We start from the raw sequence: 144,179 nt of genomic DNA, 5'->3' as shown, positions 1-144,179 counted from the left end.
GATGGGAGCCTCCTGAGCACACCCGGAACTGCCTGTGAAAAAGAGGCGTGACAGCCTCGAAACGCGTCGGCGAGATCAATAAATCATTACCGGAATGAAATGCTGGCTGCCTTGTAATTTGGTGTCTCCTGTGAGTGCGTCTTCGAAAAGCTTTCGGGCACTTTGTTTTGCAACATGATACACGGCTGTCCCTGCCGTGGAAGACTGCACCATCGAGGATTGGCGAGGCTGTAAGGCAGGAACTGTATCCAGACCATATTTACAGCACAGAAGATGGGCTAAAATGAGTCAGCAATCACACTGGAGGGCCCACTATGGGTAATATAAGGTTTTTAAAAACGGATGTGCAGGAACCTACTACAGGATAAACGATACTCCCAACACTTGGACTACAAGTCCCATCATGCTGGACGAACTGACGTACTATACGTAAACCCATTGTGGATTTTGCATGTATATAAATTAGTGATGGGAGCCTCCTGAGCACACCCGGAACTGCCTGTGAAAAAGAGGCGTGACAGCCTCGAAACGCGTCGGCGAGATCAATAAATCATTACCGGAATGAAATGCTGGCTGCCTTGTAATTTGGTGTCTCCTGTGAGTGCGTCTTCGAAAAGCTTTCGGGCACTTTGTTTTGCAACATGATACACGGCTGTCCCTGCCGTGGAAGACTGCACCATCGAGGATTGGCGAGGCTGTAAGGCAGGAACTGTATCCAGACCATATTTACAGCACAGAAGACGGGCTAAAATGAGTCAGCAATCACACTGGAGGGCCCACTATGGGTAATATAATGTTTTTAAAAACGGATGTGCAGGAACCTACTACAGGATAAACGATACTCCCAACACTTGGACTACAAGTCCCATCATGCTGGACGAACTGACGTACTATACGTAAACCCATTGTGGATTTCGCATGTATATAAATTAGTGATGGGACCCTCCTGAGCACACCCGGAACTGCCTGTGAAAAAGAGGCGTGACAGCCTCGAAACGCGTCGGCGAGATCAATAAATCATTACCGGAATGAAATGCTGGCTGCCTTGTAATTTGGTGTCTCCTGTGAGTGCGTCTTCGAAAAGCTTTCGGGCACTTTGTTTTGCAACATGATACACGGCTGTCCCTGCCGTGGAAGACTGCACCATCGAGGATTGGCGAGGCTGTAAGGCAGGAACTGTATCCAGACCATATTTACAGCACAGAAGACGGGCTAAAATGAGTCAGCAATCACACTGGAGGGCCCTCTATGGGTAATATAATGTTTTTAAAAACGGATGTGCAGGAACCTACTACAGGATAAACGATACTCCCAACACTTGGACTACAAGTCCCATCATGCTGGACGAACTGACGTACTATACGTAAACCCATTGTGGATTTTGCATGTATATAAATTAGTGATGGGAGCCTCCTGAGCACACCCGGAACTGCCTGTGAAAAAGAGGCGTGACAGCCTCGAAACGCATCGGCGAGATCAATAAATCATTACCGGAATGAAATGCTGGCTGCCTTGTAATTTGGTGTCTCCTGTGAGTGCGTCTTCGAAAAGCTTTCGGGCACTTTGTTTTGCAACATGATACACGGCTGTCCCTGCCGTGGAAGACTGCACCATCGAGGATTGGCGAGGCTGTAAGGCAGGAACTGTATCCAGACCATATTTACAGCACAGAAGACGGGCTAAAATGAGTCAGCAATCACACTGGAGGGCCCACTATGGGTAATATAATGTTTTTAAAAACGGATGTGCAGGAACCTACTACAGGATAAACGATACTCCCAACACTTGGACTACAAGTCCCATCATGCTGGACGAACTGACGTACTATACATAAACCCATTGTGGATTTTGCATGTATATAAATTAGTGATGGGACCCTCCTGAGCACACCCGGAACTGCCTGTGAAAAAGAGGCGTGACAGCCTCGAAACGCGTCGGCGAGATCAATAAATCATTACCGGAATGAAATGCTGGCTGCCTTGTAATTTGGTGTCTCCTGTGAGTGCGTCTTCGAAAAGCTTTCGGGCACTTTGTTTTGCAACATGATACACGGCTGTCCCTGCCGTGGAAGACTGCACCATCGAGGATTGGCGAGGCTGTAAGGCAGGAACTGTATCCAGACCATATTTACAGCACAGAAGACGGGCTAAAATGAGTCAGCAATCACACTGGAGGGCCCACTATGGGTAATATAATGTTTTTAAAAACGGATGTGCAGGAACCTACTACAGGATAAACGATACTCCCAACACTTGGACTACAAGTCCCATCATGCTGGACGAACTGACGTACTATACGTAAACCCATTGTGGATTTTGCATGTATATAAATTAGTGATGGGAGCCTCCTGAGCACACCCGGAACTGCCTGTGAAAAAGAGGCGTGACAGCCTCGAAACGCGTCGGCGAGATCAATAAATCATTACCGGAATGAAATGCTGGCTGCCTTGTAATTTGGTGTCTCCTGTGAGTGCGTCTTCGAAAAGCTTTCGGGCACTTTGTTTTGCAACATGATACACGGCTGTCCCTGCCGTAGAAGACTGCACCATCGAGGATTGGCAAGGCTGTAAGGCAGGAACTGTATCCAGACCATATTTACAGCACAGAAGACGGGCTAAAATGAGTCAGCAATCACACTGGAGGGCCCACTATGGGTAATATAATGTTTTTAAAAACGGATGTGCAGGAACCTACTACAGGATAAACGATACTCCCAACACTTGGACTACAAGTCCCATCATGCTGGACGAACTGACGTACTATACATAAACCCATTGTGGATTTTGCATGTATATAAATTAGTGATGGGAGCCTCCTGAGCACACCCGGAACTGCCTGTGAAAAAGAGGCGTGACAGCCTCGAAACGCGTCGGCGAGATCAATAAATCATTACCGGAATGAAATGCTGGCTGCCATGTAATTTGGTGTCTCCTGTGAGTGCGTCTTCGAAAAGCTTTCGGGCACTTTGTTTTGCAACATGATACACGGCTGTCCCTGCCGTGGAAGACTGCACCATCGAGGATTGGCGAGGCTGTAAGGCAGGAACTGTATCCAGACCATATTTACAGCACAGAAGACGGGCTAAAATGAGTCAGCAATCACACTGGAGGGCCCACTATGGGTAATATAATGTTTTTAAAAACGGATGTGCAGGAACCTACTACAGGATAAACGATACTCCCAACACTTGGACTACAAGTCCCATCATGCTGGACGAACTGACGTACTATACGTAAACCCATTGTGGATTTTGCATGTATATAAATTAGTGATGGGAGCCTCCTGAGCACACCCGGAACTGCCTGTGAAAAAGAGGCGTGACAGCCTCGAAACACGTCGGCGAGATCAATAAATCATTACCGGAATGAAATGCTGGCTGCCTTGTAATTTGGTGTCTCCTGTGAGTGCGTCTTCGAAAAGCTTTCGGGCACTTTGTTTTGCAATATATATATATATATATGTATATATATATATGCAAATATGAATCCTGCAATTCGAGCAGATAATATATATATATACACACACATTTATATTCTTAGCACTAGAACAAAACATATCGTCGTTTTCTCAACGCGATTCGATTGCGTATTTTTTTTAGTATTTTCTCCATTCCATTCCTAGGGGCGAGTGTTCGTTTGTGACAAGATATCTGAAATGTAAGCGCACATATTTTATTTGAGTCGTAATCAGGCTTATCGTTGTTGAAATGATTACAATATATATGGTTGCCGCGCGTCTTCAATTATGTTTTTGACATGAATAGTTTAGTTGTGTCGCTTTTTCGATGGCCTGAGTTATGTGCTATGTTTGTTTGAGGAATAAAAGTGCGTTCAATTCATAATTCTTTGATGTTACTTACGTAAGTGTTTAGATAAATATCGAATGTAATATTTTATGAGTATTTATAATATTGTCTGTATTATAAATAATATTGTGTATGTTGAGTGTATATTTATACCTGCACACAACCACAATTATATTATGCGTTCATTTTAATGCACGCACATAACATAGCGCTTTACTACAGTTTGTATATTTTCGTAGCGCCTACAGTTTTATACACTATCATATACTTTGCTACGTTAACTCCAAAGCGTGCAGCCCCCTGACTTTTGGATGAAAAGCAGAGTTTTCCTTTCATCGCTGCTGCGTCTCCTAATCCCGCAATGCATTTAGGAAACCAAATGAAAAGTTTCTTTATTCACTCCGTCCTCGTCCTCAAAAAGGGGGCAGCTAAAATGGGCGCTTTAAAAAATAGAATAAAGGGGGAACAAAGGAGGGAAGCAGGCGGCTGACAATATTTAAATTTAAATGTTTAGCGGGGGCTGAGTGACCCCCACTCCCCTGACCTGTGCAAACATTTGTCTGCCTCGGAAAGGCGGGACACAGACTCTCGGGCCGCAAGAAGCTCTTCTGTGCCAGACTTGGTGATGAACTTTGATACAAAGAGGACAGTTTATGGAGCTTTCAGAAGCGCCGATGTCTGACATGTCGGTTGCCGTGTGCTTAGCCAGTGTGAGTAGAGGGAGGGGGGTGGAGAGAGCAGGGCAGGCCGAGCAACTCCAGAGCCAGTGTGAGGAGAGGGAGGGGGGGTGGAGAGAGCAGGGCAGGCCGAGAAACTCCATTGTCTGCCATGAGCCGGGTGCGTGACCGCGCTAAGGCCACGCTAATTAGAAACATATGGCCACTATAATGATAAGGAATTGCTTCACGACAGCAGTGAAGCAGAGGATCCAGTCCTGATGGGCTGGACGAAAAGGGGAAAGGGCGGCAACCAAAAAGCCTAATTTCCAATGGCAGGCCACCGTTTAGCATAAACGGTGACGCCAGCCAATGAAAAAGAGGGGCGAGGCTTCAAGTCCCCTTCTGAAATCTCCTCTCAATCTCCTCTCTCACTCTAAGTCTCGCCGAGCGAGCAGTGCATGCGCTGCAGCACTAGGCGAGACCTAAAAAGAACACTGAAACCCTCATGCTCTTGAAGTACTGCAACTCACCCTCTACATCCAGGTTCTGCAAGGCTCTAGCCTTGAACCTACAGGTTTTTAATATCTACCAGCTGACTGGCTAGTTTTCCAGCTGCCTTCTCCTGAGTTGTATTTTTATGTTCCTCTCGATATCTTCCTACTTTCCAGAGCATTCTGAGAGTACCATAGGGTGGTAATTAGTGCTTTACAAAAACATCCACTATAGCAAAATAAAAGGTGATCAAACCCGACCACAAAGAAGGAAGGAGAGGGTTGCAGGTTAGAGGTGGGAGTACTGCAGGATTTAGAATAATGAAAATGTCTTGTGAGTAACTGAGGCATTGCCCACTCGCCCCTCTTCATTGTTCACTCATTATACAGTTGGGGCTATGGGTAACAGAAACAGGAGCTTTGACCCCCGGAGAGAACACAATCGTCAGGATTCTTCAAGAGTTGGAACTTTATACAAACTGCAATATCCTGGCACAACCAGCACCCGACTCATAACCAACACTTGATAACGCAAATCCCACTCATAACTAACACTTGGTAGCGTAAATTGACTAGAGAGCAGATTTACAAGAAACTGACGCCTCTGTATAGAGGCGTCAGTTTCCCTGCGCCTGCATGATAATCCCTTGCGCCGCCAGTAGAACTATGGCGGAAGGAATGACAGATGCGTCAGAAATTCTGATGCATCTGTTGGTGGAAAAGTCACATATTGCTGGAGTCGTGTCGTAAGCACGACGTAACTCCAGCAATTCGTGTTATGGCCTAGTCCCAATACACTGCGGTTTTGACGCAGTGGCGTTCTAAAAGTGACGCAGTGCAATCTTATAGATTTCACTGCGTCACTTTTACGAGGCTTTCCTGCGTGGGAACCCCTACCCTGCATCCATTATACCATTAGCACGCAGGGCTTTACAACGTGACACATCTCCTTAGATGTGTCACATTGTAAATTTGCAATTTTTTACGCCGCTGTTGCCTCACAAAAGTGACGCAAAGGCAGCGTGAAAGTGTTGCAAGGGGTTTGTAAATCTGCCCCTAAATTTATGCTGTAGATCGGCAAGAAAACCCACTCTGACATGCTCAACGTATCCTTATAGTTCCCTATGATGGACTGAACCAGGGCACAAGTCCTAAAAAAAGTTGTTGGGGGACTAACCTAGTTATGTTGAAAGCTAAGGTAAGTAAAAAATGCTGTTAAATGTATGTTGTATGCATGCTTGCGAGTGAGAGTGTGTTTGTGTGCGCAGGAGTCTGTGAGTGTGTTAGTATGTGTAAGCATGTGTTTGTGAGTCAAATTAAAGGTCAAATGGTATGCAAGGTGACTTCCGCTATCCCTGGCATTTTGATGAATTGATGTCCATGGTCCTAAGCATCACCTTAATTATACCAATCCTCTTCATGTGGGTGTTTCTAGGTACTGTGTACCCAAACTCCAGACTGGAAAGAATTCAGTAGCCCACCTACTTCTAAGCCTTCCTTGCTGCACTGATATGCCTCCATGTGACCCAGCTGTTTACAGGCTGCCCAGTGCCAAGAGGGTTTTTGTTATTATCATTGGCAATAAGCTGGACCGGTCCTCATTATCTTCAAGCTAAATTTCACCACCAACCAACAAGAACCGTACAGTTTTCTTTTTCCCACCATCTTATTATTCCACTAATTCGTAAACCTAGCTTGGGTATCTATTAGCTTTTTTCTAGCAGCTTAAAATGGGAACGCCCTACCTCTTAACTTATGGCTTCAAGATAACCATTTACTGTTTGACAAGTCTCTACAGACCTGCCTCTTTTTTGCCAGTGTTGAGCTGTGTGCCACTGAACTCAGGTGTTTCAGCGCCAGGACACCCGTAGGGGTATTGTATTGTATCGTAATTGTATGTATATAGCACTTACTACCCCTGACGAGGCGTCAAGGCGCTTTTTTGGCAAGTAGCACGCTACTCCTGAACGCAAAAGCATTAGTGTTTAATTAGTATAGTGAAATATGAAAGTAATTTGAGTGGTGGATATTAGTTATTTGGAATCAGAAGAATAGCGGACAGATAAAAAAGAGGGGGAAAAGGGTTACATTTATTTAGCGCTTGTTGCCCCTGATGAGGTGTTGAAACGCTTTTTTAGCGAGTAGCACGCTGCTCCGGAACCCATAAAGGATTTGTATTGAATTAGTATAGTGAAATATGAAAGTGATTTTAGTAGTGGACATGTTAGTCAGTTATTTTAATTGAGAAGGGTAGCAGAGGGATAGAAGAGGGGAAAAGGTTTGCATTTATATAGCAGTTGTTACCCTGATGGGGTGTTAAAGCACTTTTTTGGCAAGCAGCACGCTCCTCCGGGACCCATAAAGGATTAGTGGTGAATTAGTATAGTGATATATGAAAGTAATTTGAGTGGTGGATATTAGTCAGTTATTTGGATTGAGAAGGATAGCGGAGGGATAGAAGAGGTAAAAAGGTTTGCATTTATATAGCGCTTGTTACCCCTGAAGGGGTGTTGAAGCACCTTTTCCGGCGAGTAGCACGCTACTCCGGAACCCATAAAGGATTAGCGGTGAATTAGTATAGTGAAATATGAAAATAATTTGAGTGGTGGATATTAGTCAGTCAGTCAACACTTTATTTCGCATTTAAAATCATATGCATAAAAAGTACACACACAAAATAACAGACATTTGAATAAATTAACATCAAAGACATAAATTCTTAAAAAACATTTCCATAAAAACCTGTTAGCAGCATAATTCATTTAAATAATTCATTTATGTTATTTCACCATGAGATCTAATTTCCCTGTGTTTGTTATACATGGTTTAAAATGTAATCATATGTTCGGTAAAATGCGGGTTTTTAAGGTTGCACACAAAAATGAGGCAATTGCGACGCATACATACAGTGGGGCAGATTTATAATAACTGGCGCATCCCTGCATATCAGCAGGGATGTGCCAGTTATTGTGCGCCACAGCTCCGCCACCATGGATGCGCCGCATTTACAATGCGGTGCACCATGGGGCAAAATCGGCACAGATGCGTGACGCATCTGTGCCGTAAAAGTGGCGCATTGCTGGAGTTGCATCGCAAGCGCGACGCAGCTCCAGCAATGCTTTGGGGGGACCTATCTTCACAATGCTGCGTCAATCCTTACGCCTGCTTCAAACAGGCGCAGGGTTTTGACGCAGCATGGGCTCAAAAGTGACTGAGTGAAATCTTGTAGATTTCACTCAGCCACTTTTAGGAGGCGTTCCTGCGACGGAACGACCCCCCTGCACAGGTACGCCTACTGCTGGCGCAGGGCTTTACAACGTGACGCATCTCCCAGATGCGTCACGTTGTAAATACCCCGCAGCATGGCGCAAGATTTGCGCCGACGCTGCGTCACAAAAGTGACACAACGGCGGCGTAAATGAGGCGCAAGGGCCTAATAAATCTACCCCAGTGTTTCCAATTCTAACATAACAGTCAATGCAATGGTGTAATTATGCAAGCAAAATTTTTGCAAGTGTGGAATAATACATATTTTTCTCTCTGTTACATAAAAACGACAGAAAAATAATATATGTACAATTCATTGTTTTCAACAAAAATCCCACGGGCAACGTACCAGTTGAGTCAAAGAGAACACATTTGCAGGAAAGCCCAACATAAGTGTTATATAACCTAAGCGAAATCTCATTAGAATATAACTATGGCGGTTATTACCCACAAAGGAAAGATATGACGATGGGCCATACCGCAAAGACGGTCTGTTATTGTACGCAATTACTGTGGCTTTATCTTTATTTTTCAGCCATCTTTCATGTGTGCATTTTCCTAGGAAAAATTTAGGGGCACATCAGCAAGGGCCGGCGATAATTATCGCTCAGCGCTCTTAGCGTGAGGATAATTATCGCCGGCTAGCGTGGATTTTTATCGCTGAGATAGTGTGCTATTAGCAACGCTTATCTCCTCAGCGATAAAAATCCTAGCGCTAACTGCCTAACGTGAGATTATCGCTGGAAACCCAGCGATAATCTCACGAAATGTGGCGTTAGCTTGTTGATAGGGACTCGCAAACTTAGCCATGATATTCACCTTCCATAGGATATCATGTCTAAGTCAGTCCTGAAGCAGGCGTAAGGAAAGTAGCGATAACAGGGGTTATCGCTACTTTTCCTGCCGCTATGCTTCATAGCGTGGGGCTTGATGATTGGAGAAATGTCGCTTAGCGACATTTCTCCTGTCAGGTTAGGAACGCGCACTTTGCATCTCATTAGAGATGCAAAGCTGGGTGTTAAGAATAGGTGTGCTAATTCAAGGTTTCACGCGTTAGCGTGACCTTGCTAATTAGGCGATAAAATTATCGCGGCTTTTCGGACGAAAACGGCCGCAAAAGCGGTGATAATTTTATATCGCCGCCTTGTAAATATACCCCTTAGTTAGCTTCGCCTTTGAGAAGGTTTCACACTGTGCAGGCTCAGTATACAAGACCACTAGCCCCAAGATTCAAGAGTGCTCTTTATGTAGTGTAACCATGAAATTTTAGATCTATGATCCAATTTCATAATGTCATTTAGGATGCATTGATTTGTTTGTACCACCTTCTGTTTCCATACTGACAACCAGAGCAGCAAAGGGGCCAGTTTGATTGTATCTGTGATGTAGGGTAGGCCTAGTTCTTTATGAATGATCGTATTTGTGCAAGCCTTTGGTACCGTCAATAACCTCTTTGCAAACCCATCCTCTATTTTTTGGAGGTTATCGACATTGATTATGCCCCATATTGCCGCCCAGTATGTTGCCAATGAGACAGTTTTTGCCAGATAGATTTTAACGATCTCTGGTATTGGCTTTGCTACCCAAATTTGTCACAAACCTAAAGATTACGGCTATACTTTTGTAGCCCTTGAATTCACCATCATGTTTCAGTTTAAGTTAGAGTCAAAGACAATGACCAAATATGAAAAATTGTCTACAATGTCAACTTTTCTATCTTCAACAGCATAAGTTCCTTTCTTTTTACTTTTCCCAACACACATTATAAAGGACTTCGTTCTGTTGACGTGTAGATCAAGATTTTTCGTAAAGGACACATAACTGATAATACAGTTTTGTAGGGCTAAAGATTTTCTTGTCAAAAGGACCGCATCATCTGCGCAGAGCAGAATGGGTAATGGGGTAGCACTAGCATCCGGAGTGTCTATTACCTTATCTACCACGTGGTCGTTTAATTTATTAGTATACAGTGTAAACAGGAAGGGTGCGAGCACACAGCCCTGTCTTACACCATTTGTAATGTTAAAAGGTCTGGTACACTAACCATGCCTACTATGGCGAACCTTCACAGTAGCACCTGCTTATAACTGTCTAATAAAACAGATTATTGGTGCCTTCACCCCCATTTGCTCCATAATGTGACACAACTTACTATGGTTGACACAATCAAAAGTGGATGAGAGATCCATAAATGCCATTTAAAGGTTCTCGCTTGGCCTGTGTGTATTTTGCTGCTAGAAAGGGCCAAGTTCAGACATTGGTCCACCGTCCCTCTGCCTTTCCTGAACCCATATTGTACATCCGCAAGGATCCCGTTCTCAGCTACCCAGTCTTCCATTCGATTTAGTAATAGACGACCCATTACCTTGGCCGTACTGTTAATAAACGCAATTGGCCGATAATTTGCAGGATCAGTGCAATCTCCTTTTTTATAGATCGGTACAATAATTGACTGTTTCCAGGACAAATGAGGGCCCGTGATGCCAATAGCATTGAACACTGCAGTGAGGAGGGCGACCCAGAAGTCATTGTTATTTAAAAATATGTCAACAGGGACCCCATCTGGGCCTGGTGCCTTTAGGGACGATGCTTGTGCCAATGCAAGTTCTACCTCGTCCATAGTAAAGTCTAAAGGCGGGGTAGCTCTTGGGGAGACCTCTAGTCCGTCACTACAATTTTTATTCTGCCTTTGGAAGATTTTTTGAAAGTGGTTAATCCACGTGTTTTCATCTATAAACACATCTGTGGAAGGGCCACCTTCCTCTTGTAAGAATGGAAGGTTGACGACTTCCCAGAATGCTTTGCAGTCATTATCATTAGCCACTATCCTTATTTTCTCCCAAGCTTCAGATCTCAATTCTTTTTCTCGCTCTGCTATGGATCTTTTATACATTCCTCGCAAACGTTTTATTTGTAGTTTATCCCTTGGTCTTGATTTTAGTGCATTACGAAGATTTACAAAGGCTTTTGAGCAGTTTTAATTAAACCATTGGTTGTGTTGCTGGCTCGCTACGCTACTCGATCGAGTTAGTTGGATCTTAATGCCCTCTAAGATCGTTGTAAATGCTTTAACTACTTGACGTTTGTTTATTAAAAGATTTAGACAGGACAGGATCTTGTTAAGATTCGTCTGGATTACTCGAGTGAAAGGGGGTTTTCGTCGATTTTGCTCCATTTCAGCATGTAGCCATTTCGTCCGGCTAAGGTGGGTTTTGGAGTTATAGTAGTGTTTTTATTTATACAGTGATCTTTCCATGGTTGCATTATGGAGATATTAGCATGGTCACTGTGCTCCGTCATCCTAATATTTATTTCCACTGAGTTATTCTCATGGCTACTGGATGTTAATATGTGATCTATCACCGAAGTAACCTCACCTCTATAAAAAGTCGCGATTATTCGACCATTAATATGGGTCCTCTGTATCCTGCTCTCCAGCTGCCAAACCATTAGTAGGTTATTTAAGGCATTACCGTAAGCGGTATGCACATAGTGATCTTTTGATATCTCATGTTTTAACGTTTGCTGGCATAATCTTTCATCTTCCTTCATACATTTCGATATATTAAAATCACCTGCCCATGTAAAATAAACTGGTTTTGCTTGTGAGAATATTATGTCCTCTTGTGTATCCTTGAGCTCCTTTACAACGTCATACAGGGTTGCAAAGTTGCTGTTGTAAAAGTTTATTATCATCCAATTTAAGCTGTAGTTACTGTCTAACCAAAGAATTTGGAAAAACGGCAATTTATTAATAAAGCATACCACTTTGAATAAAATAGTGTTGGATATACAGGTCAAAAGACACCCTTTTGTGCGCCCTTTAGTAGATGGAAGGATCGGCGTATGAAAACATCGATACACGCTTATAAAAATTGGCTCCACTTTCCATGTCTCTTGAAGGCATAGGATTTGAATGCATGAAACTATATTATTTATACCACTCACTATTATCTTTCTTATTCTTGTAACCAGCTATGTTCCAGGAAAGCAAAGTATGATAGATATTGTTTGTTTAAATATTTTTTGTTATGTCTATACCAGGTGTCAGATCCTGAGAACTACAATACATAGCTACGGTAGAGGGTTGGACACTTACATCCGGCCTTTCCTCGATTGCAAATTAATTTGCTGTTACAGGATTATACAGGGGTACTTCATACTTATTACGATCTTCACCATCATGACCAGTGTGAGATAGAGCAACTGAGGATAGTCAGTCACAGGTATTAAGATCTGTTGATGGTGCATATTTATTGGAAGTGAATATAGTTTGATTCTCCCTGCTTAGTCGGCAATTCCCCCTGTTATACGCATGTAAAGGGTCTCTAAACATGAAGGGTCTTTGTATATTCGATGGCTTATAGAAGAATCCCAATGGAACTGCATAAACCTGTGAACTCCGTGTTCCTGCTGTCGGAAGCTGAGCTAATAATTCACGACAACATATATATTGTCAAAATGCAATACCACACAATATCCCGCTAAACATTTCTCAGAGGTGCCTACCCAGGATATTCCTTGTGCCATAATTAAATGATCATATATTGATGGGGGGAGTCTCGCATTCTTAGTCAACCAATGCCTGGACTTGTCCATCAATTGAATAGTTGTTTCTTGCTGTTCTATTGTAAGTGATGGAACATTAATCAGTACCAGCACGTAGGAACATGCAGCTGGTGGTAAGTTTAACATTTCTTAATTAGTCAGTTATTTGGATTGAGAAGGATAGCGGAGGGATAGAAGAGGTAAAAAGGTTTGCATTTATATAGTTCTTGCTACCCCTGATGAGGTGTTGAAGTGCTTTTTCAGCGAGTAGTACGCTACTCTGTGACCCATAGAGGATTAGTGGTGAATTAGTAAAGTGAAATATGAAATTTGAGAAGTGGACATGTTAGTCTGTTGTTTTGATTGAAAGGATAGTGGAGGGATTGGAGAGTGAAGGATTTCGATTTTGTTTTGGAAGTATTAGCAGTAGGAGAAGGCTTGGGATGTAGAGGATATATTGATAGAGGTATAAGGTGAGAAAGAGGGTAGTGCATTGGAAAGAGTAGTAGAAAGAGGTATGAGATGAGTCAGAGAGTTGAGGTAGAAGATATATCAAGAGAGGTATAGGGTGTAGGGTGAGAATAGGGTAGTGCGTAGGATATGCTGAATTAGAAGAAAGTAATACATATATAGATCCATAATATGGAAAGTATATAGATGCATAAAGGAAGTAAGTATATGTAGATTAAAGATATTGATAGATATTGATAGAGGTATAGGATGAGAAATAGGGTAGTGCATTGGAAAGAGTAGTAGATAGAGGTTTGAGATGAGTGGGATTTACATGCTTTAGAAAACTTCAGTCGAATCAGTACTGATTCGTGAGACACTCAGAGCAACACAAGACCTCCCTCCACTCTCAAGAGGAACCGGGCCACAATACCCTACATTTTGCTTACCTTATCCATCACCATCACCCTCCTCCTCACCTTTAGCTTTAGACCTTCCCCATTTTACGGGCTGAAGGCAAACAGAAAACAGCCCAGGGGAACTTGTTCTTGACATTCACAGATACTGTGCTGTAAAAGTGCCTGCAAAACGGCTTGTTAAAAACACCCTAAGGAACTAAACAAAAACGTGTCATGGGAAAATGCCAGCGAGACAGACTGAGTGAGATTTGTGAAGCATTGAGAACAGTATTAACAAAGATTTCACTGCTTTATCCCCTGTTTTCTCTCTCCTTCCGAACCAAAGTGGAACATACTGCCATACCCTGAGGCGTAGACAGCTTAAGCATAACAGGGAGTTGAGCAAAAAACATGAATAGATTAAGGGACATATTCTCAAGCCCCTATTGCCACCACAACGTCACTTTCAGTGATGTTGTTGTGGCGATAGGGGCTTAGTCCTAATCACAAGACAGCGTTAAGCCACGTTAAGTGGCTTAACACAGCCTTGTGAATAGGTCCCCCTTCACACCGTTTTTAGCGTGATAGGGACATGCAGTGGGTGTTGCGGTGGGTGTTGCACTGCAATACCCATTGAGTTTGACACTACCTCCTATTCACAAGAGCAGCGTAAATAGGAGGTAGTGCCAAACTTAAGACCTGGAAAAATCTGGTCTTAAGGTGGGGAAACGAGGAGAAATGCTTTATTTCTCCTCGTTTTTGGTTTTTCCATGTATGCTGCCTTGTGCAGCACACAGGGAAAAAGCAAAATGAAATGTTTTGTTTATGTACAGGAAGGTGTCCCTTCCTGTACATAAACAAACCTTGTTTTAAAATGCTGTTTGTAACTTACATGTGTGCTGCATGAAGCTGCACACATGTAAGTTACAAATTGGCATTTAAGGTTTGTTTATGTGCAAGAAGGGACACCTTCCTGTACATAAACAAACCTCCCTTCTTGCAGACACCCTTGCACTCTGGTGCAAGGGTGGCTGCATTGGCACTAAGTTGTGAAACTTAGCGCCATCGTGTGGTAGTTTAAATTTTGGGACCGCGTAGGAGGCATGGCCCTACCCTGCCTATTCCGGTATCAGCGAAACGCGAATGGCCAATGCAGTATATACAAGTGTTTTGCATAACGTTTCATCGATAAATTCACTTTGTATACGATATTACACATTGACTTTGTGGGTTCCATTTTGGAGCAGTAGCCATCTTATGGTTGCCCTCACATAGGCTGTGCATTAAGGACATGCACAGGCCTTCAGAACACATGTGCCTTCTATTCACTTCTCTGTGACCTGTGCAATTTGGCTCCACCGCCCCAGGTCAGTCCGGTCTCACGAGCTCCCCGTCCTACGGCCACCTGTGATTAGCATCAGGGTTTGACACACCATAAAGCCTTTTCATCCCACACAAGCCTCCGGCTAATCTCTTTCACATCTGACTCTTCCTGCTTTATGGCTTGTTTTACGAACAGGAGGTGCCCGTGTTTATTGGGGTCTGCTGATATCTGATGAGGGATCTGAGCCTCGCTGGGTAAATAATTGTGGGCTGGCTGAACTGAAATGTGGGATGGTCATCATGACTCTGCCTTTTCGTTTGTAATGAATACATATGAATGACCATATCGTAAAACGAGGAATGTGTGCCTGAAGCATGATATTTTGTATATAAGGAGAAGACTGGTTTTGTAAGGTTGAGCAGTCTCCTGAGAACATACCCGTATGTACTTCTAGGATTGCTGTTACTGGCTGCAGTCAATAATAAAATGATCTTTGACGCCACCGCAAGACTCTGTGTTTCTGTGGTCCAAGACAGGAAGAACTCGAACTCATAGGGTGCTACCCCTGGTACCGCTGGGTTCCTAAATAACCCAGTACTTCAGTTGGCGCCCAACGTGGGGCGATTTCAGTGGTACTGGTCCAAGCCAGAGGTTCGTGAGGAGCTTCGTGTGGAAATTCTGGAGGAAGGCCGCCACTTCATCGACCTCTGCATGTCGACGTGGTCCGAAAGTCTTTGCTGCGAGGTTCCCCGCTTGCTGACGGCTACGAAGGACTGCTGCCCTGACTATCGACCTGTTTTGGACCCTTGATAATTTGGTAGAGCGAAACGATTAACCGAGTCTTCTGGTGACATCATCGATACCTCAGTTAAGTATAAGTGGAGCGTCTCCTAATTCTTAGTTTGGTTCTTAGTTTTGGTATCCCTTCGGGATCGCTTTGATTTGGAGCTTGCAAGCGCCAAAGTCGAAGGACTTGTGTATTCACGAGACTATCGCGTTTTGATAATCCTTTGAAGTTTGAAACTAGACTAGTGAGCAAAGATGCCTGGTTCTAGTATATTTGGTAATTGGTTTTGTTTGGGTTGTAAAAGGGATTCCCAGTTGGAGGATTCGTGTCCGGTTCCTCCAATTGGAACTTCAACTTATGAGCTTTATGTAAAACATGGCGTGGGCCCCATTGCATATAATGAAGTATGGATCCGATACACCAGGAAGGACGGTGTTTTAAAATGGCCCAAAATGGTAGTTTTGACACAGATATCTTAGACAATTTGGAAGTTAAATTATTTAAAAAGAAAGCCCGGCCGGCGATGTTTGATTCTTTCCGCCTATGGCGAAAGGAAGCCAAACAGAAGGAAATCAAGTTAGCGAAGAAAAACAAAAGAGAGAGAGGCATGTCAGTTATGCAAGCAGCTGTACAATTTAAGGATAATGAGGAGGAACAAATGAATGAGCAGTTATATAGACAGCGTAAACTAGGGATCGATAAATGTTACCCAGTTTTACCGCACCTTCAACAGACTGTGTTAAAAAAGAAGGAGAAAGATCCCCTAATGTCACATTTGCTGAGTTCGCCACCTCCGTATGCGCAGAGTGCTACAGCACCTCCACAACCTCTAAATGTACAGCCTCCAGTTAATTTGCCGCAAGCTTTTCCGGAGCCGCCAGCTCCTCCTCAGCTGGCTCCTGTCCCTACAGCGCAGCCCTTTCAAGGGCCGCCATGTTCGCTACCTGTCTCTTCTGCGCTTCCTGCGACTTTGCCTAGTACATCAGCTGCCTCCCTTGGCGCTCTTCCTGATACTGCCCCTGTACCTGTATCTGCACCCGTTTTTCTTCCCTCTGTCTTTTCCCCCGTTCTTGCCTCAACTTCTCCTTCTGCACGACAACGAATAGCTAGTGTAGTCACTAGTTTAATGTCGCCTCTCTTTGGGTCATCTAGTATGACCCCTGGTTCACAACGTAAGCAGTTGCGTAGTCAACTGCCTGATTCTGGAGAGAAAGAGGTATTAGACCATATGGCACGTAGGTGGATTGTTTTTTCTTCACTCTATGATGTGGAGTCAGTTATTAATGTTTTTCACCAATGGGAAGCCCCAAAACAGAGGTATGTATTTGAGAAAATGTGTGAATTCCTCTGTGAGGAATTGGAAGATCATGGTAGAGACCCAAGCTCACAGGAGTTGTGTCGAGTGCGATTTGATTTTGGAAAAGGTACGATTGTGGGTCCCGATGTAGATAAAGCAGTTGCGACTTTACTGTCCTTCAGGAATGATGATTGTCATCAGTCATTGTTAGAACAGGAGTTACCCGTAGGGAAAAAGGTAAAAGCACGACAATACCCCATGAGAGAAGTCCCTCCGGTATGGAAGAAAGCCGTTGCGGCTGACGCCGGTCGCGGCATTGCTGCTGCTCCAGCCCATTTCCAGCGTGTTTGGGTGCATGTCCCTTGGAAACGATCTGAAGTAATAGCGCTTAAACAGACATTGCCTGACCCCCGTAAAAACCCTGCAGGATATTATAAGGAGTTGTCACAGACGGCAGGATCATGTGTCATGAATCTAGCTGACATAGACATGTTGTTTGGAAACGTTGTTCCACCGCCTTTATGGGGATCAATTCGAATGTAGATCACGATGCAGAACTAGGTGACACATGGGCTAATATCATTGCTGCAGACACTAGACAAGTTGGTGGTGCGAAACCTGAGCCCCTAGTAGCAGAACTCCCTGGTAGAATTATCACCTACATGAAAACTTTAATGCCCGCGATGCGTGTGAATTGGGATAAACTATCGGCTTGCAAACAAAAGAAAGATGAAACAGTGTCTGATTTCTTTACAAGGTTTGAAGAAACATTTATTGACCACAGTGGTCAAGATATGAGTACTGAAGGTGGCCAACGGTTATTTGTTGATAAATTTGTGCATAATTTGCTTCCCGAGTTGTGTAAGAAGTTAAAAGATTCAGAGAGTTCTTGGGCTGTTTCCTCATCAGCGCAAATACTGGCTACTGCACAGTATTACGAAAATAGAGATAAGGATGAGAGAGATAAAGCAGACAAGAAAACGAAAGAATTAAAAACGAAGGTTCTGTTACAGCAAGCTTACCCGCCACGTGGTGGCCAGAGTAATTATCAGCAACCGCCACAGTTTCAGAGAAACGTGCAAAGGTATGAGTATTCTCAACCGCGCGTTCCTGTAGGCCCTAATCAATGTTCATATTGCAAGGAAGAGGGTCATTTCAAGTATAGTTGTCCTATTCTGTTACAGCGCGCTAATGGCGCTTTTAGCACCAGAGGTAGAGGTGGTCGACAAGCTCCTAGGGGTAGGGGACGTGGGAGTGGTCCCCAGAACGCGCGTCCTCTTCCATCTCAAAATACGATTAATAGTTTTGATCAGCAAGCAAATGCAACTGGTAGGACAGCTCAGTACTATAACAATGACTATTATACAGAGGATGAAAATGTAGAAAGTAATGATTACTAGGATAGCCGTAGACAAAGAGAGGGAGTTGTTTCAGTGCCAGTGGATCAGAGTGGACCATATGTCAAGGTGACTACAGCGGGTGTGACAGAACCTTTTCTGTTGGATACTGGTGCTGCAAAAAGTTCAATTATGCATTCAAAACTCCCTGGCGCACCTTTGTCTGGCGACACAAATGTTTCAGTAGGTTTTTCTGGCGCCCCGGTTAGGAACCCGATCTCTAGTCCTATGCCCTTTTCTGTTGGACCTTATGAACTGAAAGCACCCCTTATCCTAACGACAGTTTGTGGTGAGAACCTGTTAGGATTAGATTTGTTAAAGAGATTAGATGCGACATTATATTGTTCCCCCTCGGGAGTACAACTTACACTTGGTAGGGAAGTGATTTCTCCAATGTATTTGTCAAGGAATGAACTGCCAGCTGAATTGTCATCTCTTCCAGATGCTCTTTGGGCTTCTGGTCTTAATGATGTGGGCCTTTTGGAAATACCGCCATACGTGGTAACTTTGAAAGCCAATGTTAAATTGCCACGCATTCCCCAGTACAAGATCTCTAATGAGGGCGAAAAAGCGTTGCTAGCGATTATCCATGATCTGATTGAAAAGGATGTAATTGAAGAGACAAGAGGTAACGTTTGCAATAGCCCTGTTTTGCCTGTTTTAAAACATACTGACCCCTCACAGCCACCTGTTTACAGATTTGTGATCGATCTTAGAGAGGTAAATAAGATTGTTGTGCCACAGTTTCCAGTTGTCCCTGATATAACTGCTTTGTTAACTATGATTCCAGCATCCGCTACTTGGTTCTCAGTGATTGATTTAAAGAATGCTTTCTTTAGCATCCCAATTGCAGAGGAAAGCAGGGACATTTTTGGCTTCAGTTTAGGAGGTCGTAGCTTCCGTTTTAAACACGCTCCTCAGGGCTACTGTGAAAGCCCATCAATATACAGCCAAGCTTTAAAAGCACAGCTTGATGCAATTGTTTTACCTAGTGGTGCCACCCTTATCCAGTATGTTGACGATTTACTAATCGCCGCGGATACTGAGGAGATTTGTAAAGAAGCTACGGTGTCCTTGTTGCGTCATTTGTCTGCCTTCCATCACAAAGTGTCCCTCTCAAAACTGCAATATTGTCGACAAGAAGTGACCTACTTAGGTCATCTCTTTTCGAAGGAGGGAAGGTAACTGACCCCAGAAAGAATTCAGGCCATTGCAAAATTGAGCGTGCCAAGAACACAGAGAGAAGTGCGTGCTTTCTTGGGTATTACTTCCTACTGTAGGCAGTGGATCCCGAGTTTTTCTTTGCTGGCAAAACCTTTAATAGCATTGACATGTAAAGATACACCGCATCTCGTCCCATGGTCTGAAGAGTGTCAGAAAAGTTTTTCTGAATTGCGTGAGGCATTATGTTCAGCTCCTGTGTTGGGCACTCCCGACTACAGCAAGCCTTTTACATTGTATGTTCACGAGAAAGAAGGTTGTGCATTGTCAGTGCTGACACAGTCTTTTGGAGACAAACAGCGCCCATGCGCGTATTTTTCATCGACTTTGGATCCGGTAGCCAAAGCATTGCCAAGTTGTTTGAGAGCCACAGCGGCAGCAGCTGTCTCTATTCGACAGTCTGCTGGGTTAGTAATGAATAACACGTTAATTGTGATGGTTCCACACGCAGTGGACACGTTGTTGAACAGGACCAAGACACAGCACTTAACTAGTGCTCGATTGTCAGGTTATGAGTTGACACTATTAGCGAGTCATGTACACATAAAAAGATGCAACACATTGAATCCAGCTACTTTATTGCCGATTGCAGCAGACACAGACGAGATTGAACAGCATGATTGTCTGTTTAGAACAGAAGAGGAAACAAAAGGGAGAGTGGATCTTAAAGATACTGCCTTGACTGAGTGTGATGGTACCTTATGGGTGGATGGTTCATGCTTCAAGCTTCCGAATGGTGATACGACTGCTCCATATGCTGTCACGACTTTGCACACGGTTGTTGAGACTGCGCGTATACCACATAACTCGGCTCAAGCAGCAGAGCTAATTGCACTTACGAGAGCATGTGTGTTGTCGAAAGGTATGAAGGTGAACATATACACCGATAGTCAGTATGCTTTTGGCATGGCCCATAGTTTTGGGCACTTATGGAAAGAACGTGGATTCCTGACTTCGCATGGAACCAAAATTCAGAATGGTCAGTTGGTGAATGATCTCCTTGAGTCACTGGCCTTGCCGCTACAAGTTGCGATTGTAAAATGCAGTGCGCACAAGAGAGTTACCGATGATGTTGGTCGTGGTAATGCATTTGCTGATGCTGGAGCAGAACTGTTGCACATGTCCATCCTGCACTACCCGACCTGAAACAACAGAGAGAAGAACTGCAAGTCCCATGACTATGAGTGGAGTGAGAGACTGAGGAAGTAGACTGAGGTCTGTAGAATGAACTGGATCACAATACAAAGCTAAACGCAAACAGAACTGTTGGGCACATCTAAACCTTGAGGGTGTTTGGGTGAGAGCACCTGTGCCTAATCAGTGCCTTATCCTGAGGTATTTGCCAGGTTTTATAGATGCTGAAGAACTCCTTTAGCAAGGGATGGGGACTGACAGGTAGAGCCCCCAAGGAAGATTGCAAACAGGAATAATACTGTGTGGGTTTTCCCGAAATGAGGAGTGTAATATTAGAATATGCTGTATAACTGAAGTACTGTTAATCCAACTAAAAGATAAGCACTGGGCTGGACAATATGTTATTGTAACTGTTGATTGGATGTTAAGTTCTGAGCTCTTACCCCCTACTACAGAGCTACAGTAGGATGAGCCCCAGTACACTACTGACAACTGACCTCAACCATCAAGTGTTGGGCTCAGTAGCCTCGGTATGTGCTGTGGCCCCCAGAACGGGGACTGATTATCTCGAACAGGAAACCAAAGAAAAGAAACACCCCCAGGCGCCAGGAGAAATCCCTGTGTGTCAGGGACATTTTTTTGTTTTTGTTTTTCAATAACATTTTTGAATAAAAAAATTTGCTGAAGGGGTGCATTAAACATGGTGCCTTCAGCAGAACCAGCGCAATGGCAGCTCTGCTGAACACACAGATAGCTGTGCCAGCCAGAAAGAGATCTCCAAGTAGGGCAGAGGAGTACAGCCCTTCACCGTCCTGGTGGACCATCCGGTCAGCCACCAAGCATGCCACAGAGCCAGCGGAATCCATCCTCACCCAAGACATAGACATGGCATTCATCACTGAGACAAGGCTAAGTGACTGCTCATTTCCACTCATGGATACTCTTGTTCCCCCTGGCTTTGTAATCACCAACAAAGATAGAAAAGATCAAAGAGATGGAGGCATAGCAATCATCCACAAAAACAATATTTCCATGACGGAAATAGACTACTTCAACTACAACACCTTTGAGTGCCTAACCGCCAACATCAACACTAGCAACAACAAAACACTTATCTGCCACCTTATCTACCACCCCCACATGCAACACCACCACATTCACTGAACTCCTGTCCTACTTGATTGCCCACTGCTCTCTCCGAGACATGAACAACCTTATTCTGGGCGACCTCAATCTACACTGGAATGAAGAAAACAACCTGCAAATACAGAACCTGAAGGAGCTGCTTCACAGCAACAACCTTACCCAACACTGCTTAGAGGAAACCCACAACAAAGGAGCAATCCTAGATGCCATCATCGCCCAGCACAACACTGTCATGATAGATCACACCCTGCCCGTGGACTGGTCTGACCACCACTTAATCCTTTTCCACCTCACTCAGCCGATCACACTTAAACCCCCCACCCAAGACCCTCCAAAATGGACTAGAAACTTCACTCAGATTAACATGACTAACCTAGAGGGAAGAGTTAACTCTCTCCTCACTGCCTCCACGGATGATCTATCCACAACAGAACTCACCTCCCACTACAACACAAACATGACATCCATTCTAGATCATGTAGCCCTCTTGAAAATAAAAAAAACCAGGAACATCCCATCCAGATCTTGGTCCAACATGGACATTAACAATGAAAGAAGACAGTTAAGAGCTACAGAAAGACTATGGAGGAGCAACCCCTTCTCAAGCCTACTCGAACAACTCAAAGCAGCCCGAAGGAAATACAAAAAACACATCAGCAGCGAAAAATCCACCTTTTTCTGCGCCGCCCTGGACAACGCTAAAAACAGGCCCAAATAACTGTTCAAAATCATCAGGCAACAAACCTCTAAGCCCCCAGAATCCTCCCTACAAGCCTCCAAGGGCTTGCGTGAAAACTTCGCCAACTTCTTCGAAGAAAAATCACAAAGATTGAGTTCTCACTGGACATCAACGTCAACCCCGTCAGCAAAAGCCTGCCCCAGTGACAGTAGATAGCACGCCCAAGCACCCCAAAAAAACCTGGATGTCCTTCAACCCCATCCCGGAAACTGTGATCCTCAAACTGATCTCCACCTCCAAACCAGCCTCTCAAGTCCTTGACCCGATACCTACCCAGCTGACCAAAAAACTGAAACTCTCCATAGCACCGTTCTGGTGCAAGATCATAAATAGCTCCCTGAGAACCGGCATCATACCTGAATGCCTCAAAGTTGGCCAAGTCACGCCACTACTAAAAAAACAGGCCTTGACTCTAAGGAACTGAATAACTTCAGACCGCCTCCAATCTCCCCCTCCTATCCAAAATCCTTGAAAAATGCGTCCTCCAACAACTGACTCAGCACATGGATAGCATCAACCTTCTTGACCCCCACCAATCGGGTTTCAGAAAAGGCTATAGCACCGAGACCGCGATCCTTAATGTCACAGACGACATCCACAAATCCCTTGATTCCGACCAATGCTGCCTCCTCATTCTCCTAGACCTATCGGCAGCCTTTGACACGGTTGATCACCAACTTCTCATCAAGGCTTTGCAAGAAAGGGTAGGTGCTGATGAGGTGGTCCTACGCTGGTTCTCCTCCTTCTTATACAGCCGCTCACAAAGGATAAAAAAAAAATGTTACCTCCGACTTACACACTGTCAACAGGGGCGTCCTCAAGGTTCAGTGCTCTCACCTCAACTGTTCAACATATACATGGAACCCCTCACCACCCTACTCAAAAATGCTAACATCCCTTTCCATCTCTATGCAGATGGCACCCAGATCTATCTGGAAAACTCCTCCATAGATGACATTCGCAAACTAAATGTCACTCTAAAAGAAATCCAACATTGGCTGTCACTTAACCACCTAAAACTCAACCAAGATAAAACCAAAATCCTCCTCATCTCCAACAAAGAAGAGAACCCTCATATTTTGGAATGGCTAAAAGCTCTAGATGCTCTTAATGGCAATCACACTCTGACCCACTCCGTTAAATCATTAGGAATCACCCTAGACTCAAAACTCGCAATGGCCAAACTCATCAAGAACTCATCAAAGAGTGCCTTCGTCAACCTGAAGCTACTTAACAAAATAAAACCATTCATCCCAACCAACGACCTCAAACAAGCCACCCAATCACTGGTGCTATCCAGACTCGACTATGGGAATGCCACCCTCACTGGTACAACAAAATCTCACCTAGCTCCCCTCAAAACTACTCTCAACGCAGCAGCTAGAATGGTCTCTGGAATCAGGAAATACGACCACATTTCACCAGCACTCAGAGAACTAAAATGGCTCCCAGTGAATTGCGTGCCAGTTTCAGAACTGCCTGCCTCACACACAAAGCCCTACACACAGGAAAACCTGAGTATTTGGCTGCTAAACTCAAGAGGGATGGTCAGACAAGGAACCTCAGGAGCTCCAGTACCCTACTACTCATCCCTATGAAAACACGCAAACAAAAAACTGCCGCAAGGTCCTTCGACGGAAATGCGCCCAAAATCTGAAACGCCATCCCAGTCAGTAACAGGACTATCTCATCCTTTACAAAATTTAAAAAACACCTAAACGTCCTTTTCCTCAACCGCTCCCTCCAGAATGGATAGCCGCCATCTGAACACAAATCCCTGCTCGTCGTCTCTCCCAGACATTGTAGCTCTAAGACTTACCTCCTCCCTGCCATTTGACCCCTAACTGCTCCTGCCCCCCACCTAAGTGGTTCAACCCCAAGACAACTTGCACTCTATGAGCTTATATCAGGACTCATGGACTACCTCAATGCTGCTCAGCACACTTGGACTTCCGAACCTATATGTAAAATACTGCTTTATTGTATCCACCCCAAGACAACGTGCACTCTATGAGGTTATCTCAGGACTCACGTACTACCTCAATGCTGCTCAGCACACGCAGACTTTCCGAACCTATATGTAGAATATTGCTTTATTGTATGAATCTTGCTCAAAAACTGTTGTGAAGCGCTCTGATACCCTTGGGTCTGGCTAGCACTATATAAAACTCCTTACTATAAATAAATAATAAATAAAATCTGACCTGTCAGCATACGTTAAATAAGGCTAAAGTTACCTGCCGGGCACTCCAGCTCTTTTTTCCTGCGGAGTCAGGAGAGGATCATACTCTGATGTTGTCCCGGGAACAGACAACCTGTCACAAGATCCTCCATTGCTTCTTCAATCCCACAGCACCGAAGTTGCATGCTGAGAACGCTGCCATGACCCTGGGCTTCGGGTGCTTCTTGTGGCAATCTGCTTGGTCTGAGCAGAAGAAACTTGTCAGCCCTAGGGTCCATTCTGCATTCCGAGCAGCATGGAATATTAAATCCTTTTTGTGACCATCACACAAACCCTCATTACACTCAAGAGAAAACTCAACTCACTGTGGAAAAAACCTCCTGCAAATAAGTGTACAGGCATTTACAGCGAAGAAGTTATACCTTAAAGCCTACACCATTAAAATGACTATCGTTTCTAAACATCACTTATGATATTACCTTCTCACAATTATCTTGTCCTGCTAACAATAGCAAACAAGCATTTGCAATGCAATAGGTCTTGCATTTACAAGTGTTTGAGCTATTGCCATTGTAAATGACAAAAGCTTAAACTGTCTCAAATGCGAGACTTATTGCTTTGCAAATATTTTTTTTTTTATCAAAGCGCCCCATGCCGCGCTTACACATTAACGGAGGCCACGCCCCTTTCCTTAGACACCGCTAATCTAAAAAAAGGGGCGCGGCCTCCATTAACGTGTAAGTGCGGCATGGGACACTTTGACAAAAAAATATTTGCAAAGCAGTTGTCTACCACTGCTGCGCTATTGACTCCTCAGAGGCTGATGGTGTTAAGTTTTTTTGTTGCCATGTTTATATCTTTAAACTCTCATTGTTTTAGGGAAGATTGAAGTGCCTATCTGTGCACGTGGCATTACAGCCCCATCTCCCGCCAATCACACCTTGGACACCCCTAATAGGAATTAGCAGTCAGGTGACCCTGCCAATAAAAGGAAACGCTTAACAATCCAGTTACCATATGGGCCCCCATTCTGCGTTCACTGTTAAATTCCAATCCCTGTCCAAACACTTGTTTGCACACGGATCGGAATTACGAGTTGTGTGATAATTATCACGCCCTCCCAGCTCTCCCCTGATATATTGTGGCAGGTCAAATTAGGCAAAATGTATTGGGGGGAAAAGTCCAGAAAAAATGCAAAACATGCGGAAGTTGGAGCGTTAATAACAGATTCTGCAAGTTATGCCTTTTTCCCGTTGAAAACCCTGAATGGTAAATACCTCACCCTGTGAAATGGCAGTTACCATGAGTGGGAAATACCCACACCAGGTGTGCAACACCCATTAGGCTAAAAAAGCTTTAATTAACCCCCCCCCCCCCCCCACACACACACACCCCTGTATCCCAGCCTGGGCAGGTACCACTTCCAGGACCAGCACAATTCTTCAACTGAAATGTCCTGGGCTGCGTTGGAGATAGGGCCTCAGTGACAGCCTCGTACAAAGTATTTCCCAGGTCACCCAGGGGAGGAAGTGCATAAAACATGTATGAGAACTGTGATGCTGAGAGTAAAAGAGAACCGGGCGAGAGATGTGGCTAAAAAAAAAGAACTAAATATTGTACAACTATTTTGCTGGCCTTTCTCCTTCATTAAAAAAATATAGTGCACACACCTTAAATTAAAAATAAATGCAAGTTAATTAAATGGTGCGAAAGCATTCTTTTATGTTATGAAAACTCAAGTGACTAATGTGATCACTGCATATGTGTGCGTGTGTGTGTGACTTCTTTTCCTGCTGAGTCCAAAGTGTTAGAAGACTACCTATTCTTGGTTATTACAACAGGTAAGACTTACTTGTATTTATAGCGCTATAAGGTCCCAGCCTGCGACTGACAGCACTTTAAATATGCAAGTCGATATTTTAAAATTGTACTACGCAGTATACTCAGTATAAGATAGGCTTCAGCAAAATGTACACAGAGATTTTGGGCCCAATGTACAAAGCCATTTAGCAGTTCTAAACCCTGTAATTTGCAAAATCACAGGTTTTCTCCCACCAAATAGCTCTTTTTAACGTAGTAAGCCCAGTTTGCCATTGGGTAGGATGATACCAAATTGCAAAATAGGTTTAGAAAGGCATAATGAATTACTATTAGAAAGGGGTGTATTTAGTATGTCCCTTCTAAATAGTGATTTGTTATGGTATGTATCAATGTTTTGCAACTGAAATCCTCTAGTAAAACATTTAAAAGTTAACAATTCCCGAGTTGAGATGGTACATATTAGCAAGTGCGAATATAAAAAACTATGTTTATGGGGAGTAGGCAGTGATCCACAAGACCAGTACCAACCCTCACACAAGCTTAAAAAAAGTTTCTTTTTTTAAAGAAAAACAGGCTGCATGTAAAAAAGTTTACTTTATTTATGGTTTAATTATTTTTATTAAACAATGCAGAAGGCAAGCTTGCATTAAACGGGCTACGCAGAGCCTACCATAGCGATTGATAAGTGCATTGTTAGTACAAAAATCAACAAATAAATGGTACAATCCCTCCCACCACCCCGAAAAAAGAGGAAAAAGAAAAAGGAGGAAAACGTATAGAGAACCACCCCCCACCCTCCCCTGGTCCAGACCTTCTGTGCGACGTCGCACCAAGCGAAGTGTCGTTCATGAGGCTAGGCTAGTCTAAGTGGAGGAGTCTGGTGCAGTCAGGCGCAAGAGGCGTAAGTATCTTGGGCAAGACAGTTCCCGGAATTCCAGTGTAAGCAGAGCAAGGAACGGCTGTCAGAGATCGTTAAAGGAGGAGCCTTTCCCAGCTAAGGAAAGAGAGATTTTTTCCATGCCCAATACGTGCCACAATCGCCGGTGCCACCCATTGTGTGCAGAGATGCGAGGTGTTCTCCAATGAACCAGTACGTTCTGAATGGCCGTGCCCAGTGCTATGGCTAGCCGTTTCCCTCGCCTGGATTTCAAAGGGTAGGTAAGAGGATTAGGAACCGCTAATAGGACATATGCGGGGAATCTAGGAAGTTCGGTGTCAAGGTATTGGTCGACATCGTCCAGTATTTGCCTCCAGTAAGTCCGGAGGTGTTCGCAGTCCCTGAGCAGGCAAACCAGTGTACCCCTCTTCCCGCACCCTCGCCAACAGTCAGGGCTCAGTTTTGCATCAGCTTGGTGTAGTCTCTCAGGGGTGTAGTACTAGTAATAGACAAGCTTAGTGAATGTTTCAGTGAGGACTACATGTGTTGCTGTGTGGAGTGCTCTATAACATGCACCTTCCCATTCCTCAGGACTAAGACTAAGTTCAAGATCCCTCTCCCAACGCGCACGTCCCGCATGATAAGTGTGGGTATATCGGGACAAGAGCATCTTATACAGATCAGAGATCAGCTTCTTGTCCGAAGTCCGTGTAATGAGCAACCGTTCATAGGGTGTGAGAAACCGAGACGCCTGTGTGCGATTGCCAGGGTGCATAGCCCAATGTCGCACTTGTAAGTAGTGCAAGCGTTCGGATTCTGGGAGGCCATAAGCAGCTCTGAGCTGCGAGAAGGGGATAATGTCACCTTTAGTAAATAAAAGGCCTAAGGCTCGGCATCCGGCCTCTCTCCACAGTGAAAAGGACTGTGGACCTATCACGGGGCTAAAATCTGGGTTATGAAACAGTGATGTAAGTGGAGAAGGGAAGGTCGTTAGGTCATGGCGTATGTTGGTACGATCCCAGACTGTGAGGGTTGTGCGTGCCACCTGTGAAGCATATAAGTTGGGAGGATGGTGGGGCTTCGGGAGAAGGGGAATTTTCATGAGGGATGTGCCCGCGACCGCACGGTCTTGAAAGAGCCAGTGCTTCTTGGATTCAGCCCAGCTCCATTCGACCAAGTGTCGAAGCTGTGCAGCGTTATAGTAGAGCGTGAGGTCCGGGACCTCAAGACCTCCTTCGTGGGGAGGGAGAAAGCTGACTAACCTTTTCATTCTCGGTTTGCCAAATAAAGGGAGAGAGTTGCGATTACACCTTGTGTAGCCAACCGGCTGGGGGCGGTAAGGGGAGCGTCTGAAAGAGGTACAAGATTTTGGGGAGATTTGTCATCTTAATAGACGCAAAGCTTCCCAGCCACGAAATCTGATAGTGTTTCCATCTCTGCAACTCGGTGCGTATGTGAGTATGGAGGCAGGAATAGTTAGCCATCTTCAGGCCTGTAGGGTCGGGGCCAAATGGATACCCAAGTAAAGGACTACGTCGTCCAAACATTACAGGGGGTTTCGGGCTTGAAGGTTTACCCGCTCCTGGGGTGATAGAGAAAGGTTCAATGCGGTAGATTTCGTCAAGTTCACCTTAAACCCAGAGGCGTTCGTGAAGGTGTCCAGTTCCTCCAGAAAAGTCCCTAGGGCGATCCCCGGGTTTGCTAAGGTGACTAGTACATCACCCGCATAGAGACTTATAGTGTGGGTGTCCCCTCTGAAGCGGATGCCAGTGATCTGAGGATGGTCCCTAACTCGCTGCGCCATGGGCTCCATGTACATGGCGAAGAGCAAGGGCGACAAGGGGCACACTTGCCTCGTGCCCCTGCTGATGGCAAATGGGGTGGACATGTGCCCATTGATCCGGACGGAGCCTGTGGGAGACCGGTAGCAGTTAAAAATGTGCGTCTGCATCTTCTACCCCAGGCCAACACGAGCCAGTGCCTGTTCGAGATAGGGCCAGTGGACACAATCGAAGGCCTTCTCTGCATCTATGGTGAGGAGCATATAGTCCCCGGGGATGCGGGAGGCCTTCTCTATGAGGTGTGTGACACGTTTGGTGTTGTTGCTCATTTGCCTCTGTGGGATAAATCTAGCCTGATCGTGGTCCACAAGTCCAGGCATATGGGGGCAAGCTGGCCGGCCAGAATTCCAGTATACAGCTTCAGATCGATGTTCAGAAGCAAAATGGGTCAGTATGACCCGCATTCTGTCTGGTCTTTCCCTGGCTTAGGTATAACGGCTATCGCCGCTTCCAACATGGATGAGGGGATCTCCCCGGGAGCTGCAAAGGAGTTGAAGAGCCTGGTGAGCAGGGGAGTAAGCGTTGAGCAGAACTGCTTGTAAAAGGCCGCTGTGTAGCCATCGGGGCCCAGTGATTTGCCCAGCTTCAAGCGAGCAATGGCTGCTATGACTTCCTCTGGTCTGATCTCCCTCTTTATATAGGCTGCCTGTTCTGGCGTCAGGGTGGGAAGCCGAGCCTGTGCTAAGTACGTATCTATATCTGCCCTTTCTAAAGGCTGTTCATCACAGAGTTGGGCATAGAAGTTGAGGAAAACCTCTGCAATAGCCGCGTCGTCTGAGTGGGACAGGCCTGCTTGGTCCCTAATGTCCTGCACCCTTTCGTGTTGTCGCGCCACCCAGAGCCTATTCGCGAGTAGTCGCTCACATTTGTCCCCGCTAGTATAGAAGGAATGCCGCAGGTGCATTGCAGCATATTCCGCCTTGTCACGGTGAAGGGCAGCCAGTTGCGCCTGAGCCGCTGTCAACTGTCTCCATATGCGGGGGGCCCGGTGCGCTGGTGCATCTGCTCTAATTCTCGTACTCGCTGCGTCATTTCCTCCCTCTTCTCTGTGTGTTCCGCATTGTCTGCGGAAGAGATGGCAATGACTTCTCCCGGACTTACTGCTTTAAGGGCCTCCCATCGGGTGGAGTGCGCTGTGTCGGAGCTGTCATTGTGCAATAGATAGTCTTCTAGCGCACGCTGTAACTGGGCAATTGTGTCCGGTTGGTGTAAGAGGGTGTCTCAGAAGCGCCAATGCCTGGTCGGGCGCCGAATCTGAGGAAGAGCCAATGTGACTTCCACTGGGGCGTCATCAGACCAAGCCGCCGCCAATATGTCGGCGGAGAGCATGAGATCCCGGAGAGCCTTCGAACCCAAGAAATAATCTAACCTGGCATATGTTTTGTGTGCGTTAGAGTAGTATGAGAATTCACGTGTTCTAGGGTGATGTTGTCTCCACAAGTCTGTAAGTCCTAAGTCATGTAGTCTGGTGAGTCCCGAGGGTGACAGGGCGCCAACCTGGCTTGTGCGCTGTGCTGATCTATCTAAATCATTGTCGAACACTAAATTGAGGTCTCACCCTATTAATATGTGACGGTCTTGAGTTGCCATGGCTTCAACAAGAGCCTCGTGTAAGAATTGTTCCTGACCCTCATTAGGAGCGTAGATGGACCCCACTGTTAAAGAGAGGCCTCTAATGGTAAATTGGTAGGTGAGAAGTCTGCCTTTTATCTCAACCCCTTTCTGCACCGCCTTCCATTGAAAGGCCCTTGAAACTAAGATAGCTACCCCTGCCGTCTTGGTGGGTTTAGAAGAAAAGAATTGTGTCAGGTAGGCGCGGGACCTTAGTCTGTGACAGTCCTTGGGAAGCAAGTGTGTCTCTTGAAGGAGGCAGATATCCGCCCCGTACTCTCCAGGTAGTAAAGGAGTGCCCTGCATTTGATGGGGTTGTTAAGCCCTCTCACATTGAAAGGGAGAACCTTAACTGAAGATGGTGGCATCAAGTACCTCAAAAGGGGTGTAGCACTGCTCGGTAGCCTCAGAAGAGCAAGAATCTGGGTGAAGCCTATAAGGCCGACCCTCAACACCAGCGCAGGAACATTGAAGCAACGGCACTCCATGGACCAGGGACCCCAAAAGGAAAGAGAACAGAAGAAGGGATTAAGTAAAGAGACGAATGGAACAGAAACCCACAAGAAATAGAACAGAAAGAACAAAGCAAAAGTGAAGACCCCAGGTACGTGAAACAGAAAAAACATGGCAGAACAAGTGTCTAAAGAAGTCCAAAGTTCGGTTGTTAGTCCGTCATCCAGGGATGAACAGAAGAGAGAAATCCGTTGGGCTATCGTTTGGCCTCTATCAGCCCAAACCCCCCTCTCCCCCAACCTCCCAATGCCTTAAAGAAAGGATACGCCATGGTAACCAGACACATTCACATGGCTGACGTCTTGGCCAAGGCTTCTGGCAGGGCCTCCAGGGTGGCCTGCTGCTTCTTCTTGACCACCGTGAGGTCCGGACGATGGATGCAGCGTCGCCGTCGTTGTTGTCTCCACTTCGGTAGATCATCAAGGGCTCCCTGATCGAAACGCTCTCCCTCGTCCGTGTCCTCTGGGATGGGGATTCCCAAATGTTTGCTGGCTTCAGAGAGGGAACGGAGTTGGAACAATTTGCCATCGTGCCGGAATACGAGGCGGAACGGATGCCCCTAGGAGTAAGGGATATTGCGTTGACGGAGGACCTCTGTGATAGGCCGGAAGTTCTTGCGTTTCTGTAGTGTGATAGCAGCAAGGTCCTGATACAGAGTGGGTGTTTGGTTGCAGAAGGAGATCTGTGGGAGCCAGCGGGCTTTGCGTAGTATTTCTTCCTTGGTGTGGAAGTCCTGGACGCAGACCAGAATGTCAGCAGGGGGTGCCATGGCCGCCCTGGGTGGGCCTAATCTGTGCGCACGGTCTAGTTTAAGATCAGTGTCTAGTGGGTTGCGCAGGATATGATTGAAGAGCTCTCGCACGTATTTAAAGATGTCGCCTGCTTCCTCATTGGTGCCCACTCCTCTGATCCTAATGTTATGGCGGCGGGAGCGATTCTCAAGGTCCTCTAGATGAGATTGAACGTCGACCTGTTGTTCATGTATTCGGAATACCTCCTGTTGCATGGTCGTCAGCTCCGTATCTCTGGAATCGCTCCTGTCCTCCAGTGTCGCTACTCTCTCCCCTATATCGTCCATTTCTTTGTGAATGTCCTTGATCTCCGCTGTGAGGTCACGTTTCACGGTCTGCAGATCATCTTGCAGGGCAGCGAACAGGGATTCCAAAAAGGCCCGCGTCACTGGTCCATCTGCTGAGGCCGCCATCTGAGCCGCCGCGCCCGGCCGTCCCGAATCTCCGGACCCTCCTCCCTGTGCTTTGGCGAACAGATCCTTGAGTAAATTTCCCGGGTGGCAGACTTGTCCTTCCTTCCTCTGGTGGATGTGATGCTCGTCGCTCCCCTCCCCACCGGCACCAGCAGCGGCAGATCAGGCTAGGGCGGCAGTCACTACGGCACAGCGTCAACCGGCTCGGCGGTTAACCCCGTTTCTCTAGGCACAGCTCTGCAGGCACCAACAATGAGTGTCGTCTGGGGTGAGGGATTACCGCTGTTAACAATCCGCCATGCGCTATATGGAGTACCTGGCGCTCGCACTGACCCGGCTCAAGGAGGGCGATGTCGCAATGCAGTGGGAGCTAGAATAAGCCAGGGAGGCAAGGGCCGCAGCCCGTCGTCCGTGTGTCACCACTCCCGGTGGGAGGCAGAGCTACGTAGGGGGGAGATCCAGGCTATGGCAATACAAGGCCGCCCGGCCGCCACCTGGTGCAGTGTTCCACTGGCAAGATGAGTCCCGTTCCCACCCCGGGGGACCTCAAAGCGATGCCGTCTGTGTCGGGCTGTCTGCAACACCCCGGGGCCTACCAGCAGGGGGACCAGACCAGCAAGACCCCCCACAGCAATCCCAGCAAAGTCCACTCTTACGGGCCCCGGGAGGGCGCACAACAAGAAGCCCAGCACTTGGATATGTCCACCACACGGCTCCGCGCGATCAGAGTGTCACCAGCAGGTCCCAAACAATCAAAGAAGTGGAGACGGGGGCGGCGGCCGGGCCTACCTGAACAGTAGTGCGCTCGGTAAAGTCGAGGGCTGGGGGGTCCTCCGATGGCCCGAGCAGCTCCCCACCGGTCACAGAGCACATGGGTGAGGTCGCCGTGTGCACCGCAGCTCGCTGAGAAGGCCGCGGTGTGCCCCAAGATGGCGCCCAGTGTTCAACCGCCGGCCGCTACTGGCGCCATTTGCAAGGTGAATGCGGTGGAAAAATGTTCCGGGGGCCAGTCGTTGATGCAGAAGGAGGCCTCCTAGCATAGGCGCGGAGGAAAGTCGGCGGTCTGGGGTCCAAAGTCCAGGTAGGCCTACTACGTGGCACAAGGTGGTCTGAGCGAGTCTTATAGGCCCCGGGGAATCAGGCAGCAGCAGGGCCCGGGGCCGGCAGCATGACCCACCACCGCCGATTCAGGGAACCGTTCATGGGACCGGAGGCCAAAGTGCCTGCCGACGTCAGGGTGCCTATGCCAGGTCGGCGTGTGCTCCGTTTCACTCCGGCGATGCCTCCGGGCTTCCTAAGCTGGCGCCCGGGGTTCCATTGTAGGCCGCTGCCGAATCCACTCACTGATCAGAAGCGGCGGGAAATGCCTCCGAGGGCAGCCAGCATCCCAGGCAGGGCTACGTTACTCCGCCATGTATGTCTCAGGGCCCCAGCCCCCGGTTACTGTTGTGCCATCTGTCGCTGCAAACCGCCGCTCCAGCGCCTGGGTCTAGCTTGGGCCGGAAGCCATGAATGCGGTCTGCAAAATCGGGGAAGTCGCCATCAGAGGGTCCCTGACTGTGCTCAGGTGTTATAGGGCACGATTCAGTCGTTTCCCATGCGATTTAGGGCCAAAGACCGGTGCGATTTGCTGGCGGGCGGAGGAGAGAAGTCCTAGCTCTCCGCCATCTTGGCCATGCCTCAAGTTTACTTTATTTAAATGTGATTATAGACATTGTGATCTGTTGACCACACCAGAGCACCATCCATCCCTGTGATGGCACCCAATCATAGTGAGTCGCCATTTGTGCCCTATCATTTCGAATTTTGTCAACAGACCTATTAGTACATTGATCAATTTGCAAAAATCTTTTATATTCGCAAAAAGTTGGTGCACAATTTGCAACCACTTTTTGACAATGGATATTTGGTACATCAGGGCATTAGGGTGTAACATAAAACGAGTGTGATAAAAATATATTATTTGTAGTAATATGAATTCATCATCATCCCAATTCTTTATTTGTTTTTAGAACCATAAAAGTACATAAGACAAACAGTAAGACAATTCAGAAAAACATGATATAAATACGTTAAAATACTCAGTCACAGTTGGAGAATGAACAATCGTAGGGTTGTGATAATCCATACCATATAAAAACAGTTATAAAAAATCCCATATAAAAACATGTAATTCAATATGTAGACAGTCTATAAAAATCACAATAATTAGAAGATAGCACACTTCTCGATTTCCTCTATGCGAGCTGCTATGCTAAGATTTATGTGGATGCACCTGGGCTCAGGAAAGTCTGTGGGCCAATGGCCATACAGATGCCAATACTAAGAGTGAACATCAGAGAGCAAGCAGCGTGTGATGACATGGGATTATGAGCAGACAAGACAAATGTAGGTGGTGTGCTAAAGGTATAAAAAAGTTGTGTGTAGTTCCACAATGAAGAATATTTTGAGAGGGGTCCCCAAAGTTGCCAGGCACTTTGGTTCTGGTGCTTCAGCTCCACTGGAGAAATTTAGTAAGCGCAAACAACCGGCTCTAGTGCCTGGTGTGCAGGAGCCTAAGAGCTGCCTACAACCAAGCTGTTTGTAGATTGAAATCATCCAGTTTTTCCTTTGGCGTGCGTATCCAGGGCAGAAGAAAATAAAATGTGGCAAGGTTTCTTCTGCCTGTAGGCATGCTGGGCGACAGTGTACGAGTCCCTCCTAGATTTCCATTTTGAGCATAAAGATAAAAGAGGAAGTGAGCCATAGTGAAATTTAAGGTAAAATCGTCTGGCAACTGCTAAAAGGATGTAATCTAGAAAGGGCTCAAACTCAATTTGGGGCTTAAAGTTAAGGAAGGAAGTCACCTTGGTTCACATTCCTTATTTCGCGGTCCCACCTATGCCCCCAAAAGGCTTCCTTGAGTGAGTCCCCAGATAATTGCAATGTACTAGTGTTGTCAGACCAGAATTCTACGAGGCCCAGCTGAGTCAGTGAGTCCTTTATGTGTCCTACCTGCGTGATTCTACAAGATTTTTCCAGCGCCACCATTTTTTTTCTTCTATCAAATCTGTTTTTATTATTTTTAAGAATACACACAGTGATAACAGGCATTGCATACAGAAGTCTGCAAGCATGCATAATTGGTTAATCAGTACCTGGGCATGTGACCACTTTAGTTTAACATGCGTTCAAACTGTGCAGCAAATGACACAGTGAATGCTCACTCAGGAGCTAGCTGTACTACCTTTTGTCAATTCTGGTGCAGTCTCTAAGGGTTAGCAGAAGAAACCGTGTGCCAACCTCTCAGTTACTCATGTGATTTTATGCCGATCATTCAGGTCAAGCAATGAAATAGATGAATTACTTACAAAGCAAATAAACCATAACAATGGCAACGTAAACTATTTGTACATGCTGAACTCCCTCCCCCCCTATCCCTGTCCCCTCCCCTCGCCCCCTGGGGTCACTTGTTTGCTCCTCAGCCATAACCGCCCTAGTGTAGTTGCACTCGTGCCAGTGTTGGGTAGGAGAAAGTAGGGCCATCCTATCCCGTCAGTATAGCAGCCTGTGGCATGCCTCCACCTGCGTGTACCCTGCCAGCTTCCCCTGTATGTCCCATGTGGCCCTCCCCTTCTAGTCGCTGTAACGCAGAGAGCATCTGCTCCCAGCGGGCCGCCATAGGCTCCTTCCACAACCCCAGGGTTTCCTCCCTTCGGATGGCAGTCTCCTCTGCCCTAGCCCATGCCTGAAATGAGGAGCTCCATGCCTGTGTGTGCGGCGGGTCGTGTGCCTTCCACCGCCTCGTAAGGAGGCGCTTTGCTACTACGAAACCCATGTCCAAGAACCGGGACGTTACCTTGTCTTTAGGAGACCTCTTAAAGTGGTGCAAAATGTGTTCAGGCCAGTCAAAGGGTATGGTACGACCCGCACTACCCTGCAGCAACCCACTGATCACGCGCCAGTAGGCACCCAACCCAGGACAGCTCCACAGCATGTGCAAGAACCCCGCCCCCAGCTCATTACACCTAGGGCACAGTGCATCGTTGCGGCGGAAATACCTGTTGATCAACTCTGGAGTGAGGTAAGCCCTGTGGACAATGAGTAACTGGATTTGGCGGAACCGCATGTTCCTGGGGATACGCACTGGACTTTTAAGTATCCTTTCCCACTCCTTATCCATTAGTGGCCGCCCCAGGTCCAGTTCCCATTTGCCTCGAAGCGGGCCCAAGCTGACCGTCGCATGCTCCCTTAGCGATGCAGCGAACCAGGTGCCTGCCTCTCCCCATGACGTGCAGGTATTGCATGGTTAGATGCTGGCTGGGCTCCGTGGTCATGTCCCTCCATTTGGCAGTCAAACTCACCATCAGGGAGTGGTGCGCCAAGAACCCCCCGGGCGGGAGCCCGTCCTCTGCCACTAGGGCCTCGTATGGTATGAGCTCACCATCCCGGTATAGATCTCCTAGCGTACGTCGGCCTCCCACCATTCCACGAGCGCAGGAGCCGCAAGCACCCCTCCACCACTAGGGGAACCCTCCAGAGGTATGGCCGGCGCATATGGAACAACAGCGCGGGTGAGATATAGGGCCCTTCGGTAGCACTTGTATGCCACAGCCAAGAGGAGCGGCCTCGGCCGCGTGACTGTAGCAAGAGGGTGGAAAAATCTGGTTATTCATTCTAGCGAGTAAGGCGCCATTGTTGTGGCTGTATCATCCCTGCCCCTAACCGCCAACCAGCGGGCAACCCATTGCAGTTGCGCGGCCAAATAGTAGTGTTCGAATCAAGGAGCAGCCAGGCCACCCCGATCTGTCAGCAGGAATAATTTCGCAAGCGCCAACCTATGTCTAGCAGTGCCCCAGACAAAGTACCGGAACATCCTATTGAGCATGCTAAAGAAGGGGGCCGGAATAAATAGCGGCAGATTAACGAAGTAGTACAGGAGGCGGGGAAGCCTGACCATTTTGGCGAGCGCCACCCTACCTGTAGTCGTCATTGGAAGTGTACTCCAAAAGCCCACCTGCGATTTAAGCGCCGTGACCGCCCTTCCCAGGTTCCCATCAAATAAATCAGCTGGGCGACTGTAGATTTGTATCCCCAGGTATGGGAAGGTGCCTTCTTTCCACTGGACCTGCGTACGATCAAGGCATATCCCGGGTCCTCGGTCCCTGCGCTAAAAGCATAAAGACAGGATTTACCCGCATTCACACGAAGTCCCGAGATAGTGGCAACGGTCTGCAGCAGCTGGGCCAACCGCTCTGGCATGCGCCCCACATCCTTCACATACACCAACAGGTCGTCAGCATAGAGCGACACCTGATGAACTGTGTCCCCCAGCGGTATACCATCCCCCAGAGTCGTCCGTATAGCCACAGCTAGGGGCTCAATCGCCAGTGCGAACAGCAACGGGGACAGGGGGCACCCCTGCCGAGTGCCCCGACCCACCGGTACCGCTTCCGAGACGTAGGGGCCCAGCCGAACACGGATTGTGGGGTTCTTGTAGAGCAGGTCGAACATCTGGAGGAACCCCCCGTCCAACCCATACCGCAACAGCACCACCGACAGGTAACCCCATTCCAGGCAATCAAACGCCTTCTCCAGCTCTAGGATAAGGCATCCCGCTCTGGGCCACTCATGTACGGCCTCGGCTGCCACACTGAAATACCTCCTACGATTTAACAACGAGACATCGCAGGGACAAACCCGTTCTGGTCTGCATGTACTAAGTGGGGGACCACTGGTGCCAAACGTTCCGCCAGTACTTTTGCGAGGATTTTATAATCCACGTTAAGCATCGCCAGGGGTCTGTATGATCCCAAAGCCATGTGGTCTCTGTCTGGTTTAGGCAGGGAGACCAGGAACGCCTCCAGCATGGAAGGGGGCAGCGATCCTTCCTCTATCGCTTTGTTGTAGAGCGTGTGAAGTAACGGCGCCAGGGACTCGCGATATGCTTTATAGTACTCCGCAGGCAAACCGTCTGGCCCCGGCGTTTTCCCGGATGCCATTGATTGGATCGCCTCCCCAATTTCCTCTAGGGAGAGAGGTTCATTGAGTGCTTCCTTATGCTCCTCTGAGGCTGTGGGCAGTTGGATAGAGGCCAAGAACCCCTCCAGGAGGGGCCGGGGACCAATCCCTTTGGCCTTGTACAATTGCTTATAGTGATCAGTGAAGGCCCGGTGAATTTTGCGCTGCGTATATTCCAGCGTGCTATCCACCCTTCGAATTGCTCCTATCGGGGCACAGCGTTCCTCCTGCCGTATCAACCAAGCCAGTAGGTGGCCCGCTCCATCCGCCCGAGTGTGCGTTCTGGCCGTGTGCGCAGCATAGTTGTGACATCCGAGCCGCTCCAGAAGCTCTGCGTGTTTGGCGCGGAGATCCTCCAACCTGTGCGAATGTCTACCCCCTCCTTCTCCCTCCCTCTCGTACTGTAAGAGCTCATCCTCTAAGCGCGCCAGGGAATCTGAAAGCGTCCTACGTATGTTCCACGTGGCCCCCAAGTAGTGCCCCCGGACGGCCACTTTGTGAGCGTCCCACTCCACTAATGCGCTGCTCGCCGTCCCTTCATTCATGTCAAAATATGCTAAGATAGCCGTACCGAGGAAAGAGCGAAACTCCGAGTCCTCCAGCGCACTTGGTTGAAGTCGCCAAGTGGGCACCGGCGAGCGGTCCACCTCCCAGCTGATCCGAAACCACAGGGGGTTATGATCAGAGTGCGTCCGCCCCAGGTATTCTGACTGCGCAATAAGCGGGAGCAGTGATTGGGAACCCACTATCCTGTCCAACCGGACATGTAAATCATGTACTGCTGAGTAGTAAGAGTAGATCCTATCCGTCGGGTGGATTATGCGCCACAGGTCCTGCAGCGCCCAGTGCGCGAGCCAGTCCTTAAGCGCCCTCTGCTTTGGACTCCGCCACTGTGGCACAGAGGGGGGGGAAAAGATCTGTCTAACTGGACATCCAGCACCATATTGAAGTCTCCTCCTAGCAACCAGGGGAGCCCAGCATATGGGTGCAGGAGCTGTGTCAGCCGCACTATAAAGGACGACTGATCCACATTAGGTGCATATAATGATCCCAGCAACATCTCTTGACCATTCAGTTTCCCCCGCACTAGCGTGTACCTGCCCTCCCGATCCACCACCACCTCCTCACAATTGAAGGGGACGCCCGCCCGCACCCAGATCAATGTACCCCGCGCGTGCGCTGAATAGGTGGTGCCGTATATTTGCCCTCTCCAACGCCTGCAAAGCCTATCAAGCTCCGTCCGTGTCATGTGCGTTTCCTGTTGGAGGGCAATCCCCACAGAGTACCGCTGTAGGTAGGAAAAGATGGAGTAACGCTTCGACGGCGTGTGCATGCCATATATATTCCAGGTCACGATATTAGTGTGTGTCATCATAAATCTGGGTAGTCAGGCGTGGCTTGGGGCGAAGTGGCCGCACCGGGGGGGGGGGGGTTTGGGCTATGGTCCAAGGGGAGCATGTTGAAGCGCTGCCATGTGAACAATATAACAACTGCAAACAGTGTAACAAATAGGGCGTATCCCCAAAGGGGCATCCGTCCAAACCTCAGAAACTCCAATCAGTGGTGAGCCATTCCAGTGTAGTGCCTGGTGGGGTTTGTGCGATAACAGCGACTTGTTTGTACTATTCCCCCTCCCATATCTCCCCTGAGTACAGGAGGTGCAGTAGCGTGTCGTGAATTAAACTAACGTACAGGTCCGGTGCGAGTCGCGGCGGCAGGGGCCTACGAGTGTAGACGAGAGTGGCATCTAACGCTGTGTGCGTCCCGCCCCCGCGCAGCAGGCCGTCCCCTGGTGTTACACATGCGCCCGCTAGGCTCTGAGGGCCCCCTAGTACACAGTGCAGTTCAATGACATGTGTGCAGACATATAAAAGGGGGAAACAACAAGTTTCAACTAGCGTGTGAAAACCCTGTCCGAACTTAGCACACTGACATAATATCACACAATCTGGTCAGCAGTCTGTGGGGTCACCACTGGCAAATTCAAGTCTTCCGAGATCACGGTGGATGGAGACGACGCACTACTGGTTCCCGGAGCGCTGTACGTGCGGGCCTCCATGCGATCACTGCTATGCGGTGTCCCAAGGGTCGCCATCGCCTCAAGTACCTCCTGTCATTCCATTCTGATTCTCTCCGGGCTAGGTGCTACTGGGCCCGGTCGTGCGGATTGGTGCACCCTCTGGTGCCTACGCCCTCTGGACCTTCTCTCTGGGCGGCTGCCGGCATCTGAACCCGAAGGCCTCGTTCCTGTCCACTGTCCCGACTCTTCCAGCCAGTCCCACACGTCCGTCGGGGAGTCGAAGAAGCGAGTCCCCTCCTTTGCGACCACTTTTAGCTGGGTCGGGAAAGGCAGGGAGTAAGGCAGCGCCAGCGCCCGAAGTTGAGGCTTCACCGCCATGTAGTTGCTTCGGCGATGCTGCACAGCTGCGGTATAGTCCGGGAAAAACATAACTCGACTGCTGCCCACGGTCAGGTCGCCCGATTTCCAAGTTTCACTCAGGACCACGTCCCTGTCCTGATAATTGAGGAGTTTAAAGAGGAACGGGTGGGGCCTGGCCCCCAGCCTGGGCTTCTGTGCCGGCACTCTGTGCGCTCTTTCCACAACAAATTGTTGGGATAACACCCCCTTGGGCAGGAGATCACACAACCAGCGCTCCACATATTGGTCCGGGTTTCTTCCCTCCTCTCCCTCTGGAGGCCCACCACGCGGATATTGTTGCGTCGGGAGCGCCCTTCCGCATCATCTATCCGGTCTTCGAGCGCATGGACCCGGTCCAGCACATCTTGTAGTGCTGTGCTGTGGCTCTGGGTAACGGGCTGAAGCTCTTGAAGCGTTTGACTGTGTGCCGCAACCCTCTCGGCTAGCTTACGGTGATCAGCGTTGAGGAGGGTGAAATCCGACGTGACCTTGTCAATCCGCGTTTCTAGGGACTCCTTGGTCTGCTCCAGGGTAGTGCCAATCCTCTCCACCGCCGCAAGCACAGAGTCCATTTTGGCCGAGAGGGCCGCCGCTTTCAGCTCCATGTCTCCATTCGGGCGCCCTTGTGGGCGGTCCAGGCTCCCCGTGCGCGTCTGTCCTTGCTGCGACTTGTCCCGCAGCCGGCCCATCGCGAGTTGCTGAGCAGTTGGCATCCACAAGCTGTCCACAGGTTATGAGGGCACAACCAGTTGCAGGTCCCCCGAGTCAGGGTCCCCTCGTGCTGTCTAGGTGAACAAGTTTTCCCCCTCGCCACTCAGCTAACAGAGCATCCCGCTGGCTCCCCCCTTTGAGCGGCGTCCAGAGTTCCGCCCGATCCTCAGGGACCCGATGTCCGGTCTCAAGCGTGGGGGGGAAAATAAACCATCCAGCTTGTGCCAGCAACAGGCTCCAGGGGGGTGCTCAATTAACCAGCAATTTCCCCTAATCAGCAGGGGGGTTCTCTTGTTATACCGTGCTTTTTTCTGGGGCAACGCACCACTATCCTTGCGTCTCCGGTGCACTTCCCGGCAGGGCCTCCTGTGTCCCTCACTGATGGTGCTCGGTGGGACCAGTGCAGGCACGCCTCGACCCCACCAGGTACACCCGATAGGTGCCCGCCGGCGGACCACTGAGTCCCTGGGCGCGCCCACTCTATGGCACCCCAACTGCGTGCAGTGCCACCACTTCAAAGCTGCACCTATTAAAGCGCTGGTTGGTCCATCCGTGGCAGTGCGACTAGTCAGTGTCCCAGCAGGGGCCGCGTTCTCCTGGCCGCTCCGCCCAGGTCCCCGACTCTCAGTCTCACTAAGGGACCACTAGCTCCTCACTCCCTGTCACTGGGCGCGCCCTCCGCTTTCAGGCTCACCGCTCGCGTCAAGTGCTGTAGTCTCACTCAAAATGGCGCCTCCTTTAAAATGGCGCCCGCTCCCTTCTTCATCAGACTGCAAGCTAGCAGTATCTCCAGGCCTGGCAACAAACAGCCCCCCCAGCCCCTCCACGGCCTCCTATTCCTCTGGACACTCCAGGTGCACCGTCTCCCAGCTCCTGTGCACTAGGTGGCTGCTCCCGGGGTGTATCGCCAGTCACTGCTTGTCGCCCAGCGGGGGCGCAACCACCCATTCTGTCCTGTGCCCTGCGCGCAATGTGCGCTAGCCCCTAGGGTACACTGCAATCCCCTCAGGGGCACAGGTCCAACCTCCGCCGCCCGCACCTCACCGTGGATGGGGCCCCGCAACACTCCCAGGCTTCAGCTCTCTCCACGATGCCAGCATATACAGTCTCCCAGGCACCGCAGTCACCAGCAGCCCAGCCCCCACACAGTCACTCCAGGACTCGCGCTCCTCACAGGGCCTGTATGGGGCCGGGACCCCAGCTCACCTCCCGCTGCTCCACGCCACAGCTCAGACGGCGGTGGCAGCCACCACCACTCGGGGCAGTAAGCGCGTTGTCCCTCCTGGGCCACACTGTTCTCTCAGGCCTCAGCTCCTCTTCGCTACCCAGACGCCAGCCGATCTCCAAGCCGCAGCGAGCCCTCGGGGCGCAGACCAGGCTCCTCCATTCGCGTCGCACCACCTTTGTGGGTCCGCAACTCGCCCAGGCCTCACTCAACACCTCGGAACCCAGCAGCAGCGCCAGCTGGTCAGCGCCTCCAGTCCTCGGTAGTCTGCAGCACCCAGGATGCCTCGCCCACCGGGGCAGGACCGGCCACACATACAGCGCACCACAAGCTGACTCACAGTGCGGCCTCAGGCTCCAGCGGCGGCCGTTGCCGCACGGGACACTTTGCGTGCCCTCTCCTCCCGGGCCGCGCTTCTCTCCCAGACCGCAGCGCCCCACCCGGCGCTCCGCCAGGCTATACAGGCTTCCCGCTGCTTCCCCGCAGCAGTCCCGCATCAGATGGGCTCAAACTGCACCCCCACAGGAGAAATCCCAGGATAAACCGGGGGTAGCGGTCGGAGCTTCAGCTACTCGCGTCCGCCATGTTAGCTGGCTGGCCACGCCCCCCCTCCAGCGTCATCATTTCTTTAAAGGCATTGTAATAATCTTCTAGGGCTGGGCTGGACTTCAGCCTATGCTAATAGGGTAGTGTTGGGCCTTGTGCGCTATTGGCGTAATGCCCAAGTCCCAGTGTAGTGGTACTAGAGGTGTACTTTTAGGGAGACTGACTAAGGATCTTAGAAAAGCATTTTCGGCTACACCAAGTTGTGTTAAGATTGAGGAGCCTCACAATTCTGCCCAGTGCAACGCACTACCCTCTGCCTTGGCCAAATAGGCTTTCAAAGCAGGGGCGATGCGCCTTAAATGAGAGGACTTACAGAGTCTTATGATAGCTGAGGCTTGATGGGTTAGGCTCAGACTGCTTTTTTTGACCTAGGGAGACCATGCCTTAGTCCTAGTCAACTTAATACCCAGGTAATCAAACTTGGTAACCTTTTTAAGAGGCTTGCCTTCAAGCATTATCATACCTCTGAATGATCTGTGGACCCTAATAGGCATGAATTTAGTTTTTGAGCAGTTGATCACTAGCCCTCAGTCATCACAGAATGCCACAAACCTGTCCACCATTGATTGCAAGCCACTTGAGGTTTTGGACACAAAGAAGGGGTCAACTGCGAAAAGGAGCAATGAGATCTTTCGGCAGGCCACCTTATGGGCATCGCATTCACCAGCCTCCAGGTAGGTAACATCATTGAGATAGAGGGAAAATAGGGCTGGGGCGAGCATGCACCCCTGGGGTACGCCTTTGTATACTCCTATTCTCTATGTTAGATCGCCCCTGGCACCCCACCGGACTTGGACATATGTGTCATGGTGGAGTCAGACAAGAATGTCTAGAAAGTCACCAGGTAAAAGGCAGACTTTAAGTGCACAAACACTAAGGGCAGGAGGGACTTTGGGAGGATGACCGCCTTCCAGTAGATAGTCAGGAACCTGGAGACCTGATTAATAGTGATTATCTGGCTGCTGAACCCTGCTTGTAGGTGTGACATATTCATTCAAACAATATGTAATGCCAAACTCTATAATAAGTTTTTATTAGAAGGACACACTTCAGAACGCAGCTGATACCATTCTTACATTACCTCTCAAACAGAATAAACCTTTGTCACCATAAAAGTACCTATGACTCAATCAATTAAATATATACTGGCTCCAATGCAGCCTTTAGATTTGCTGATTAACCAATTGCACACGTTTACATTTATTTCAGGTAGCAATCCTCCTGGTTAGAACGCTTGCTTCTTTTTTTACTCTCTGCCTCTACCTTGGATTTACTGAACAGGAGAACACTTTCCTTCTCTTTCAGCCAGAGGTCCCTGAAGGTCAGCATTATCCATTCTGGAACCGTTTTTTTAAGTATGCCAATTGTTTTGCAAAAATTGAAAAAGATTGGGAATGTCGTTCCTATTAGATCCCACCCACTTCAACCAAGGAGGCCATCTAAAGGCCATTTAAAGGTAGAGGGGTCTTTGTTTGTTTTTTAATTGCATCTTGAGCCCGAATGAGTTGATCTCTATGTCTAAAAAGCCTACTTGCATGGTGCCCAAGGGACTGATTGGGAACTGTGCACAGGAGAATTCTGTAGCAAACAATTATGAGAGGTAATGTGTTCCTGATTTGCAAGTTACTGGCTGCACAAACAAGTAACCAGATTTTACCAGTCAGGAAACCCAGCTAGTAAAATCACTGCAACCTATCTCTCACTCATTTTCTCTTTCAAGTCATGCAGAGGCATAGCATCAAAATGTAATAAAAGAGCATAACTCTGGTCCTGATGCAAAACATCACAAAATTCCTAAAAGAGGCCATACCACAAACATGCACTGCTCCATCTATGGCACCCCATAGAGTACAGAGTAACATGCTACCCATCCACAAAAGCACTTTGGTACCTAGTTAGTAGTATGAAGTACTGTATAAATACAATACAATACAACATGCTTGGACCCTACAGCACTGCAAGTTTCTAAGAAAGGCAATACAGAGCTAGGCAAATTACTATTGACATAACCTTTCCCCGCTTTTTATAAACATACACTTTTTACATAGACCTTGTTTCAAAATTGTGTATTAAGTTCTGATCCAGGCACAGATTAATGTTTGCACAAAAATTGGATCTGAGTTGTTCATCATTTGTCGCATTCCGTAATTTTCTCCTGACAGATTTCCCCAGAAAAAGGCTGAAGAAATCTCAGCCTATCAGGATAAAATGCCAAGACATAAATCCAGAACATGAAGAAATGGTGTGGTAAACACTGATTCCACTTGTTAGGCTTCATTATGAGGGGGGGACTCAGGAGAAGTTAATTGTGTTACCCATTAAATGCCCCACACTAGGCTAGGGGTAAATAACATCTGCTTAAATTATAGCCCAAATACTACATGACTTGAAATCCTTGCCTTAAACCTCCACAGATGTCTGTGTCCTTCTGTCATTATGACATTAATACAGCATATAGTATCTATTATAAGGCACTCTGCTTTGCCCATAGAACCTATTATGAAACACTTCCCATGCTGCTTATGTATTTGTCTTCAAGCCTAAACAATATCTTCATTTCCTTCTGCTATTCGTCCTTCCATTTAGAAAGGCTCAGTGTCGGGTGGAGGTGGATACTCCACTTTTGTTTGGGTGGAAATGTACTCGAGCTTGGCTGTGCACAATAAAGGACCATTTTATGTCGAGGACTCTTAAAATTAATCTGTCTTCATATCTTTTTTGATGTTAGTCATTTCAGTGCTGAGATGCCTTAAGGCATCTGTAGCGTCTGCAGGTTTTCGAAATATTTAATGGATGCCGTTAGGCCCTGAACATTTGGCCCAATGCAACTTAAGAAGAAATTTGGCAGAAACAATGGGTTGTGATTCTTGTCCTCTGGTGCTGAAGCATTGACACCTGAGGGATAGGAAAGGCGTCTTCTGCCCGGCCTGTGGATAGACTGAGAGATAACACAAATATGTGAATCCTGAACATATGATTTATGTCCAACTAGAGGTATTTCTTTCCACCTAAAGCAAACGCCTCTGTGATCTGTTTTTCAGAGCGCATTGTACGATATATATAGAATTTGCTTCAATGTATGCATTGTGTGTTTTTCAACTAGAATTGGGTTTATGCAGGTGCAGTACATCCGCACTCCCCTTGGGTAGGCGTTGCGTCACTGTATCCTGCCTCTTCAAACTAGTGTTCATTAGCAGCAAAATGCGTGTAAGGCCTTATTATGCAGACAAACTTAGCCTGGGTCTGTCACAAGCAGCATAATTCTGATATAGTGTATAATAGGCTCCAATGCTAAAGTCTTGCACAATGGAAATCCTACTTTATTAACTACTTGCTACAGTTTTACAGTGACAAACTGGTAACCATGTTGTCTGTCTGATGTCTCTCCTGTGCCCAATTCACGATTGACCCTTTGACTACCCAGGTCCTGTTAATTGCTATAATTTGTTTAAATGTTTATGAGCAACTATTCTAGAGACTACGGTCCTTCTTCTCAAAGGAACTTTGGAGACATTTATAACAAATAACATTTGAAGTACAGTGGTGCACCCAAAGAAAAAGTCTATTCTTAACGTCTGAAGTTCTTGTGTCTTCTTTATTTCAGTTCCAAATAGTAAATCACTTTTATTTTCCATCTGTTTTCATTAATAATAATACAGCCGCAACCAACGCATTTTGTTTTATTTTATGCCTGTCTGCTATGCAGAGGTATCAGTGAGCGTCAGATATTACTTAGGGAGTTATAATTCGGAAAGGTTTGAGAGGTGCAAGGTAGTTTACCTAGCCGCTGTTTGTAGTTATTTAAAAATTTGTAACAAATATTGCATTTTATAATGCAGATTGTGCCTACAAGATTTAAAAAAACATTTATAATTTAGTGGATTTCACACTTTGTGCTGGGGGCCACAGAACAGAATTCAATGCATAATTCTTGTTATTATGACATATGCTATCAAGAGGCACCGTTTCTTTGCAGAATATTGCCTATTAACTACACATTCCATGTGTTCTGCAGCTTGAAGGAACATGTGTGTCTGTTGCATGCTAGAGCATCATTTGCTGCAAAGGTATTTCAAAGCAATACTTTTTTGCCAGTTCTTTAGGCCTGGTGGATTTCTCCATGGGTGTAGCTCAGTCATCTCATATGAGAACTGCTCATTGTGGAGTGCTAGCAACAACAATTTTAATTTGAGTGAGAATAGCGCCAAGTCCTGCCAGAGTAATTAACAAGTAGTAATATTACCAACTGATTGGCAGTAACTTATTTAATCTCAAGAGGAATGAAGGATGCATTAGGAATCAAATCTGAGACTTGCTAGTTACACGTCCCAAAATTAGGTGTGTTAACCCATTAAGCTCAATATTATGAGACCTGTTCATGTGATTGTGTGTGGCCTCAAACATGCATATGTTGCAATATGCTGATGAGCTGACTGAAAATGCACCTTTGGTCAATAGTCAGGCAGCAGCGTCTTTCTGAAGATGGAATAAAAAAACAAATACATGACGGGTCGCCCTGTTGAAATCACTGTGCAAAAATTAGTTCTAAAGTGCTTTATATAGAAAAAATTAATAGACTGCTTGCTGGTTGTCAAATCAGCCATTCCCCTTTTTAGCCCCTTAGCTGCTGGGCCTTCCCCCTCCCGAGCGCTAAGCCCTTTTTTTGCTATTTGGGGTAGTTTGGGCTTAGGACTCCATAACCTTTTTCCACATTAGGTATCCATACCAAAATATTTTTCACAGCATCCTGGGGATTCTAAAGGTATCCAGGGTCTGTAGATTCTCTGGGAGGGGACTGAGAAATTAGCCAAAATATGGGGGGTGGGGTGGATGAAGGGAAAAAAGTGCTGCAAAATAAAGCGTCTGATTTTTTTCCTGCAAATGACATCAACTAAAGGTTTTGGGTGCTATAATTACCATCTTACCAACTTTCTGGAATACACAGACTTGATTCAGAAAAACACATTGATTGACACAGTTTGGGCATTTTACTGGAAGATAGCCCATTTTTACTAATTTATGTCCTTTCAACATTCTTCCAGTTTGCGGTAGAAAAGGGTATGAAAACCACAGTGGATCTAGTAAAGCTATATATTTCTGAAAACTAAACAAAATTCTGAATTCAGCAAGCATTTATTTGTGTAGATCCTTTAAGGTTTTTACCTGTTTTTTATTCCCAGAATCCTGTGCAAAATTTTGCCTAAAACAACACATTTTCATTGCATTTCTGTGAGGAAAAGTCCTGCAATCTGCAGGCAGCCACACATTTCCTACCAACCAGCTTTCCCTCAAGTCTCCAGAGAAAAGCAGGACCTCACTTGTGTGGGTAGACTAAGAGCCTGCAACACAAAGCGGCACCAAATGCAATGAAGACACAACACATTTTTCCACTGAAAACCAATGTGTTTTCTGCAATGTGAGTAGCTGTGGATTTTGGGCCCCAGCTCAGCAGGCACCTTGGGAAACCTACCAAACCACCACGTTTTTTAAAACCAGAAACCCGGGAGAGTACAGGGTGATGTGACTTGCGTGGCTCTCACCAGGTCTGTTTTACCCAGAATCCCATGCAAAGCTCAAACTTTGACTTAAAAAATACATTTTCCTAGCATTTCTGAGAGCAAAAGTCCTGGGATCCGCAGGCAGCACATATATCCTACCACCCAGCATTCCCACAAGTCAACCAAGAAAAATGGGGCCTCACTTGTGTGGGTAGGTCAAGTGGCTGTGACATGAAAGGGTGCCAAAAACAAAGTAGACACATCACATTTTTCTACTGAAAGACGATGTGATTTTTGGCAGTGTGGGTAACTGTTGATTTTTGGTCCCAGCTCAGCAGGCACTTAGGGAAACATATCAAATCAGCATTTTTTAAAAAAACTAAACACCGTGGGAGTCCAGGGTGGCGTGACTTGCATGACTCGCAACAGGTTTTTGTTACCAGAATCCCATGCAAAGATCAAACTTTGCCTAAAAAAACACCTTTTCCTTGCATTTCTGTGAGGAAAAGTCCTGGAATCTGCAGTCAGGCACACATTTCCTACCACCCAGTATTTCCCAAGTCTCCCGAGAAAAACAGGACCTCCCTTGTGTGGGTGTGCCAAGTGGCTGCAACAAGAAAGGGCGCCAAATGCAACGTAGACACATCACATTTTTCCACTGAAAAACAATGTGTTTTTTGCGATGTGGGTAGCTGTGGAGTTTGGGCCCCAGCTTAGGGAAACCTAGAAAACCAGGACATTTTTGACAACTAGACACCCAGGAAAGTCTAGGGAGGTGTGTCTTGTGTGGATCCCCAAACTTTTTCTTACAAGAGAATCCCCTGCAAACTTCCAATTTAGCGACAAAAAAGTCACATTTACCTCACATTTCTGTGTGGGAAAGTTGTGGAATCACCAGGCCGGCACAAATTTCCTACCAGCCGGCATTTCCCCAGGTCTCCGGATAAAAATGCTACCTAGATCGCAGAAGTAATTCTTCGTCTCCCCCTTCCTTTAGGGGGAAAAAATAAAAAAAAATATATATATATCGCTGCGACCTCGCAATCCAAACGCCTACACAAACAAAGGCGAAACACAAAGAGGCGTGAACGAAGGAAATGCCTCAGGAACAAAACCAAGGCGGCAACAGAATCGCTATTGGAGAAAGAACAAGCAATAGATGACAACACTATCATTAACCTTACTAACATTGACTTAGATCAAGTGGAAAAACAACTTTTATCACTAGGTTTGTCTTTCTGTCCTGAAAGCAACTTTGGATACTGCAACACGCGTGTTGATGTCTATAAATTCATTAGGAAGATCAAACTCAGAAAATATTTTACAATAAAAAACAACTTGGAACAGGCCCCTAAAGGCAGACATGAGTTCAAGACTAACATCATCACTCAAGGATTACAAGTTAAAGATATGCCTTTCGTTCGGACCCTACATGAACTGAAGAGTGAAGACATCCAGGCATGCAGCACACAGGAAATAGTCGAGGCAGAAGGAATTGACATCAGCAAATCGAACATGAGTCTCTTCAAGCCATTTTCTTCATTTGTCCCTAATATGCCACGAGACGCCATTGATATTTATCAAGATCGGGTCACTGAGGAGTTGAAAAAGCTACACCACAGAAGCAAAACACATCAAACACCACCTAATGTTCATACTAAACAATATGCAATATTGATTGACAAACTTAAGAAGAACAACACTGTCGTTGTTAATAAATCGTACAAAGGTGGGCCTGTGGGACAAGAATGATTATATCAAAGAGGCATATCGCCACCTCAATGACAGTACATGCTATAAGAAAATAAATATGGCACTAGTGAGAAACATACAAAAAAACTATAAGGATGAATTAAATGAAGGGAAAAAAGAAGGGCTCATCTCACGTGATGAATTTAAGTTTCTCAACAAACAATTTCCTGTATTGCCGAACATTTATTTCACACCGAAGGTACACAAAAATTAATCACCCATTCCTGGAAGACCAATTGTTTCATCTATCAATAGTACCTTCGAAAACACGTCTAAATATGTGGATTTTTACCTCCAAGATTTTGTCACGAGTTTACCAGCATACATTAAAGACACAACTGACGTTTTATTTCAGTTGAATAACTGTGAGTGGTCGGAGGAATACCTGTTACTCACCATGGATATTTCTGCTTTGTATACTAGCATTGCCCATTCAGACGGATTGAGAGTTGTGAAACATTTTTTGGGGAAATTACCCATTGAATTATACCGCCATAATGAGATGTTGATTAAAATGATCCATTGGTGCCTTCACAACAATGTGTTGCTATGGGGGCATGCTTTTCCCCCAGCTATGCTGGGCTCCATGTGGGCTGGTGGGAGGAGCATGTCCTCAGGTCACGTCATGCCTCAATATGGTCTGAGAATGTAATTAAGTATTGGCGTTATATTGATGATGTTTTCATCATATGGCTAGGGACGAAAGATCAAGCCAGTCATTTTGTCAATACCATCAATGACAATGATTTAAATCTGAAATTCACTGCCAATATTGATTCCAACTTTGCAAATTTTTTGGACATTAGAGTGGAAGCAATCAATGGTAGAGTAGAAACTTGTCTGTATAGGAAGCCAACTTCTGGCAACACAGTTTTACATGCAAAAAGTTTTCATCCGCAGCACACCATAGCCAGCATTCCATATGGCGAATTCATTCGCATACACAGAGCTTGTAGTACACCTGAAGCCCGTATGTACCATCAAATGGAGATTAAAAAGAGATTGGAGGCCAGGCGATACCAGTCCAGCAGATTAAATGTGCCATGAGAACGGTCAATACCCTAGATCGCACAGCTCTACTTGAGCCAAACAGACATGAGAAATCCAACGTTATTGTCCTTAATGATACCCAAAACAGTGAACATGTAGATATATAAGATTGGTTATAGGCTACAGTAGACAAGCTAAAAACATTAAGCAAATTGTCAAAAAGGAATGGCCTATAGTCTTAACTGATCAAATTTTAAAGGAGGTTCTTCCAACCACTCCCACAGTGACTTTTAGAAGGGCTCACTCCATGCGCAACGACTTGGTGAAGAATAGTCCAGAAACCACTGAAACTGTTAATTGGTTGTCTCCCCGAATAGGCTTTTTCAGATGTAGCTCCTGCAGAGCTTGTAAGTTTGGTGTCAATACAGTTTCATATTCTACACCCTTTTTGAATATGTCTATCGCACTGAAATCTCACTATACCTGTAGAACAGATCATGCCGTGTACATACTTAAATGTAGCTGCAATTTGTGCTACTAAACTACAGGTATATGTGGGCATTTTACAACATCTTTGTGCGATAGTAAATTTTGACCCAACTTACCCGGTGGCCAGGCATTTCAAGGCAATACATAGCAACAATTTGAACTGTTTGCAATTTTTTGTTATAGATGCAGTGGCACAAAACAAGAAGGGAGGCAACAGGGAAAAACTGTTGCGACAGCTGGAATCACGTTATATAGTAGAGCTGGACACCAAGTCCCCCAAAGGTTTGAACAACGGGGAAGACCTTCACAATTTTCTATAAGGATGCTCACATATATAGCCCCTACTCAGATAGTTTTTTCCATTCAACTGTCTTATCTCATTTTAACTTGGATATTTTAGGTTTTTACCGACTTCTATCAGCTTCCATTTATATGCATTGTGTAATTTGACTTTCATTTTTTGGCTCTGTGTATGGCTATATTTAATCTTTAGCCGCATACATTTGTGACTATTCACATTTTCGGGGTAGTAAGTATTCCATCCTGGTAATCATCTTCCTGCGATCTTGCCTTTCTGTGACTTACATGATTCTCCAATGTGGCTTTTTAGTTGAGATATTTATATATTTTACATGTATTTTTCTCAAAAGGGATGTTTTTTCCTATTGTTTTAGGATTGTCTCTAATTTAACTTAAGTCGCATTGTGGGCCATGATATCACCTGGGATAATAAGTATTTCCGCCAGTTTGTTTCCCCAGTTTTTATCAATAATTGAGTATTTTTTCACTTTTTTGCACTTTTTGCACAATTTTTGCACTACTGAACACTCGAGGCGCATGAAGAATTTAGTTATGGCACAGATATTCATAAGTATAGAACGTCTTAGTGGTATTTGTACCGAGATTCAAAGGTGAAAATAACAATTATATTTGCACATAGGAGGCGTTGAAAGCTTGCACAAAATTCAGTATTTGCACTAAGTATATTATATTTCCTGCCCTACGAATGTATTTGCACATATATCATGCTTTGTTTGCACATGACTAGAGTTTACATATTCATGCGTATTTTGCACAATTGTGTCCTTTGCACATATTTATTAGTATTTAATACGATATTCTGTATATTAACGTGGTTTTTATAGATCACCTATTTAGGGGATTGTTTTTAATTGCTGAAATATAATATGCCATGTGCATTTTTCATTAATATAACCATGATATATATATGATTATTTGCAAAATATTGGTTTTAAGGTATGCAATCTGTATTGAATATGTGAGATATAGGGACCAACTATACGGGCGAAACTACAATTTTGTTTATGTTTTTCTAATACATTGTACTTTTGTGCAGTAGAGCTGATGTGCATTTGTAGTTCTAACTTTGAACATTTATTTGAATTATCTTAATTGCTTACATGACAATGTTTTCATATATAGTATTTTTTCTATGTAAGTCATGACGTCATTCTGCTGAGCGCCATAACTCTGTGCCTTTAAATATTTGTGTCTTTTTTCCGTTTGTCATGTGACCAAGAACACCGTTCTGTGTCCGAAACGCGTCTGAGACAGCACCGTATGAATTAAACTGCATTAAATAAATTCAACCTGGCATCAGCTATATCGGGAGTCTGTGTTCCTGCTTTGTGCCCAATAGCACTTGGGAGCTTTCCGTGTGGATATATATATATATATATATATATATATATATATATATATATATATATATATATATATATATATATATATATATATATATATATATATATATATATATATATATATATATATATATATAATTTTTTTTTGTTTTTATACCAAATGCCCTGAAGCTTTCACAGAACGCACTCAGCAGCAGGCCCACCTTCCGGTTATTTATTGGCAACTCTCCTTTGCATCCAAGTCCATTAATTAGCTTTAGCCTGACGCGTTTCAAGACTCTTCGTCCCTTCTTCATAGGCAGCTTGCAAGTGAGTACAAATTGCTTTCCTTTTATTTAAATGTCTCTTAATTAGTTTATCCGCCCTCAGTGGGCTGTACTCCATTCCTGGCATTCTGGAACACGTAGTTCAGAGAAGCAGCATTGTATTCCCCACAGTGGATTCGTACTCACTTGTTAAATAAAAGCACATTTTTTTCTCTATAGTAGAAGGTTGAATGTGCAGGAAAGTTCGTTATGCCTGGCTTGCTGCGCTGTATTGGTTGAAAGCAGTTTACACCACAGCCTCTTACTTTTTCAAAAGATGGTGCAGTCCTGTCACGGCGGGGGCCGCCGTGTGAATTAATTTTATACCAAATGCCCTGAAGCTTTCACAGAACGCACTCGGCAGCAGGCCCACCTTCCGGTTATTTATTGGCAACTCTCCTTTGCATCCAAGTCCACAAAAAAATTCCCGCCGTGACAAGTTATTCCAAATAGAATGTTGCGGATTTCCTATGGAAACACGGTCCTAACTATAACAGTAGATAATATATATATATATATATATATATATATATATATATATATAGAGAGAAAAAACACGTTTTATTTTCCCTGACCTACCAATGTTTCGGCCCTGCCAAGTACCACACAGCAGGCGTTATACTAACGCATTTCAGTGTGGTGGTCCGCATCACCGCACTGAAATGCATTGTCACGCATTATAGTGCCTCTCAGCTGTCAAGTCGAGTGTCTATAATGCAGAAATACTGAAATCTGCAGTGGTACTGCTAGCTGCTTCGGCAGACTTGAGGTCTGGTTCACCTGCTCACTAGCTACTGTGCTGCAATATAACACCACCCGACACCACGCAGCCGGCATAACTCTGACGTCAGGAGAGCAGTCATTGTCAGTTCCCAATGGCTATGGTCACACAGTGTGTGAGTCTTTCAATGAGTTGTGAGACTCAATTTAGTTGGGGGCGGCTCTAGCTGGCGGTATTTCAAATTTATCAAATAGCTAGGCTGCTCCGCTGCAGTATGAGTGGAACTGGCAGTGCAGCTGAGCACGCCGCTTGCAGCACAGTCATGACGGCGCCATGGTATTATTGATCCCACGGGCAGGCTAAATCCTCTGAGGCTCACCCGAACCCCCCTCGGCGAGTGACTCACTTGCTGTTGAGACCCTGGTGCCCCACTGTGAGAACTGTAATGCTGAATGAGTGAACTAAGTAAAAGTCTTTTACTGTTCAAAGAACAACCCGTGCAAGTGAACTGTCTTGCAGTAGTAGTGAGTGGCACGCAGACCTCGGGGCTGCTCACTTAATTATTTTTATACTGATGTGACATTTTGAAACAATACAGCCTGCCTGGCAGTGACCGCTATATGTGTCTCACAGCCTCCCCTGAGGTTTTCCCAATCATGCTGTCACGTGCTAACTGCGGCGACCGGAGTCCACGAGTCAGTTGACTCTAAAGTTAATTTATAGTATAGGCCTGAGGCAGCTAAGAGCCGTGTTGGGGCCTCTCACATACTGTTACAATCTGGGCGGGGGTCCCACATGGTGTGGTGTTGGCCGTCGGGGTGTACGGCCACGTGGGGAGCAGGCCCTGAGCTAGCGGACACAGACACACGAGGCACACGCTTAGTTCTGGTGGTGGTCAAGGACTAACCACGCTCGACTCCCGGGCTCTTTATTAGTTTCCTTTATGCTGGCTGGCGTACGTCAGTTCAGCCTCTTATGCATATGCACAGGGGGGGACAAAACCAAGGGGACACATTATCGATCATCCCTGTCGGGCAGGTGACATGGCCTCGCCCTGTCATGTACGACATTACATTCCTCTTATACCAGGTAATAACAATTGCAACAGCCGGGCGTTTACAGTCACTACAATAGAGTCATGGTCAAGACAGTACATATGGAACATTCTTACTTGGTTGCCGGAGACAGGAGCTCTTCGTCAGCCATGTCAGGTTACTCGGGCACAAAGTCTCTGTACCTCTGTGATGGCTTGGGGCGAGGTCTCAGTTCATAGAGGGTCTGGTTGCTTCGCAGCGACGGTGTTGGAGACAGCATCGGCGGACTGCTGCTTGTGCTGGACTCGGCGTTCTCCTGTCTGACCGCTGGACCTTTGGGACCCGGACTCGAGTTGACGGCAGCAGAAGGCTGGATTCTTCAGCTGTGGCACTCGGCTGTTCCTCGTTTGCAGCAGGAAAGGGCACCATGGGGTGGTCTCCCAGCGGTATCCTCTCTGGGAAGTCTTCCATGCAATCAGTGGGAACTTTCTTGAACTGCGACACTTTGCGTGTTACAACCTCCTGGCCCTACTGAGCTGTCACCTGGGTGTCTCTGACATTCACTACCACCCATGGCTCCAACTCAAACGGTAGCCGGAACTTCCCTCCAGGATGGCGATCCTGTACCAGTACTCGGTCTCCTACTTGGAGCGAGGGTGCTCGAGTGCGTCGGCGCTGGGAAGCTTTGTCGTTGGTGTGTATTTTCCTTGAGTCTGACAGGTTTGGTGGGTTTGGAGCATCTTCCCACGTCGGGTGATGTGGGATATCATCTGCCACGGTTTGACCTAGGCACAATTTGCTGGGAGCTATGCCGGTGGTGCAGTGTGGGGTGAGGCGATACTCCCGGAGGAATTGGTAGATGGCCTGTTCCAGGTTGCGGCCTTCGGCAAGGGCGATCTGTGGAGGGTGAGCTGACGATCCTTGAAAAAGCGGGATCAGGGGCTTATGATCGGTGATGACCGTGAAAGGACAGCCGTACAAGTAGATATGGAAATGTCGGCAGCCCCACAAGATGGTGATTGCTTCCTTTTCGATTTGTGAGTAACGCTGTTCTGTGGGCGTAAGTGTGCGGCTCGCATACACCACCGGGGCCCATTCATCACACTCTTGGCGCTGGACTAGCACTGCGCTGAGGCCTGTGGGGCTGGTGTCCACAACGAGCTCTGAGTCACGCTTGGGGTCAAAGTATACCAGGGTTGCTGTCTCGGATGGGGACGCTTTTGTCCGCTGGAACGCTTCTTCTTGCTCTGACTCCCACGCCCACGGGGTGGAGGTTTTCGTCAGGTCTTGAAGCGGGCCGTGAGGTCAGCTAAGTTTTTGATAAAACGGCCGCAGTAGGTCACCATACCCAGAAAACTGCGGACCCCGGAGACAGAGGTTGGAGCTGGTGCACCTTGAATGTCCTTCACTTTTTCGGGGTCTGGGCCGATGCCTTTGACAGAGAACTGGTATCCGAAGAAGCTGATGTCCCGCCGCAGGAAGTCACATTTTTCGAGGTGCAGCGTAAGTCCATGGTCTTGGAGGCGGGAGAAGACAGCTTGGAGGCGAATGAGGTGTTCTTCCAGTGTGGGGGCGTGCACTAAGATGTAATCGCTCATGTTGAGCACCCCTTCCAGGCCGTGGAGGACTGTCCTGATGATGTTCTGGAACACCGCCGGAGTGCTGGAGATGCCGAAGTTGAGTCTGGTGTATCTCCAGAGGCAAGCATGGGTCGAGAATGTGGTGATGGGGCGGAAGTCCATGTGCAGCGGTATCTGGTGGTAGCCAGAGCGAAGGTCCATCTTTGAGAACCACTTTGACCTTGCTAGCTCGCCAATGATGTCGTCCACCGTCGGTGTGAGGTGGCGTTCCCGGTTGATGGCCAGGTTGGGAATCCTCATGTCCATGCAGATGTGCACAGCATCAGTTTCCTTTGGCTTTTTGGCGACGACAGTGGGTGACACCCATGGCGTTGGACAGCTCACTCGTTCAATGATGCCTGCTTTCTCCAGCAGTCGAAGTTCAGCCTCCACTCTTGGCTGTAGATGAAATGCTACTCTTCTATGCCTGAGAGCGATTGGGGTCACCGATTTGTTGATATGCAACTTGACGGCAGGTCCTTTTAAGCACCCAATTCCATCGAACAGTGTTGAGAAGTCCTGGCGAAGATGACTGAGTCGTTGGGTATGCACATTGAATGCAAAATGGATTAACTTGAGGTTTTGAGCCGTTCGGCAGCTTAGGAGGAACCCGGACCCTTCTCGTGACACATAGATTTTCTCGTGCTGGCTGGTACCTTCATGAGAGAGTGCTGCCTGAAAAACGCTGCACAGCTTGAGTGGGGAGCGGTTGCCAAAAGCGTACACTTGAATGCTGGTGTCGCGTAGCTTCGGGGGATTTGGCAGACCAAGGTAGACGGGTTCAGCCATGAGGTTGATGGTGGCTCCAGTGTCTCTGATGGTGCAGAAGGGTGCGGACTGACGGGCGGCAGCGAGCGTATTCAGCATGTATACCACGTGAATTATGGCAGTGTTGTCTTCATCCATGTCGCTGTCGTCGGCGCCACCCGGGTGCTGTTCCATCGCACGCACCTGCTTCTGAGGGCCTCTGGGCCGGCGCCTTTGGGATGAGCGGCAGACGGCGGAGAAATGGTTCAGTTTCCTGCATGCGCTGCAGGTCTTGCCAGTGGCGGGGCAGACTCCCGAGTGCGGTTATGGGCCGCCGCACCATCCACATGGACGACTTTGCGGGCGGTGTTTGGCTGGAGAGGGCGCAGACTTGGGGGGCTTCAGTCGGGTGCCACCTGCTCTTCCTTGACCACCGTGGTAGACGAAGTGGGGTCCATGTGGGCAGCACACCCCTGCTACAGTTCTTTGGAACACCCCAGGGTCAGGATGTCTTTCATGGGCATGTTGTACTCCTGCAGGATGCGCTTGCGAAGCTTGGAGGAGGCGCACCCCTGGATTAACTGTGCCCGGACCTATTCGTCCTTGTCGGGGAGGGTACATGTGCTTGCCAGTTCTTTGAGGCACCCATAGAAGACGTCTACTGATTCGTCAGGCTGCTGGCGGGTTTGGCGGAGGAGGAATCTCTCATAGTCGGGGTTAGCATATGGTTCAAAGTGCGCCGTGATGGCGTCACGCATGGAGGCGTAGTTCCTGGGGGGCCCTGCTTCATGGAAATTTTGTGTATGTCCGCTCCCCCTAGGTGAAGGAGCATGGAGCGCCTCTGCGGTGCCGGGATGTCAGCAGCGTCGAAGTAGGTTTCCAGGCGCTCTACCCATGCTTTCCAGTGCGCCGCCTGGGACGGGGGGGCCCGTGACGGTGGAGGAATCTAGCGACGGCACTGAGGTCATGTTGCCATGCGTGGGAAGTGGCTGGTGGGTGACGAAGCGCAGGAGGCAGGGCGTTGATGCCTCTCTCGGGGTGCAGGCTGGAGTCCTGTGTCTTCACTGTTGACAGGATGGCCGGCAGGTGGGCCTGCAGGGTTGGCAGGGCGCAGGCAGAAGTGTGGAGCAGCGTGGTGACTGAGCCCGTAGGGGGGCAAAAAGAGTCCTTGATGGGCCCAGGAGGCGTCGGAGAGCGCTGCTGGGGATTCGGCTGAGGTGCGGCTGACAACCTGAGGCCCGGTAGGCAGCAGAGGGCCTTGGCTGTGTGGTGGAGGTTGCAAGGGCCCCTCGCGCATGGTCCTGTTAGAAATGGGGATCTCTAGTTGGCAGCGGCTTGCGCCGAGGTCCAAATAGGGATCCTTCTTCCTAAGTCAGAGTAAGGGGGCTACACCCTTTGACAACCCCTGCTCAACCATGTGGTAACGTAGCAGGAGCAGACAGGCCTATCTCAGAGGCAGTGTGTGAAGCATTTATGACCATACACAATAACGCAGGAAGGACGCTACAAACGGACACCACAAGTAGTTTTAGAAAAATAGTTATCCTCATATAGACTGAACACGAGGCTTAAAAGCACTCAAGAAACCACAATGCACATAATTACAGATTTCCTTCGAAAGCAATCAAGGCACTCAAAAATCGTGTGGAACAAACTTAGTTCGAGGTTGGGGTCCACGCGACCCGGTGATGCACAATGTACCTGAGATTTAAAGGGAGCACGGCACGTAGCCTCACAAGGAAGCCGCGGTGATGACAGGCGGAATCGCAGCGGCCACAGCTCCCGGCTGTAGCGGTCCGCAGCGTGCACTCACGATAATCCTGGGGCAGGGGTTAAGGCGGGCACCCAGCGGCACACGCAGGTGATAACAAGATCCTCGAATTGGTGACTAGTGCGGGCACTCAGCGGCACAGCTCCTCAGCTGCAGCAGCCCACAATAGCGATTGCGATGATTCTCGTAGGATGGCAAAAGTCGGGCACTCAGCGGCACAGCTCCTCAGCTGCAGCGGCCCACAATAGCGAATGCGATGATTCTCGTAGGACGGCAAATGTGGGCACTCAGCGGCACAGCTCCTCAGCTGCAGCGACCCACAATAGCGATAGCGATGATTTTGGTAACACAGGCAAATGCGTGCTCTCAGCGGCACCAGCTCCTCGGCTGCGGCGGCCCACAATGGCGATAGCGATGACTTGGGTAACACAAGCAAATGCGGGCTCTCAGCGGCAACAGCTCCTCAGCTGCTGCGGCCCACAATAGCGATAACGATGATTTTCGTAGTACAGCAAATGCGGGCACTCAGCGGCACAGCTCCTCAGCTGCAGCGGCCCACACTAGCAATACGATGACTTTCACCCTGCGTTCCCCGCAGTAGAACCAGAACCTCTGGAATTCTCAACTGAGGCCTCACCTGCGAGTAGAATTCCCCTCAAATAGGAATCCGAGCGGGTGAAGTCTAATGTCCCTGAGACTTCAGCAGGAGGCAAGCTCAAATCAGGGCCTTGGGTAGTTGCTTTAGCAAGATGGATGAAAGTTTCAAAGTCCTTTCCCTCTAGTTACACAGACAGAGGTTCGTCTTGATATTCAGAAGTAACACACCTTGTAGGGGTTTTAGCACAGATCTTTATACTCCAAAAGTCTTTGTTCTCAAAAAGTCACAAATCACTGAACCCAGCCAGAACCAGTTTGGTGTCGTCCTGGAGCACTTTGTTTACAAGGCTGCATCCTGCCTTTCAGGAAGAGGGGGTCTGCTATCAGAGGCACAGTGGGAGGTGGAGCCATCATTCACCTTACCAGGCAAAGCCCTGCTCAGATCAAAGGGTCACCCCTCCCCATACTCCAACTGCAGATCTCTCTATTCAATCGGGTCGGGCTCAGCCTGCCCTGTCCCTCCAAACCAGACAGCCAATACACATAAAAGCAGAGCACACTGGAAGGTTTAGGCAAGAAAATACCCAGTTTCTAAAAGTGGTATTTTCAACCACAGAATATGGAAAGAATCTTCACTATCAGATGCACTTTAATATTCTGAGCTCAGGCATAATAAATTCGGCTTTCCTATCAGGTTCTTTGAGTCAATTAGGATTATAGAAGGTAATGCAGTTAATTTACAATAGGGAGCATTCGTGCTGTTGCACTGAATAGCAGTGGCACAGCGCCCAGAGCATCTAACACCAGCAAACACAGAGGAGACAAAAGCGAAAAATGGAAGGGAGACCCACGCCAATGGTGCCAGGTCTAACACGCGTCCCCTCCAGCTGAAATGTGGGGAGAACTACCCACCCACTTGGGAGTTCTCATCACTAAGGCGGAAACATCTGGACAGACCATCAGCATTGGCGTGTTCTGTACCAGGGTGGTGTTCCACCGTAAAGTCCATATCCTGTAGGGAAATGGACCACCTCAACAACTTTTGATTCTCTCCCCTCAACTGCATCAACCATCTGAGGGGCCTGTGGTCTGTCCGAATCCGGAAGTGAGTCCCAAACAGGTATGGTCTCAGCTTCTTCAGTGCCCAGACCACAGCAAATGCCTCACGTTCAACTGCACTCCACCTCTGTTCCCGTGGAAGTAGCCTCCTACTAATGAAGGCTACAGGCTGGTCTAGGCTCTCCTCATTGATCTGTGACAGAACGGCCCCCACACTATGCTCGGAAGCGTCTGTCTGGACAACAAATTCTTTTGAAAAGTTGGGCGCCTGAAGTACAGGTGCTGTGCACATGGCAGTCTTCAGGGCATCAAACGCTTTCTGACAGGTGTCAGTCCAGTTCACAGTCTTTGGCTGCTTCTTAGAAGTCAGCTCAGTCAAGGGTGCAACAATGTTGCCATACCCCTTGACAAGCCTCCTGTTAACCTGTGAGTCCTAAAAAGGCTCTCACCTGTGTCTGGGTCTTTGGGGGCACCCAAGCCAGGATGATTTTAATCTTGGGCTGTAGGGGTGCCAACTGGCCGCTCCCCACCTGGTGTCCCAAGAACACCACAGAACCGTGCCCAATCTGGCACTTGCTTGCCTTGATTGTGAGGCCTGCCTTTCGCAGTGCCATCAACACTTCCCAGAGGTGGCGCATGTGGTCCTCCCATGAGGAACTAAACACTGCAATGACATCCAGGTAGGCGGCACGGAAATCTTCCAGCCCAACCAACACCCTGTTGACCAACCTCTGAAAGGTGGCAGGGGCATTCTTCATCCCAAAGGGCATCATCCGGAATGGGTAGTGCCCATCTGGGGTGAAGAATGCTGACCTCTCCTTTGGCCCATCAGTCAAGGCAATCTGCCAATACCCAGACGTCAAATCAAACGTGCTGAGGTACCGGGCAGCCCCTAGCCGATCTATGAGCAATCAGCTCTGGCGATGGGGTGCGCGTCAGTCTTCGTGACTGAATTGAGACCTCGGTAGTCCACACAGAACCGAAGTTCTGGGGTGGCACCAGGCACGGCAGCTTTTGGTACCAGGACCACGGGCTGGACCAAGGGCTGCTAGAGGACTCAATCACCCCTAAAGCAAACATTTTGGAGACCTCCTCCTTAATGCATACCCAGACCCGGTCAGTCACTCGGTAAGCCTTGTGCTTAACAGGAGGACTGTCCCCAGTGTCTACATCATGGACGCACCAATCAGTGACACTAGGCATCAGGGAGAACAGACCACTGAATTGCCCCAACAGTTGGTGACAATCGCTCTGCTGCTCAGGGGTCAGTGTGGTGGAGAGGACTACACCTTCCACTGACCCATCTTGTTCCTCTGCACACCGGAGGTCAGGAAAAGGCTCACTCTCCTCTTCCATTCCAGCATCTGTGGCCAGAAGCATGCCCACTTCAGACCTCTCAAAGTGTGGTTTCAGGCGGTTAACATGCAGGACCCGCAAGGGGTTCCTGGGAGACCGCAAGTCCACCATGTAGGAAACAGGACTCTTGCGCTCCACCACCTCAAAGGGGCCGGTCCACTTATACTGGAGCGCACAGCGCTCTACTGGGGACATGACCCAAACCTTTTGACCAGGCTGAAACTCAATCAGAGTGGCATTCTGATCGTGCCAGCGTTTCATCTCTTCCAGGCTGGCTTCCAGATTTGCCCCAGCAAGTTTTCTGAAACGCTGAGTCTGGTTTCTGAAGGCCAGCATGTAACTAAACACATCCTGGAGAGGTTTCCTGGGAGATTGCTGCCAGCCTTCCTTGACCAGACTCAGAGGTACTCATACCGGGTGACCATAGAGCAGTTCAAAGGGACTGAACCCTAAGGACTTCTGTGGTACCTCACGGTAAGCAAATAGCAGGCATGGCAAGAGGACGTCCCAATTACGCCTCATGGGCTCCCTAGGCCCATAATCATACCCTTAAGGGTCTGGTTGAATCTCTCAACCAGTCCATTACCTTGGGGGTGGTAAGGAGTCGTAAACTTGTAGGTTACCCCACACTCCTCCCACAGGGACTTCATATATTTGGAAATGAAGTTAGTATCCCTATCAGACACCACCTCTCAAGGGAACCCCACACGGGAGAAAATCCCCATCAGTGCACGTCCCACCACGGGGCCGTCACCGTCCTGAGTGGGATGGCTTCAGGGTACCGGGTAGCGTGGTCCACCAAGACCAGGATGAACCTGTTGCCCATGGCTGTCTTGGGGTCCAGAGGCCCCACGATGTCAATGCCCACTCGCTCGAATGGGGTACTGACAACTGGGAAGGGCTGGAGTCGGGCCTTGATCTTCCCCCCACTCTTCTCACTTGCCTGGCAAGTTTCACATGTCTTGCAGTGAGCGTCTGAGCTCCTGCGCATCTGGGGCCAATGAAAGTGGGATTCTAGCCTTTCAAAGGTCTTGGTCTGCCCCAGATGTCTGGCCAATGGCCCATCATGAGCCAACCCCAGTAGGAAGGCTCTGAAGTGCTGGGGTACCAGTAGCATACGGGCTGACCCAGGCTCAGCAACCTTAGGTTCGCTGTAAAGGAGGTCATTCTCCCAATAGATCAGATGTGACCCTGACTGATCACCTACTTCCTGGGCTGCCGGCTGTCGCTGCAACCCCTTAAGAGAAGGGCACGTTCTCTGCTGTTCACAAAATTCCTCCCTGGTGAGCCCTCCTTCCTGCTGTCAATGGGTCAGCAAAGGCAGGTCCCCCAGCTCAGCCACTTGTTCCCCTGTAGGCTCAAGGGCATCTCCCTCAAGGTCTGCTCCCTCCTGGACCGTGGGAACCATGGGGGCCGGTTTCCCGCGCGCCTTACCCCTTCTCTCTAAGGCAGGGGCCTGGGCCATACTTTCAGGCTTCAGGTCCTTCTGAACATCCTTTCTGGCTGCCATGGACAAAGTGGTCACGCACGCCCACTTAGGCAGATCCAACATTTCCAAGTGAGATTTCCTCTCCACCATAGCCCACGGGGAGTTCTCTAAATCGTTGCCCAACAGACGTGTGCACTGCGTCGGGTTGCTTTGGCTTTTTGGCGACGACAATGGGTGACACCCATGGCGTTGGACAGCTCACTCGTTCAATGATGCCTGCTTTCTCCAGCAGCCGAAGTACAACCTCCACTCTCGGCAGTAGATGAAATGCTACTCTTCTGTGCCTGAGAGCGATTGGGGCCACCGATTTGTTGATATGCAACTTGACGGCAGGTCCTTTTAAACACCCAATTCCATCGAACAGTGTTGAGAAATCCTTGAGCAGATGACTGAGTCCTTGGGTATGCACATTGAATGCAAAATGGATTAACTTGAGGTCTTGAGCCATTCGGCAGCTGAGGAGGAACTCGGACCCTTCTCGTGACACATAGATCTTCTCGGGCTGGCTGGTACCTTCATGAGAGAGTGCTGCCTGAAAAACGCTGCACAGCTTGAGTGGGGAGCGCTTGCCAAAAGCGTACACTTGAATGCTGGTGTCGCGTAGCTTCGGGGGATTTGGCAGACCAAGGTAGACGGGTTCAGCCATGAGGTTGATGGTGGCTCCAGTGTCGATGAGTGCAGCTACGGCGTGGTCTTGCACTCTGATGGTGTAGAAGGGTGCGGACTGACGGGCGATAGCGAGCGTATTCAGCATGTGTACCACGTGAATTATGGCAGTGTCGTCTTCATCCATGTCACTGTCGTCAGCGTCACCCGGGTGCTGTTCCACCGCACGCACCTGCTTCTGAGGGCTTCTGGGCCGGCGCCTTTGTGATGAGCGGCAGATGGGGGAGAAATGGTTCAGTTTCCCGCATGCGGTGCAGGTCTTGCCAGTGGCGGGGCAGACTCTCAAGTGCGGGTATGGGCCGCCGCACCATCCACATGGGCGACTTTGCGGGCGGTGTTTGGCTGGAGAGGGCTCCGACTTGGGGGGCTTCAGTCGGGTGCCACCCGCGTCCGTGCGTAGAGCATTAACCGGCTCTTCCTTGACTGTCGTGGTAGACGAAGTGGGGTCCATGTGGGCAGCACGCCCCTTCGACAGTTCTTTGGAGCACCCCAGGGTCAGGATGTCCTTCATGGGCATGTTGTACTCCTGCAGGATGCGCTCGCGAAGCTTGGAGGAGGCGCACCCCTGGATGAACTGTGCCCGGACCTCGTCGTCCTTGTCGGGGAGGGTACATGTGCTTGCCAGTTCTTTGAGGCACCCATAGAAGACGTCTACTGATTCGTCAGGCTGCTGGCGGGTTTGGCCGAAGAGGAATCTCCTATAGTCGGGGTTAGCATATGGTGCAAAGTGCGCCATGATGGCGTCACGCATGGAGGCGTAGTTCCTGGGGGGGCCCTGCTTCATGCACTCTTTTGGAAATTTTGTGTATGTCCGCTCCCCCTAGGTTTAGGAGCATGGGGCGCCTCTGCGGTGCCGGGATGTCAGCAGCGTCGAAGTAAGTTTCCAGGCGCTCTACCCACACTTTCCAGTCTGCCGCCTGGGACGGGGGGGGCCTGTGACGGTGAAGGATTCTAGCTGCGGCATTGAGGTCATGTCGCCAGGCGTGGGAAGTGGCTGGTGGGTGACGAAGCGCAGGAGGCAGGGCGTTGATGCTTCTCTCGGGGTGCAGGCTGGAGGCCTGTGTCTTCACTGTTGACAGGATGGCCGGCAGGTGGGCCTGCAGGGTTGGCAGGGCGCAGGCAGAAGTGTGGAGCAGCGCGGTGACTGAGCCCGTAGGGGGGCAAAAAGAGTCCTTGATGGGCTCAGGAGGCGGCGGAGAGCGTTGCTGTGGCTTCAGCTGAGGTGCGGCTGGTAACGTCGGGCCCGGTAGGCAGCAGAGGGCCTTGGCCGTGTAGTGGAGGTTGCAAGGGCCCTGCGTGCATGGGGCCTGTTAAAAATGAGGATCTCTAATTGGCAGCGGCTGGCGCCGAGGTCCAAATAGGGATCCTTCTTCCTAAGTCAGAGTAAGGGGGCTACACCCTTTGGCAACCCCTGCTCAACTCTGTGGTAACGTAGCACGAGCAGACAGGCCTATCTCAGATGCAGTGTGTGAAGCATTTATGACCATACACAATAACACAGGAAGGATGCTACAAACAGACACCACAAGTAGTTAGAGAAAAATAGTTATCTTTATATATACTGAACACTAGGCTTAAAAGCACTCAAGAAACCACAATGCACATAATTGCAGATTCCCTTCAAAAGCAATCAAGCCACTCAAAAAGCGGGTGGAACGAACTTAGTTTGAGGCTGGGGTCCACGCGAGCCAGTTATGCACAATGTACCTGAGATTTAAAGGGGGAACGGCACGCAGCATCACAGGGAAGCCGCGGTGATGACAGGCGGACTCGCAGCGGCCACAGCTCCCGGCTGTAGCAGTCCGCAGCGTGCACTCACGATAATCCTGGGGCGGGGCTTAAGGCGGGCACCCAGCGGCACACTCAGGAGATAACAAGATCCTCCAAGTGGTGACTAGTGCGGGCACTCAGCGGCACAGCTCCTCAGCTGCGGCGGCCCACAATGGCGATAGTGGTGACTTGGGTAACACAGGCAAATGCGAGCTCTCAGCGGCAACAGCTTCCTTAGCTGCGGCGGCCCACAATGGCGATAGCGATGACTTGAGTAACACAGGCAAATGCGGGCTCTCAGCGGCAACAGCTCCCCAGCTGCGGGGGCCCACAATAGCGATAACGTTGATTTTCGAAGTACGGCAAATGCGGGCACTCAGCGGCACAGCTCCTCAGCTGCAGCGGCCCACACTAGCGATACAATGACTTTCAGCCTGCGTTCCTCGCAGTAGAACCAGAGGCTCTGGAATTCTCAACAGAGGCCTCACCTGCGAGTAGAATTCCCCTCAAATAGGAATCGGGGCGGCTGATGGGTGAAGTCTAATGTCCCTGAGACTTCAGCAGGAGGCAAGCTCAAATCAGGCCCTTGGGTAGTTGCTTCAGCAAGATGGATGAAAGTTTCAAAGTCCTTTCCCTCTAGTTACACGGACAGAGGTTCGTCTTGACATCCAGAAGTAACACACCGTGTAGGGGTTTTAGTACAGTTCTTTATACCTCAAAAGTCTTTGTTCTCAAAAAGTCACAAATCACTGAACCCAGTCAGAACCAGTTTGGTTTCGTCCTGGAGCACTTTGTTAACAAGGCTGCATCCTGCCTTTCAGGAAGAGGGGGTCTGCTATCAGACGCACAGTGGGAGGTGGAGCCATCATTCTCCTTGCCAGGCACTGCCTTGCTCAGATCAAAGGGTCACCCCTCCCCATACTCCAACTGCAGATCTCTCTATTCAATCCAGGTCGGGCTCAACCTGCCCTGTCACTCCAAAACTAGACAGCCAATACACATAACAGTAGAGCACACTGGAAGGTTTAGGCAAGAAAATACCCATTTTCTAAAAGTGGTATTTTCAACCACAGAATATGGAAAGAATCTTCACTGCCAGATGCACTTTAATATTCTGAACTCAGGCATACTAAATTCGGCTTTCCTATCAGGTTCCTTGGGTTAATTAGGATTATAGAAGGTAATGCAGTTAATTTACATTAGGGAGCATTCGTGCTGTGGCACTGAATGGTAGTGGCACAGCGCCCAGAGCATCTAACACCAGCAAACATAGAGGAGACAAAAGCGAAAAATGGAAGGGAGACCCACGCCAATGGTGCCTCGTCTAACACGCGTCCCCTCCAGCTGAAATGTGGGGAGAACTACTCATCCACTTGGAAGTTCTCATCACTAAGGCGGAAACATCTGGACAGACCATCAGCATTGGCGTGTTCTGTACCAGGGCGGTGTTCCACTGTAAAGTCCATACCCTGTAGGGAAATGGACCACCTCAACAACTTTGGATTCTCTCCCCTCATCTGCATCAACCATCTGAGGGGCCTGTGGTCTGTCTGAACCCAGAAGTGAGTCCCAAACAGGTATGGTCTCAGCTTCTTCACTGCCCAGACCACAGCAACTTCCTCACGCTCACCTGCACTCAACCTCTGTTCCCGTGGAAGTAACCTCCTACTAATGAAGTCTACAGGCTGGTCTAGGCTCTCCTCATTGATCTATGACAGAACAGCCCCCACACCAGCTCGGAAGTGTCTGTCTGGACAACAAATTCTTTTGAAAAGTTGGGCGCCTGAAGTACAAGTGCTGTGCACATGGCAGTCTTCAGGGCGTCAAAAGCTTTCTGACAGGTGTCAGTCCAGTTCACAATCTTTCACAATCTTTGGCTGCTTCTTAGACGTCAGCTCAGTCAAGGGTGCAACAATGTTGCCATACCCCTTGACAAACCTCCTGTAATAACCCGTGAGACCTAAAAGGCTCTCACCTGTGTCTGGGTCTTTGGGGGCTCCAAAGCCAGGATGGTTTCAATCTTGGGCTGTAGGGGCGCCAACTGGCCGCTCCCCACCTGCTGTCCCAAGAACACCACAGAACCCTGCCCAATCTGGCACTTGCTTGCCTTGATTGTGAGGCCTGCCTTTCACAGTGCCATCAACACTTCCCAGAGGAGGCGCAGGTGGTCCTCCCATGAGGAACTAAACACTGCAATGTCATCCAGGTAGGCGGCACTGAAATCTTCCAGCCCAACCAACACCCTGTTGACCAACCTCTGAAAGGTGGCAGGGGCATTCTTCATCCCAAAGGGCATCACCCAGAACTGGTAGTGCCCCTCTGGGGTGGAGAATGCTGACCTCTCCTTTGCCACATCAGCGAAGGCGATCTGCCAATACCCGGACGTCAAAACAAACGTGCTGAGGTACCGGGCAGCCCCTAGCCGATCTATGAGCTCATCAGCTCTGGCGATGGGGTGTGCGTCAGTCTTCGTGACTGAATTGAGACCTCGGAAGTCCACGCAGAACCGAAGTTCTGGGGTGGCACCAGGCACGGCAGCTTTTGGTACCAGGACCACGGGGCTGGACCAAGGGTTGCTAGAGGACTCAATCACCCCTAAAGCAAACATTTTGGAGACCTCCTCCTTAATGCATACCCTGACCCGGTCAGTCACTCGGTAAGCCTTGTGCTTAACAGGAGGACTGTCCCCAGTGTCTACGTCAAGGACGCACCAATCAGTGACACTAGGCACCAGGGAGACCAGACCACTGAATTGCCCCAACAGTTGGTGACAATCGCTCTGCTGCTCAGGGGTCAGTGTGGTGGAGAGGACCACACCCTCCACTGACCCATCTTGTTACTCTGCACACAGGAGGTCAGGAAAAGGCTCATTCTCCTCTTCTATTCCAGCATCTGTGGCCAGAAGCATCCCCACTTCAGAGCTCTCAAAGTGGGGCATCAGGCGGTTAACATGCAGGACCCGCAAGGGGTTCCTGGGAGACCGCAAGTCCACCATGTAGGTACCAGGACTCTTGCGCTCCACCACCTCAAAGGGGCCGGTCCACTTATCCTGGAGCGCAAAGGGCTCTACTGGGGCCATGACCCAAACCTTTTGACCAGGCTAAAACTCAATCAGGTTGGCATTCTGATCGTGCCAGCGTTTCATCTCTTCCTTGCAGGCTTCCAGATTTGCCTCAGCAAGTTTTCTGAAACGCCGAGTCTGGTTCCTGAAGGTCAGCATGTAACTAAACACATCCTGGGGAGACTGCTCCCAGCCTTCCTTGACCAGACTCAGAGGTCCTCTTACCGGGTGACCATAGAGCAGTTCAAAGGGACTGAACCCTAAGAACTTCTGTGGCACCTCACGGTAAGCAAATAGCAGGCATGGCAAGAGGACGTCCCAATTACGCCTCATGGGCTCTCTAGGCCCATAATCATGCCCTTAAGGGTCCGGTTGAATCTCTCAACCAGTCCATTACCTTGGGGGTGGTAAGGAGTCGTAAACTTGTAGATTACCCCACACTCCTCCCACAGGGACTTCATATATTTGGAAATGAAGTTAGTATCCCTATCAGACACCACCTCTCTGGGGAACCCCACATGGGAGAAAATCCCAATCAGTGCACGTCCCACCACGGGGGCTGACACCGTCCTGAGTGGGATGGCTTCAGGGTACAGGGTAGCATGGTCCACCAAGACCAGGATGAACCTGTTGCCCATGGCTGTCTTGGGGTCCAGAGGCCCCACGATGTCAATGCCCACTCGCTCAAATGGGGTACTGACAACTGGGAAGGGCTGGAGTGGGGCCTTGATCTTCCCCCCACTCTTCCCACTTGCCTGGCAAGTTTCACATGTCTTGCAGTGAGCGTCTGAGCTCCTGCGCATCTGGGGCCAATGAAAGTGGGTGACCAGCCTTTCGAAGGTCTTGGTCTGCCCCAGATGTCCGGCCAATGGCACATCATGAGCCAACCCCAGTAGGAAGGCTCTGAAGTGCTGGGGTACCACCAGCACACAGGCTGACCCAGGCTCAGCAACTTTAGGCTCACTGTAAAGGAGGTCATTCTCCCAATAGATCAGATGTGACCCTGACTGATAACCTGCTGCCTGGGCTGCCGCCTGTCGCGGCAGCCCCTCAAGAGAAGGGCAAGTTCTTTGCTGTTCACAAAATTCCTCCCTGGTGGGCCCTCCTTCCTGCTGCCAATGGGTCAGCTCAGGCAGGTCCCCCAGTTCGGCCGCTTGTTCCCCTGTAGGCTCCATGGCATCCCCCTCAAGGTCTGCTCCCTCCTGGACTGTGGGAACCATGGGGGCCGGTTTCCCGCGCCCCCTATCCCTTCTCTCTAAGGCAGGGACCTGGGCCATACTTTCAGGCTTCAGGTCCTTCTGAACATCCTTACATCCTTACTGGCTGCCATGGACCGAGTGTCGCGCACGCCCACTTAGGCAGACCCAACATTTCCAAGTGAGATTTCCTCTCCACCATAGCCCACGGGGAGTTCTCTAAATCATTGCCCAACAGACAGTCTACCGGCATGGCTGCCTCACAGCTACTTGAAGAATTCCTGAGACCCCCCTCCACTCAAAGGGAACTTCAGCCACCTCACACTGGCTCTCAGAGTTGTCTGCTGACACTACTGGGCAGAATGCATGGGGGACAACCTGCTCTTTGGACACCAACCAGGAGCTGACAGCAGTCACACTAGCTCCTGTGTCCCTCAAAGCATCCACCCTATGGCCATTGATGGTCACCCACTGCCTGTACTTCCTAGTGTTATCAGGTAGCGTGTGGTTAGGGACCTTCTCAAGGTCTCCTAGCGAGACAAGGGTCAATTCTACGGGATCCCACCCACCTTGGGCACCCATCTCCACCCCTCCCCGGGCTACACTAGCAATCTGGCGGGGGCGCATGGTGTGGTGCATTGGAGTCGCTCTGGGCACACTGGGGATCGTAATACCGGTGGCCCACTTGACCACACTTAAAACAAGTAAGGGGCTCCCTCTAAACAGGCCTAACTGTCGGGGGCACTGGCGTCTTCTCAGGGGGAGGCTGGGACACCACTCCTTGGTTCCCTTGGGAATTACTTTGGGACCCTCTCTGGAACTCCCTCGGTTTACCCCTGTCCCCCCCACTTCTCTGTTAGGGACCCTGCCCACCTTTGGCGAAGTCTCCCACAGGACCCTTGCGAACCCGTGTGCTCACCCAGCAGTCCGCCTCCTCAGCAAGCTTCCTAGGGTTAGTTAGCTTGCTATCAATAACGTGCTGGCGTAGCTCTGGAAAACACTTACTAGATAAATGCTCCCATGCAAACAAATCATACAATTGCTCAAAAAATTCCACTTTGCTACCCTTTACCTAGCAATCCATTGCTCTGCAAAAAAAGACACATAGTCAACCCAAGTGGTACCCTCTAATTTCTTACAGGTTCTAAATCTCTGCCTGTACATTTCTGGGGTCAAACCATATCACGTCATCAAGGCCTCTTTCATATGGGCATACACCATCCTGCTCTCGTCAGGCAGATCCAACAGGGTATCCCTCCCATCACTCACAAAGTGTCCCCACAACCCCGCTCCCCAATCCTTCTCAGGGACCCGGTGGGACACCATGGCTATCTCATATGCAGCAAACCATTGCCCAATATTCTCACTCTTATGGAAATCCTTGATGACATTCTTGGGTATGTAAACTCTACTCTCGGTAGGTACTAAAGGTATGCTGCCACCAGAGGGGGAGATCTCTAAACTCTTAGCCTTGATCTCCAACTCCCTCAATACTCTCTGATGCTCAGGTTTCATTTTCTCAAGTTCAAATGCCAACCTGTTGTTCTCAATATACAATTTCTTACTCTCTAGGTCCTTCTGACCTTCTAACTTGGCCATCTCCAAACTATGCCTCCTATCTCTCACCCTGTTCTCCATCTCTTCTGGAGACAGACCCTTTGAGGACACACTAGTACCTGGATTGGAAAGTGTTTTACCTCCCAATTAAATCCACTTTGTCATCCTGCTGCCCTCCAGCATTTTCTCCCTCATCCCTAGCGGACTCTCTCACTTCTAACCAGGCCTTAAGAGGCCTCCTCCTTCCTAGAGAGACCTGCAACAGGGACTGTGAATCGCTTGCAAAAAGACTTTAGCTGTTTGGCAGTGTGGGTTTCTAACCTATCTTCCTCAGAGATGAGATCCTCCGAAGCATTGGACGTTGGCCTACCTATTGTAGACATAACTAGCAATTACAATCAACAATAGAACAAAATCAAACCGTATGTGGTTGCGCCGAGGCCTACACTCACTAGTAGCATACACTAGTTATTGTATGTGGATCACAAATGCAAGTCCTGATCCTCACCGCTGACCACCAATGTTAGAAATGGGGATCTCTAGTTGGCAGCGGGTGGCGGCGAGGTCCAAATAGGGATCCTTCTTCCTAAGTCAAAGTAAGGGGGCTACACCCTTTGGCAACCCCTGCTCAACCCTGTGGTAACGTAGCACGAGCAGACAGGCCTATCTCAGATGCAGTGTGTGAAGCATTTATGACCATACACAATAACGCAGGAAGGACGCTACAAACGGACACCACAAGTAGTTATAGAAAAATAGTTATCTTTATATAGACTGAACACGAGGCTTAAAAGCACTCAAGAAACCACAATGCACATAATTGCAGATTCCCTTCAAAAGCAATCAAGCCACTCAAAAAGCGGGTGGAACGAACTTAGTTTGAGGCTGGGGTCCACGTGACCCGGTTATGCACAATGTACCTGAGGTTTAAAGGGGGAACGGCACGCAGCATCACAGGGAAGCCGCGGTGATGACAGGCGGACTCGTAGCGGCCACAGCTCCTGGCTGTAGCGGTCCGCAGCGTGCACTCACGATAATCCTGGGGCCGGGCTTAAGGCGGGCACCCAGCGGCACACGCAGGTGATAACAAGATCCTCGAAGTGGTGACTAGTGCGGGCACTCAGCGGCACAGCTCCTCAGCTGCAGCAACCCACACTAGCGATGGCGATGATTCTCGTAGGACGGCAAATGCGGGCACTCAGCGGCACAGCTCCTCAGCTGCAGCGGCCCACAATAGTGATTGCGATGATTCTCATAGGACGGCAAATGCGGGCACTCAGCGGCACAGCTCCTCAGCGGCCCACAATAGCAATAGCAATGATTTTGGTAACACAGGCAAATGCGGGCTCTCAGCGGCAACAGCTCCTCAGCTGCGGCGGCCCACAACAGCGATAACGATGACTTTGGTAACACAGGCAAATGCGGGCTCTCAGCGGCACCAGCTTCTCAGCTGCGGCGGCCCACAATAGCGATAGCGATGACTTGGGTAACACAGGCAAATGCGGGCTCTCAGCGGCAACAGCTCCTCAGCTGCGGCGGCCCACAACAGCGATAACGATGACTTTGGTAACACAGGCAAATGCGGGCTCTCAGCGGCACCAGCTCCTCAGCTGCGGCGGCCCACAATGGCAATAGCGATGACTTGGATGACACAGGCAAATGCGGGCTCTCAGCGGCAACAGCTCCTCAGCTGCGGCGGCCCACAATGGCGATAGCGATGACTTGGGTAACACAGGCAAATGCGGGCTCTCAGCGGCAGCAGCTCCTCAGCTGCGGCGACCCACAATGGCGATAGCGATCACTTGGGTAACACAGGCAAATGCGGGCTCTCAGTGGCACAGCTCCTGAGCTGCGGCGGCCCACAATAGCGATAACAATGATTTTCGTAGTACGTCAAAGGCGGGCACTCAGCGGCACAGCTCCTCAGCTGCAGCGGCCCACACTAGCAATACGATGACTTTCACCCTGCGTTCCCCGCAGTAGAACCAGAACCTCTGGAATTCTCAACAGAGGCCTCACCTGCGAGTAGAATTCCCCTCAAATAGGAATCCGGGCGGCTGATGGGTGAAGTCTAAAGTCCCTTAGACTTCAGCAGGAGGCAAGCTCAAATCAGGCCCTTGGGTAGTTGCTTCAGCAAGATGGATGAAAGTTTAAAAGTCCTTTCCCTCTAGTTACACAGACAGAGGTTTGTCTTGACATCCAGAAGTAACACACCGTGTAGGGGTTTTAGCACAGATCTTTATACCCCAAAAGTCTTTGTTCTCAAAGAGTCACAAATCACTGAACCCAGCCAGAACCAGTTTGGTGTCGTCCTGAACCACTTTGTTTACAAGGCTGCATCCTGCCTTTCAGGAAGAGGGGGTCTGCTATCAGATGCACAGTGCGAGGTGGAGTCATCATTCACCTTGCCAGGCACAGCCCTGCTCAGATCAAAGGGTCATCCCTCCCCATACTCCAACTGCAGATCCCTCTATTCAATCCAGGTCGGGCTCAGCCTGCCCTGTCCCTCCAAAACCAGACAGCCAATACACATAACAGCAGAGCACACTGGAAGGTTTAGGCAAGAAAATACCCACTTTCTAAAAGTGGTATTTTCAACCACAGAATATGGAAAGAATCTTCACTACCAGATGCACTTTTAATATTCTGAGCTCAGGCATACTAAATTCGGCTTTCCTATCAGGTTCCTTGGGTCAATTAGGATTATAGAAGGTAATGCAGTTAATTTACAATAGGGAGCATTTGCGCTGTGGCACTGAATGGCAGTGGCACAGCGCCCAGAGCATCTAACACCACCAAACACAGAGGAGACAAAAGCGAAAAATGGAAGGGAGACCCACACCAATGGTGCCAGGTCTAACAGGGCCTCAGGAGGGAAGCGTTGATCGCGGCTTGCGATGCAGGTTCAGCCCGGCAGGGGGCGTAGTGGCGGGAAGCCAGCGGCGTGTGGGGCCGAGGACAGGCCGCGCTGGCAGCAGGAGTGGCTCTCACCGGGTGTGGGCCGAGGGCAGGCTGCGCTGGCAGCAAGATCGGCACTCACAGCGTCTTGCGTTGTTGCAGCGTATTAGCGAGGCAGCGGGCGGCAGCCGAGCGGGATGATGCGGCTTGCGCCCGGCCTAGCCGCAGAGGTGAGATGCCGGCCGCGGTGATCGTGGCAGCTAGTGGCAGCGATGCAGGTGAGGCAGCGATACAGTTAAGAGGTGTGCAGAGGCAGGCGTAGGCTGCAGCCATCTCGTCGCCAGTGTGGTGTTGGCCATCGGGGTGTCCGGCCACGTGGGGAGCAGGCCCTGGGCTGGCGGACACAGACACACGAGGCACACGCTTAGTTCTGGTGGTGGTCAAGTTCTCAAAAAAGCAGTGGACAAAACTAATCTTAAAGATCGCAGTGAGTTACTTAGATCTCAGCCCACGAGCAGCCAAAACAGACAAGTATTCGTCTCTAAATATTCTATCACGTCCCCTGCAATAAGTAAAATCATCAAAAAGAGGTGGGAGATACTACAACAAGAACCAGACTTCAATGGTTTATTCCAACAGCAACCCTTGTTCGCATACAAGCGGAGTAGAAATATCAAAGAACTGTTGAAACAACCAGCAGCAACAGCTATTACACCATTCTCAGGGATGCAGAAATGCTACAATTGCGTGAACTGCAATAATGTTATGCAAGGTAACATCATCAACCACCCACACACTGGGAAATCCATTAAACTCAAATACAGTGGAGACTGTAATAGCTTGAATGTTATTTACACCATTAAGTGTCCATGCGGATTGCTATATGTGGGCAAAACATCGCGCAAAACCAAAATCCGCATATCAGAACACAAAAGTACAATTCGCACAAAGAACCAAAAATCACATTTAGTACTACATTGGATGGAACATCAACATACCATAGCACAACTAAAATTTTCAATTCTTGAAATGGTACCTTTTAACACTCACTCAGACACAGCCAAACTACTGGCCCAAAGAGAGGTATGGTGGGTTACATTTTTAAATACACTGGTACCAGCAGGATTGAACGATAAATTGGAACTTGTGTGCTTTTTGTAACCAGTATAGATCATGGGAATTGTATTCTCAACGAATGTGTATAGATTGTAAGTACTGTCCTCACGTTCTCTTGGTTTTGGGATCTATTTTTATCTTATTATTTTACTACTAGTTGAGCAACACCTTATCCTCTAGTCACTTCGTTTTTTATATTTTTTTACATTTTGCACATTTTATTTTTTAATTTTCATTCTCACCAATTTTTGGCAAGGCATTATCACATCATTTCACATATAGTACGCCATTTTGGATTGGGCATACTATTCTTTTAGCAACCACAGCACCAGTCTTCTGGTCATATTTGTGTAGAAGCATGTCTACACTTTTTTTTGCTTCTTAGGGTCAATTAGTGTTCATTTATATCACATTACAGGATACGGAGTTATATCGGCTTGGCCAGTACAAAGGAACACAGTTCTGCTATCACGAGGCTTTGAGCGCCATCACAGCTTGGGTTGAGTTAATTACAACCTCATAGTTACCGATTAAGCCGCAACATCTACAGCTGAACACACTTCATGTTCCGTGAACCTTCCTACAGGTTCACGGCAGTTTTAACGCGCCATTTTTAGATGGACTCAACTTTTATCAGGCTAACAGGGATCTCAGTCCTTCTTCTATTTCAGCGGCTCGCGCATGCCTCGCACATCCGTCTATAACAGTCCGGAAGTGTTTGAATACAAGATGGGCGAGCGCGTTTCCACACGGAGCTCGTCTTCACATTTCAGAGCTTTGAAGAGTTTCGAAGGGCTACGCGAGGTAGGCACATTTATACCACAGCCAGCGGTAACTCAGCGTGTTGCTAGATAGGTTTGGGGCTTTATGTGGGGGGAGCAGGCATCTTGAGTTATTCCTTTTTTTGTCTACAGGTTGTTTTCACGCGATCTAAGGAAGGCTTGTTTTTTCGTGACTCCCATTCTAATACCGAGTTGTCCTTGGCACACTCTGAGGTAAATATGGTGATTTCTTTCGACATGACAGTGTAATTAAACGCTATTGTACCGTGATATAGCGATTTCATCATATTACATTGCCATTTTTTGTACATAGGCTATTGCAAAGATCTGAAGCAGACCCCGGCACTGCTACGCATTTTTTCTCCCTTTGACTGCATTGGGAGAAGCTTGAGACCATTTATCTTGAAATGCTAAACTCGACAGTTTTCACGTAAGGGTTCCTTTATATGCATTTTTTATTGGGCTTCAGGTGGTCCTCATCGTTTCACTGGATCAAAACCATTAACAGTGGCGTGTAGTGGTTAATTTTTGGAATCTATTCTGTTTTTTCACATCTGGCTTCTTAAACCAACACACCCACGCACAGGTTTATTTCTCTACTTTAACCTCACTTTCGGTGCATGTGTAGGACAAGTACAGGCACGATCAGACCTCTCTGGAAAGTTAGACGATGTTATCAAAAAAAATTTTTTTAATAGAAAAGAAATTCAGGCAGACATTTGTTTATTCTATTACATGTTGCAAAATGTATTCAATTTTTTCTTTTATACACAGGCCCCTGAAGAAGGGATTGCTGTAAATCCCGAAATGCATTGGGCTATCTTCAACATCTACTGTCATGCTGCATAACATTTTGGAATTTTGCATCTGCATTGTTCAATGTGTATTTACAAGGAATTCATAATTATTGCTCATTTATAATGTTTATTCATTACATCATTGACGTTAATATTTTGTTTACTTTGTGGGTTTGGAGGCTCATGAATTAAATGAGTTGAATACCAGCACAACAATTGTTTACATCATGGTTTACTTAATTCATTAGCAACAAGCATAGGTTCAGTGGAGTACATACAGAGGTACTTTTAGCAGTGCAATCGGTACACAGTTGCTTCGGCACCTGTTATTTTCAGGTGGTCAAGGACTAACCACGCCCGGGCTCCCGGGCTCTTTTTTAGTTTCCTTTACGGTGGCTGGCGTACGCCAGTTCAGCCTATTATGCGAACGCACGGGGGGACAAAACCAAGGGGACACATTATCGATCACCCCTGTCGGGTCAGGTGACATGGCCTCGCCCTGTCATGTACCACATTACACATGGGACAGAGAGAGCAGCTAGGATTTCAGTGATGCTCTTTATTGATTGGCAGGGAGGAGCTGGGGCCCCAATGAGTCGGTGTACTCGGCTGGTTAAAGCTGTCAGGATTGTTTTTCTGCAGGCCCGCCCGGTAACAGGTGAGGTGTCCCATGTTCAATTTCCTTGTGCCCCAGCTCGAATCCCCCGGAACTGCTGCTGCCACTTGGCAACACTAGAGCTCTGCTCAACTGTGTCTGACTTCATGTGCTCTGTGTCCCGGGGACAGAACCAGCTGAGCAGTAGGTAAGTTATTATCTTTAAAACCCAGGCCAGGCTGCATGCTTCTGCCAAACACCCGCCACGCAGTGCCACCAGTTCACTAAGAGCTCCTCTCACCAGCGTGAGTCGTGTCTGTCACTCGACTACGTTTTCATTTAACTGCACGTGTCTGCACATAGCTGCCAAGGTTTCAGATTGCTATGTGTGACATTTTCAGTATTTCATTGTAATTATGAGTCAGCCGCTGCCAGCGTTTGCAACAGTTTCGAGATCTTCTTAGAGTTCTCATTGCTTGAATTTTTGCTCACAAGAAAATGTCACTCATAGTCGTTGAAATGTCACTCATTACACTGAAATTAGGAAAATGTCACACAATAATCTGAATCCCTGGCAGCACAATTAGCACTCTTTGTATTAGCTCAAATGATAGCTCAGCCCCATTTCTTAAAGTTTTAAGGCTCCGCCTCAATTGGCTGACCTATCAGCCCCATCCCCGTAGCTAGGGAGTACCACTCCTCCCCACCCTATTACGAAAATCTTGTATTGAGGGCCTTAGGTGTCTGGGTCTTTCTTCTGTGCAGGAGGGCCTCAGCAAAAAAACGTAAATCTGCGGCGGAAAAGCAGCTTCTAGTTCACAAGTCTGATTGAAAACAGGAAGCTGACGTGGTTTCGTTAAGCAGCAAGGAAGATGTCCTGAGTGCGCATGTGCTACATTAATGCGGAATTGTTTACAGCACAAAGCTTTGCCTACAACTGCTTGTTGGGAGCAGTTCATCGTCCCTACGCTAGGTGGTGGCAATTCCGCGTTTTGTGACTGGGAAAAAGCTGGATGTAGGAATACGTAAACACGTGCGTCTGTGATACATAGAATTACATATTGAACTCGCACATATTGCGTACATACAACTCACTAGCAATGCCAGGGTCCTGGGCCAGTGGCCCTGGATATTGCTTCCTACTTGGAGCCTGTGCGTTTTAAGTGGTTTTAAGTGCTGCTGGCAGGACGTGGACTCGAAGTTTTCGGTACGTGAGTTTGTCACCGCGTTTATTTTCCGAGGCGGGGTGAGTGGCAGACTTTGGCTCTCACTTCCAACGCGGCCTCTGGTTGGACTTTATGAAAATGCAGCGGGTTGTCAGGGCGACAGCATGCTCCCAGGCTGGATGGAAATGGTGATGTAATCCGCGGGGGACCCATATCTGAGCACAAGGCGCGCATAGCAATAGTAACAGCTAGGCACGGCGCGGAAGGACAGTGAGCAGGTTTCCAGTGGCGCCTGCAGCGGCACCACAGTCTAGCCCTGCTCCATCCTCTGTAGTGCTGCACGGGGACTCGCACGATGCCCTTCCCACCTGCAACGAACACTGCCGTCTACTTTAGAACTCTCTGTCCCACTGCTCCTACTACTGTTCCAGGTGCACGCGCACCTCATTCCTGCCACGCAGCCACCTTTGCGGTTTCAGCCTCTCTTTCAGTGCACCTCACTGCACGGCTCGTACTATACAGTACTGGGAAGTACACGCATCTCTGCAGGTGCACGCCAATGTTGACCTGCAACTCTCCCCGATATTCCAGAACTGGGGGACACACGAAGCTCTGCTAAAGCACCAGGCACTGTTGGCCTAAAGCAATCTTGATAGTTCCATAAAGCTGGTATGTACACATAGGCCAGGAAATGCACTTCAGTCCTGTGTGTCACCTCTCCTTCCATAGCCACTGCTTTATCAACACTAGGACAAAAACACTGGCCTCCCAAAGCGCCCACTCTGATGCAGTACCCCTGCTATTCTAGTGCTAACAGTGCTTTAAATGGGCAGGTACGGAGTACCCGCACTTTTTTATTTGGAGAGGGAGAGTACCAGCACTTCTCAAGAGAAATGCAATGCTTTTAATTGGACAGTACCAGCACTTCTCAGAAACAAGCAGATACTCTGGTACAGAGTACCTACACTTCAATTTTTCCATTTTAAGCACTAGACCCACATATATCTCTTCAAAATGCTCCAGATTGTAACATGAAGTAGCCCTGCTATTACTGAACGGGAACCCATAAACATCCCGAGCACTGCCCCCCAGGCATAACCCTCAGTAGCCCCTGCTACTCTGCAACAGAGCCCCAAAGGTATCGCTGCTAACAGGTCTAATTCTTGGCATGCGTAACCATACAGCCAGTGGTCAAAGTGGGGGAAAAAAGTAGGGAAACTGTGGACGGAGAATCAGAGGGCAGGAAGAACCTGAGGATGGGATCAGTAGATGGAGTCAGAGGTGTGGCCAGAATTCGCAAAACATTACAATTTTTAGTATTTGTTTGGCATTTTGCTGACCAGTTACAGCTTATTATGTTATTTAATTCAACCAATGGATACTCATGATTATATAAAGGTTAAATATGAGGTATTGACATTAAAATATATTCAAAAGTGGGATATGTTTCCAATCACAGAATGCCCCAAATACTCTGGAAAATTAGAAGCGTAAGCCATTTGACTCCGAGCCATGGATTTTCTGTCATCAGCACTTCTCCTCCCTTTTCCCACAAGAGCAGTTTAAACATGAATGCCAAAATATCGTAGTTTGCAAATGTTTTCTATATAATTATGGCTCTAACATATTTGCCACATAATACAACATCTGCTGCATAATCTGACAATTTTTACTAGTAGCACAAATGGATCAAAAATTACTAAAAAATGTGACTTGTGTTGCTGCGAAGTGGACGGCCCTGTGCAAAGGTTGACTGATCACCTTTCTCACTGCTGCATTTGTATGTTACACTGGTACTAATAAGGCAAAATCTTTCCAGAGACTGTTAGCATGTGTAAAAATGTCAAAATAATAAAGTATCAGAAAATATACCTCATTATCCTGCAGCCTTTTTTTTGCTGCATTATTTAGTCAACACTGCAGCATCATTATGTCCTCCTTTGCTGCATTATTCCAGGTGCCCAAAGCAGAATGCACATGTTAAAAGTGCTTGTGCATGAGGCAGAGAGACTGTGAAGTTTGCAAACTTAGTTTGGTGTGCGTGCAAATCCTGCATTGCGATCCCTGGTGATTTGCAGCTACTACTGCTGAAACAAGGCCAATGGAGGTACCAATGAGTGAGGCGGACTGGTCTCAAGGGTAGGGCCGGCTTTAGAGCTGGTGGCTCCCCTGTGCAACAATGTTTGTTGGTGCCCCCCCAATGACCACCTCCGCCACAAATTCCCTCACTAGCATCCCTTAACAGTGCCCCTCAAGTCTCCATAACCACACTCTCTCTCAGCATATGATCTGCCCCATGGCCACTTCCTACTGCATAGGGCACTTACCATGAGCATGCAAAAACATTGGGGGACCGGAACTGTAGTGCCAAGGGCGCTGGATGGGTACAGATATGTTTCCACGTCAATGGGGAGGATATCCAGCAACAAATGGAGCGATTGTGAGCACAGTGGGAAGAGGACTTGGGAATCCGGCTTCCAGAAGAGGCCTGGGAGGGTATAGTTGAGGGAACGCTTAAGGCAACCAGGAACGCAAGATGTAAATTAATCAACTACTATGTCCTTCAAAGGGCCTATCTCACGCCGGCTCGTATCAGGAAACATTTCCAGGTAGAGGAGGCGGCGTATCCTAGATGTGGGTTTAGGGAGGCACACATTCTGCACAAGTTTTGGGACTGCCCGACACTGACCCCATTCTGGGATGAGGTCCTCCATGTATTAGGGATGGTAGTAGACAAGGAAACCCCACGCACCCTGTGGCACTGCATCCTGGGGTAGTTCCCACACACAGCCAAGACAAACAAACATTGGCATAGCCAATAGGTCTCGCCTTTGGGACCTTATAAGTGTTTACCCATGCAACAGTTGATGCAGTTGCACTAAGGATATTGTGTTGCATAACTAAATACTTATAAGGTCCCAAAGGTGAGACCTATTGGCTATGCCAATGCTTGTGAAACTTGTTAACACTTTCTGGGCATTGGTTGCATTATGTTAGTACCAATTAAACACCCAAACACAGCAATATGTCTTATTGTAGTAATGCATGGTAATAAAATGCAGATAGTTTCCCTGGTCTATGAGCGAGTGGCAGATTCAGCCGCTCATACTTGGGCTTTGAATGTAGTTGTAATCCTGATTCAGTCATGGGGAAAAATGGGGCTTCAAGTATCAGAAATCGAAGAAAATCCTGAACAGGATGAGAACGAAAGAACTTGTAAATCTCAAGTGCTCCGAGGCTAGTGCAGACTTTGCCACAGAATCCTGACCGATAGCGTACCTTCCCAGATGGTGTGACATTGGCTACAAACTGCATTTCTGCCTTTTCTTTTGTAGTTTTATGTAGCTCGAACTCGACCCAAAAGCATTGGAGCGCTTTACGTGAACACCAGCTATATCATACAAGGATACATCCATGTTTTTTTACACCGCGAGAATAAATTATTTGCCCATTATCACAGAATGTTAAGCCGGCGCCAAGATTCGAACATGATGATTCACCAGTTCCAAAATCGGCACGCTTAGAAATGGACTCAACATCAGGACTGATCCAAATATAAACCTGTATGAGTCGACTGCCTGTGCTAGGGGCGAGTTTGCAGTTCAGCGCTACAAAAGTCTGTTCACTCACACATTCGACACTCAACATATGGCTAGGGTGGAGGTCCAGCTGGAGATACGGCTGAAAGAAATCGTCTACATCGAGACTGCAGCGATGACACGTGACTCTCTTACAGAGGGGAGGAGCTATGCTTGCATCAGACCTGTTACCTGGGTCGCCTGAGCAGTGGGCGTAGGTACAGAGTTGAATATGTAAAACAAGCAATGGCTGCGCGGCCGTGAAAGTGACACGGCCGCGCGGCCTCAAAAGTGAAAGTAATGCCCAGCGATGCGGAGGACGAGATAAGAAAGACAGATGGCTGGCAGATGGCGGCTACGCGCGTGCACGTGTGCGTGCACTCGAGCTTTAGGCGAGGAAAAGCTTGTGGGTAGCCATTGTAAAACCCCCTTGCTAAAAGTCGAGCTGCAAGCAGCGCATGCGCTGCTCTAGGCTCGACCTAAAAACGACCGCAAAATTTCTGGACCTAGCCCTAGTACTAGCCAAACGGGAGATCACCAGGAACTGGAAATCAGCAAGGGGACCGAGAGTAGGGGCATGGAGACGCGAGCTAGAAAAATGGGCAAGGGCGGAAGGAAGATTATTAAGGGCAGAGGCGGAGAGAGGCATAGGCATCATTGACAGAGCCAGAGCATGGGGACAGTTAATAGATGACCTGACGGCACCTGAGCAAGAGCAGGAACAACCAACACTGGACGGCACCCCTCAGCGAAACTAAGAGGCAGATGAGGCACAGGGCAGCTAGAGAGGAAACAGGGCCCCGTTGGGAATATCCCTTTTTCCCCCCCACATCAGGCAAACAGCAGGTGGAACACATGCTCAATAGATCCTACTTCAGGGAGGTACCAGTCGCCAATCGTCATCAGAGGAAAGAGAGAAACTAGCGGACACAACTCAAGAGAGTGGGAGGGAGGAGGGAGGGAATGGGGCACCAGCTGGGGAGTTTGAATTTAATGCACCAGCAATACACTGAGAAAACTGTAAGCAATGCTTGGAGTATGTAAAGTGTTGATATACTAAATGCCAATAAAATCTGGTTAAAAAAAAACACTCTCTTAGATGCCTTTACTTTGATTTACAGTGTAGGGTGTCAGAGCACTTTACATCACACACGATACGCAGAAACAATCAATTATAATTAACAAGGTGTAAGAGTCACATGACAACCATACTAGTACGCAGTATAGTTTAATAGTGAATGATCTGGAGAAACGCAAACTCAGAATTTAAAACATAATACCATGGTTGGGGGTTCTCTTTAATAATCAGAATTGATTTCTATCCAAATGAACACTTTTTGCAACATTAAGATAATCAAAGACTGAGGGGAAAACATAATTCTCTAATTTATACCTTGAAGTCTGCATGTAGCTCTCAGATGACAGTCAATAGCTCACTGTTCTATGTTAGGATGTAAACTTATAAACTGCAAGTAACAAAAGGATCTCTCTGACAAAAGCAGTAACCTACTGACCCATTTACATTATGTGCACTTTGTGATCTGCATGGTATATGATCTTTGCAGCAGGCACATTAACCCTCTGCGCTACCTTTCTATGAGTCAAAACTTCCATTAGACAACACTCTGATCTCTCTCTAGGAAGAACATTAATCACTGGAGTTATCATGACATTTTTATTGTTGCTGACACCCCCACCCAAAGTCAGCACTCGGTATGGTCACGCAGGTCGCACCGCCCTAGAGCCGGCCCTCCTTGTGGGGCCTTCTAAGGTCTAGCATGGGAATGTGCTACCTCAGGAGAGTGGTCTGGAGGACTGGTCATGAAGACTGAACCTGGATCCTCAGTTCCAAATTCGGCAGCTCTGACCATAGTGCCACATCCTCTCCCCGACTGAACACCATACTGCCCCACTGAGAGAAAATCGCACTGCCTTCAACTACAACCCAATTGTGCCCAGCTAAAAACACCTGGATGAGACTCAATTCAAATTACGCACTAGACAACAGCAATATGCTGCCTAAAAATAAAAGTTAGAAAGTGACAACATCCTGGAATAAGCAAACACTCATAGGGAATGCAAGATTAGGTAATGCATGTGAAATGTAAGCAGGAACAACATGGTTACCTTAACGCTTATACACTCACTATTCAGAAACCAGTGAGTGATTTTCCCTGAAAAGTTAAGGACATACCTTCAGGGCCCAGAAGGACTCATTTCAATGTCCATTGATTACATCCTTACAAAACGTAAGTTTTGTGGTTTAAATGACCACATCCGTGAACACAGAGCTGCAGTACACATTTTGTTTTCCAATCCACCCATCAATCAGGCATTGCAGTACCTTCAGGATTGGTGCACTTTCCCACCCAGGGAAAACAATGCTGTTCAAAGAAAGATGAAAAAACAAAAGTAGCGCTTCATTGGCAAACTCTGTAAAGTGACACTGATGTGTTTGGGTGTGAATAAAATCAGTCTGGCCACTTTGCGACCACTCTGTGTTGCTTTATTTAGTTATTTATTTAATTTCATATTTTGAACCTTTTATTCCAGAGGCTGCACTTTGGAATACAAACGTGTAAAAAAAAAAAAAAACATTTCCAGAAAAACTGGTTTTCTTTTTTGGATTCATTTCACAGGAACGAAAGAACAGAGGGTGAGAACTGTTTCTTAAAGGCACAGTGGCAGCGCCGAAGTGGACACTGTCCTTGCCTTCTCTGGGCAAGAAGGAAAGAGAGTACTTTTCCTTCTCTGTCCACCCGCCTGTCCACAAACATCCTGGAACGCCGAGCCTCATCTATAGGCCTTGGCTATTTCTGCCATCCTGGAACACATGTTTAAAATAAAAAAGTAGGGGAACAGAATCTATTGAATCGAAGAAGTAGGGGCACACGTTGCCCTGCCAATCCCGCCCACTTTGACCACTGCATACAGCTGCAGATCTGGCCCCACATACAGCATTCCCAGTGTCCTAATCATAAGCTAAAATGCTCCTGCTTGTTCAGGGCTGCGCCTGCTCCGCAAACAATGATTTGCCAATGCATCTCAATCCTGAAGATTAACAGTACTGAGTCAGGTACACAGCTGTGCCAGTACACCCCAACCCTGACATACAGTTAGGGCACAAGTCGGGGGTACATGCAGGTACAGAGCGCCCACCCACTCTTTTCACATGGGGGACGCTGTCCCCCCTGCCAAGAAGTTGGGCCCCACAGAAATATGCTGAACTTGTCACGGTGTAATTTTCAGACACCGGGACACGTTCAGCAGCGCCTGCATGTTGTCTACTTTCCATTTCCAGGAGTAATGTGCAGGCAGCAAGGGAGCTTTTTTTCACCTCCAGCTGGGCTGAAGTTAAGGGGCCATCAGGCCTCCTTTTGTTTGAATATCTGGACTGTAGGCGGCCTGGAACTTCACACTTACATGTAAATGCCACAGAGGGGAAACAAAGGCACACAGCTTGTTATCTCTTCTGTGAGACCGGCCTCGTGGCGTGGGCCCTCCCGACCAGCAAGTTACCCTGCAACCACGCCGAACCTCGTTGATACAGCCTTCCGGCTCCCGTGGGCCAACATCCCGAGGGCCGACCAGATCCCCAACACGCATGCCCGGCCGAGGGAGAGCGAAACCCCCCCCAAACTAGACCGAGAGGCGCCGATCCTGTCACACCTCTGGTCTCTCCCCCGAGGGAGGTTTCGATCGACCACCAGGCTCCCGGGGAGCAGGCGCCTCGCCCGCTGGGTGTCTGGAGTCCCTCCCGGACCCACCTGAACAGATCAAAGGGCCGAGCGACAGGAAACCCCGACACACCGCCCCCCAGGCACCAGACCCCTCTCCGCGAGGACCCCGGACTTCAAAGAGGAGGGGGAGTATAACAAGGGGTGCTGAAGGGACGAGAGCAGAGAAGACCTGGACTGACGAGAGCCTGCTGACCTGGTCACGGCTCGATCGCTCCCCGAACCGAAGAACGCTACCCGAACCCTGAACCATCTGAGCCCTGCTGACGCTGTCGCGGCTCCCCGAACTCTGAACCATCTGAGCCCTGCTGACGCTGTCACGGCTCCCCGAACTCTGAACCATCTGAGCCCTGCTGATGCTGTCGCGGCTCCCCGAACTCTGAACCATCTGAGCCCTGCTGACGCTGTCGCGGCTCCCCGAACTCTGAACCATCTGAGCCCTGCTGACGCTGTCGCGGCTCCCCGAACTCTGAACCATCTGACCCCTGCTGACGCTGTCGTGGCTCCCCGAACTACGAACCTCCGGTGCCTGCTGAGTGACTCGCGGCCCGCTCCTCCAAGAGAAACGGCAGAGATTGCCGAGAGAAGCAACATCCCCTCAGCTCAAGGATTGAGAGCTGTGCGCCGGATACCTCGCAGAGACACTGATTCAAAGACTGTCCCGCTACCCCTTTTCCCTCATCACGAGATCGCTGCCGCTTGTGGCATCAATTCTGCACCTGCCTTCCGGATCATAAAGATCCCTGACAACTACCGATAAAAGTCTATTGTCTTACAACGAATTACTGTGTGGTGTCCCTCTATCCGAAGAGAGAGTAAGCGCGGCGTGTGCGATCCTAGGTTCGAGACCCTTCCAGGAAGGGCCTCTCCGCTCTTGCTCGGCATAACTCTGGGAAAGGTGGGCCTCCGCGTGGTCAGGAACGCATCCTAAGTCTCCCTGCGGAACGCCTTCCAACATTTGGTGGCAGGCTACGGGATCCGAGCCAACACCTAGAGATCGTGCAGTAGACGAATTACGCACTACCAAGAAGAAATGGAAGGAGAAACTTCCCTAGGTGCTGCAGGCACCAACCCGAGCACGACATTCCAAAAGGACCTGTTAGAATCTTATACGCACCGAGAACTGAAACAATTTTGCAAAGACCTTGGAATCGCTACCACCGGACTAAGCACTAAAGAGGACTTCCAGGGGGCATTAAAAACCTGGGTCGAGGCGGGAACTCCCCGGACACAAACAGAAGGAGAGCCTCCCAACGAACCACGAAGCCCCCCGGGGAGGAACGACGCCCCCGAGGGGGGCCTATCCCCAGAGGAACTAGCGGACCGAGAAAGAGGTCGCAACCACGAACTAGAACTAGCAAAATTAAAAATCGAAGGAGAGCTAAAACTGGCGGAAAAAAAGCTGGCGGTGGAACAGTTACGCCTACAAGGAGAACTCGAGGAAAAGAAACGACAAAGAGAACACTAAGAAAGAAAACTCCAACTGGAGCACGAACGTAGCCTGAAAGAGATTGAGCTCAAAGCGAAGAATGCGGAGGCCAGACCCTCGGAAACCCAACCCCTCTCCTCCACCGTGGAACCAAAGGTCCACATCCCCAAAGACGTGGTGAAAGAATACTATAAGAACGACGACATCCAGCAATGGTTCAAAGCCTACGAAGTCGCCATGACCTCCCACCGAGTCCCGCATAAAGACTGGGGGGCTGGGCTGTGGGGCCGGTTCCTGAGCGAGGGGAGAGATACCCTGCTGGACCTGCCCTCCACGGTGATGAACTCCTACAGTCACATGAAAGAGGCCCTAGTAGCCAGATATGGGCTCACCCCTGAAATGTACCGGCAACGGTTTAGAGACTGCAAGAAGATACCCGGTACCACCTGGGTGGAGTACGTGAACATTTAGAGCCGGGCCTTGGACGGGTGGATCAAGGGCAGCAAGGTCTCCACCTTTGAGGAGCTGTTCGACCTAATCGCATGGGAACACTTGTCCGCTAATTGCTTTGTAGAGCTGCGCCAGCACCTCCTGGACAGCAAACTCACAGACCCTCGGAAACTGGCTATCGAGGCTGACCGGTGGGTAAACACCCGGGCCTCCCGGGGCCCCGTGGGAGACTACAGTCGCTACAGTCAGGGACCCCCCTGCCAGAGGGGCGGAGGGAATCAAGGCCGGCCAAGGGAACTCCCGGGGGGATCCCCGCTCAGCCCCCCCAGAGGAAAACCTCCGCCCTTTCCAGCTCCACCTCTGGCCAGCACCGGGCCACCGGGGAGGCCGGGGCCCCGAGTGAGGATCACCTGTTTCCGCTGCCAACAGACCGGACACTATGCCAGCGACCCTCAATGTCCCATGTACCAGCGAACCGCCACAACAACCCCGCCGGCTCGACAAATGGCCTCTGTAGCCCTGGGGGAAGAGATGGAAGACTCCGAAGAATGGGAACCAGCCGCCATGGCCTTGGTCTCCCTAGGGGACCGGGAGATGGTCCCCGGAACGTCCCTGCCCGCCAACACGAAGAAGTACCGACAGCAGGTAATGGTCAACGGTCACCGCGTCGAGGGCCTCTGGGACACGGGGGCGAGTGTCACGGCGGTTCATTGTCACCTGGTCTCCGAAGATCAGATCCTACCCGGCGCCTTTTGTCCCGTCATATCGTCAGACAATTCCGAGAGCCTCTGCCGGATGGCCCTAGTCCCCTTCGAATGGGGGGGAGTCACCGGCAAGTTAAAGGTGGGGGTCCGAACCTACCAGCCCGTGGACTGCCTCCTGGGCAACGACCTTGAGAACTCCCCGTGGGGACAAGTGGAACGATGAGCCCATCTCGAGATGATGGGCCTACCCGAATGGGTATGCGCCACCACGCGCTCAATGACTCTCAGAGTGCCTTCCTCCGAGGGGGGAGAAGCCATGCCGCTAAGCACCGCCACCATCCTCGAGGTCCAGAATACGCCACCAGGGGCCAACGACCCCCTTCTGGACGAAACGACCGCTCCCGACGAAGGGTCCGTGCCTTCCGACCCCGAATCCCTGACCGAACTCGGGGACCTGCCAGAACTGGCCCTGTGGCACTGCGAAGGAGGCCCCTCCCGTGAAGAATTCTGCCAAGAACAATCCACCTGCCCGTCCCTCATTGGACCCCGACAACAGGCCGAGGCCCAAGCAGCAGGCGACCGGACCGGCACCCACTGGGTATACTGGGAAAACGGCCTCCTGTACAGCGAACAGAAGTCGGCCGAGTTGGGATCGGCCCGAGTACTAGTGGTACCCCTGCGCTTCCGAAGTCTCCTCCTGGGCCTGGCCCATGATGTACCCCTGGCCGGACACTTAGGCCAAGATAAGACCTACCAACGACTCGTCACTCACTTCTATTTGCCCAAGATGCGAGCAAATGTGGAGGCCCACTGCAAGTCCTGCCCCACGTGCCAGGCCAGCGGAAAGAGTGGGGGCAAGCGCAAGGCTCCGCTACAACCCTTCCCAGTCATCAGTACCCCTTTTGAGCGGGTAGGAATCGACATCGTGGGACCACTGGACCCCAAGACCGCCCAGGGCCACCGGTTCATCCTCGTCCTGGTGGATCATGCCACCCGTTACCCCGAAGCCATCCCTCTCCGCACCGTGACGGCCCCCGTGGTAGGCCGGGCCTTGATGGGGATCTTCTCCCGCGTGGGGTTCCCCCGCGAAGTCGTGAGTGACCGGGGTACGAACTTTATCTCCCGATATATGAGGTCCCTCTGGCAGCAGTGCGGAGTATCGTACAAGTTCACCACCCCGTACCACCCCCAAGGAAACGGCCTAGTCGAGCGCTTTAACAAAACACTGAAAGGAATGATCATGGGCCTCGAGGAACCCCTACGCCGGAGGTGGGACGTCCTCCTCCCATGCCTCCTGTTCGCCTACCGGGAGGTTCCACAAAAATCCCTGGGGTTCAGCCCATTCGAACTACTATATGGACACCCCGTCCGGGGACCCCTGAGCCTGGTCAAGGAGGGTTGGGAAACGACTCCCCGGGGGACCCCTCCGGATGTATTCTGATACATCCTGGCGCTCCGCAACCAGACCCGGAAATTCCGAGAACTCGCAGAGGCGAACCTCGAAGCTAGCCAGGAAGAGATGAAGCGCTGGTATGACCAGAATGCTATGCTGGTCGAGTTTCAGCCAGGCCAACAAGTCTGGGTCATGGCCCCGGTGAAACCCTGCGCCCTCCAAGATAAATGGACTGGACCCTTCAAGGTGGTCGAGCAGAAGAGCCAAGTCACCTATCTCGTCGATGTGCAGTCCCCGCGGAACCCCCTCCGGGTTCTCCACGTGAACCGCCTCAAACCCCACTTTGTACGGACAGAATTGAGTTTGCTCCTGGCCACCGACGATGGGGCCGAAGAAGACACCGGGCCCCTTCCAGACCCCCTGGGGGCGAAAGAGACCGATGGTTCCGTGGAGGGGGTGAGACTATCAACCACCCTCACAGCCCAACAGTCCGACGACTGCCGCCAGCTACTAAGGCAGTTCGCGGACCTCTTCTCCCTAACCCCTGGGGTCACCAACTGGTGTGTCCACGACGTGAACACCGGCAACAGCCCGCCAGTGAGACACCGGGCCTATCGGGTCCCTGATCGGGTTCGAACCTGCATCCAGACCGAGGTGGCGAAGATGCTGGACCTCGGGGTGATTGAACCCTCCGACAGCCCCTGGGCCAGCCCGGTAGTCCTGGTTCCGAAAGCGGCTACCCCGGGTGTCGCCCCCGAGCTGAGGTTTTGCGTGGACTACCGAGGGCTCAATGCGGTCACCCGAGCGGACGCTCACCATATCCCCCGTGCTGACGAGCTCATTGACCGCCTCGGGGCCGCTCGCTACCTCAGCACCTTCGACCTGACTAGTGGATACTGGCAGATTGCCCTCACCGAGGGAGCCAAGGAGCGCTCCGCCTTCTCCACCCCGGATGGGCACTACCGCTTTAGGGTGATGCCGTTTGGAATGAAGAATGCCCCGGCCACCTTCCAGCGGCTGGTGAACAGGGTCCTGTCCGGGCTAGAGGGGTTCAGCGCAGCATACCTCGACGATATAGCGGTATTCAGCTCCCAATGGACCGAGCACCTCCAGCACCTCCGACAAGTCCTGCTGGCTCTGCGCCAGGCCGGCCTCACCATCAAAGCCAGCAAATGTCAAATTGGGCACGGCTCCGTAACCTATCTGGGGCACCAGGTGGGAAGTGGCCAGGTCGCCCCCCTCCAACCAAAGATCGACGCCATCTTGTCCTGGGAACCCCCCACGACCCAAATGGAAGTCCGGGCCTTCCTGGGCCTCACCGGTTACTACCGGAGGTTTATTAAGAACTATGGCAGCATCGCAGGCCCCCTCACAGAACTAACCTCCAAAAAACACCCCAAGAAAGTACACTGGACTCCCTCCTGCCAGAAGGTGTTCGACACCCTAAAGGCCGCCATGTGCGCGGCGCCGGTGCTCAAAGCACCCGACTACGCCCAGGAGTTTGTGGTCCAGACGGACGCCTCGGAACACGGCATCGGGGCAGTCCTCTCCCAGTTCGACGACAAGGGCATAGATCGGCCCATAGCCTTCATCAGCCGAAGGTTGCTGCCCCGAGAACAGCGGTGGAGCACCATTGAGAGAGAGACCTTCGCAGTAGTCTGGGCCCTCAAAAAGCTACGGCCCTACCTGTTCGGAACACACTTCCGAGTACAAACGGATCACCGACCCTTGCGGTGGTTGATGCAGATGCGAGGGGAAAACCCCAAGTTGCTACGCTGGTCCATCTCCCTCCAGGGGATGGATTTCACGGTGGAACATCGCCCCGGGATGGACCACGCCAACGCGGACGGCCTGTCCCGATTCTTCCGCTTCAGCGAGGAGAACCCCCAAGTGGATGGGTAGTTCTCCCCGCCTTTCAGCTGGGGGGGGCACGTGTGAGACCGGCCTCATGGCGTGGGCCCTCCCGACCAGCAAGTTACCCTGCAACCACGCCGAACCTCGTTGATACAGCCTTCCGGCTCCCGCGGGCCAACATCCCGAGGGCCGACCAGATCCCCAACACGCATGCCCGGCCGAGGGAGAGCGAAACCCCCCCCCAAACCAGACCGAGAGGCGCCGATCCTGTCACACCTCTGGTCTCTCCCCCGAGGGAGGTTTCGATCGACCACCAGGCTCCCGGGGAGCAGGAGCCTCGCCCGCTGGGTGTCTGGAGTCCCTCCCGGACCCACCTGAACAGATCAAAGGGCCGAGCGACAGGAAACCCCGACACACCGCCCCCCAGGCACCCATCCACTTGGGAGTTCTCCTCGCTGAAGCGGAAGAATCGGGACAGGCCGTCCGCGTTGGCGTGGTCAGTCCCGGGGCGATGTTCCACAGTGAAATCCATCCCCTGGAGAGAGATGGACCAGCGTAGCAGCTTGGGGTTTTCCCCTCGCATCTGCATTAACCACCGCAGGGGTCGATGATCTGTTTGTACTCGGAAGTGTGTTCCGAACAGGTAGGGCCGTAGCTTTTTGAGGGCCCAGACTACTGCGAACGTCTCTCGTTCAATTGTGCTCCACCGCTGTTCCCGAGGCAGTAACCTTCAGCTGATGAAGGCTATGGGCTGATCTATGCCTTTGTCGTCGTACTGTGAGAGGACTGCCCCGATGCCGTGTTCCGAGGCGTCCGTCTGGACCACAAACTCCTGGGCGTAGTCGGGTGCTTTGAGCACTGGAGCCGCGCACATTGCGGCCTTTAGGGTGTCGAACGCCTTCTGGCAGGAGGGAGTCCAGTGTATTTTCTTGGGGTGTTTTTTGGAGGTTAGTTCTGTGAGAGGGCCTGCGATGCTGCCATAGTTTTTAATAAACCTTCGGTAGTAGCCGGTGAGGCCCAGGAAGACTCGGACTTCCGTTTGGGTTGCAGGGGGTTCCCAGGACAAGATGGCGTCGATCTTCGGCTGGAGGGGGGCGACCTGCCCACTCCCCACCTGGTGCCCCAGATAGGTTACGGAGCCGTGCCCAATTTGACATTTGCTAGCTTTGACGGTGAGGCCGGCTCGGCGCAGAGCCAGCAGGACTTGACGGAGGTGCTGGAGGTGCTCGGTCCATTGGGAGCTGAAGACCGCTATGTCGTCGAGGTATGCTGCGCTGAACCTCTCTAGTCCGGACAGGACCCTGTTCACCAGCCGCTGGAAGGTGGCCGGGGCATTTTTCATTCCGAACGACATCACCCTAAAGCGGTAGTGCCCATCTGGGGTGGAGAAGGCGGAGCGCTCCTTGGCTCCCTCGGTGAGGGCAATCTGCCAGTACCCACTGGTCAGGTCGAAGGTGCTGAGGTAGCGGGCGGCCCCAAGGCGGTCAATGAGTTCGTCGGCACGGGGGATAGGGTGAGCGTCTGCTCGGGTGACCGCATTGAGGCCTCGGTAGTGCACGCAAAACCTCAGCTCGGGGGCAACACCCGGGGTATTCGCTTTCGGAATCAGGACTACTGGGCTGGCCCAGGGGCTGTCGGAGGGTTCAATCACCCCGAGGTCTAACATCTTTGCCACCTCGGTCTGGATGCAGGTCCGGACCCGATCAGGGACCCGGTAGGCCCGATGTCTCACTGGCGGGCTGTCTCCGGTGTCCACGTCGTGGACACACCAGCTGGTGACCCCGGGGGTCAGGGAGAAGAGATCCGCGAACTGCCTTAGTAGCTGGCGGCAGTCGTCGGTCTGTTGGGCTGTGAGGGCGGTCGACAGTCTCACTCCCTCCACGGATCCATCGGTTTCCTTCGCCCCCAGGGGGTCTGGAAGGGGCTCGGTGTCTTCTTCGGCCCCATCGTCGGTGGCCAGGAGTAGACTTAATTCGGTCCGTACAAAGTGGGGCTTGAGGCGGTTCACGTGGAGAACCCGGAGGGGGTTCCGCGGGGACTGCACATCGATGAGATATGTGACTTGGCTCTTCCGCTCGACCACCTTGAAGGGCCCAGTCCATTTATCTTGGAGAGCGCAGGGTCTCACCGGGGCCATGACCCAGACTTGTTGGCCCGGCTGAAACTCGACCAGCGTAGCATTCTGGTCATACCAGCGCTTCATTTCTTCTTGACTGGCCTCGAGGTTTGCTTCTGCGAGTTCCCTGAATTTTCGGGTCTGGTTGCGGAGCGCCAAGATGTATCGGAACACGTCCGGAGGGGTCCCCCGGGGGGTTGTTTCCCACCCCTCCTTGACCAGGCTCAGGGGTCCTCGGACGGGGTGTCCATATAATAGTTCGAATGGGCTGAATCCCAGGGATTTTTGTGGAACCTCCCGGTAGGCGAACAGGAGACATGGGAGGAGGACGTCCCACCTCCGGCGTAGGGGTTCCTCGAGGCCCATGATCATTCCTTTCAGCGTTTTGTTAAAGCGCTCGACTAGTCCGTTTCCTTGGGGGTGGTACGGGGTGGTGAATTTGTACGATACTCCGCACTGCTGCCAGAGGGATTTCATATAACGGGAGATAAAGTTCGTACCCCGGTCACTCACGACTTCGCGGGGGAACCCCATGCGGGAGAAGATCCCCATCAAGGCCCGGCCCACCACGGGGGCCGTCACGGTGCGGAGAGGGACGGCCTCGGGGTAATGGGTGGCATGATCCACTAGGACGAGGATGAACCGGTGGCCCTGGGCGGTCTTGGGGTCCAGCGGTCCCACAATGTCGATTCCTACCCGCTCAAAAGGGGTACTGACGACGGGGAAGGGCTGTAGCGGAGCCTTGCGCTTGCCCCCACTCTTTCCGCTGGCCTGGCACGTGGGGCAGGACTTGCAGTGGGCCTCCACATTTGCTCGCATCTTGGGCCAATAGAAGTGGGTGACGAGCCGTTGATAGGTCTTATCTTGGCCTAAGTGTCCGGCCAGGGGTACATCATGGGCCAGGCCCAGGAGGAGACTTCGGAAGCGTAGGGGTACCACTAGTACCCGGGCCGATCCCAACTCGGCCGACTTCTGTTCGCTGTACAGGAGGCCGTCCTCCCAGTATACCCAGTGGGTGCCAGTCTGGTCGCCTGCTGCTTGGGCCTCGGCCTGTTGTCGGGGTCCGATGAGGGACGGGCAGGTGGATTGTTCTTGGCAGAATTCTTCACGGGAGGGGCCCCCTTCGCAGGGCCACTTGGCCAGTTCTGGCAGGTCCTCGAGGTGGGTCAGGGTTTCGGGGTCGGAAGGCACTGACCCTTCGTCGGGAGCGGTCGGCTCGTCCAGAAGGGGGTCGTTGGCCTCTGGTGGTGTATTCTGGATCTCAGGGGTGGTGGTGGTGTCTAGCGGCATGGGCTCTTCCCCCTCGGAGGGAGGCGCCCGGAGAGTCATTGAGCGCATGGTGGCGCATACCCACTCGGGGAGGCCCATCATCTCGAGGTGGGCTCTTCGTTCCACTTGTCCCCACGGGGAGTTCTCAAGGTCGTTGCCCAGGAGGCAGTCCACGGGCTGGGCGGTTCGGACCGCCACCTTTAACTTGCCGGTGACTCCCCCCCATTCGAAGGGGACCAGGGCCATCCGACAGAGGCTCTCGGAATTGTCTGAGGAGATGACGGGGCAAAAGGCGCCAGGCAGGATCTGATCCTCGGAGATCAGGTGACAATGAACCGCCGTGACACTCACCCCCGTGTCCCGGAGGCCCTCGATGCGGTGACCGTTGACCGTCACCCGCTGTCGGTACTTCTTCATGTTGGCGGGCAGGGACGTTCCGGGGACCATCTCTCGATCCCCTAGGGAGACCAAGGCCATGGCGGCTGGTTCCCATTCTTCGGAGTCTTCTATCTCTTCCCCCAGGGCTACGGAGGCCATCTGTCGAGTCGGCGGGGTTGTTGTGGTGGACCGCTGGTACAGGGGACACTGGGGGTCGCTGGCATAGTGTCCGGTCTGTTGGCAGCGGAAGCAGGTGATCCTCACTCGGGCCCCGGCCTCCCTGGTGGCCCGGTGCTGGCCGGAGGGGGAGCTGGAAAGGGCGGAGATTGTCCTCTGGGAGGGCTGAGCGGGGATCCCCCCGGAAGCTCCCTTTGCCGGCCTTGATTCCCTCCGCCCCTCTGGCGGGGGGTACCTGACTGTGGCGACCGTAGTCCCCCACGGGGCCCCGGGGGGCCCGGGTGTTCACCCATCGGTCAGCCTCGACGGCCAGTTTTCGAGGGTCTGTGAGTTTGCTGTCCAGGAGGTGCTGGCGCAGCTCTACGAAGCAATTCGCGGACAAGTGTTCCCATGCAATTAGGTCGAACAGCTCCTCGAAGGTGGAGACCTTGCTGCCTTTGATCCATCCGTCCAAGGCCCGGCTGTAGAAGTTCACGTACTCCACCCAGGTGGTACCGGGTATCTTTTTGCAGTCTCTAAACCGTTGCCGGTACATTTCAGGGGTGAGGCCATATCTGGCTACTAGAGCCTCTTTCATGTGACTGTAGGAGTTCATCACGGTGGAGGGCAGGTCCAGCAGGGTATCTCTCCCCTCGCTCAGGAACCGGCCCCACAGCCCGGCCCCCCAGTCCTTCTGCGGGACTCGGTGGGAGGTCATGGCGACTTCGTAGGCCTTGAACCATTGCTGAACATCGTCGTTCTTATAGTATTCTTTCACCACATCCTTGGGGATGTGGACCTTTGGTTCCACGGTGGAGGAGATGGGTTGGGTTTCCGAGGGTCGGGCCTCCGCCTTCTTAGCCTTGAGCTCGATTTTTTTAGGCTACGTTCGTGCTCTAGTTGGAGTTTTTTCTCGTCGTGTTCTCTCTGTCGTTTCTTTTCCTCTAGTTCTCCTTGTAGGCGTAACTGTTCAACCGCCAGTTTTTTCTCAGCCAGCTTTAGCTCTCCTTCGATTTTTAATTTTGCTAGTTCTAGTTCGTGGTTGCGATCTCTTTCTCGTTCCGCTAGTTCCTCTGGGGATAGGCCCCTCTCGGGGCGCCGTTCCTCCCCGGGTTGCTTCGTGGTTCGTTGGGAGGTTCTCCTTCTGTTTGTGTCCGGGGAGTTTCTGCCTCGATCCAGGTTTTTCATGCCCCCTGGAAGTCCTCTTTCGTGCTTAGTCCGGTGGTAGCGATTCCGAAGTCTTTGCAAAATTGTTTCAGTTCTCGGTGTGTATACGATTCTAACTGGTCTTTTTGGAATGCCGTGCTCGGGTTGGTGCCTGCGGCACCTAGGGAAGTTTCTCCTTCCATTCTTCTTGGTAGTGCATACGTCGTCTACTGCACGATCTCTAGGTGTTGGCTCGGATCCCGTCGCCTGCCACCAAATGTTAGAAGGCGTTCCCCGGGGAGGCTGCGGAATGTGTTCCTGACCACCCTGAGGCCCACCTTTCCCAGAGTTAGGCCGAGCAAGAGCAGGGAGGCCCTTCCTGGAAGGGTCTCGCACCTAGGATCGCACACGCTACGCTTCTCTCTTCTTCGGATAGAAGGACACCACACAGTAAATCGTTGTAAGATAATAAGCTTTTATCGGTGGTTATCAGGGATCTTTATGATCCGGCAGGCAGGTGCAGAATTAATGCCACAAGTGGCAGCGATCTTATGATGGAGGGAAAAAGGGGTAGCGGGACAGTCTTTCAATCAGTGTCTCTGCGAGGTATCCGGCGCCCAGCTCTCAATCCTCGAGCTGAGGGGATGTTGCTTCTCTCGGCGATCTCTGCCGATTCTCTTGGAGGAGCGGGCCGCGAGTCACTCAGCAGGCACCGGAGGGTCTTAGTTCAGGGAGCCGCGACGGCGTCAGCAGGGCTCAGATGGTTCAGAGTTCGGGGAGCCGCGACAGCGTCAGCAGGGCTCAGATGGTTCAGAGTTCGGGGAGCCGCGACAGCGTCAGCAGGGCTCAGATGGTTCAGAGTTCGGGGAGCCGCGACAGCGTCAGCAGGGCTCAGATGGTTCGGAGTTCGGGGAGCCGCGACAGCGTCAGCAGGGCTCAGATGGTTCAGAGTTCGGGGAGCGTTCTTCTGTTCGGGGGGTGATCGAGCCGCGACCAAGTCCGCAGGCTCTCGTCAGTCCAGGTCTTCTCTGCCTCTCGTCCCCTCCGCACCCCTTGTTATACTCCCCCTCCTCTTTGAAGTCCGGAGTCCTCGCGGAGAGGGGTCTGGTGCCTGGGGGGCGGTGTGTCGGAGTTTCCTGTCGCTCGGCCCCTTGATCTGTTCAGGTGTGTCCGGGAGGGACTCCAGACGCCCAGCAGGAGAGGCGCCCGCTCACCGGGGGCCTGGTGGTCGATCGAAACCTCCCTCGGGGAAGAGACCAGAGGTGTGACAGGGTCGGCGCCTCTCGGTCTGGTTTGGGGGGGGGATGTTTCGTTCTCCCTCGGCCGGGCATGCGTGTTGGGGATCTGGTCGGCCCTCGGGATATTGGTCCACGGAAGCCGGGAGGCCGTGCCCACGAGGTTCGGCGTGGTTGTAGTGTAACTTGCTGGTCGGGAGGGCCCACGCCACGAGGCCGGTCTCACAGCTAATGAATCCCTTTTGGTCTAGATGAACCAAAGAGCTCATTACCAGATTCAACCTCCCTGCTAAAATTTGTGCAAAGATTTTATAGTTACAATTCAGCAGGGGGATAGGTCGATATGACTCACAGTTCTTTGGGTTTTTATTTCGTTTAAGAATCAAAGAAACTGCAGCCTCATCCCATGAATTGGGGATTGGGTTATTTTCAGAAAAAATATAATCAAACAGAGTCACAAGAACCGGGGCAATCTCGTCAGGCAATGCAACATAAAGTTCATTAGGGACAGAGTCCGTTCCCACAGCCCTGCCCTTTTTAAACATTTTAACACATTCTTCAATACTACTAAATCTACGTTTCAACTCAATAAACTAGTTTGACTTTCTATTAGGCGAAGGTGCGGTATAACCTCAATATAGTTCTTAATTTGCAGTTCTGAAACCACTAGATTTTCTGTATACAGATCCTGAAAAAACACCTCAAATGCCTCTTCTATTTTCAAATTATCTGAGGAGATCTCCCCAAACAGAGATTATGACTTGGAACACAACAGTAAGCTCAGTCATAACAAAACAGCAAATCCGCAAACTCTTGGAATAGCCTTGCATTATGCATTTTGGGCCGCTCTAATTTAATTAAGATTTCATATTATAGTGCAGGGGCCCCCATCTGGAACTCCCCAGGAACGCCAGTCTGCTTAAAAGACTCCCTATCCACTGTACTACAGGAGGAAGGTATTATGAGTTGGGGTCAACTGCTTCATGGGAATAAACTCCATTTGTGGGATGTGCTGTACAATCTTAAAAACCAAAGACTTGCAAGATTCAAGTTTTATCAATTATCTAGCTGGGCCTCATATTTGGATTAAGAAGACGGAGATAGTGTAGAATATGAACTCTCTCTTCGTGGCCGTCTATTTCAACAAAAGGAGGTCTCCAAATGGTATTGGCTTTTAATTAAGAATGAACCCCCTTCAACACCTAAGGAGGAGTCCTGGGTAGGAGACCTGCCATCGAGCAACGTAACACACCTATGGCAAGTATCAATGCACACCCTTTGGAATGTGGTCAAAGCTGCCTATCTCAAGAGGAACCATTTGTTCACACTACACAGGGCTTACTGGTCGCCAAAGAAACTGGCCAAACTGGGAGGTGCCCATCGAAAGGTTTGTCCGAAATGAGAGTCTGATGATGCGGACGATCGGCATATGTTTTGGCAGTGTCCTTCTATCCAGGGCTTCTGGCATGACATAGGTAAGACTGTCTCAGAGGTTCTGGGGTGATACATCAAGGTAAGCTTAAATCTGGTTATATTTGGGGTCCTACAAGAGGAGGGTATAAGTTTTGATTTGTCTAATTCACAGGTCTCTTTATTTTTTTTGTTGGTTCTTATAGCTAGGCTGGAAATTTGCCTAAAATGGATTTTACCACAATCACCAGTAATATTAGATTGGGTGGCCTCGGTGAGGCGTATTCCTAATTTAGATAAGGCAACTCCATCAAAGAAAATATACAAAATATGGAGGAATTGGGTAGACTGGGAGAACAAGGTCTGATAAAATGTGTTTTGTTGTTTGCTCTGGTACACATTAAAGTCCAATGATTATTAAATAAGTGAGAGTGGAGGTGGTGTTTCTATCTCGTAGAGGTGAAAGGGTTTCACTCGCTACTTGTATCACTAATCCTTACTAGAATCTTGGCAACTGGTTTCGTTGCATCCCCAGGGCCCAGCGACTTGAAAGTATCAACAAACTTGTATAGGGACTCCTAAATAAACCTTGGTTTGCCTAAAGATTGCTCACTTATTTAGGTTAAATGAGGACAAAAAAAAAGATGAGTTGCATGAGACAGTGAGGTTTACGAGGTGTAGGAGTCACATGTCCTTCATACCTCACTGTGGTCTTTTAGAAGGTTTACAATTTATGAACTGTAGGTAACATAAGGATCTCTGTGTTAAAAGAAATAACCAACTTAACTATCTACATATAAAATAAAAATCTGTCATTTGTGTGCTAGATGATGTGCTTTTTCAGGAGACACATTTACCTTCTCTACTACTTTGAATAAAATATGGGACTTTACAAAACACAGATCTCTCCAGCAAGTGCATTAATCACCAGAGTTATCTCATCACAATTGCTATTCACTGAGATTTACTGGACACCTTCACAGCAGATGCCTTAACCGAATCAAATATTTTGAAAATGTAGACTTTGCAACAAATTAAGCATAACAGATCTACTTAAATGCTTCTCCTTGTTGCCAAATTCTTTGTGGTAAGGTTTTTAAAAAAAATGTATTAGTTGAGGCCCAGATTTTGCGTTGGGGTTGCGCCACCTTTTTGGCACGACCTCAACGGAAAATCTTATTTGTTAAATCTCATAATGCGCTTAGATGTGCTCATGATATACCTGATAAACACACGTATGAGGTCTTAATATCTGACGTCCCTTCCTATGATGTCATGTGCAATGTCACACGTCGTGACAACATGTGCTGTGATGACACGCTTCATGATTTCACTTGCATACTGCCTAACCTGGTTAGTCCCCCACTTCTTTTTTTTAGGACTTGTGCCCTGCATAAAGTTCCCCCTGCTGTTCAGAAGTTGCTATCCATCCATAAACAACTAGTTACTCAGTCTTCGGCCTATGAAAACACCTCACTAATGCTGAGGTACCTCTCATTTCACTGCTGACCTTTTATACATGGCCCCGCAAGTGCACCTCAGTTTCAAACACGATCAACTCCCCTACATCAGTAGTGAGCCCCAAAAAGTGCTAATTAATAGCACACCTCCGACCCGCATGCCCAGCTGCTTGGCACACAAAGTCCTCCAGTGCTGAAAACGGTGCCAGTGCCAACTTGTTGGTTTACTGCTCCAGCCCAAAGGCGGTTATATTTCCCGTTACTTCCAAAGTGCGCCATCCTCCCCTGAACCCCCACATCCGGTGCCCACCCCGAGCTCAACATTTACCCGGAGCCGCAAACGGGTCTTTTGAAAGCGAGCAGTTATGAGTGCCAAACCCAGGGCTGCTAGAGCTTAAACTTGAACCGAGGGACGTGCCGGGCACAATGTGCCTCTGTGCGCCTTTTCTTAATGTCGAGGAAGTCCTTTTTATTGAGCCAGCAAGGTTTCTTATTGGCGCTGAGCAGGAAATATGTTGTGGGCCAGGCACTGTCGACCTGATACCTGCCTGCCTGAGGGCCCTGTGGGGGCAGGGGCTTTATGGGCAGCTGAATAGTTTACTTTGAATACGTGTCTACTGTGGTTGGCGAGGTGCTGAAAAACTAAGTTGATTGGACTTCAGGAGCAAGGAGCTTGGAAATTCAGAGTGAAGTCTATCAAAAATACAAAGTCAGCAGTTGCCCATAGCCCCTTCCAGAGTGGCCGCCATGGTCGCATTGGCACTAAAAGTAGTCCGGGCAATGGCACCAAAATAAACAAGCATTTGCAATGCAATAGGTCTCGCATTTACGAGAGTATTGGCACTGTAAAATGACAATGCCTTTTATTTATGTGTTGTTTTTAAAACAGATAAATAAAAGGCATTGTCATTTACAATGTCAAGAGTTAAACTCTTGCAAATGCAAGACCTATTGCACTGCAAATGTGTTCGGCTCCCGTGCTATAACATGCTATAACATTTTTTTTTTAAAAGCGTTGGCGGAGAGCATGTCCTGTCTGCAACAGCAGTCAGGAGAAATCTATTTGAGAAAATAGTGCTCGGAGGCTGCATTTAAAGACTACCGAGTAACAACACACGTAACAGGGGGTGTTGGCATGGGAGGTTACAAAATTAGACTAAGGTGGGACTACTAAGCCTATTTACCAATAAACAGCCAGAGTTTACAGTGAACAATCACACAAGCCAATGAAAAATATGGGCAGAGAGTGGGCCGAGCTTCACGGCCCTACCTGAATACAGGATGCCTCTCATAGCAGCGCATGCGCTGCCCAGACTCGACCTGAAAACTAGACACCTCCACAGAGAGACCAGTGCCTGCATATGCAGCCTGACATCTACATGAGCAGTTTGACAGCTGCGTTTCCTTCTGAAATATCACATAGGGTGCCTCACAACTGCATCATGCATCAGAGACCTGCAAGTGCAGCCGGACACCAGCAAAGACAGCTGTACCTGCGGCCCGATTTCTGCACAAGCACCCAGACAGGTGCAAGTCCTTCTGAACAACAACAAGTTTTGCCATACATCTGCATTTACTGCCAAACACCTATGTATGCAAATACAGCTCTGCAGCTGCACAGACAGCTAGCTGTACCTACACATGCAGCACAAATCCCTGCATGTCCAGCACGACAACTCCGTGTGCTATAGAATAACTGCATGTGGTGCCATGCAAATGCATATATTGCAGAACATCTGCTTGTGTGGTCAGACTCCTGACCAGACAGCTCACACCTGCATGTGCAGTGCAAGCTCTGAATGTACAGCCTGACAGCAGCATGCCCTTCTGGACATGTGTTGCTGGACAACTACATCTGTTGCCAAATGCCCACACACGCAAACAGCATGAAAACTACACTGGCACTTGTATATGTATATGCAGAACACACCCCTGCATGTGCCGCCTGACAACTACATGTGCTGTTGTATGACGGGATACGATACCATGAAAGTGCATGTCCTGCTTGACACCTGTGTAGCCAGACACCTGCCGCCCAGCACCTGCAGGTACACACATACACCTCCATTTACAGCCCGACACTGGAACAATCTGCCTCCATCTTTAACAGCAGCCCTATATCTGCAAGTACAGCCCTATTATTGTATGCGTAGTCTGTCACCTGTTGCGTACAGTACCCAAAACCTAAGTGCTATCATATACCTGCATGTGCGGAGTGTAGCCTGACACTGTACTTACAGCTTCACACCTTAACACAAGCTAGAAAGCCTATACAGCAAACCACTTCCACATATCATAACCTACATGTGGCTAGCATTTAACACAGATTAAGCATAATTCTACATGGCATAACATTTTGGAAATGCTGGCCTCAGGAGCAAGAAACCAGATTCTCACGAGGAAACAAACATAGTATGAGGTGTTGCTTATGGCAGGTGACGTGTAAAACAAAACACACGCAAAATAGCTACTTGCATGCATAGAAAGATTAGTTGTAAATGAAATACGGTGCACCAAAAAACACAGAAACCCCATATGGGAAAAAGCAAGTAGACCGGACTTTGCCCGCATCGAAATCAGCTGGCTTGTGAACAGTCTCACCACATAGGAACTCACAAGGCAAACAGCAGAAGTGTGTTCATGCAAGGAATCCATAGAATGACGACGTGACAACACAGCTACTTTCTAATAAAGAGATCAAATGATCTTTATTGACCTTTGTAATACTAGATTTGATGATCGTTTTATAGCATGAACTTGACCCGAATCGAGCATCAGAGCGCTTTACATAGCACCAATTACGTTACATGAGGACACACATTCATTTTTGTTAGGCATGGGGAGATTAAGTGATTTGCCCAGAATCACAGTATGCTTGGTGTCGTTATCGAGACTCGAACCCAGACCCCCAAGTCCGAGGTCGAGCGCCTTAGCCGTTAGGCCAACTCCTCCCCCCATGAAGATGATGAATTCTATTTTCGAATAGGGGCATCCTGCAGTTCAAAATAAATGGAGTGCTCCAGAATGTTACACACTTCTTGCGTAACAAAAGCCCTGCATATTTTATTAACAAGACGTGTACCAATTGGGTGGTGCTCTTGGCATTTAACACACAGTAAAGATTGCAGTGACGACACAGTGGGTAATATGCTTTTAATCTTTATAGCATGCACTCAATAAAGCTAGCTGCACTTTTTATCACACATTCATATATACACAAGATAAAGGATCTACAGGAATGATGCACCAATTGTTGGGATGGTGTGAAGCAATCACACTATGAGTAGCCTCAGGAAGGCACTCCTGCCATGACTTTACCTCGCTCTTGATGGGCTGCGGCCTCTGGCCTAGTTTCACCACCAGGAAGAGTAGCAGGGAGATCATGCAGCCGATGCCACAGATGCCAGGGTATTTGAGGTCCTTGACGGACATGGTGGTGCCAGGGATCCTGCTGAGGAAACCCAGCCCTGGCAGTGTGCCAGCCGTCAACGAAGGTTCTGGAATCTGCCCAGGCATCATATCATGAGTCCAGGTCTACGACTCTAGAAAGCACAGGAAACAAGCCAACACGGACACGAACAGAGGGGAGTGAGTGAGTTCAAGGGCAAGTCAGCACAGACAACCAACTGAGGGCGAGTTTGGAAGCTTTTTACAAACAAGCATTGGCCGCGCACGGGGCCACGAGACGCGATATGTGGTGGGGGAGGGGGAGAAGCGAGAGTTGTGTGCGCGCGCGGCCAATGTTACGAAAGTCATCGCGATCACGATCGCTGTGAAAGCGAAAGTGATCGCAATGATGCGCTAATGGCGTTCCTGAGCGCTGCTGGCTGGCCTAGCACAAGGCGGCAGCGCGCGTGCATGCTCACGTGCACACAAGCGCTAGGCCAGCCAGCAGCACTTAAAAAAGCCACATACAAAATGTCTCTCCGAGCCAGCGCATGCGCTGGGCTCAGCGAGACCTAAAAAGGCCCATATTTGAAGTTACGCCCTTTTGTGAAACAGTGCTCTTAAATATACTTTACCTCTCTTTCAACCTCATTTCTCTCTTTAGTCTTTACCTCACCTCTTTATCTATCTCTCTCCCTCCCCCTCTCTATGACTCACCTCTCTCCACTTTTCAAACACCAATCTCTCTGTCCCACAGCTCTTCATCACATCACATCACTCTTACTCATATCTCTAACTCAGATCGCACTGTCTCATCTCTTTTTTAGCCCACCCTGCTGTCTCTGTATCTCACTACCTAATCTTTCAATAAAACTCCCCATCCATTTGTTATCTTATCTCACGTCTTCACCGCTCATCTCTTTCTACCTCTGTCCCCTCCCTTTACCTCACATCTCTCACTAGGTTACTTGTTTCTTGGAATCTTTGACCTCTCCAATGTTTATTCAACAGGATTTTACATTTTGTACATGGTAAGATGTTATTTTATCTTTTTATGTGCTTGTCTCATCAGAATATTGTAATTTTGGTGTTTTTATATTGTGATGATTTCAAAACAATTATTGAACAATTATCTTTTTTTTTCTAGCTCTATCACTTTTTTCTGTCAAAAAATCTACCTGCTCTCTTCCTTGTATCTCTCTTTGTACCTCATTTTCTTTTTAAACTCACACTTTCCAGCTTACTTTTCTCTCTTTATGCATATCTCCACCTCACCTCTGTCTCTAATTCAACTCTCTCTCTACCTTACCCTCTTTACTTCTTCATTAACCTCACTTCTCTTTATCTACTTCACCTCTGCCTCTGTACGTTACCTCTTTTCTCTCTACAACCCATATCTTTCTACCCTTTACCTCTCCCCCGCACCTTTCTCTCTGATTCATGACTCTCTTTACTGTTCTCTTCTGTTTATCACTTCTCATTTTGCCCTTCTGTCGATGTCATCACATACTCCATACTCTACCTTATATCATTATATTTATTTATTTATAAAGTTTTATATAGCGCAAACATGATCCCGAAGGATTTCAGAGCGCTTTACAATTGGAGGAAAAGTAAAATGCAGTACCAGTATCAAATAAGAATACCAAACAGATCAGTTACATACAAAAGGAGGTCAACAGAGAATAAGACAGAACTGGTGCATATCGAACTAGGAAGGGAGCCGATGAAAAGTTTAAGCAGAATAGTGCCTACGCCGACCTTGGAGGTGTAAGTCCAATCCCTTCGAGCCGAGGAGCCAAACCCATTTAAGGTAAGAACTTGTTCATAAGGAATCTTTTAGCTTCCAATTTGAAGGCAACCGCGGAGGAGATTCTGCGAACTTCCGGTGGGAGAGAGTTCCAGATCTTTGGAGTAGAGCCTGAGAAAGCTGGTGTGAGAAGTTGGCCTGATATATGATGTCACTAATTCTAGTGTACACCTTGTATCAGTCCAAACAACCCTTATCGTGATTGGTTGTAAAGTCAACCTTATAGACCAGCTATCCTAGTGGTAGCATGGACAAGAGCAGTCTTAGGCTAAACTCTGTATGGCATGTGAAGCCAGCTGTTATACCATATGTAATCCCTTGAATACCAAATGAAAGGACACCACAACAGATATATATAAAAATATAATGTATTTATTCTAGTCAAACCCTCAGCACTCTTTATGAGATTCGAGGTAAGTACAATGCAGTCTTATTTAAGCATACATTAAGTCACACAGGTAAGTAATACAGTTAGGCCCTAGGGGCCACGCAAACCATATACTAAGTAAGTGGTATAAGAACCACTGTCACGAACACAGGATAGGCCTAGGCCTAGGGAATCGCTGGGGCTACACTATACTACCAAAGGTTAGGAAGTGGGAGGACCACGGGATTCAGGTGCAGAGTGGAAACACTCACGCGTAATGCGTAAAAGTCGATAGAAATAGTAGTTATTAGAAATTAACAGTTTTAGGACACTTCTGGAATAGCTAGGAGTTCGAGACTTGGAAACTAGACCCTAGGATAGTCAATACCCTTGTGAGCACCGGAGTACTCAAGTTACCTAGCCCACGGGCTGCGGGTGCATAGGTGTGAACTTGCGTCGGGTTTCGTCGTTGACTCCTATGGGTGCCTGAAGGAAAGTTGCTGACAGGCAGTCAGTGAAGAGTGTCCGGTGGATCCCAAGGATGGAATCAAGAAGGAAGGATACCTGCAAGCAGAAGGGACAGAGTCTAGGTCACCAGCCAGGAGTCGGGAAGGAACCAGGCGATGTCGTGCAGATGCAGGTGAAGAGGTGAAGCTTGTCGCAGCAGCCACGGATACCAGGAGATGTCGAGGACAACCAGGACCATGAGGCGAGATGTCCCACGAAGGCTCTTGATGTCGGCGGCGTCGATGTCGAGTTAGGACCCAACAAGCCTTGGCAAGCGGAACCCACGCAGAATGGAGGACTTGCTTCTGGTGCAGACCAGGAAGGTCTGGGGTGCTTCTCTTTCACAGAGGAGCGGGTGCCAGTCTGGAGGAGCCGGACCAGCAAGATGAAATCAAAGGTTCGTCGTCGCGGAGGTCACTAGCCAACGGGCCAGCAACCGGACAACACGTCGAACAACTCAGGTGCAGAAGGGCCCCACGCAGAACACGTGAAGTGTGGGGAGCTGATCTTCTTTGCAGATGGTGCTCGGGATGGGGGCTTCTCAATTCCCCAAGCACAGCCTCGAGGAAGCCTCAGAAGTCGCGCAAGTCAGTTACTAGCCACTTTTACCCAAGTCGCCGGTCCCACGTCCCTCGTCGCCTCCACGGGTCTCAGCTTTGCTGTAGATGTGGATCTGGTTCAGAGGTGTCTGGAAGTCTCTGTGCTGGTCAGTCTCTGCAGTCGTCCCTCGTAGGATCAGTCGCAAAGCAAGCAGCGGTCGCTGGATGGTGCCTGGTTGCCCAGGGTGGTCACTCATTGGCCACAAGGGAGATTCTTCAGTCTTCTCCCTGAGGTCGAATGTCGAAGGTCCAGATTTTCTGTTCAAGTTGCAGATTCAGGATAATCTAATTTAGCAGGGCTCAGCTACCTGTTGATATACTGGGCTAGTGGGCTGGGCTACCTGCAAGGTCCCTCCTATGGGTGGGACCAGGAAGGGGAGTGGTTACACCCCCTTTCCTTTGTCCAGTTTCGCGCCAGAACTGGGGCTGGAGTGCCCCAGCGCCGGTTTGAACTGGACTATGCATGGGACACCTTGTGTGCCCCAGGCATGTCTCATTCCTTTCAGCCCTCCCTGCCCCAATACACTAAAGTCTGTCTGGGGAGGTGCTAGCACCTCCCCAAGCAGGAAACCTATTGTCCAGGCCTCCCTGGCTGGGAGGGCTCCCAGCTGCAGGAGGTCAGACTCGTGTCTGTGGCTGCAGCATCCATTTTGTGATGCTGAGGCTTTGGTCAGAGTTAAACAGCAAAGTAGGATTTTAACATGTCTCTCCCTCTAGAAGGGGGGAATAATATCCTCATCACCAGAAATGGTATGGGGGTATTATTCCAAAGTGTTAGACACCTTACACGACATGTTTTGATAAAGCCAAACCATAGTTACCATAACCGTTTAAGATTATAAGGTACTTTAAGAGTATATGGTAGGCTATATCATAGAACAGCTATAAGGACATGGTTCCGAAAGCTGCAGACAGGCTCAGCTCATGCTAGAGCACCATCTCACATGTTACCAAGCACTCTGCCTCCAGGATTGTTAAGGCCTGCCATAGGAGTGGTTCACAGGTACACATGTGTCTATTTTAAGGGTAGATATAGGTATACTATATCTAAGCAAGGGGTGATTACACGACCTTGCCCCAGCTGAGTGATCAGCCAGTTGTGTCTGATTGGAAGGCCAGGCCAGGGGTGGCATAATACATGCTGCAGCCCCTGGGAGGCCTAGGGTACACCTATGCCCTGGGTACCTAGGGTACACTGTACAGGGTCCAATAAGGTGATCCTTACCAATTGGGTATGTACCTAGGGTACATGGAGTCCATTTTAAAGAGAGAGCAGACAGCCTGAGACCCTGAATGGCAGGATCTCAGGCCAACTAAGTCGAAAAACCAGCTAGACACTAGGCAAAAAGTTGGGGGTAACCATAGTCAGATATCCACCTTCCTACACAACCCCCCCCCCCCCCCCAAACGAAAGGAGATAAGGCTGTCCTTGACCAGGTAAGCCTATATTGCCTAAGTGGCCATATAAGGAAGAACCAGCACTGGCATGGTGACCCCCTGTCTCATGGTCCACTAAGCAATCCCTCATCCTAAAGGTATCATAGGGTCTCCACCATAGGGAATCTCTACCTTTGGTGTGTCTTTGCAAAGTAAAAGGCTGGTGTTGAGATGGAGTACTGAAGTGAGTGTCCTCAAAGTGAGGCCTCAGCTTCCTCCAATCATCCTCCACCATGGATGCTTTTCTTTCTTTAACTGAGTTGCACTGTGCTCTCAGGGTCAGCCTTTGGCTACCTAAAGCTGGAGGCTGGGTCCCTTTGGTGGGCTTACTAGAGGGACAGGTCAGGTTTGGGGCCCTAAGGTCCCATGTTTGCCTGTGCCTAACAGAATCCCTCTGGGGGAGGTCCCTAACTACCTGTAAAGGAGATCCCTCAGGAATGTTTTTAACCATCACCTGGCTAGGGCTACTAGCCAGGCAATCCTCATTCTTTTGATGGGGGGGTTCTTGTGGACAGGGGCCCTCTTGGGGTCCACTGGCCGCCCTGACCTTTGCAGCTCTGGGCTGACTGAGGCAGGGTAGAGAGAGGCAGGCTACCTGCACCAGACTGGGTCCCACCTTGGAAGGGTCCACTGACATCAGAGGCTCTGCCAGGCCAGGCCTGGCTACCTCTGGGGCAGTTCCTTCACAAGGGGTGAGGTCAGATCCCTGAGGAGGCTGACCTTTTCCTAATGTCTGGGGAGAGGGAGACTTTTCTTCCTCCCCACTACTGTCTGTTTGTGTGGAGTGATCCATAGTTTCAGGCTTCACTACACCTATGTCAGTCTGAGTATGGGCTGAGACCATTACAGCCTTGCCAACCTTTCCAGGGAGGCACTCAGTTTGGGTTTGAGCTGTGGCTGTCACAGCTCTGCCAATCTCTACAGGGAAGTCTGTCTTTGTCTGGGCTGTGGCTACCACTGCCCTTCCAACCTTTTCAGGGAGGAAATCTACTTGGGCAGGGGCTGTGGCTGGCACAACCCCACTACCCTTTTGTGAAAGGCCTACCATTTTAGAATGGGTGTCTTGTTCAACTCCAGCCCAAGCTGAGAGTTCCAAGTCATTCCCCAGTAAGCAGTCTACAGGCAAGGTTGGAGACACTGCCACCCTCTTAGGGCCAGTGACACCTCCCCAGCTGAGACATACCTCTGCCATGGGATGACTGTTCTGTTTGCTATCAATGTTAGTTACTTGGTATGAGAAACCAGGCAAAAGCTGCTCAGAGGGAACTAGTCTGTGAGTCACCATAGTGATGCTAGCTCCAGTGTCTCTGTAGGCCTCAGCTTTTCTACCATTGATGTAGGGTTCCTGTCTGTACCTACCCAAAGTGTTGGGACAGGCAGTGAAGTTGGCAAACCCCATGCCACCATCACAGACAAGAGTAGCTGCCGCAGGGGACTTGGCTAAGCCAGGGTCCACCTGTGTTCCCCAAGAAAACCCAACCAAATTTTTGGGGGCACTCCCACCACCTGGGGGATTACTGCTGACAGTAATAGGTGGTGTTACAGGAGTAATTGGAGGAACAGTTTTGTTTTTAGCCTTTGGGCAACTGCTGTCAGTTTTCCAATGCCCAGGAACTTTACATTCATGGCAGTAAGGCTTTTTAACTGTGGTAGAAGAGGGAGCTTGGGACCCACCAACCTGTGTGGAGTTTTGGGGCCCTGAGGAAATTTCTCTTTTGTTTTATCCCCACCCTTCTCTTGAGGCTTGGTGGTATCTTTCTTTTGGTCACCACCCTGATTTGTAGGCCTAATCCTGGTCCTGACCCATTTATCTGCCCTCTTTCCCAATTCTTGGGGAGAGGTCAAATCTGAGTCTACCAGGTGTTGATGGAGAAGCTGGTTTGACAATTATTAAGGATCTGCTCCCTCATAATCAAGTTGTACACTCCTGTATAGTCCTGCACCTTGCTGCCAGTTAACCAACCTTCGAAAGCCTTAGTGGCACAATCCACAAAATCAGACCAGTCCTGTGTCTGTGTCTTCTGGGTGTCTCTGAACAACAACCTATATTGCTCAGTGGTGAAGCCAAACTCATCTATCAGAGCACTCTTCAGGACTTTGTAATTGTCAGCATCCTCATCACTAACTGTGAGGAGCTTGTCTCTACCTTTGTCAGAAAAGGAGAGCCACAAGATAGCTGCCCACTGACTCTGGGGTACCTGCTGTACTTTGCAGGCCCTCTCCAAAGCAGTCATCCACTTGTGGATGTCATCCCCATTCTGATATGGGGGGACTATCTTGCTTAGGGTTCTATGGTCATAAGACCTATCCCTATCTTTAGGAATGTTGCTGCCACCAGCGGGTCCTAGCCCACTTAACTTTTGCTCTCTGGCCAGAGCAAGTCTCTCTTTGGCAAGGGCAAGTTCTTCCCTTTCAATCCTCAGATTGACTTCCCTCATTCTGGCCTGATGCTCTTTTCTCTGTGGAGAAGTCATTCCCCTGTGAGAAGAGGCATTGGAGCTATTAGAAACATGGGAGTGGATAGATTCCCTTGAAGGGGATCTTCCTCTCCTGCTTCTCTGGTTAAGTCCACTTGAGGGTCTGAATGGGGGGACCCCAGTCAGACTCCCATGTAGGCTTATGTTAGCCTGGCTAAGTCTCCCAACTTGAACCTGGCTGTCTACCTCATCTTCTGAAGTCCCATCTGACTCATCTGTAGTGGGTAGACCCTCACCTGTACCTAGGGTACTAACCTGGGAGGCCCTCTGAGCATCATACTCCTCTAGGATCTCCACTAGTTTAATGAGGGTAGGGTTTGAACCCTGTTGTAACTTTCTGGAGGTACACAATTGTCTCATCTCCTGAAAAGTTAGGGTATCATATCTAGAGGGGATCTTTCTAGGACCTACCCCTCCTGAGAGAGAATCAACTTGATCTCCTCTCAGAGACATGATCTAGTGAGGGTGTGGTGTGTGCACCTACCTACACTAGTTGTATCTACTAAACCTCTCTAGTAGTTGTAGTCAGGGTGTGCTAGGCCCTTCAACCTACAACAACTAAGTCCAGTAGGACTTAAGAATTTATAATCTATGTTATATGTACCTAACAATATCTATGTGATCTTTCAATTTAGTATCTCAAGATTACAATGGTATTAACAACAGCAAGCTCAGATCCCAACCGCTGCTCACCAATGTGAGAAGTTGGCCTGATATATGATGTCACTAATTCTAGTGTACACCTTGTATCAGTCCAAACAACCCTCATGGTGATTGGTTGTAAAGTCAACCTTATCGACCAGCTATCCTAGTGGTAGCATGGACAAGAGCAGTCTTAGGCTAAACTCTGTATGGCATGTGAAGCCAGCTGTTATACCATATGTAATCCATTGAATACCAAATGAAAGGACACCACAACAGATATATATAAAAATAGAATGTATTTATTCTAGTCAAACCCTCAGCACTCTTTATGAGATTCGAGGTAAGTACAACGCAGTCTTATTTAAGCATACATTAAGTCACACAGGTAAGTAATACAGTTAGGCTCTAGGGGCCACGCAAACCATATACTAAGTAAGTGGTATAAGAACCACTGTCACGAACACAGGATAGGCCTAGGCCTAGGGAATCGCTGGGGCTACACTAAACTACCAAAGGTTAGGAAGTGGGAGGCCCACGGGATTCAGGTGCAGAGTGGAAACACTCACGCGTAATGCGTAAAAGTCGATAGAAATAGTAGTTATTAGAAATTAACAGTTTTAGGACACTTCTGGAATAGATAGGAGTTCGAGACTTGGAAACTAGACCCTAGGATAGTCAATACCCTTGTGAGCACCGGAGTACTCAAGTTACCTAGCCCACGGGCTGCGGGTGCATAGGTGTGAACGTGCGTCGGGTTTCGTCGTTGACTCCTATGGATGCCTGAAGGAAAGTTTCTGACAGGCAGTCAGTGAAGAGTGTCCGGTGGATCCCAAGGATGGAATCAAGAAGGAAGGATACCTGCAAGCAGAAGGAACAGAGTCTGGGTCACTAGCCAGTGACCACGTGGAACCAGGAAGGAACCAGGCGATGTCGTGCAGATGCAGGTGAAGAGGTGAAGCTTGTCGCAGCAGCCACTGGTACTAGGAGACGTCGAGGACGACCAGGACCAAGAGGCGAGCTGTCTCACGAAGGCTCTTGCTGTCGGCGGCGTCGATGTCGAGTTAGGACCCAACAAGCCTTGGCAAGCGGAACCCACGCAGAATGGAGGACTTGCTTCTGGTGCAGACCAGGAAGGTCTGGGGTGCTTCTCTTTCACAGAGGAGCGGGTGCCAGTCTGGAGGAGCCGGACCAGCAAGATGAAATCAAAGGTTCGTCGTCGCAGAGGTCACTAGCCAACGGGCCAGCAACCGGACAACACGTCGAGCAACTCAGGTGCAGAAGGGCCCCACGCAGAACACGTGAAGTGTGGGGAGCTGATCTTCTTTGCAGATGGTGCTCGGGATGGGGGCTTCTCAATTCCCCAAGCACAGCCTCGAGGAAGCCTCAGAAGTCGCGCTAGTCAGTTACTAGTCTTTTTTCCCAAGTCGCCGGTCCCACGTCCCTCGTCGCCTCCACGGGTCTCAGCTTTGCTGTAGATGTAGATCTGGTTCAGAGGTGTCTGGAAGTCTCGGCGCTGATCAGTCTCTGCAGTCGTCCCTCGTAGGATCAGTCGCAAAGCAAGCAGCGGTCGCTGGTTGGTGCCTGGTTGCCCAGGGTGGTCACTCATTGGCCACAAGGGAGATTCTTCAGTCTTCTTCCTGAGGTCGAATGTCGAAGGTCCAGATTTTCTGTTCAAGTTGCAGATTCAGGATAATCTAATTTAGCAGGGCTCAGCTACCTGTTGATATACTGGGCTAGTGGGCTGGGCTACCTGCAAGGTCCCTCCTATGGGTGGGACCAGGAAGGGGAGTGGTTACACCCCCTTTCCTTTGTCCAGTTTCGCGCCAGAGCTGGGGCTGGAGTGCCCCAGCGCCGGTTTGAACTGGACTATGCATGGGACACCTTGTGTGCCCCAGGCCTGTCTCATTCCTTTCAGCCCTCCCTGCCCCAAAACAGTAAAGTCTGTCTGGGGAGGTGCTAGCACCTCCCCAAGCAGGAAACCTATTGTCCAGGCCTCCCTGGCTGGGAGGGCTCCCAGCTGCAGGAGGTCAGACTCGTGTCTGTGGCAGCAGCATCCATTTTGTGATGCTGAGGCTTTGGTCAGAGTTAAACAGCAAAGTAGGATTTTAACATGTCTCTCCCTCTAGAAGGGGGGAATAATATCCTCATCACCAGAAATGGTATGGGGGTATTATTCCAAAGTGTTAAACACCTTACACGACATGTTTTGATAAAGCCAAACCATAGTTACCATAACCGTTTAAGATTATAAGGTACTTTAAGAGTATATGGTAGGCTATATCATAGAACAGCTATAAGGACATGGTTCCGAAAGCTGCAGACAGGCTCAGCTCATGCTAGAGCACCATCTCACATGTTACCAAGCACTCTGCCTCCAGGATTGTTAAGGCCTGCCATAGGAGTGGCTCGCAGGTACACATGTGTCTATTTTAAGGGTAGATATAGGTATACTATATCTAAGCAAGGGGTGATTACACGACCTTGCCCCAGCTGAGTGATCAGCCAGTTGTGTCTGATTGGAAGGCCAGGCCAGGGGTGGCATAATACATGCTGCAGCCCCTGGGAGGCCTAGGGTACACCTATGCCCTGGGTACCTAGGGTACACTGTACAGGGTCCAATAAGGTGATCCTTACCAATTGGGTATGTACCTAGGGTACATGGAGTCCATTTTAAAGAGAGAGCAGACAGCCTGAGACCCTGAATGGCAGGATCTCAGGCCAACTAAGTCGAAAAACCAGCTAGACACTAGGCAAAAAGTTGGGGATAACCATAAACAGATATCCACCTTCCTACAGCTGGGTGACACGTTCTCTTTTTGCAAAAGATCTGTGGTTTCAGGAGGAAAGAGTTAGCACTTCTAGATAGTCTGCCACCTCCGTATAGTTCTAGCTTTTGCGCTAGATAACTGGCGGTTCTGAAATGGAGGGCTTTGTGAGACAGGCAGGCAATCTTTAGCTGTATTCTTGATTCGTAAGTCAACCAATTAAGGAATTTAAGGACTGGAGATATGTGCGTGATTTGTATCACTACTGTTCCTCTCTTCCCATTTACCTCTACTCCCCACTCACAATACTCTGTATAAATCACCTCTCTACCTTACCTCCTTACCGTTCTCTGGACCTTAACCTTCTCCCTGTATTTTCTTTTCACTATCCATTACTCTCTGTACCTCATACTAAAACTTTACCTATCTCGCTACCCCTTTTTCTCTACTTACCTCTGCCTCATTATACCTCTCTGTGTCTTTTCTATGACTATCTCACCTTCCTCTTTACTGTATATAGCTCCTTATGCCACATATCTTTCTTACTTCAGCTCCATCTTTGCCACCCTTCTCCACATGCTTCACCTTCCTCAGTATGGCATGCTCACTCACCATCTCATTTCTCTTTCTCAGCAAATCCATGGTCCAAGCTGGAATGGCATGGCAAGCAAAAAAACAATGGGTTTAACCTAGATCTGTGACTGGGGGTGAATGTTTAATTTGTATAGCATTCCTTCCATCATCTGTTCTTTTTCCATTTGTTGCCTTAAGTGGGAAGGGTATGCCAGACGTAGGCCCCATGCTTGCTATGCCACTGGAATCAAAGCTAACCTAGCTGATGAGGGGGTGATACTCCGAAACCGGTCCCAGGATGCTTGTCTCAGGTCCAGGGATGATCTGGCTTGGCAGTTCAGGCTGGACTGTTCCCATGGGGAGCAGGGTCAATACTGATTTGCATATGACTGGGTCCAAACTGGATTAGCATTGTGAGACAAAAGAATTATGGATTTAACCAAGATCTGTGACTGGGGGTGACTGTTTGATTTGTTCAGCATTCCGTCCATCACCTATTCTTTTTGTACTTGTCACCCTAAGTGGGAAGGAAATGTCCAGACGTGGGTCCCATGCTAGCTATGCCACTGGAATCAAAGCTAGCCTGGCTGGTGAGGTGTGATACCCCAAAACCGGTCCCAGGATGCTTGTTCTGGTCCGAGGAAGACCTGGCTTGGCAGTTCGGGCTGGACTGTTCCCATGGGGAGCAGGGTCAAGACTGATTTACATATGGCTGGGTCCAAACTGGAATGGCATGGGGGCATTAGAAATAGAAAGTGTGGGGTAACAATTATGGACTGGCCAATGGAAAATGGAGAGATGTACTGTAGGAAGGTGGATATCTGACTATGGTTACCCCCAACTTTTTGCCTAGTGTCTAGCTGGTTTTTCGACTTAGTTGGCCTGAGATCCTGCCATTCAGGGTCTCAGGCTGTCTGCTCTCTCTTTAAAATGGACTCCATATACCCTAGGTACATTCCCAATTGGTAAGGATCACCTTATTGGACCCTGTACAGTGTACCCTAGGTACCCAGGGCATAGGTGTACCCTAGGCCTCCCAGGGGCTGCAGCATGTATTATGCCACCCCTGGTCTGGCCTTCCAATCAGACACAACTGGCTGATCACTCAGCTGGGGCAAGGTCGTGTAATCACCCCTTGCTTAGATATAGTATGCCTATATCTACCCTTATATATAGACACATGTGTACCTATCAGTCACTCCTATGGCAGGCCTTAACAATCCTGGAGGCAGAGTGCTTGGTAACATGTGAGATGGTGCTCTAGCATGAGCTGAGCCTGTCTGCAGCTTTCGGAATCATGTCCTTATAGCTGTTCTATGATATAGCCTACCATATACTCTTAAAGTGCCTTATAATCTTAAACGGTTATGGTAACTATGGTTTGGCTTTATCAAAACATGTCGTGTAAGGTGTCTAACACTTTGGAATAATACCCCCATACCATTTCTGGTGATGAGGATATTATCCCTCCCTTCTAGAGGGAGAGACATGTTAAAATCCTACTTTGCTGTTTAACTCTAACCAAAGCCTCAGCATCACAAAATGGATGCTGCTGCCACAGACACAAGTCTGACCTCCTGCTGCTGGGAGTGATCCCAGCCAGGGAGGCCTGGACAATAGGTTTCCTGCTTGGAGAGGTGCTAGCACCTCCCCAGACAGCCTTTAGTGTATTGGGGCAGGGTGGGCTGAAAGGAATGAGACATGCCTGGGGCACACAAGGTGTTCCTTGCATAGTCCAGTTCAAACCGGCGCTGGGGCACTCCAGCCCCAGCTCTGGCGCGAAACTGGACAAAGGGAAGTGGGTGTAACCACCCCCTCCCAGGTCCCACCCATAAGGCGTGACCTAGCAGGTATCCCAGCCCCCCAGATTAGTATAAGAGTGGGAGTTGGGCCTCAAGAGATTAGATTATCCTGAACCTGCAAACTTGAACAGAAACTCTGGACCTTCGACATTCGACGAAAGAAGAAGACTGAAGAATCTCCCTTGTAGCCAAGGAGTGGCTACCCTGTGCAAACAGGCACCATCAAGAGACTACCCTTTGCTTTGCCCACGTTCTACGAGGAACCGACTGCAGAGCCCGACCAGAGCCTTGACTTCCAGACTTCCCCGACCCTGATCCACATCCACAGCAAAGCTGAGATCCGTGGAGGCGACGTGCGACGTGGGACCGGCTACCTGGGAAAAGTGGCTAGTAACTTAAAGCGCAGCTTCTGAGGCACCCTCGAAGTTGTGCACCGGGGATTGAGAAGCCCCAACCCCAAGCACCATCTGCACCGAAGATCAGCCCCCCACACTCCACGAGTCCTGCGTGGGGCCCTTCTGCATTTTCCTGCTTGCCGCGTCTGTCCGGTTGCTTGCCCGCTGGCTAGTGGCCTTTGTGACGACGCACCCTGAAATCTTCTGTGCTGGTTTGGCTCCTCCAGACTGGCTCCCACTTCTCTGCAAAGAAGAAGCACCCCAGACCTTCCTGGTCTGCACCAGAAGCAAGTCCTCCGTTCTTCGTGGGTTCCGCTTGCCAAGGCTTGGTGAGTCCTAGTCCAACTTCGACGCCGCCGACAGCAAGAGCCTTCGTGGGACAGCTCGCCTCCTGGTCCTGGTCGTCCTCGACGCTTCCTGGTCCTCCTGGCTGCAGCGACAAGCTTCACCTTCACCTGCAATCTTCACGACATCGCCTGGTTCCTTCCTGGTTCCACGTGGTCACTGGCTAGTGACCTTGACTCTGTCCCTTCTGCTTGCAGGTCTCCTCTCTTCTTGATCCCAGCCTTGGGATCCACCGGACACTCTTCACTGACTGCCTGTCAGCATCTTTCTTCAGGCATCCATAGGAGTCGACGACGAAAACCGACGCATCTTCACCCCTATGCACCCGCAGCCTGTGGGCTAGGTAACTTGGGTACTCCGGTGCTCATCAGGATAGTGACTATCCTAGTGTCTAGTTTTCCAGTCTCAACTTCCTAGCTACTCCGGAAGTGTCCTAAATCTACCGTTTTCTAAACTGTACTATTGCTATTGACTTTTACGCATTACGCGTGAGTGTTTCCACTCTGCACACGAATCCCGTGGGCCTCCCACTTCCTAACTAACGCTAGTGTAGTGTAGCCCCAGCGATTCCCTAGGCCTAGGCCTATTCTATTTCCGTGACAGTGGTCCTTATACCACTTACTTAGTATATGGTTTGCGTGGCCCCTAGGGCCTAACTGTATTACTTACCTGTGTGACTTAATGTATGCTTAAATAAGACTGTGTTGTACTTACCTCTAATCTCATAAAGAGTGCTGAGGGTTTGACTAGAATAAATACACTTTATTTTATATATATATCTGTTGTGGTGTCCTTTCATTTGGTATTCAAGGGATTATATATGGTATCACAGCTGGCTTCACATGCCATTCAGAGTTTAGCCTAAGACTGCTCTTGTCCATGCTACCACTAGGATAGCTGGTCTATAAGGTTGACTTTACAACCAATCACCATAAGGGTATTTGGACTGATATAAGGTGTACACTAGAACTAGTGACATCATACATCAGGCCAACTTCTCACATTGGTGAGCAGCGGTTGGGATCTGAGCTTGCTGTTGTAATACCATTGTAATCTTGAGATACTAAATTGAAAGATCACACAGATATTGTCTAGGTACATATAACATAGATTATAATACTTAAGTCCTACTGGACTTAGTGGTTGTAGGTTGAAGGGAGTAACACACCCTGACTACAACTACTAGAGAGGTTTAGTAGATACAACTAGTGTAGGTAGGTGCACACACCACACCCTCACTAGAATCATGTCCCTGAATGGAGATCACACTGATGCTCCCTCAGGAGAGGAGAATCCTAGACAGGTTCCCTCTAGATATGATGCATTCACTTTCCAGGAGATGAGACAACTGTGTACCTCCAGGAGATTAAAACAGGGTTCCAACCCTACCCTTAGACAGCTAGTGGAGCTTCTGGAGGCCTATGATGCTGAAAGAGCTGCCAAGTATGGTGCCATAGCTGTAGATAAGGGTCTACCCACCACAGAGGAGTCAGATGGGACTTCAGATGAAGAGGTAGACAGCCAGGGCCAAGTAGGAAGACTTAGCCAGGCTAACCTAAGCTTACATGGGAGTTTGCATGGGGTCCCCCCATACAGACCCCCAAGTGGGCTTAACCAGAGAAGCAGGAGGGACAGATCCCCTTCAAGGGAATCCATCCACTCCCATGTCTCTAGCATCTCTAGTGCTTCCTCTCACAGGGGATTGACTTCCCCTGAGAGAAAGGAGCATGAAGCCAGAATGAGGGAAGCTAATCTGAGGATTCAGAGGGAAGAACTTGCCCTTGCCAAGGAGAAGCTTGCTCTGGCTAGAGAGCAAAAATTGTGTGGGTCAGAACCCACTGGTGGCAGCAACATTCCTAGAGATAGGGATAGGTCTTATGACCATAGAAACCTAAGCAAGATAGTCCCCCCATATCAGAATGGGGATGACATCCACAAGTGGATGACTGCTTTGGAGAGGGCCTGCAAAGTACAGCAGGTACCCCAGAGTCAGTGGGCAGCTATCTTGTGGCTCTCCTTTTCTGACAAAGGTAGAGACAAGCTCCTCACAGTCAGTGATGAGGATGCTAACAATTACAAAGTCCTGAAGAGTGCTCTGATAGATGGGTTTGGCTTAACCACTGAGCAATATAGGTTGTTGTTCAGAGACACCCAGAAGACACAGACACAGGACTGGTCTGATTTTGTGGATTGTGCCTGTGAGAAGTTGGCCTGGTATATGATGCTCACTAGTTAAAGTGATCACCTTGTACCATGCCAAGCAACCCTTATGGTGTGGTTGTAAGTCAACCTTTTCGGACTAGCTGCCCTAGTGGTAGCGTAGGCTAAGCAGTCTTTGAGGCTAAACTCGTGAAGCGTGTTAAGCCAGCTGTTTTACCAAATGCAACCCCCTTTTATACCAATGAAAGGACACCACACAGATATATATTCAAAATATATATGTATTTATTTATCAAAGTTACCCCTAGTCTCTTTATGAGCACAGGAGCACAAATCGTCAAACAAGATTATCACAGAATACACAGAAGTTGCACTTTATATGGGTAGGCCCTGGTGGCCACTCAAACCATATACTAAAATAGTGGTATAAGTACCACGAACAGAAAAGGGAAAAGGCCTAAGGCCTCTAGAATCGCTGGGCCTACAAGGAGCTAACGTCAGTTAGTGACCAGGAGGTCCACGGGTGGCGTGTGCAGAGCAAATAGTCACACGCGTGCTCCCATAGGTTTCAATGGGTGCGTAAAAAGTACAAAGTTACTGCAAAAGGAATCTTCCGGATGACCTAGGAACTTAAGATTTGGAACACAGGCACTAGAGATGTATTACTACACTTGGGCACAGGTGTGCCAGCTTTACCTCACCCACAGGAAGCGGGTGCATAGGCCTCGAAGTGCGTCGGGTTGCTTCTATCTGTTCCGTGGAGCTTGAAGACAAAGATGCTGCAGGCGGTCGGTCCGGGAGAGATGCAGTGGATCCAAGAGTGGATCGGAGATGTTGAAGACCTGTAAGCAGAGGGGACAGTGTTCACAGTCACTAGCCAGTGACCAGCGTGGCACCAGGTGGGTACCAGGCGATGTCGGGTGCAAACAGGTGATGAGGGGTAGCTTGTCTCCGCAGCCACGTGGTCCCTGAAGGTCGACGACGTCCAGGAGTCGGCTCACGAGCTGTCCCACGCAGGCTCTCGCTGTCGGCGGTGTCGGCGACTTGATCGAAGCAAACAAGCCTTGGCAAAAGCAATTGCAGGAGGATTCGGAAATCAGCTGTTGGTTCTGACCAGCAAGGTCAGAGGGATTGCTCCTTTGGAGGGGAGCAAGGGCCAGACTGGAGCAACCAGACCAGCGGTGTTTGTCGTAGATTTCGTCGCCAAGATGGCCACTAGCCAGCGGGCCAGCAACCGGTTAGGCGCGTCGAGTGGCAAAATGCAGAAGGGCCCCACGCAGATCGTGGAGATGCTGGAGGGCTCACCTTTGGTGCAGATGCTGCTCGAGGGTTGGGCTTCTCAGGACCCAAAGCACAACTTGGAGGGAGCCTCGGTTGTTGCACTGGTCAGCTTGTCGTAGTCGTTCCAAGATGGCTGGCTCCACGTGTCTCGGTGCCTCCACGGGTCTCCTCTTTTCAGGGACTGTGGATCAGGCGGTGAGAGGTCTGGAGGTCCAGGTCTTGTCAGTCTCTGGGCTCGGGCTCCGGCGGGAGGCGGCGGCAAAGCAGACGGTGATTCGCTGGATGGTGCTTGCGTTAGCAAGGTGGTCACTCCCTGACCACAGGGGAGATTTTCTTCAGTCTTCTGTGCAGCAGAATGTCGAAGTTCCCGTCTTCTTCTTAGTTTCAAGTTGATTCCAGGATGTCTGAAGTCTTAGGACACAGCTCCTACCTTTATTCGGATTCTAGGGGCCGGACTACCTGCTAGGTCCCTCCCTATGGGTGGGACCAGGAAGGGGGGTGGTTACACCCCCAATCCTTTGTCCAGCTCGCCCCAGGCCCGGGACTGGTGTGCCCCAGGACCGGTTTGAACTGGCATATGCACCGAGGCTCCTTGTGAGCCACAGGCATGTCTGGTTTCTTTCAAGCCCTACCTGACCAATACACAAAATCCTGTCTGGGGTGGTGCACGCACCTCCCCTGGCAGGAAACCCTTTGTCCACACCTCCCAAGCTGGAAGGACTCCCAGCAGCAGGAGGGCAGACTTGTGTCTGTGGTGGCAGCATCCATTTTGTGGAGCTGAGGCTATGTCTGATTTTACCCGGGTTTCAGGTACTGTACATGTCGTGTCCCTCTAGAAGGGTGGAATGCTAACCCCGTCGCCAGAATTGGCGAGGGGTTAGTATTCCAATTCGTATGACACCTTACTCGACATGTTTTGATAAAGCCAAACCAAAGATAGCATTTAACCGCGAGGTTCATAATGCACTTAAGAGTATATGGTATGACGATATCTGGAAACAGTAGAAGGAAGTTGTTCCGACCACTGCAGACAGGCTCAGCTCATGCCAGAGCACCATCTCACATGGAACCAAGCACTCTGCCTTCAGGATTGTTAAGGCCTGCCATAGGAGTGACTTATAGGTTACCAGGTGTCCCATTTAAGTTTAGGTATAGGTATACTACACCTAAGTAAGAGGTGATTACACCAACTTACCCCAGCTGAGTGATCAGCCAGTTGTGTGAGATTGTTAGGCCAAGCCTGGGGTGGCATAATACATGCTTCAGCCCCTGGCAGGCCTTGGATACACCAATGCCCTGGGTACCTAGTGTACACTGGTACAGGGGCTGACAGGGTGATCCAACCAATTGGGTATGTACCTAGGGTACATGGAGTCCATTTTACAGAGAGAGCAGATAGCCTGAGAGCCTGAATGGCAGGATCTCAGGCCAACTAAGTCGAAAAACCAGCTAGACACTAGGCAAAAATTTGGGGGTAACCATAGTCAGATATCCACCTTCCTACACAACCCCCCCCCAAACGAAGGGAGATAAGGCTGACCTTGACCAGGTAAGCCTATATTGCCCAAGTGGCCATATAAGGAGGAACCAGCACTGGCATGGTTACCCCCTGTCTCATGGTCCACTAAGCAATCCCTCACCCTAAGGGTATCAGAGGGTCTCCACCATAGGGAATCTCTACCTGTGGTGTGTCTTGGCAAAGTAAAAGGCTGGTGTTGAGATGGAGTACTGAAGTGAGTGTCCTCAAAGTGAGGCCTCAGCTTCCTCCAATCATCCTCCACCATGGATGCCTTTCTTCCTTTAACTGAGTTGCACTGTGCTCTCAGGGTCAGCCTCTGGCTACCTAAAGCTGGAGGCTGGGTCCCTTTTGTGGGCTTACTGGAGGGACAGGTCAGGTTTGGGGCCCTAAGGTCCCATGTTTGCCTGTGCCCAACAGAATCCCCCTGGGGGAGGTCCCTAACTACCTGTAAAGGAGATCCCTCAGGAATGTTTTTACCCATCACCTGACTAGGGCTACTAGCCAGGCAATCCTCATTCTTTTGATGGGGGGGTTCTTGTGGACAGGGGCCCTCTGGGGGTCCACTGGCCTCCCTGACCTCTGCAGCCCTGGGCTGACTGAGGCAGGGTAGAGAGAGGCAGGCTACCTGCACCAGACTGGATCCCACCTTGGAAGGGGCCACTGACATCAGAGGCTCTGCCAGGCCAGGCCTGGCTACCTCTGGGGCAGTTCCTTCACAAGGGGTGAGGTCAGATCCCTGAGGAGGCTGACCTTTTCCTAATGTCTGGGGAGAGGGAGACTTTTCTTCCTCCCCACTACTCTCAGTTTGTGTGGAGTGATCCATTGTTTCAGGCTTCACTACACCTATGTCAGTCTGAGTATAGGCTGAGACCATTACAGCCTTGCCAACCTTTTCAGGGGGGCACTCAGTTTGTGTTTGAGCTGTGACTGTCACAGCTCTGCCAGTCCCTACAGGGAAGTCTGTCTGTGCCTGGGCTGTGGCTACCACTGCCCTTCCAACCTTTTCAGGGAGGAAATCTATTTGGACAGGGGTTGTGAATGGCACAACCCCCCTACCCTTTTGTGAAAGGCCTACCATTTTAAAATGGGTGTCTTGTTCAACTCCAGCCCAAGCTGAGAGTTCTAAGTCATTCCCCAGTAAGCAGTCTACAGGCAAGGTTGGGGACACTGCTACCCTTTTAGGGCCAGTGACCCCTCCCCAGCTGAGACATACCTCTGCCATGGGATGACTGTTCTGTTTGCCATCAATGTTAGTCACCTGGTAGGAGAAACCAGGCAAAAGCTGCTCAGAGGGAACTAGCCAATGGGCCACCATTGTGATGCTAGCTCCAGTGTCTCTGTAGGCCTCAGCTTTTGTACCATTGATGTAGGGCTCCTGTCTGTACCTACCCAAAGTGTTGGGACAGGCAGTGAAGTTGGCAAACCCCATGCCACCATCACAGACAAGAGTATCTGCTGCAGGGGAATTGGCTAAGCCAGGGTCCCCCTGTGTTCCCCAAGTAAACCCACCCAGATTTCTGGGGGCACTCCCACCACCTGGGGGATTACTGCTGACAGTAATAGGTGGTGTGACAGGAGTAATTGGAGGAACAGTTTTGTTTTTAGCCCTTGGGCAACCGCTGTCAGTTTTCCAATGCCCAGGAGTTTTACACTCATGGCAGTAGGGCTTTTTGGCTGTGGTAGAGGAGGGAGCTTGGGACCCACCACCCTGTGTGGAGTTTTGGGGCCCTGAGGAAGGTTTCTCTTTTTCTTTATCCCCACCCTTCTCTTGAGGCTTGGTGGTATCTTTCTTTTGGTCACCACCCTGGTTTTTAGGCCTGATCCTGGTCCTGACCCATTTATCTGCCCTCTTTCCCAATTCTTGGGGAGAGGTCAAATCTGAGTCTACCAGGTGTTGATGGAGAAGCTGGTTTTGACAATTACTTAAAATCTGCTCTCTCATCATCAAATTGTACAATCCTGTATAATCAGACACCTTACTTCCCAGCAACCAACCCTCCAAAGCCTTAGTGGCACATTCCACATATTCAGACCAGTCCTGAGTCTGTGTCTTCTGGGTGTCTCTGAACATTAACCTGTACTGTTCAGTGGTTAAGCCTAACCCATCAACTAGGACACTCTTCAGGACTCTGTAATTTCTGACATCCTCTTCTCTAACAGTGAGGAGTCTATCTCTGCCTCTCCCCTCAAAGGAGAGCCATAAGATTGCTGCCCACTGGTCTTCAGGAACCTGCTGCACTTTGCAGGCTCTCTCAAGAGCAGTCATCCATTTGTGGATGTCATCCCCACTTTTGTAGGGGGGCACAATCTTGGACAGGTTCCTATTGTCAAAGACCCTATCTTTGTCCCTAGGGACATTGCTGCCACCAGTGGGTATAGACCCACTCTCTCTATGCTGCCTAGCCTTGCTCAGTTTTTCTTCCATCAGGGCTACTTCTAGCTCCTGCTTCCTGATCCTCAGCTGGGCTTCCTGCATTCTGGCCTCATGTTCCCTCCTCTGAGGGGTGGTCAGTCTCCTTCTGGAGTGACCTTGAGAGCCTCTAGAGCCATGGGAAGCATTGGAGTCACCTGAGCGATTCCTTTGCCTTCCAAGCCCTGTGTTAAGTCCACTGGGGAGATCCAATGGGGTGAACCCACTGTCAGTCCCCAATAGCCTTAGTTTAGCTGGGCCAAGTATAACACTTGGCACTGGGCTAGTTCTCCCTTCATCCCCACTCACATCTGTATCCCCATCACTTTCTTCCTCTGTGGTAGGCATCCCATCTAAGGGGTGACTATTGGGAAGGGGTACTTCAGTGGCATCTTCAGAAGGGGGGCCTCCTGTTCCTGTCCCTAAGGGGGCTAACTGGGAAGCTTTCTTGAGTGCTCTCTGATTCTCATCATTCTGTAAGAGCTCTCTGAGCTCAGCAGAGTTTGGGTTCTTGGGCTGTTTAAGGCCTCTAAGAGTTGCCAAATGCCTGAGCTCATTCTGATTAAGGGTAGCAAAGCTGGTTGGTGCCCTCTGGGGGTCACTCTCGACAGAGATGGGTACAGTGGACCCCTCTGCCCCGGCCATTGCTCTTAAGTGTGGGTGGATGTGTTGCAATCTACCTACACTTGGGTTTACCTACTAAACCTATCTAGTAGTTGTAGTCAGGGTGTGCTACTCCCTTTGCTCTACAACAACTAAGTTCAGTAGAACTTAAGTATATCTAATCTTGTTTTATATGTACCTACAGGTACCTATGTGATCTTTCAATTGGTAACCAAGAGATTACAATGGTAAAACACAGCAAGCTCAAATCCAACCGCTGCTCACCAATGTGAGAAGTTGGCCTGGTATATGATGCTCACTAGTTAAAGTGATCACCTTGTACCATGCCAAGCAACCCTTATGGTGTGGTTGTAAGTCAACCTTTTCGGACTAGCTGCCCTAGTGGTAGCGTAGGCTAAGCAGTCTTTGAGGCTAAACTCGTGAAGCGTGTTAAGCCAGCTGTTTTACCAAATGCAACCCCCTTTTATACCAATGAAAGGACACCACACAGATATATATTCAAAATATATATGTATTTATTTATCAAAGTTACCCCTAGTCTCTTTATGAGCACAGGAGCACAAATCGTCAAACAAGATTATCACAGAATACACAGAAGTTGCACTTTATATGGGTAGGCCCTGGTGGCCACTCAAACCATATACTAAAATAGTGGTATAAGTACCACGAACAGAAAAGGGAAAAGGCCTAAGGCCTCTAGAATCGCTGGGCCTACAAGGAGCTAACGTCAGTTAGTGACCAGGAGGTCCACGGGTGGCGTGTGCAGAGCAAATAGTCACACGCGTGCTCCCATAGGTTTCAATGGGTGCGTAAAAAGTACAAAGTTACTGCAAAAGGAATCTTCCGGATGACCTAGGAACTTAAGATTTGGAACACAGGCACTAGAGATGTATTACTACACTTGGGCACAGGTGTGCCAGCTTTACCTCACCCACAGGAAGCGGGTGCATAGGCCTCGAAGTGCGTCGGGTTGCTTCTATCTGTTCCGTGGAGCTTGAAGACAAAGATGCTGCAGGCGGTCGGTCCGGGAGAGATGCAGTGGATCCAAGAGTGGATCGGAGATGTTGAAGACCTGTAAGCAGAGGGGACAGTGTTCACAGTCACTAGCCAGTGACCAGCGTGGCACCAGGTGGGTACCAGGCGATGTCGGGTGCAAACAGGTGATGAGGGGTAGCTTGTCTCCGCAGCCACGTGGTCCCTGAAGGTCGACGACGTCCAGGAGTCGGCTCACGAGCTGTCCCACGCAGGCTCTCGCTGTCGGCGGTGTCGGCGACTTGATCGAAGCAAACAAGCCTTGGCAAAAGCAATTGCAGGAGGATTCGGAAATCAGCTGTTGGTTCTGACCAGCAAGGTCAGAGGGATTGCTCCTTTGGAGGGGAGCAAGGGCCAGACTGGAGCAACCAGACCAGCGGTGTTTGTCGTAGATTTCGTCGCCAAGATGGCCACTAGCCAGCGGGCCAGCAACCGGTTAGGCGCGTCGAGTGGCAAAATGCAGAAGGGCCCCACGCAGATCGTGGAGATGCTGGAGGGCTCACCTTTGGTGCAGATGCTGCTCGAGGGTTGGGCTTCTCAGGACCCAAAGCACAACTTGGAGGGAGCCTCGGTTGTTGCACTGGTCAGCTTGTCGTAGTCGTTCCAAGATGGCTGGCTCCACGTGTCTCGGTGCCTCCACGGGTCTCCTCTTTTCAGGGACTGTGGATCAGGCGGTGAGAGGTCTGGAGGTCCAGGTCTTGTCAGTCTCTGGGCTCGGGCTCCGGCGGGAGGCGGCGGCAAAGCAGACGGTGATTCGCTGGATGGTGCTTGCGTTAGCAAGGTGGTCACTCCCTGACCACAGGGGAGATTTTCTTCAGTCTTCTGTGCAGCAGAATGTCGAAGTTCCCGTCTTCTTCTTAGTTTCAAGTTGATTCCAGGATGTCTGAAGTCTTAGGACACAGCTCCTACCTTTATTCGGATTCTAGGGGCCGGACTACCTGCTAGGTCCCTCCCTATGGGTGGGACCAGGAAGGGGGGTGGTTACACCCCCAATCCTTTGTCCAGCTCGCCCCAGGCCCGGGACTGGTGTGCCCCAGGACCGGTTTGAACTGGCATATGCACCGAGGCTCCTTGTGAGCCACAGGCATGTCTGGTTTCTTTCAAGCCCTACCTGACCAATACACAAAATCCTGTCTGGGGTGGTGCACGCACCTCCCCTGGCAGGAAACCCTTTGTCCACACCTCCCAAGCTGGAAGGACTCCCAGCAGCAGGAGGGCAGACTTGTGTCTGTGGTGGCAGCATCCATTTTGTGGAGCTGAGGCTATGTCTGATTTTACCCGGGTTTCAGGTACTGTACATGTCGTGTCCCTCTAGAAGGGTGGAATGCTAACCCCGTCGCCAGAATTGGCGAGGGGTTAGTATTCCAATTCGTATGACACCTTACTCGACATGTTTTGATAAAGCCAAACCAAAGATAGCATTTAACCGCGAGGTTCATAATGCACTTAAGAGTATATGGTATGACGATATCTGGAAACAGTAGAAGGAAGTTGTTCCGACCACTGCAGACAGGCTCAGCTCATGCCAGAGCACCATCTCACATGGAACCAAGCACTCTGCCTTCAGGATTGTTAAGGCCTGCCATAGGAGTGACTTATAGGTTACCAGGTGTCCCATTTAAGTTTAGGTATAGGTATACTACACCTAAGTAAGAGGTGATTACACCAACTTACCCCAGCTGAGTGATCAGCCAGTTGTGTGAGATTGTTAGGCCAAGCCTGGGGTGGCATAATACATGCTTCAGCCCCTGGCAGGCCTTGGATACACCAATGCCCTGGGTACCTAGTGTACACTGGTACAGGGGCTGACAGGGTGATCCAACCAATTGGGTATGTACCTAGGGTACATGGAGTCCATTTTACAGAGAGAGCAGATAGCCTGAGAGCCTGAATGGCAGGATCTCAGGCCAACTAAGTCGAAAAACCAGCTAGACACTAGGCAAAAATTTGGGGGTAACCATAGTCAGATATCCACCTTCCTACAGTGCCACTAAGGCTTTGGAAGGTTGGTTAACTGGCAGCAAGGTGCAGGACTATACAGGATTGTACAACTTGATTATGAGGGAGCAGATCCTTAGTAATTGTCAGAACCAGCTTCTCCATCAACACCTGGTAGACTCAGATTTGACCTCTCCCCAAGAATTGGGAAAGAGGGCAGATAAATGGGTCAGGACCAGGATTAGGCCTAAAAATCAGGGTGGTGACCAAAAGAAAGATACCACCAAGACTCAAGAGAAGGGTGGGGATAAAGCAAAAGAGAAATCTTCCTCAGGGCCCCAAAACTCCACACAGGGTGGTGGGTCCCAAGCTCCCTCCTCTACCACAGTTAAAAAGCCTTACTGCCATGAGTGTAAAACTCCTGGGCATTGGAAAACTGACAGCAGTTGCCCAAGGGCTAAAAACAAAACTGTTCCTCCAACTACTCCTGTCACACCACCTATTACTGTCAGCAGTAATCCCCCAGGTGGTGGGAGTGCCCCCAAAAATTTGGTTGGGTTTTCTTGGGGAACACAGGGGGATCCTGGCTTAGCCAATTCCCCTACAGCAGCTACTCTTGTCTGTGATGGTGGCAGGGGGTTTGCCAACTTCACTGCCTGTCCCAACACTTTGGGTAGGTACAGACAGGAGCCCTACATCAATGGTAGAAAAGCTGAGGCCTACAGAGACACTGGAGCTAGCATCACTATGGTGGCCCATAGGCTAGTTCCCTCTGAGCAGCTTTTGCCTGGTTTCTCATACCAGGTAACTAACATTGATGGCAAACAGAACAGTCATCCCATGGCAGAGGTATGTCTCAGCTGGGGAGGGGTCACTGGCCCTAAAAGGGTGGCAGTGTCTCCAACCTTGCCTGTGGACTGCTTACTGGGGAATGACTTGGAACTCTCAGCTTGGGCTGGAGTTGAACAAGACACCCATTCTAAAATGGTAGGCCTTTCAAAAAAGGGTAGTGGGGTTGTGCCAGCCACAACCCCTGTCCAAGTAGATTTCCTCCCTGAAAAGGTTGGAAGGGCAGTGGTAGCCACAGCCCAGGCAAAGACAGACTTCCCTGTAGAGATTGGCAGAGCTGTGACAGTCACAGCTCAAACCCAAACTGAGTGCCTCCCTGAAAAGGTTGGCAAGGCTGTAATGGTCTCAGCACATACTCAGACTGACATAGGTGTAGCGAAGCCTGAAACTATGGATCACTCCACACAAACAGAGAGTAGTGGGGAGGAAGAAAAGTCTCCCTCTCCCCAGACATTAGGAAAAGGTCAGCCTCCTCAGGGATCTGACCTCACCCCTTGTGAAGGAACTGCCCCAGAGGTATCCAGGCCTGGCCTGGCAGAGCCTCTGATGTCAGTGGCCCCTTCCAAGGTGGGACCCAGTCTGGTGCAGGTAGCCTGCCTCTCTCTACCCTGCCTCAGTCAGCCCAGGGCTGCAGAGGTCAGGGAGGCCAGTGGACCCCAAGAGGGCCCCTGTCCACAAGAACCCCCCCATCAAAAGAATGAGGATTGCCTGGCTAGTAGCCCTAGCCAGGTGATGGGTAAAAACATTCCTGAGGGATCCCTTTTACAGGTAGTTAGGGACCTCCCCCAGAGGGATTCTGTTGGGCACAGGCAAACCTGGGACCTTAGGGCCCCAAACCTGACCTGTCCCTCCAGTAAGCCCACAAAAGGGACCCAGCCTCCAGCTTTCGGTATCCAGAGGCTGACCCTGAGAGCACAGTGCAACTCAGTGAAAGAAAGAAAGGCATCCATGGTGGAGGATGATTGGAGGAAGCTGAGGCCTCACTTTGAGGACACTCACTTCAGTACTCCATCTCAACACCAGCCTTTTACTTTGCAAAGACACACCAAAGGTAGTGATTCCCTATGGTGGAGACCCTATGATACCTTTAGGGTAAGGGATTGCTTAGTGGACCATGAGACAGGGGGTAACCATGCCAGTGCTGGTTCTTCCTTATATGGCCACTTAGGCAATAGAGGCTTACCTTGTCAAGGCCAGCCTTATCTCCTTTCGTTTGGGGGGGGGGGGGGTTGTGTAGGAAGGTGGATATCTGACTATGGTTACCCCCAACTTTTTGCCTAGTGTCTAGCTGGTTTTTCGACTTAGTTGGCCTGAGATCCTGCCATTCAGGGTCTCAGGCTGTCTGCTCTCTCTTTAAAATGGACTCCATGTACCCTAGGTACATTCCCAATTGGTAAGGATCACCTTATTGGACCCTGTACAGTGTACCCTAGGTACCCAGGGCATAGGTGTACCCTAGGCCTCCCAGGGGCTGCAGCATGTATTATGCCACCCCTGGTCTGGCCTTCCAATCAGACACAACTGGCTGATCACTCAGCTGGGGCAAGGTCGTGTAATCACCCCTTGCTTAGATATAGTATGCCTATATCTACCCTTATATATAGACACATGTGTACCTATCAGTCACTCCTATGGCAGGCCTTAACAATCCTGGAGGCAGAGTGCTTGGTAACATGTGAGATGGTGCTCTAGCATGAGCTGAGCCTGTCTGCAGCTTTCGGAATCATGTCCTTATAGCTGTTCTATGATATAGCCTACCATATACTCTTAAAGTGCCTTATAATCTTAAACGGTTATGGTAACTATGGTTTGGCTTTATCAAAACATGTCGTGTAAGGTGTCTAACACTTTGTAATAATACCCCCATACCATTTCTGGTGATGAGGATATTATCCCTCCCTTCTAGAGGGAGAGACATGTTAAAATCCTACTTTGCTGTTTAACTCTAACCAAAGCCTCAGCATCACAAAATGGATGCTGCTGCCACAGACACAAGTCTGACCTCCTGCTGCTGGGAGTGATCCCAGCCAGGGAGGCCTGGACAATAGGTTTCCTGCTTGGGGAGGTGCTAGCACCTCCCCAGACAGCCTTTAGTGTATTGGGGCAGGGTGGGCTGAAAGGAATGAGACATGCCTGGGGCATACAAGGTGTTCCTTGCATAGTCCAGTTCAAACCGGCGCTGGGGCACTCCAGCCCCAGCTCTGGCGCGAAACTGGACAAAGGGAAGTGGGTGTAACCACCCCCTCCCAGGTCCCACCCATAAGGCGTGACCTAGCAGGTATCCCAGCCCCCCAGATTAGTATGAGAGTGGGAGTTGGGCCTCAAGAGATTAGATTATCCTGAACCTGCAAACTTGAACAGAAACTCTGGACCTTCGACATTCGACGAAAGAAGAAGACTGAAGAATCTCCCTTGTAGCCAAGGAGTGGCTACCCTGTGCAAACAGGCACCATCAAGAGACTACCCTTTGCTTTGCCCACGTTCTACGAGGAACCGACTGCAGAGCCCGACCAGAGCCTTGACTTCCAGACTTCTCCGACCCTGATCCACATCCACAGCAAAGCTGAGATCCGTGGAGGCGACGAGCGACGTGGGACCGGCTACCTGGGAAAAGTGGCTAGTAACTTAAAGCGCAGCTTCTGAGGCACCCTCGAAGTTGTGCACCGGGGATTGAGAAGCCCCAACCCCAAGCACCATCTGCACCGAAGATCAGCCCCCCACACTCCACGAGTCCTGCGTGGGGCCCTTCTGCATTTTCCTGCTTGCCGCATCTGTCCGGTTGCTTGCCCGCTGGCTAGTGGCCTTTGTGACGACGCACCCTGAAATCTTCTGCACTGGTTTGGCTCCTCCAGACTGGCTCCCGCTTCTCTGCAAAGAAGAAGCACCCCAGACCTTCCTGGTCTGCACCAGAAGCAAGTCCTCCGTTCTTTGTGGGTTCCGCTTGCCAAGGCTTGGTGAGTCCTAGTCCAACTTCGACGCCGCCGACAGCAAGAGCCTTCGTGGGACAGCTCGCCTCCTGGTCCTGGTCGTCCTCGACGCTTCCTGGTCCTCCTGGCTGCAGCGACAAGCTTCACCTTCACCTGCAATCTTCACGACATCGCCTGGTTCCTTCCTGGTTCCACGTGGTCACTGGCTAGTGACCTTGACTCTGTCCCTTCTGCTTGCAGGTCTCCTCTCTTCTTGATCCCAGCCTTGGGATCCACCGGACACTCTTCACTGACTGCCTGTCAGCATCTTTCTTCAGGCATCCATAGGAGTCGACGACGAAAACCGACGCATCTTCACCCCTATGCACCCGCAGCCTGTGGGCTAGGTAACTTGGGTACTCCGGTGCTCATCAGGATAGTGACTATCCTAGTGTCTAGTTTTCCAGTCTCAACTTCCTAGCTACTCCGGAAGTGTCCTAAATCTACCGTTTTCTAAACTGTACTATTGCTAGTGACTTTTACGCATTACGCGTGAGTGTTTCCACTCTGCACACGAATCCCGTGGGCCTCCCACTTCCTAACTAACGCTAGTGTAGTGTAGCCCCAGCGATTCCCTAGGCCTAGGCCTATTCTATTTCCGTGACAGTGGTCCTTATACCACTTACTTAGTATATGGTTTGCGTGGCCCCTAGGGCCTAACTGTATTACTTACCTGTGTGACTTAATGTATGCTTAAATAAGACTGTGTTGTACTTACCTCTAATCTCATAAAGAGTGCTGAGGGTTTGACTAGAATAAATACACTTTATTTTATATATATATCTGTTGTGGCGTCCTTTCATTTGGTATTCAAGGGATTATATATGGTATCACAGCTGGCTTCACATGCCATTCAGAGTTTAGCCTAAGACTGCTCTTGTCCATGCTACCACTAGGATAGCTGGTCTATAAGGTTGACTTTACAACCAATCACCATAAGGGTATTTGGACTGATATAAGGTGTACACTAGAACTAGTGACATCATACATCAGGCCAACTTCTCACATGTACCACCTGCACACAGCCTCTGAAATGATGATAGCTTGGCAGGTGAATGGCTGCCCCAGCCCTACCGGCCTGTTAGGGATGCTTTCTGTTTACAGTGATAAAACAGGGTGGTACGCTTGCATGAATCCTGCAGCAGGCTCTCTGTATCAATATGTAAACTGTGTCCTTAAACACAACTGTAGATTTGCAGGAGATGGTGACAGCAAATCCTTCACAGTCAAAGCAAAATACGTAAAAAAAAATCACTTACTTCTGGTCCAGGGAGGACCTGGTTTGGCAGCTCAGGCTGGATTGTTCCCATGGTGAGCAGGGACAAGAGTAAGTTGCACATGGCTGGGTCCAAACTGGAATGGCATGGCGAGCAAAAAAACAATAGAATTAACCCAGAATGGTGACTGGGGGTTGAATATTTGATTTGTACAGCATTCTGTCAATCATCTGTTCTTTTTACTTTTAGAAAGTTAGCATTTTCTTGTTCTAACCATTTGGTACCTGCAGCCTGTCCCTGAGTGTTAGACCCGGCCTTGTGGCATGGCCATCCCTGACCCCTAGCCACATCCCCTGACCCATACACCTCATTCAGTCCCTCAGTACACGGCCTAGCCGGTCCTGCCCGCCAGGACCCACACACACCCGACCCGGACTTCCCTGTCCGTGCCCTCCATCTTCCCAGCACCACAGGGCCCGCGTGCCCACTTCATGCACCTACGATGGCCGCCCGGCCCCAGCACCACCCAGGCCTAGAGGCGCCGCCCCGGCTGGGGAACATCGCGCTCCCATAGAGTGAGAGAGGGAGGAGCAGTTTCCATCGCACCTCTGGCCTCCCCTCGGGAGATGGGTTTCGATCGGCCCTCCGGCCTCCCTGAGGGCTGGCTCCACGCCTGCTGGGTGTCTGGGACTCCTCCCGACCCGGCCCTGAAAGGATCAAAGGATAACATGGCAGGAAACTCCAACGAGCGGCCCCCAGGCGCTAAGACCCCTGCCTACACGGACCCCGGACATCAAAGAGGGGTTGACCTATAACAAGGGGTGCTCTGGGACTAACAGGCAGATTCGACTCTGGAACGACGAGAGCCCTGCTGACGTGGTCGCGGCTCCCTTGCAACCTTGGAACACCTGAGCCCTGCTGAGTGACTCGCGGCTCCCCTGAAGATCGTAAGACCTCCAAACATGTGCTTGAGCCCTGCTGAGTGACTCGTGGCTCCCCTGAAGATCGTAAGACCTCCGAACTGGTGCTTGAGCCCTGCTGAGTGACTCGCGGCTCCCCTGAAGATCGTAAGACCTCCGAACTCGTGCTGAGCCCTGCTGAGTGACTCGCGGCTCCTCTGAAGATCGTAAGACCTCCGAACTTGTGCTTGAGCCCTGCTGAGTGACTCGCGGCTCCGAACGACTCCCTTGGTCCGGCTGGACCGCAGCGTATCCCCCCGGCTCGAGGATTGTGAGCTGTGCGTTGGGTACTCCCCTGCATTTGATCCGGATCCACAAAGACTGTCCCGCTACCCCCTTTTCCCTACCGAGACTCTTTGAGCCCGTGCTCTATTTGTACATATCCATCTTGGTGATCATAAAGATCCGACGTAGCTGAGTAGATAAAGGATCTGTTCCCAAGAACCTACTGTGTGGTGTCTCTTTGTCGTGTTGTGCCGTGTGTACGATCCTAGATACGAGACTCTTCCTCTGAGGAGTCTCCCGCCAGTGCCCGGCTACATTACCCCGAGGGTAGGTCTCAGGGTGGTCAGGTGACCTCCCTGTCTCTCCTGGGATCGCCTTCTAACATTGGTGACAAGCGACGGGATTCGGGCCCATCATCTAGAGATCGTACCGTAAGCGGCTGACGCACTACCGGCAAAGACGGCAGAAGAAAACGCCATGAGTCTCACGGAAACCAACGAGAGTGCTGTGTTCCGGGCGGAACAACTGGAAGAGTACACGCACAAAGAACTGAAGCAATTCTGCAAAGAACTAAAAATCGCTACCACTGGTCTCAACACCAAAGAAGATATGCAGAAGGCACTGAAAGCTTGGGTGGAATCCGGAGCCACCCGCCCAGAAGGAGCGGTGGAGCTCCACGACGAAGCTGGACTCTCCCCAAGAGAAAGCATCAGCAACCAGGTACGAAGCTTCGTGCCAGACGGGGGTCTATCCCCGGAAGAACTCGCAGACAGAGAGAGAAGTCGTAATCACGAACTCGAACTGGCCAAACTGAAAATTGAGGGCGAGTTGAAATTAGCTGAGAAGAAGCTAGCAGTGGAACAGATGCGAGTACAAGGCGAACTGGAAGAGAAGAAACTCCAACGAGAACACGAAGGACGAAGACTTCAACTGGAGCATGAACGCAGCTTGAAAGAAATCGAGCTCAAGGCAAGGAGCGAAGAAGCTCGACCCTCGGAGAACCGGGGGGCGCCACCACCGGCGGAACAGAAGGTCCACATCCCCAAAGATGTGGTCAAGGAATACTACAAAAATGATGACATCCAACAATGGTTCAAGGCCTACGAGGTCGCCATGACCTCCCAACGAGTCCCGCAGAAAGATTGGGGGGCCGGGTTGTGGGGCCGATTTTTGAGCGAGGGGAGAGACACCCTGCTCGACCTACCATCCTCCATGCAGACCTCCTACAGCCACATGAAGGAGGCCCTCCTCACAAGGTACGGTCTCACCCCGGAGATGTACCGCCAGCGGTTCCGGGACTGCAAGAAGATCCCCGGCACCACGTGGGTGGAGTATGTGAACTTTTTCAGCCGTGCAATCGACGGGTGGATTAAGGGCAGCAAAGTAACCACCCTGGACGAACTAACCGACCTTATGTTATGGGAACACCTGGCGGCGAACTGCTTTGTGGAGCTACGCCAGCATCTGCTCAACAGCAAGCTCACGGATCCGAGGAAGCTGGCTGTCGAGGCGGATCGCTGGACCAACACCCGGGTCTCCCGGGGCCCTGTAGGAGAATACCCCAGAGCCAGTCAGGGACCACCCTGCCAGAGAGGGGGGGGGAACCAGGGAGGGCAGAGGGAATCCCAGTCCAGTCCTCCGAAAAGCCAACCTCCCCACTTCCCGGCACCCCCACCAGCTTTATCCGGTCCACCCGTGAGACGGGGGCACCGGGTGACCATCACTTGTTTCCGTTGCCAGAAGCCCGGGCATTACGCCAATGACCCCGAATGCCCCATGGCCCTGCGCGTCCCCACTACAGCCCCTCCAGCCAGACAGATAGCCAATGTAGCCCTAGGGGAGGAGATTGAGGAGACCGTAGAATGGGAACCCGCCGCCATGGCCTTGGTATCATTAGGAGACAGAGAAATGGTCCCGGGGAGCCTCCTGCCCTCCAACACGAAGAAATACGGGCAGCTAGTGACGATCAATGGCCAACAGGTAGAAGCCCTTCGTGACACCGGGGCGAGCATCACCGGTGTCCTCAGCCACTTAGTCCACGAAGACCAGATCCTCCCCAATATATTTTGCCCTGTAATTGCAGCTGACAACACTGAGAGTCTCTGTAAGGTAGCCCTGGTGCCTTTTGGATGGGGCGGAGTGGTCGGTAAATTGAAAGTAGCAGTACGAACCTCCCAGCCGGTCGACTGTCTCCTGGGGAACGACCTGGAAAGTTCCCCCTGGCAGCAAGTCGAGCGCAAGGCCCACCTAGGGATGATGGGTCTCCCCGAGTGGGTGTGCGCCACCACCCGATCTATGGCGGCCCGACTGCCCCCCCTTGGGGAAGTCGAGGACGCACCTGCCAACGAGGACAGGATTGTCCCAGCCGAGGTCCCCCACATCTCCCCACGTGGAGAATCTGTCGCCAGCGACGAACCCTTACCGTCTGACCCCGCACAGATCGCAGAGTTAGGCGTTCTGCCCGAGTTGGCCCAGTAGCGCCACGAGGGGGGCCCCTCCCGAGAGGAGTTCTGCCAGGAGCAAGCTACCTGTCCCTCCCTAGTCGGACCCCGGCAGCAAGCAGAGGCCCAAGCCGTGGGCGACCAGTCTGGAACACACCGGCTATATTGGAAAAATGACCTTTTGTACAGCGAGCAGAAGTCGGTGGAGCTAGGATGAGCCCGGGTGCTGGTGGTACCCCTACGCTTCCGAGACTTCCTCCTGGGCTTGGCCCACGATGTCCCCCTCGCAGGCCACTTGGGCCAAGACAAAACCTACAGTCGCCTAGTGACTCACTTTTACTGGCCGAAAATGAAAAAAGATGTAGAAACCCACTGCAAGTCCTGTCCCACGTGCCAGGCTAGTGGGAAAAGTGGAGGAAAGCGCAAGGCTCCCCTCCAACCCTTCCCTGTCATCAATACCCCGTTGGAACGGGTCGGGATCGACATCGTGGGGCCCCTGGACCCCCCAAACTCACAAGGTCACCGCTTCATCCTCGTCCTAGTGGACCATGCCACCCGATACCCGGAGGCCATTCCCCTAAGCACCATCACCGCCCCCGTGGTGGGCCGGGCGTTGATGGGGATCTTTTCCCGTGTGGGTTTTCCCCGCGAGGTCGTAAGCGTCCGCGGGACGAACTTTATCTCTAAATACATGACGTCCCTGTGGCAACAATGTGGAGTGTCCTATAAATTCACCACACCGTACCACCCCCAAGGAAATGGCCTAGTAGAGCGGTTTAACCGGACTCTGAAGGGGATGATCGCGGGCCTAAAAGAGCCCCTCCGGCGCAAGTGGGACGTCCTGCTCCCCTGCCTTTTGTTCGCCTACCGGGAAGTTCCCCAGAAATCCTTGGGGTTCAGCCCCTTTGAGTTACTCTACGGGCACCCCGTCCGGGGGCCCCTCAGCTTGGTCAAGGAAGGGTGGGAGGCGGCGCCCCGAGGCCCCCCCGAGATGTGTTCCGATACGTTCTGACCCTCCGAAACCAGACTAGGAAGTTTCGAGAAATGGCCGAGGCCAACCTGGAGGCGAGCCAGGAAGAAATGAAGCGCTGGTACGACCAGAATGCCACTCTGGTCGAGTTCCAGCCGGGCCAGCAGGTATGGGTCATGGCCCCTGTGAAACCTTGCGCACTCCAGGATAAATGGACCGGGCCCTTCAAAGTCGTTGAGCGGAAGAGCCAGGTCACGTACTTGGTGGACGTCCAGTCCCCTCGGGACCCCCTTCGGGTCCTTCACGTGAACCGCCTCAAGCCCCACTTCGTGCGGACGGAGCTGAGTCTGCTGCTGGCCACCGATGACGGGGCCGAAGAGGAGTCAGATCCCCTCCCTGACCTCCTGTGTACCAAGGAGAAGGATGGCTCCGTGGAAGGAGTGAACCTCTCTCCATCCCTCACTTCCCAGCAACGCGAAGACTGCCGCCAGCTCTTAGGGCAGTTCCCCGACTTATTCTCTCTCGTCCCCAAAGTCACCGACTGGTGTGTCCATGACGTGGACACCGGAGACAGCCCGCCGGTGAAGCAACGAGCCTACCGAGTCCCTGATCGAGTCCGGTCCTGCATTCAGGCCGAGGTCTCGAAGATGTTGACCTTGGGGGTGATCGAACCCTCAGACAGCCCCTGGGCCAGCCCCGTGGTACTGGTCCCGAAAGCAGCGGCCCCCGGTGTCGCCCCAGAACTCCGATTCTGTGTGGACTACCGGGGACTCAATGAAGTCACCCGAGCCGACGCTCACCCCATCCCCCGAGCAGACGAACTCATTGACCGTCTCGGGGCGGCTCATTTCCTCAGCACATTCGATCTAACCTGCGGGTACTGGCAAATTGCGCTCACAGAAGGAGCCAAGGAGCGGTCCGCCTTCTCCACCCCGGATGGGCATTATCGCTTTCGCGTGATGCCCTTCGGGATGAAAAATACCCGGCCACCTTCCAGCGACTGGTAAATAGAGTCCTGGCCGGGCTAGAAAAGTTCAGCGCCGCATATCTAGACGATATCGCGGTTTTCGGTTCCGAATGGAGTGAGCACCTCCAGCACCACCGGAGCGTGCTAACGGCCCTGCGCCAGGCAGGCCTCACAGTAAAAGCCAGCAAGTGTCAGATTGGGCAAGGTTCGGTGGTCTACCTAGGGCACCGAGTCGGAAGCGGGCAGGTCGCCCCTCTGCAGCCAAGATCGACGCCATCCTAGCCTGGGAACCACCCACTACCCAAACGGAGGTCCGAGCCTTTCTGGGCCTCACCGGCTACTACCGGAGATTCATCCGGGGGTACGGCAGCCTTGTCGGTCCCCTCACGGAACTCACGTCCAAGAAAGTGCAGTGGACCTCTGCCTGCCAGGAGGCGTTCGATGCCCTGAAAGCGGCCATGTGTACTGCCCCCGTGCTCCAGGCCCCCGACTACTCCAAGGAATTTGTGGTACAAACTGATGCCTCCGAGCAGGGCATTGGGGCAGTCCTGTCACAGGTGAATGACCAAGGCCTAGACCAGCCCGTAGCCTTCCTCAGCCGAAGGCTGTTACCCAGAGAACAGAAATGGAGCACCATTGAGCGCGAGGCGTTCGCCGTAGTCTGGGCCCTCAAGAAATTACGACCCTATCTGTTCGGCACCCATTTCAAAGTCCAAACCGACCATCGCCCCCTGCGATGGCTCATGCAGATACGAGGGGAAAACCCCAAACTATTGCGGTGGTCAATCTCCCTCCAGGGGATGGATTTCACCGTAGAGCACCGCCTTGGTACTGACCACGCCAACGCTGACGGCCTCAGCGAAGAGAACCCCCAAGAGGATGGGTAGTTCTCTCCGGCTTTCAGCTGGGGGGGACGCGTGTTAGACCTGGCCTTGTGGCATGGCCATCCCTGACCCCTGACCACATCCCCTGACCCGTACACCTCATTCAGTCCCTCAGTACACGGCCTAGCCGGTCCTGCCCGCCAGGACCCACACACACCGACCCGGACTTCCCTGTCCATGCCCTCCATCTTCCCAGCACCACAGGGCCCGCGTGCCCACTTCATGCACCTACGATGGCCGCCCGGCCCCAGCACAACCCAGGCCTAGAGGCGCCGCCCCGACTGGGGAACATCGCGCTCCCATGGAGTGAGAGAGGGAGGAGCAGTTTCCATCGCACCTCTGGCCTCCCCTCGGGAGATGGGTTTCGATCGGCCCTCCGGCCTCCCTGAGGGCTGGCTCCACGCCTGCTGGGTGTCTGGGACTCCTCCCGACCCGGCCCTGAAAGGATCAAAGGACAACATGGCAGGAAACTCCAACGAGCGGCCCCCAGGCGCTAAGACCCCTGCCTACACGGACCCCGGACATCAAAGAGGGGTTGACCTATAACAAGGGGTGCTCTGGGACTATCAGGCAGATTCGACTCTGGAACGACGAGAACCCTGCTGACGTGGTCGCGGCTCCCTTGCAACCTTGGAACACCTGAGCCCTGCTGAGTGACTCGCTGCTCCCCTGAAGATCGTAAGACCTCCGAACTTGTGCTTGAGCCCTGCTGAGTGACTCGCGGCTCCCCTGAAGATCGTAAGACCTCCGAACTGGTGCGTGAGCCCTGCTGAGTGACTCGCGGCTCCCCTGAAGATCGTAAGCCTCCGAACTCGTGCTGAGCCCTGCTGAGTGACTCGCGGCTCCCCTGAAGATCGTAAGACCTCCGAACTTGTGCTTGAGCCCTGCTGAGTGACTCGCGGCTCCGAACGACTCCCTCGGTCTGGCTGGACCGCAGCGTATACCCCGGCTCGAGGATTGTGAGCTGTGCGTTGGGTACGCCCCTGCATTTGATCCGGATCCACAAAGACTGTCCCGCTACCCCCTTTTCTCTACCGAGACTCTTTGAGCCCGTGCTCTATTTGAACATATCCATCTTGGTGATCATAAATATCCGACGTAGCTGAGTAGATAAAGGATCTGTTCCCAAGAACCTACTGTGTGGTGTCTCTTTGTCGTGTGGTGCCGTGTGTACGATCCTAGATACGAGACTCTTCCTCTGAGGAGTCTCCCGCCAGTGCCCGGCTACATTACCCCGAGGGTAGGTCTCAGGGTGGTCAGGTGACCTCCCTGTCTCTCCTGGGACCGCCTTCTAACACTGAGTCACATGACTAGGTGTCCCTGGTAGCTGGTCCTTGTGTATTGCTCCCAGACAGTGAAACAAAGGGACGATAGGTGTTGGTAGGATGGGCCACTCTGACTTAACGAGGTGGCGGATTTGTCACCTACCACACTTACACATCACAAAGGCCATGGCTGAACACACTTACAAAGGGTTTGCTACTAGTCCTGTGTCCTCAGACCAGCTGGGGCCAGAGCAGGGAGGAAGTGGATGCCTAACACCTCAGGGGGTGGAAACCTCCAGAACCTTCTCCTACTTCAAAGTGGGCACCAGGCAAAAACAATGGACCCTCAAACTCAACTCTTCAGTACACATCTGGACCTGTGAAAGACTCAGAAGAAGGACTGCTGCGCTGCTTTGCTACAAGAAGGTCTGCCACTCTGCTACCCTGACTTGCAGCCCTCCTGTCTGAGTCAAAAATACTGGACCTGCATATTGAACCCAGGACCAAGAGTGACTCAAAAGGATAGTTTTCTGGCCTCCTGATCAGAGCCTCAGGGACAGAACAGGCTCTAACTACCTTAAACCCGGCACCTGGACTCTGCCAGCTATGAGTCCTGCCCCCCAAGTAACCCACTACCGTCCTGGACCCTTGGAAGTTGGCCTTGGCCTGAAGGTGCTCTGC

Source organism: Triturus cristatus, chromosome 4_1 (genome assembly GCF_964204655.1).
Source record: "Triturus cristatus chromosome 4_1, aTriCri1.1, whole genome shotgun sequence".
NCBI lineage: Eukaryota > Metazoa > Chordata > Amphibia > Caudata > Salamandridae > Triturus > Triturus cristatus.
The sequence above is the reverse complement of the archived record's forward strand: the minus strand, read 5'-3'. Positions refer to the sequence as shown.